Source organism: Canis aureus, chromosome 9, assembly GCF_053574225.1.
Source record: "Canis aureus isolate CA01 chromosome 9, VMU_Caureus_v.1.0, whole genome shotgun sequence".
Taxonomy (NCBI): Eukaryota; Metazoa; Chordata; class Mammalia; order Carnivora; family Canidae; genus Canis; species Canis aureus.
In genome coordinates this window covers 51,348,540-51,463,556 of record NC_135619.1, presented here as the reverse complement: position 1 = coordinate 51,463,556, position 115,017 = coordinate 51,348,540, and the positions used below count along the sequence as shown (strand labels likewise).

At 49.7% G+C, this 115,017-nt stretch overlaps 4 protein-coding genes and 4 long non-coding RNA genes across 23 annotated transcripts; 3 read left to right on the top strand and 5 right to left on the bottom strand.

Annotated features, from left to right (window-relative positions):
• Positions 1-1,444: 1,444 nt before the first annotated feature.
• Positions 1,445-8,140, bottom strand: EIF2B2 (eukaryotic translation initiation factor 2B subunit beta). The gene is made up of 8 exons (XM_077910021.1): positions 7,889-8,140; positions 7,656-7,776; positions 7,376-7,524; positions 6,279-6,442; positions 5,319-5,414; positions 4,448-4,585; positions 3,378-3,444; positions 1,445-2,137 (listed from the first exon to the last, which is right to left on the bottom strand). The coding sequence occupies exons 1-8, from the start codon at positions 8,049-8,051 to the stop codon at positions 1,980-1,982; spliced, it is 1,056 nt and encodes a 351-aa protein (XP_077766147.1). The 5' UTR covers positions 8,052-8,140; the 3' UTR covers positions 1,445-1,979.
• Positions 7,484-58,569, top strand: PGF (placental growth factor). 15 transcript variants are annotated; one of them, XM_077910037.1, is made up of 11 exons: positions 7,550-8,328; positions 8,636-8,846; positions 39,741-39,881; positions 43,088-43,177; positions 46,141-46,864; positions 47,305-47,347; positions 51,833-52,029; positions 52,753-52,854; positions 54,969-54,998; positions 55,071-55,166; positions 57,815-58,569. In XM_077910037.1, the coding sequence occupies exons 6-11, from the start codon at positions 47,327-47,329 to the stop codon at positions 57,840-57,842; spliced, it is 474 nt and encodes a 157-aa protein (XP_077766163.1). In that variant the 5' UTR covers positions 7,550-8,328; positions 8,636-8,846; positions 39,741-39,881; positions 43,088-43,177; positions 46,141-46,864; positions 47,305-47,326; the 3' UTR covers positions 57,843-58,569. The 15 variants fall into 15 exon arrangements, with proteins under 15 accessions (XP_077766160.1, XP_077766163.1, XP_077766162.1 ...); XM_077910035.1 differs by lacking the exon at positions 46,141-46,864 and adding an exon at positions 46,057-46,095 and having other exon boundaries at positions 7,564-8,328; XM_077910026.1 differs by lacking the exon at positions 46,141-46,864 and adding an exon at positions 46,057-46,095 and having other exon boundaries at positions 8,144-8,328; positions 43,069-43,177.
• Positions 29,820-30,725, bottom strand: LOC144320919 (uncharacterized). The gene is made up of 2 exons (XR_013386532.1): positions 30,415-30,725; positions 29,820-29,960 (listed from the first exon to the last, which is right to left on the bottom strand). It is a non-coding gene; the product is annotated as an uncharacterized LOC144320919 (long non-coding RNA).
• LOC144320921 (uncharacterized) lies at positions 52,173-54,622 on the bottom strand. Its single transcript, XR_013386534.1, has 4 exons — positions 54,083-54,622; positions 53,381-53,498; positions 53,191-53,266; positions 52,173-52,590 (listed from the first exon to the last, which is right to left on the bottom strand). It is a non-coding gene; the product is annotated as an uncharacterized LOC144320921 (long non-coding RNA).
• A 6,285-nt stretch (positions 58,570-64,854) lies between the features above and the next one.
• Positions 64,855-66,936, top strand: LOC144320903 (uncharacterized). Its single transcript, XR_013386522.1, has 2 exons — positions 64,855-65,061; positions 65,725-66,936. It is a non-coding gene; the product is annotated as an uncharacterized LOC144320903 (long non-coding RNA).
• A 9,598-nt stretch (positions 66,937-76,534) lies between these two features.
• Positions 76,535-92,060, top strand: RPS6KL1 (ribosomal protein S6 kinase like 1). Its single transcript, XM_077910003.1, has 11 exons — positions 76,535-76,631; positions 77,882-78,169; positions 79,411-79,535; positions 80,400-80,492; positions 86,182-86,229; positions 86,590-86,722; positions 87,521-88,129; positions 88,555-88,644; positions 88,821-88,903; positions 90,177-90,272; positions 90,597-92,060. The coding sequence occupies exons 2-11, from the start codon at positions 77,905-77,907 to the stop codon at positions 90,690-90,692; spliced, it is 1,638 nt and encodes a 545-aa protein (XP_077766129.1). The 5' UTR covers positions 76,535-76,631; positions 77,882-77,904; the 3' UTR covers positions 90,693-92,060.
• LOC144320902 (uncharacterized) lies at positions 87,234-90,511 on the bottom strand. Of its 2 annotated transcripts, none has more exons than XR_013386520.1 (3): positions 89,635-90,511; positions 89,323-89,482; positions 87,234-89,181 (listed from the first exon to the last, which is right to left on the bottom strand). It is a non-coding gene; the product is annotated as an uncharacterized LOC144320902 (long non-coding RNA). The 2 variants fall into 2 exon arrangements; XR_013386521.1 differs by having other exon boundaries at positions 89,993-90,511.
• A 1,233-nt stretch (positions 92,061-93,293) lies between the features above and the next one.
• Positions 93,294-114,531, bottom strand: DLST (dihydrolipoamide S-succinyltransferase). The gene is made up of 15 exons (XM_077910005.1): positions 114,410-114,531; positions 113,849-113,882; positions 111,202-111,250; positions 107,550-107,605; positions 107,345-107,419; positions 107,060-107,115; positions 106,460-106,571; positions 103,911-104,066; positions 103,377-103,453; positions 102,412-102,509; positions 98,817-98,947; positions 97,225-97,298; positions 96,652-96,735; positions 96,087-96,254; positions 93,294-94,767 (listed from the first exon to the last, which is right to left on the bottom strand). The coding sequence occupies exons 1-15, from the start codon at positions 114,470-114,472 to the stop codon at positions 94,633-94,635; spliced, it is 1,368 nt and encodes a 455-aa protein (XP_077766131.1). The 5' UTR covers positions 114,473-114,531; the 3' UTR covers positions 93,294-94,632.
• Between the last annotated feature and the right edge of the window lie 486 nt (positions 114,532-115,017).

Here is a 115,017-nt window from a genome sequence, read left to right as displayed (position 1 = left end):
TGTGACCAGCATCCCCAAGGGTTCCTCAGCACACTCAAGTCTGCCTTGGACCTCTGTTCTAGACCAGTGGTTCCCAAACGTGGAAGATCATCTGAATTACCTGGGCAGATTTTTTTAAAGATTTTATTTATTCAAGAGAGAGAATGAGTGGTAGAGAGGAGCAGAGGGAGAGAGAGAAGGAAGCCCGATGCTGGACTCAATCCCAGGACCCTGGGATCATGACTTGAGCCAAAGGCAGATGCCACTGACTGAGCCACCCTGGTGCCCCTGGGGAGACTTTCTGAAAAAGTAATTACTAAAGTAGTATACAAAAAATAAAATAGTATACATAAAAAATTGGAAATGATATATAAACATACTAAATAAAATTAGATGTCGTCCTGCTTGCCACTGTTTGATGCTATTCTTCCACTTATTTTTTTTTAAAGATTTATTTGAGAGCAAGTGACTGTGGGCAAGGGGGTGGGGGTGGGGGGCAGGAAGAGGGAGAGGGAGAAACTCCCCACTGAACGTGGGGCCCCACATGGGGCTTGATATCACGACCTAAGATCATGAACTGAGCCAAAACCAAGAGTTGGATGCTTCATCGCCTGGGCCACACAGGCGCCCCTTTTTCTAGACTTTTATCCTATTGCGTATACATACTGTTTTGTTTTAATGAAGGTCATACTCTGCATACTGCTCTGCAGCTTGACTTTTTCCTAGCTTGTTTTACTTGAGTGTTAATTGGACTTTGTTACAAATCTGTCCCATTCTTTTAACACAAGGCTCACAAAGCAAATGCCTGTAGGGATTAGGTAGATAGTAAATGTGTTAAATGGGAGGAACTGCAGACAGGTTTTTCCATTTAATTCAGAAGCTGCCCAGGTACAGTCAGCTGCTGCCATTTGGAAACTTGGGCCCAGAATTGCCAAAGCTTCTGTTTTCAAGAGAAGCAAGAAATATGAATTTGTTTAATGTGCAATCTCCACATTTTTTTCTTTGCATTTTTAAATATTGGTAACTAATTCAAATTAAATACAGGGTGAACCAGCCAAAACATCTTTAATCCAGATACAGCCCTTAAAGCCCCCCTTTTGAAACCTCTACTGCAGCGTATATACATGATGATCCACAGTATGTCAGATTTGCTTTAAGCAAATTCTCAGGTGCCATTCCAGAGATCAAATGATAGAAGTCTGGGTAGAGGCCAAAATGGTACATTTTTTTAAGCTCCCAAATGATTCTGATGATCAGAGTTCTTGGAACCACTGTCTTAGATTACTAACAAGTTGTTTGGGACCACTGCCAGTGAATTAGGAAGGAAACTGTAAATCCTTTCATTTGCATTTCTGTTTTAGATGGTTCCCTCTAATTACAGCCCTCTATGAAAACACAAAAAGGGCTCTGCCGCTGCTGTTTCAAGCAGTTCAATCAGAGCAGAACAATAAATAAACCATCTCAGGAATCTTCAAGAAGCTTTTATTGGCACCGGCCAGGAAAAGGTGTGGTAGCCATTTCTGAGCAAAAACCTGTATCCCAGCAAGGTCTTCAGTGTTAAGTTTAACACCCCACTGAACCAGAAAGTTCAAGTTCCTGAAACTTAAGTTCCAGACACCCCACATCACCAAGAGGTTAAGAGGTGTCCCCACTGAAGAATTTTTTAAGTAAACTCTGTGCCCAACATGGGGCTCGAACTTGGGGCTTGACCTCGAGATCAAGAATCACATAGTCTACTGACTGAGGCAGCCAGGCACCCCCAAGAGACTCCAAAATCAATAGGTCAAGCCCCACTGCTCCTATTAAGATCAGAAAGGCAAGCAGCAGTCCTGAATGTGCATCCTTGTTATGGGATGACTAAAAAGGCAAGAAACAGTATTATGTTTTTTTCAGGTTGACTCCAGGTCACTCTCCATTGCAAGGACGATGTTTTCAGCAGTCACACTGAAGTCCCTCTCCATTCTGTATTTGGCTAAGCAGCTGCTTAGAACGAGTGGTGGTCATAGGACATGATCATCAGGATGGTAGAGTTCACTCATCAGGCGGTAGATGTAGGAAGGTGCATTCCCACCAATGTTGGAGATAAAGAGGGTAATGAGCTCTGGGGGGACGTAGTCAAACACAGGGCAGTGAACGCTGACCTTCTCCAGAATGTCCCCTGAAAGGCAATCACACGTGCTGAAAATAAAGTGGAGGATCCTGCTCTAATAACTAAGCACACAGATTCTAGGCTCAATAATGCAGGCATACCTGCAACCTCAAGAAAGGGAAGTTACAGCAAAGTACAAACCAGAAGAGAGGACTTCACATCATGACACCCTGCTTCAAACTCCAATGCCTTTCCACAGCCCATAGGATAAACTCCCAACTTCGGATAGCAGCCTTCAAGATCTGGCCCCTCCTCACTGCACTACACTAATTATAATTCATCCCACTCTCCTTCATGTCATTACTCTCCAGCCATATGGACCTAATTGAGGCCCTTTGCATCAATGCCTGGAAGACTCTCTCCTTGATCTTTACATGGTGAGCTCTATTCATTCTAGACTCAGCTGGAATGTCCTCTCATTAAGACCCTTGCCCCATTAAGGTAGTTTCCTGCCATTTTCCATCACATCATCCTTGTTTTCTTCCCAAAACATCCCATGACCTGACATTTTCTTGTCTGTCTGCTGCAACAGAATGTAAGCTCTGTGGGAGCAGGGCCTATTTGTGTTGTTCATTGTTACATCCTAGTACCTAGAATAGTGCTGGATACATAGTGGGTACTCAACAGATACAAATAATTCTTGAAAAAATGGATGTGTGAATAAATGGATGAAGGTATTCAACTTCTAAGAATTAGCATCCCAGCTCTGCTCCTATAAGGTGTTTAAGGCCCTGTTATGTTGATGAGGTGAGAGGCTCACTGAGCAGAGCTGCTGCCTTCAGAAGTCAGAGAAAGGGACCCCAACACACAAAAGTATCTAGGTCACAGGCAAGTTTTATAGTAGGCACATTTTAGAGCATGCTTCCTTTGGCACTCCTGTCACCAAAATGATTCCCTACAGCAAATAAGAACTAGTACATTTTCCCAGTGGGTTGCTGCATGTGTATCAAGCAATGTGCAAAGCCAAACCCCATTAATGCTAGATGAACCAACCTACCATGACCCCAGTACTCAAATATATTAGTCTCAGAACAAAATAAACACAGACTAGATCAGGCACCCTAAGATGCTAAAGGGAAGGCCCCATGAGAATGATAAAAAGCACAATCTGGCCAACATTCAATACCCACTGACTACCAGAACATCATCAAAAAGACCAAAAAAAAAAAAAAAAAAAAAGACCAAAATACACACATGTGCACATGCATGCACACACACACCCCCTCCCCCCCCGCCCCACCTTCCATACCTTCTGTGAAAGGCAGGACTTCTTCAGGAGCCACAAACTTGTGAAATGAATCTTCTTCATTGGGGAACTAGACAAGGAAAAATTTGAAAGGGTGGGGGGGTGAAAGAGAAACTCAGCAAATTACACTTTTAAGTATACAGCCGAGGGAAATAAAAAAGGTATGTCCACACAGCAACTTGTACAGTAGCATTATTCGCAAAAGGTTGAACAACCCAACTGCCCCCCAACAGGTCAATGGATAAAAACGTGGTAGATCCCTGTAACAAAGTATTATTCAGCCACAAAAAGAAACCTTTTTTTTTCTTGTTAGAGCTAGGAACCTTGAACACATCATGCTAAATTAAAGAAGTCAGAAACAAAAGGCACATATTGTGTGGTTTCTTTTATATGAAATATTCCAAACAGGCAAAGCCACAGAGACAGAAGGCAGATTAGTGATTCCTAGGAGGTGGGCAGAGGGGGCAATGGGGAGTGATTATGTAATGGGTACGGAGTGTTTTCCTGGGATGATGAAGGTCTGAAACCAGAGAGCGGCAGTTGCACAATGCTGTGACTATAGTAAATGCCCCTGAGCTGTACATTTAAAAATGTTTAATTGTATGTTATGTGAATTTCACCTCAATTTAAAAGAGATCTGCAAAGAGGTTGGTATTTCAAAGCAAACAGCTTCTATCACTAATGAAATGGCTCCCCACTTTGTAACACTACTTGTATTCAGGCTACAGAGAACTGTCCCTCCAACGATAACAAATAAAACCTATGTTCCGAGTTTCAACTTGTTTGGCATTTCCAGAAACAGTCAGGGTACTGGGCAATGGTGGCAGTGTAAACAAAGGGCCTCCCCCAACTGTCCTGACCTTACAATTTTGATTTCTCAAAGCTGACTAGTTATAACAATCTTTTTTTCCTGGTTCAAGGCTTCTGTGGCTTTTCCCAACCTCTACTGGGTCTAATCCATTTAGTAAACGCAGATAAAGTGAAGCCTCACAGTGAGTAGATTGAAGGCCCAGAGCTCAACTGAACACTTTGGCTTCCTTCTCTCTACTGGCTATAGACGGACACATACATACCTGTGGGGAAAGCTTGAACATGGGAGCACAAACGATGAGTGGGGTGGAATGGTGTTTTGCTGCCAGTGCTAGAGTGTGAGTTCCTGTCACAGCTCTCAGGGCACCGTTGGCCAGGATGGTCTTTGTGCCAATGATCACCTTTGGAACAGGAAGCAAAATGTGAGTCATCCTACTGCAAGAGCCTTAAATGGGCTATTGGGGACAACAGGCTAAATGCTCAGGCCTCAGTCTTGACACTGAGGGTCGTGCACTAGTAAGGGAAAACGGATTCTACAGTGAAGACCAGGAGTTCTAGCTCAAGGGTAGCTTCCCAAAGAAAGAATGAGTATAGTATGTGACAAGAAGCTACTATCTTCTGCTTTTAGCCCCGTCTTTTCTGGAATCTATATGCCACACCTCCTGAGAAGCTAGGAGCTATTCTATTCACCATCCACCACTGCCAAGCTCTCTGAGCAGAAGGCAGGGACCCCCTACCCAATCCCTAGCAGCTGCCACACTTAACATAGCCCTATTTCATTCTCTTCGATGCTTTCATAAAAAAGAAGCTGCTCTGGGGTGCCTGGCTGGCTCAATCAGTAGAGCATGTGACTCTTGAACTCAGGGTTGTATTCAAGCACCATGTCAGGTGCAGAGATTGCTTGAAAAAATAAAATCTTTAAAACAAAAACAAAAAGAAGCTAATCTAAGTGAGGAACAATGATACAGATAAAGGGAAAAGAAGTTCAGGTAATATACTAAAAAGCCCCAAGTATATACTTTCAAAAGGTACTAGAAGCTTTCTTGTCATGGATATTATAGGGGGGAGAAAAAAGAAATCTGTATTTTGGAAGTATAATCTTCATGAATTCAGTATAACTCCAAATACACCCACCTTGTTGACTCTTGACATAACAGCAAAAATGGCAGCATCAGTCATGACAGTTGTCTCAATACCTGCTTTGGATAAATTGACTGCCATTTCATGACCCTGCAATAGGAAAGAAAGGCCTGATGTTAGAAGAGAGTGGGGAGAGTGTGCAAGGCATCTCCAATGGAACTGGATGTGGAAAATTCTGTGATATTGGGCACAGCCAACACACAACTGCCAACAGGTAATTCCTTTTTCTGCCCATGGTAGGTATTCTCTGGTATGCTGCAGGAAAGCCCAGGAGAAGCCAATAAATGTTGAATTTTCCACAGGAGCACTAGAGCAGCCACAAAACTGGAAATACCGCTTGCTTGTGTAACTAGGCAGCGCTGATAGGATAGCTCCTGGCTCCTTATTTTATGACCTCCTGCATCCTTACCTATTTCCTTTCTAAAGACCTATTATTTACATAGGGATTGAGTGAGGTCAGACCAAGCATCAGTCATCCCCCAAGGCAAGTTACCCTATTTTGATTCCTAAAAGAACCAATGTATTTCCTTTCTTGGACCCAGCATTTCCCCTAACTTTCCTCAGCCAGTGTTTAAGAATGTTGACAGGATGAACAACTTGAAAATTCCCTTCATGTTTTACTTTACCTTCTCAATGTCTTGCTTATCAATTGAAAGTTGGCATGGAGCCCATCTATCACTTCTTTACTTTTTTATTTTTTAAAGATTTTATTTATTCATGAGACACACAGAGAGAGAGAGAGAGAGAGAGAGAGAGAGAGGGAGAAATAGGCAGAGGGAGAAGCAGGCTTCCTACTGGGAGCCCGATGTGGGACTCGATCCCAGGATCCCAGGATCATGCCTTGAGCCAAAGGCAGAGATGCTCAACTCCTGATTCACCCAGACATCCCCCAAATGCCACTTCTTTATTCTTTTTGTTTTTCCTTTTTCTTAGCAGCTCCAGCAGTCCACCTACCTGACAGAAAGGAGCACACTCTGCCACAATGACATGGAATTTCCTCTTTCGGGCAGCCTCTATGAGGAAGGCCTCTACCGTTCGGGAGAAGCCAATGGTCATGATCACCTCGTTGGAGTGGATATGCTCCAGTGCCTGGGCTGCAATGTTCTCTGTTGTCCCTTCTGCAAGAACAGTCAGTTTGGCAAGGAAAATGTGAAACTGCCATGCCACACCACCAACACAAGACAAACATGAATGATAGAACATGGACAGAGATAGGTGCCCTTCACACAGAAGGCCCACCTAAGCAGACCCTGGTAACAGGATTAACAGACCTAATGTGAAAGTCACATTCTCTGAAAAGCCCTGCCCCACTGGGATCTTCTACTTTTCAAGTTCTCAGCCTACCTTCTTTCCCAGCAGAACCCTTACTCATCCACTTATCCCCCCCCTTCAACCCTGCCTGATACAACACCAGCTCCCTATAATTCATTTTGAAGACCATGAATTCAGGCAAAAGAAACGGTCCAATTTGAGAAACTGCAAAGTGCTAGGAGTGGGGTAAACAGAGTTTCCTCCTAAAAGAACTCCTCTAAAAGGTGGCCACAACACCTCCACCTGAGAAGGAGGCCACAGAAGAAAAATAGGGGAGGAATTTGGAAGCAGCAGCTCCAGACACACAGACCCAGCCTCTTCCTCCCTTGGGGAACTCTTGATTGTAATGAATACCTGCAGGTCTCCTGGGTCACAAAGACAAGGGGAATGGAGGTGGTGCATCTGTGTGTATAAAAATTCAAGAAGAAATTTAGTGAAAAAGAGTCTATCATCTGTGGTTTTAGGGAGTTCATCTTTAAAGTGAAAATATAGCTCTGTCCTAATAGTCTCTGCAGCAGTGGATCCACAGTCTATAAAGGGCTGGTATGTAAGGAAATGTAGAGAAGGCTATCTTAATCCTGCCACCTGTTCCAACCCTTCCTCTAAATCAGGACAGAGGACAAAGCTTGGAGAACCACAGGACTGGTTATCTCCCATCTCTGCTGATGAACAACTTCTAGGGTCTTCTCTTCCTTCATCTGCCTGTAACCTGCCCTGTGATCAGGGTTCAGGACACTTACCCAGTTCCACAAGCAGCTCATTAATTGCCTCAATGATGTTGGACTGGAGTTGGGCATAATGGAAACTGAAATCCTCGCTCAGGCCTTCGGATGTCAAGAGTTTGTGCAAGGACTCCTGCTGATCGCTCTCATCGCTGCGTCCGTGGAGTCTAAGTAGGCAACAAGACCCAAACAGGGAGGTGGGCGGAGACATAGTCATTTAAGCAACAGGAGCTGCTCAGCTCCACTAAGGGCTCCAACCAGGGAGAGGGTCTGGTGCAAAAATGGCCCACATCCTGACCTGCCATACTCCTCCCGGATGATCCTGAGCACTCTCCGCACCATGTTGCCCACTGTGGTCTCCGAGGGCTGCGCAGCCGTCATTCTCTGGCCCTCTCGGCGGACAAGTTCCATCAGCTCCTCTGTGGTCCGAGGGAGAGAGGGTGAGAGGGCAAGAGCGAGATGAGGCCTGGCCGACTCTCCGCCTGCGGACTGGATAGTGGCGAGGGACGCGACAGAACCAACATGCCTTACCTGCGTTGCTCCAGCGGTGGTCGGTGATGATCCGGCGCAGCAGCCCCAGGGTCTCACGAGCCATGTCCTCGGAGCTGCGCCGCCCACCGTCCCGCTTCAGGGCCTCCACGAAACTCTCGATGCTCCCGTACAACTCCGAGCCCTCAGCCGCGGCTCCCGGCATCTCGAAAACAGCCGCCTCGCCGGCGGATTCCGCACCTGCACAAGGTCGGTCTTTGCACTTCCGGGGCGGGCGAAGTCGGCTTCCGCTCTGCAACGAGAACTCCGGCGTGAGAGTCTTCGGGCCACGCCCCCTCGATGCCACGTCCCGCCCCTCCACCTGCCTGAGCCAATCAGCGGCTAGGAGCTCGAGTTACTCAGTTGCCGCCGAGCGTCAGCGAGCCCCCGAGGCCCGAGGACCGGAAGTGGCCTTTCTGGGTCCCTCCGAGGCTGAACCAGAGGTGAGCTGCGAGGCCCCACGAGGGTAGCTAGTCCCATTGCTATGGAAACAGCTAGTCTCGGAGACACCCCCCCCCCCCCCCCGAGATCCGAGGCTGCCCTACACAGCCGCTGCCCTGGTCCCCAGGCGAACACCCGCTCTCCTGGCAGAGACGCTCAGAGTGCGTGTCCGGGACCCTCTGCACCTCGGGCAGACAGGCCATTATGATGCTCTTATACTGCATGGAACTGGTTGGTTCGCACCTGTGTCTAATAGAGTCAGTTCCCTGAGGGCAGGAACCATATCTTTTTTTGCCTTTGCATTCCCAGCGCCTCGTACATCTAACGTAAGACGGGAATCCGGGATGAGGAGGCCGAATACGCCCCAGTAAGGATATTCAAAGTGGGAGCTTACGTGGAAGCATAGATGATGTCCTTCCATTTGAACAGACTACAGAGGCTGGGGAACATAACATAATACCAAGAGCTACTGTCGACTTAGCGCTGTGTGTGCCTTAGCTCATCTCTTGCAATTTATGAGGTAGGTCCTCTTATCCTCATTTTACAAGAAAGCAACCACAAAATTTAAGCAATTGGTAAAGGGGATGCGTTCATATTTAAATCTACGTCTGTCTGAATCCAAAGTCTGTGTAATGAGAATCCCTATTTCTTTAAGTTCTTAGAATCTTTGGACACACACTTAAAAAAAAAAAAAAGATTTTATTTATTCATTTCCTTGACAGAGAGTGAACAACAGGGGTCACAGCAGAAGGAGAGCAAGCAGCAGATTCCCCCTTGAGTATGGAGCCCAAAGTGGGGCTTGATCCCAGGACCCTGAGATCATGACCTGAGCTGAAGGCAGACATTTAACCAACTGAGCCACATTTTTAAGACATTTGTTACAACTGACACACATTTTATTTATTTTATTTTTAAAAATATTTTATTTATTTATTCATGAGAGACACATACACACACACACACACACACACACACACACACACACAGAGGCAGAGAGACACAGGCAGAGGGAGAAGCAGTCTCCATGCAGGGAGCGTGATGTGGGACTCAATCCCAGGTCTCCAGGATCACACCCTGGGCTGAAGACAGAAGCTAAACCACTAAGCCACCCAGGGATCCCCTGACACACATTTTAAAGACATTTGTTACAATTGACAAATTGCTCTCCAAAAAGCTACATCAATACCAAAATCAGACAAAGCTAGGACAAGAAAACTACAGACCAATATCCCTCAAGGCACAAAGTCCAAATCTGTAACCAATTAACAAGTCAATACATAAAAAAGATTAATACATCATTACAAAATAGAATTCAAACCTGGAATGCAAAGCTCTTTTAATATTTGAAAATTAATCACCTTAACAACCCATATTAACAATATAAAAAGTGAAACCACATGATCATATCAATTGATGCAAGAAGCATTTGACAAAATTCGACAGCCAGTAAATTAAAGAAAATTCTCAGAGAACTGGGAATAGAAGGGAACTCCTTTAACTTGGTAAAGAGCACCTACAATAAGAGCCTGCACTTAACATAATACTTTATGGTGAAAGACCACCTTCTTTTTAAGGTCAGGAACAAGGCAAGGATGTCCACTCCTATTTAACATTATACTCAAAGTCCTAGTCAGTGCAGTAAGGTAAGAAAAATGTTAAAAACATACAGACTAGAAAGAGAGAAAACTCCCTATTCACAGAAATTATTGTCCACACAAAAAATCCGAAGAATCAACAACAATGATAAAAAACCCCTCCTAGGTATTATGCTGAGTGAAGTAAGTCAGTCGGAGAAGGACAAACATTATATGTTCTCATTCATTTGGGGAATATAAATAATAGTGAAACGGAATATAAAGGAAGGGAGAAGAAATGTGTGGGAAATATCAGAAAGGGAGACAGAACGTAAAGACTGCTAACTCTGGGAAACGAACTAGGGGTGGTAGAAGGGGAGGAGGGCGGGGGGTGGGAGTGAATGGGTGACGGGCACTGGGGGTTATTCTGTATGTTAGTAAATTGAACACCAATAAAAAATTAAAAAAAAAAACCCTCCTAGAACTAATTAGTGAATTTAGCAAGGATACAAAGTCAACACACAAAAATCAATCTTACTTCTGTATACTAGAAATGAATAATTAGAAACCAAAATTGAAAACACCGTACCTCCCAAAAGCCATAATATATTCCTCAATTTTGTGTTAAGTTTGAATTGTCCTAAAAATTGTACCCATTTGCATGCTTGCTAACACTTAGCATGTTCTGAACAATTTTAGATATTGTTGTTCTTTATTTTTCCAGCATCAGGCCATTGCAACATAAGGAATGTACTATTTTATACATGTGAAAAAAATACATGTTGTATGTATAATATAGTTATGCAAGTTATGAAGCATGACAACAAAATGAACATACATGAGCACATCTTCTCAACTTAAAAACCAAGACTCTTAAAAATATAGACATAGAAAGTAGACTGGTAATTTTCAGAGGCTGGAGGGAGACATAAGTTATTATTTAATGGGTACAGAATTCTGGCTTTACAACATTAAAAGGGTTCTAGAGATGGGAGATGGATGGTGGGTGATGGACATACATTAATGCCACTGCACTGAACGCTTACAGGTTAAAATGGTAAATTTTATGTTCTGTGTATTTTACTACAATTTAAAAAAATATGTGAGGTATACAAAAAAACCCTGAAATACTGCCAGAACCATCTTATTAATGTGTGTTTTTGTTTACCCCATTTCCCTGTCTTCCTTCATACCCAAGGATAACCACTGAATTTTGATTGATTTTTCTTTGTTTTATTTTTAAAAAAGTATTATATATATCCCTAGACAACATATTGTTTAGTTCTGCTTGGTTTGGAGTTTTTAACAAATGGCATTATAATGTAATTTTCTACAACTTGCTTTTTTCACTTGGTATGACATTCCTAAAATTCATCCATGTTGTTACATGTATTTGTGGTTCTCTCTCTCTTTTTTTTTAATAAATATTTTTATTTATTCATGAAAGACATACAGAGAGAGAGGCAGAAACACAGGCAGAGGGAGAAGCAGGCTCCATGCAGGGAGCCCGATGTGGGACTCGATCCCAGGACTCCGGGATCATGCCCTGAGCAGAAGGCAGATGCTCAACCGCTGAGCCACCCAGGCTGCCCATCTTGCCTACTTTCTTAAAAATCTTTTTAAAAATAGACTTGTAGAAAAGTACCTTATGTATTCTGAACACTAATCTTTTTCACTTTTTATATAAATATCTTTTCTCAGTTCATGTGTTGTCATTTTACGTACTTTGAGTTGTCTTTGAACAGAGTTCTTTATTTTAAATATCAAATGCATCAACCTTGTGTTGTATAGTTAATGCTTTTCATGTTTTATTTTAAAAATCCCTCTCTGATATAAAGGCTTAAAGGTAACCTCTTATCTTTTCCTTCTGAATAATTTAAAACTTAAAATTTATGACTAATTTTGAGTTACTTTCTATGTGGGGTGAAAGGTGGGAATCCAATTTTATTTTCTTTTTCCATTGATTTCAATGCTACCACTGTAATATGCCAGGTGTCTATAATGGGTGAGTCTGTTTGGGGAGTATTTTGTTCCATTGCTAAATTTGCCTATCCCTTACCCAATATCACCTTATCTTATTTACTATTGTCTTATTTTATAAAAAGTCTTGCTATCTGGTTAAGAAAAATTCCCTTGCCATACATCTTTCTTTAAGAGGGTCTTAAGTAGTTTGGGGCCTTTACTCTTTCATATATGTTTTAGAAATAATTTGTCCATTCATAAAAAAAAAAAAAACCCAAAACACAGAACTCTAAATATGTTGCTTGGAATTACTTTAAATCTCTAAATTAATTTGAGGAAAATTGACAACTTTAGGATATTGAGTCTTCCCATCCATGGACTTGGTACATTTCTCCGTTTATTTGTGTCTTTAATGTTTGTTTGTTTTAAGATTTTATTTATTCATGAGAGACACAGAGAGAGACGCAGAGACATAGCAGAGGCAGAGGGAGAAGCAGACTCCATGCAGGGAGCCCCATGTGGGACTCAATCCCGAATCTCGGGATCACGCCCTCAGCCTGAGCAGACGCTCAACCACTGAACCACCCAGGCATCCCTGTGTCTTTTTTTTATTGGTGTTCAATTTACTAACATACAGAATAACCCCCAGTGCCCGTCACCCATTCACTCCCACCCCCCGCCCTCCTCCCCTTCTACCACCCCTAGTTCGTTTCCCAGAGTTAGCAGTCTTTACGTTCTGTCTCCCTTTCTGATATTTCCCACACATTTCTTCTCCCTTCCCTTATATTCCCTTTCACTATTATTTATATTCCCCAAATGAATGAGAACATATAATGTTTGTCTTTCTCCGACTGACTTACTTCACTCAGCATAATACCCTCCAGTTCCATCCACGTTGAAGCAAATGGTGGGTATTTGTCATTTCTAATAGCTGAGTAATATTCCATTGTATACATAAACCACATCAAACGCCGGGACACCTGCACCCCAATGTTTATAGCAGCAATGACCACGATAGCCAAACTGTGGAAGGAGCCTCGGTGTCCAACGAAAGATGAATGCATCCCTGTGTCTTTAATGTTGTTTGGTAAAATGTTGTAATTTTCTCCATATAGGTCTTACACATCTTTTAAAAGATTTATTCCTAGGCACCTTGTATATTTATTGCTATTATAGATTATTATCATTCTTTTTCATCATTGCCAAATTGATAGAGAAAATACAAAAACTTTTAATTTTCATTTCTTTGCTCATTAATCAAGGTGAGCTTTTTTTTCATATTTATTTGACTTTGCATTTCTTCTCTTATGAATTGCTCGTGTGTGTGGTTGCCCACTTTATTTTTTAAGATTTTATTTATTTATTCATGAGAGACACAGAGAGGAAGAGAGAGAGAGAGAGAGAGAGAGAGAGAGGCAGAGACACAGGCAGCAGGAGAAGCAGGCTCCATGCAGGGAGCCCGATGTAGGACTTAATCCCGGGTCTTCAGGATCAGGCCCTGGACTGAAGGCAGCGCTAAACCGCTGAGCCACCCGGGCTGCCCTGCCCATTTTTCTAATATGGTACGTGACAGACATTCTGGTTGTCCACCCGATATCCATTTCTTTCTTCTTCCCTGTTAAAAGAACTTGTTTGGTTTCTACCCACAGGAAGAGTGGTTTTAACTTATGGGTAAATCCTGATTGGTTTAAGCCAATCATGGCAATTCCATTCTCCTTTAAGAAAAAAAAAAATTTAACAGGTTGGTGTTGGGTAATGCATTTTCTAGCCAGCAGGATAAAAAGAGATCTGTTTGGAAAGGTTTCTTTGTTATTTAGTAACAGAGAAGACTACTTAGTCTCTTCTACCTCTGATCGTCTGAGATATGGTGCTTAAAGCTCTTGCAGCTATCTTGTGAGGTCTGAAGATTGAAGATAAAGTTAACATGCCAAGGATGGCAGAACAGAAAAATAGAAAGAACCTAGGCTTTTGATGATATCAACACTTAATGGGTATTTTACATATATAAACTCTTTTCATTCTTACAGCAATCCTATGAGATAGATACTACTATAACCATTTTCAAAATAGGAACCTGAGGCAAAAGTAGGATAACTTGCTTAATGACACACACCCAGTAAGTGAAAGAGTTGAGATGTTAATCCAACAGTATAGCTTCAGTGCCTGCACTGTTAGTCTGTGTACTGTGGAGCCTTATATTAAAGTTGTGTGAAATCAGCAAATCCAGAAGTTGCCTAACTTTTATACTTCTTATTATATAAAGTGATACGTCTTTCTATTCATAAAATTTTGAGTTTTCTATCACTTGTAGCCCAAGGCATCTTGATATTGGGCATTTAGTTTTTTGGTTGACTTGTAAGGTCTATTCATATATTAAAGATACCAAGCATTTGTAATTTGTGTTGCAATATTAGTAGTTTTGGAAACTTTGCCCAATTCTCATATATTGCTATGGGATTTTAAATTAAAACCCTTTTCAGTAGGACAATTTGAAAAAAAAAAAGCAAAAAATTTTTAAATGTTCATTCATACTCTTTAAACCAGTATGTCTTAGGAATTTATACTAAGGAAATAATCAGAAATAGGCACAAAGATTTATCCACAATAATATTTTTTATTTTATTAGTTATAACATAAAAATCAGAAATATTCCTAAATACTCAAAGTTAGGAAATTGGTTTGGAAATTAGGTACTGCCATCCATATTTTAGGAGAATATTTAATGACATAGGAAATACCTTATGATAAGAATTACTGAGAACATATTGTTAAGTTTAAAAAGTAGGTTGCATGCAGTCACTCTGGAAAATAGTTTGGCAATTCCTTTAAAAACTGAAAATGGATTTATAATACAATCCAGCAATTGCACTCTTGCTCATTCATCCCAGAGAAATGAGCACTTGTGTCCAAACAGCATGAATGTTCATAGCAGCTTTATTCATAATAGCCAAAAACTGGAAGCTTCCCAAATGTCCTTCAATTGGTTGACATTTAAACAAACTGTGGCACATCCATAGCATGAGATATGGCTCAGCAATAAAAAGGAACAAACTATTGATAACTGCAACAACTTAAATGAGCCTCAAGGAACTGAATGAAAAAAGCCAATCTCAAAAGTATATTTAGTAGTGCATAATTCCATTTATGTATCATTCATGGAATAACACATAGAAATAAAAAATAGATTAGTCATTACCAGGGATTAGGGATGGATGGGGGGCATGAGATGGGTGTAGCTATGAAGGCGTGACTTAAAGGATAATATAGTTGAGCCTCTTGATCTTGTGGAGATAGTTATGCAAGGCTGCAGATCATAAAATTTCATAGAGCTACACACATGAGTGCATGTGTAACTGGTGAAATCTAAAACTATAGATTCTGTCAATGTCAATATTTTGATTTTGAGGGAATCCCTGGGTGGCTCAGCGGTTTTGCGCCTGCCTTTGGCCCAAGGCGTGATCCTGGAGTCCCAGGATCGAGTCCCACATCAGGCTCCCTGCATGGATCCTGCTTCTCCCTCCTCCTGTGTCTCTGCCCCCCCTCCTGTCTATCATAAATAAATAAATCTTTAAAAAAATATTTTGATTTTGATGTAGTACCATAGTTGTATAAGTTGTTACCATTAGAAGAGGTAGGAGGAAGGGGCATGGGACTTCGGTGTATATTCCTTTCAATCTCTTGTGACTCTACAATTATTTTGAAATAAGTAGTTAAAAACTTAATAAACCAGGAATTATAAAATAAAAGCATCTACTCAAAAGAAAATTATAGGCATGTCTGGTTGGCTCAGTTGGTGGAGCATACAACTCTTAATCTCCAGGTTGTGAGTTTGAGCCCTACATTGGGTGTAGAGTTTGCTTAAAAATAAAATCTTTAAAAGAAAATTCTAATGGATTACATCACATTACAGTAATTGTTAAATGACTCAGTGATGGGATCCCTGGGTGGCGCAGCGGTTTAGCGCCTGCCTTTGGCCCAGGGCGTGATCCTGGAGACCCGGGATCGAATCCCACATCAGGCTACCGGTGCATGGAGCCTGCTTCTCCCTCTGCCTTTGTCTCTGGTGCTCTCTCTCTCTCTGTCTCTCAGTCTTTCATGAATAAATAAAAATAAATAAAATCTTAAAAAAAAAGATTTAAAAAAAATGACTCAGTGCTAAATTGATAATAAGAGAGACTGTTTCAAGTACAATTTTTCAGAAAAGCAAGATGCAAAAATAATATATTTGATAGGATCTCAATTTCATTTAAAAATATTATTCATATGTATTATATATTAATATACACACCCACATATATACACACACATATACATCATATATTTGTATATATATGTGTGTGTATACATATATACACATACAGGTATGAGTGTGTGTGTGGATATGTGTGTGTATAAATGACATACACCAAGATGTTAACAGTGGCTCTCTCTGGTACTATGATTACAGGTTATCAGAGACCCCTAAAATTGCCTCCTAAGCTATTCTATATTAATAGAGTTTTGGTTAGCAAATAGACATCCAGAATAACAACTACATTTCTTAGTCTAGTCTCCCCGGCAGGTAGATGTAGCCACGTGATTACATTCTTAATATTGGGATGATGTGAAACCATTGTGTTGCCGCTGCTGAGAAACTTCCCTGGAAGATAGCTGGCATGTGTCCATCGGCCTCTTTATCCCTTTCTCTTTCTGGCTGCCTTTCTGCTCTGTCAGCCTAGATGACGAGGATTCAGGAGTAGTGAGCTAGAAGGAACCTGGGCACCCTGAGGCCTCTGAGGAGCAAAACTATCATACCAGCTCGGACTTTTGAACTTCATTTAGCTGTAAGCAAAATAGACTTTTTTGAGGCCTCTGAGGAGCAAAACTATCATACCAGCCCGGACTTTTGAACTTCATTTAGCTGTAAGCAAAATAGACTTCAATCTTATTTGAGCCACTGTTACCTTGAGGTTTCCATCACTTGCAGTCACACCCAGTCCTAACAAATATAAGAGTGATTTTAATGTTCATTTGTGTTTTGTAATTCCCAATATTTCAACAATAAATATATCCCATTTATAATCAGAAAAAAAAAGTTATTTGTAAGAAAAATAAATCTTTCCATCAGGCCCTTTCCCTCAACCAGGAATATGATTATGTTGACCTGATCTTCCAGATTTTCCCAGTATTCCAATTTCAGACATTCTGGCTGATTGCCTGTGAAGTTATCAGATCACAGTTTCTGAAGGTAATTTGGAGATAGAGTGAGTATGATGATAATTTTCAACTGTGAGGAGGGAGGCTGACCAAAATATTTGTGCCTTTCTCCTCCTGTTCCAAAGAATCTCCTTTATGCCATCGGATCACTTCCTTTTCCTGAAGGGCTTTGACTCAACACTGCGGCATGTGAATACACTACTGTTTTTATCCTTCTCTGATTGTTTTGGTGGATAAGTCATGTCTCTACGCAACCTGAGAACAAGTGCTATTGTCATGGACACCTGTTGTTTTTGTCTGCCCTTCACCCCCTTTCCTCTGGGAACTGTCCCTCCTTATGTCATTCAGGTGGAACTGTCAATCTCAGAGGCTCCTAGCCACAGGGATGGCACACCACCCAGGTCTGGGCAGTCACCCCAATTCGACACTGTCTGTACAAAGTCATTTAGTCCTTCCCTGTGATTTGCTATACGGACCTCAGAGGAAAGCATGTTCTCGCCTTTAGATCATCTGCTATCAGAAGACTGGCTTGGGATTCTTGGTGGCCAGCTTTCCTGTTTTGTGGAGGAAGCTTGTCTGTAGGAGAAAGTCAGGCAACTGCTCCAAAAGAAGTAGAAGTGAAGAGAGGCAAGTCCTGGAGTGAGAGAGAAAGAGCAAATGAGCTATGACTTGAAGTGAACTGATACAAGCTTGTAGACCTAGTCAGGCTTGAAGGTAGAGCTACCCTTGCTTAGACTTCTCAACAAATCCCCCTTTGGCTTAACTTTTTGAGTTGCTACAGACTTGACTAAGTTTCTCTTTTTTCCTCCAAGGAGGCCAGCCCTCTTCTCAGGCATTATTTGATTGATTCTACTAGACTAGAAGCTGATCTTGGTCTAAGTGTAGATTTGTATTTTAGTGGAATCTGGCTCTGTTCTTGAAATTCTCTGCCACTTGAACTAGTCAGTTGCTAGGAATTTGGAGGAAAATTCTAATGACAAACACAGGTAATGGTACCAGGGCATGTGATTAGGAAAAAAAAATACCACCCTATTGTTATCAGGACTGCATGTTAATAGCTGGTCTTCATAGATCAACATATACAGTATATAACAAATATTTGTTCACCATCTTTTCATACTGAGCACCATATTTCATATTGGGAAATAGCCCCTGTACTAGGAGAAACTTAATAATTAAAATAGCATCATCCTTTAAACTTAGAGGATTTTGCCTTTTAGTTAAAGATTTTCATACTCTTTATCTCTTGGTCTCTAAGGAGCCCTAAGTAGTGAGCTGGTTCTTACCAAGAGATTCATTATATCACAATTGATAAGTTCATCATAAGTGAGGATAGTACCAAGTACATAGATAGACAAAACAATAGTCTGTGATTCTGAAAAAAGAAAAATGTGGAGACTAATGCCCACTAGCCAGCTATCCTCTCATGTTATGTTATACTGTTTAAAAGTTGCAGCTTGGAAGTCAGATGAATCTCATTTTAGATCATAGGTCTGCCCCACCCAAGCTGGGTGATCATAAAGTGATTCTAATGTACTTAATAAAGATCTGGTTGTATTTTAAAATTTTTTTTATTTAAATTCAATTTGGTTAACGTATAGTGTATTATTAGTTTCAGAGGTAGAATTTGGTGATTCAGGACACCTGGGTGGCTCTGTGGTTGAACATCTGTCTTTGGCTCAGGTTGTGATCTCAGAGTCCTGGGATCAAATCCCACATCAGGCTCACCACAGGGAGCCTGCTTCTCCCTCAGCCTATGTCTCTGCCTCTCTCTCTTTGTCTTTCATGAATAAATAAATAAATAATTAAAAAAAAGAATTTAGTGATTCATTAGTTGCATGTAACACCCAGTGTTCATTACATCAAGTGCCTTCTTTAATGTCCATCACCCAGTTATCCCATTCCCCCACCAACCTCCCCTCCAACAACCCTTAGTTTGTTTTCTATGATTAAGAGACTCTTATGGTTTGCCTCCCTCTCTGTTTTCATCTTATTTTATTTTTCCTTCCCTTCCCCTATGTTCATCTGTTTTTTTTCCCATAAATTCCACATATGAGTAAAATCATATGGTATTGGTCTTTCTCTGACTGAATTATCTTGCTAGTTCCATGATACCCTCTAGTTCCATCCACGTTGTTGCAAATGGCAAGATTTCATTTTTTATGGCTGAATAATATTCCATTGTATATATTCACCACCTCTTCTTTATCCATTCATCTATTGATGGGCATCTGGCCTCTTTCCATAGTTTGATTATTGTAGACATGGCTGCTATAAATGTCGGGGGTGCAGGTGCTCCTTTGAATCACTATTTTTGTATCCTTTGGATAAATACCCAGTAGTGCAATTGCTGAGTCATAGAGTGGTTCTATTTTTAACTTTTTAAGGAACCTCCATACTGTTTTCCAGAGTGGCTGCACCAGTTTGGGAAGTTTGCATTCCCACCAGCAGTGTAGGAAGGTTCCCCTTTCTCTGCATCCTCACCAATGTCTATTTCCTGAGTTTTTAATTTTAGCCATTTTGACCAGTGTAAAGTGGTATCTTGTGGTTTTGATTTGTATTTCAAACTGGTTGTATTTTTTTAAATTTTTATTTATTTATGATAGTCACACACACAGAGAGAGAGAGAGAGAGAGAGAGGCAGAGACATAGGCAGAGGGAGAAGCAGGCTCCATGCACCGGGAGCCCGACGTGGGATTCGATCCCGGGTCTCCAGGATCGCGTCCTGGGCCAAAGGCAGGCGCCAAACCACTGCGCCACCCAGGGATCCCTCAAACTGGTTGTATTTTAAAGACCAGATAATCCAGATAAAAAATAATACCAGCTTTTATTTCTAGAACTCCTCTCTTTCAAGAATGAATGAATTATTGTAACTACCTGAGAGCGTTTCAGAACAGCAACAGACCTTGCATGAGGCTACATCCCAGTCAGGAAGCCTGGGCCCTTCACCCAAGTAGCTTCCTCCCACTCTTGGTACATAAGTGACACTCACTGACCTGCAGACAGAGGCTGCCAGTGGCTTCTAGAGGCCCAAGGCTTACTCTCCCATCTGGCTCCCCTCTTCCGCTAAAGTAATTTCTATCCCTGGTTTGATGCCCGTGGCTCACAACATCCTTAAAAACAGATAGTCATTGTCTAGCTTCAGAGGGTAGTTTGATTAACTGGTTCCTAACCAGAGTAGAAAAAGAAACGGTGGGGGGACTTTTCAAGTGTGCCATCCACATTGTGCAGAATGCCATGGGTAGGAAGTACTAAGTTGACCATTGAGATCAGAAAATTCTTTCCAATCTCAGCTAACTTCATTTATTGGGGCTTGTGTATTAAGCATTACAGTGCCTTCCCCTGATTAAACATTCACATTGTGCCAGAGACTATATATTACATCTAAGACTTCCGAGACTACAGTGGAGGAAGCCAAGGCTTGGAGGGGTTAAGGGACATGTCTAGTCATACAGCTAGTGGAGGCAGAGCTTAGGTTTGTCTGTCTCCGGAGACCTCCCAGGACGTCCTAATACCACACCATCCACACCCTTTCTGTTAGAGTGGCAGGAGTGGCCTTTAGGGGTCACACAAGGGCTTCTAACAATCTCTGAGGCCTTTGGGTTCTTAGGGATCTAAGCTCTGTGTCCCTGCTCTGTCACATGAGTAAGGAGCCAGTGGATGAGACTGGAGTGGGTGCTGAGAAAGCTGAATAGCAGGCCTCTGAGAGCTGTACCCCAGTCTTGCTGGGATGCCCAGCACACACCTCTGGGTGCTGGGGGCTGGATAGGGAAGAGCCCTGCTGGGTTCTGGATCTGCCTGCCAGCTCCTAACCCCCTGAAGGGAAGACTGCATGGAAAACTCCCAGGGTTTACAGGCCGTAGCCTGGGGTAGATGGCTCCGTAGAGCCCAGTGGCCAGTTGCATCCCGTGGGAAAGCCTTGGCCCCGGCCTGCCTGGGAGCCACGGTGGTGCCGCCTCCTGCCCACGGCTTGGCTCAACTTGGTTCAGCGGGTTCCCAAGTGGCTTGACTTCCTCCCCTATACCTCCCCCCCACCCTGCAGTCTCCAGGGAGCCAGGGAGGCCACTAGCAGAGTTGGCTCTCAGGTCCCCAGGCCTCCCCAAGCCCTTGCTCCACACACCTGGGAGCCAGGTTTCCCCCAGGGAGCAGGAGGGGAGCCTCTAACCCCCCTGAGAGCACTCCTGCCCCTAGGTCTGTTTAAGACTGGCAGGCCCCATCCCCAGTCCTTCCGCTGTGCACTGAGGCTCCACTCTGGGCTGCAATAACAGGGCTTGGGGTATGGGCTGTTGTTTTTGCAGCTGGGCTGGGGCGGAGCGGCAGCGGGAAGGCGGCATGGGTACTGACGGTCTGAGAAAGCCCCGAGCCCGCATTCCCACTAGAGCTGGGACAGCCTCTTCAGGCTAGTGACTGCTGTGCCTGCGTGGAGAGGCCCCTAAGCACTGCTGGAGGAGCGTGGGGGAAGGCAGAGAGAGAAGCCGGCCAGTAGAACAAGAGCTTGGGGGGACCCCAAGCCTTCTCTGAGCCAGCCCTCCCCCAGCAGGCTGTGCTCCCCTCATTTCTAGCTGCAGCTGGACCTAACCTCTCCCCTACCCCACCCCCGCACATCTGGGAGATGCTGAAGCAAGCTTCCTTAAAACAAACAACAAACAAAACAAAATATCTCATTTACTAGGGACAAATGTTAGAAACTAAAAAGAATAAAGGTCACCCATAATCCTTTCACTCAAAAATACCCATCAAGAACATTTGATGTGTTTCCCTATGACCTCTTTTTTTTATTGTGATAAAATGTACATAACATAAAATTTAACATTTTAATAATTTTTAAGTATACAGTTCAGTGGCGTTAAGTACATTCACAATCTTGTGCAACCATCACCATCTCCAGAACTTTTTATCTTCCTAAACTGAAACTATGCCCATTAAGAAATAACTCTCTGTTACTTCCAGGCGCCGGCTGGCAAGTACCTCTCTACCTCCTATCTCTACGTGTTTGACCGTTTTCTAGGTATGTCAGGTAAGTGGAACTGTACAATCTTTGTACTTTTGTCTCTAGCATATTTCACTTAGCATAATGTCTTCAGGATTCATCCGTGTTATAGGATGTGTCGGAATCAGAATTCATTCCTTTTTAAGGCAGGTTAGTATACACACACACACCTCACATATTATTTATGTACTCATAACATTTTTTCATGTAATTAAGATTATACTTCGTCAGCAGTTAGAGATCCTGATTTTTTTACTCCGACGTTGCCACGTCATTAAAAATTTCCCCTAGAAATAGTCTTAGTGCTAGGACTACTCTAGCTTACTCTTTAATTCTTAGTGCTTACACTTTAATTCCTTATGTACATAGATACAGCATAATAGATTTAACCAGTCTCCTGCCATTGGCTACTGAAGTATCTTTTTTGTTTTATTGTTTGTTTCTTCTTATAAACAAAACCAAGAAGAACATCTCAGTAGACATTTTTATGGGTCCTCCCTGCTGCCCTGTCATTTTCACATTAGTTCCCAAGGGAGAGTACCAGAAGTAGAATTTGCTCACCAAGGTGATAAACACTCCTCAGTCATCTTGATAACTATCACCTCAGACTTGCCAGAAAAATTATGCCTGTTGCTCCTCCCACAAACAATGTAGGAGATCCAAAGGCTTTTCCTTCCTTTACCACACATTTGGCAAATTTCAGAGGACTCATGTCCCTGGTGCTGAGAAGCCAGGTACCTCTTGCTATGCCTTCTCTTTTCCTGGAGAAAGGTGAAGACTTCCACAAATAGGGCTTCAAGATACCCAACCATCTTCAGGTGCTTTCTGAGATTGCTCTGCCCTGGCAGGGCTGGCCAGTCCAGTTGAGGTGATAAGTTTTTGATGTCCCTAGGGTAGAGTGGCCCAGAAGAGAGCCAGCCTGAGCCTGCAGCCTCCTCAGGGAGATGGCCGTGCAGAACTAGCCTGGGAGCAAAGAAGCAACTAGCAGAGTAGGGGTACAGAGTCTCTATCCTGCGTGTGGCCTAGGCTTGGTCCAGGACAATTCTGCGGACTCCCTAGTGACTGCTCCGCCAACCCCATGCAGATAGATAGCTATATAAATGGTAGCCATTTATTGAGGGCTTACTATAGGCTAGCTCCAAAGGCTCTGGTAAGGCTCTAGTAAGGCTGGGTTCCTCTCACAGACCCTAGCTGTAGGTTTTTGTCACCACTTTACTAACTAGGCAACTAAGTTCCACAGTCATTTGGGACCTTGTTCAAGGCACACAGCTGTGTGTAGTAGAGCTAGAATTTGTACTCAGACATCTCCAACTCTAGGCTCTTCTGATTTCCTGGTTCTCCTTATAGGGGCTATGCTGGCACCCCAAGACTGGGGAGGAGAGGAAAGAACTGTGGATCGGTGATGGATGGTCTATGGGGTGGAATTTGGCTCTGCCCTCTCTGTTGGGCCTTGCCAAATCCTAGGCCAGAGACCCCTGGCCACTGGGAATGAGGAGTGCTTCATGCCCCAAGGGGACCTGGCTCAGGCAGGGACAGGGGCAACTGGGGAGGGGGTTACTAGAGACTTCACTGCACACAAAGAGCCTGATTGTGTCGCAGACTCTGCACTTTGGAAAAATAAGTATCATGAAGTTGTCTTGTTTTGGACAATCTGGTGTCCCAGAGATCCAAGCCAAAGAAAACATGAACTGAGAAGCAGGAGCCAGCAATGCTGAAGCCTACAGGTGAAGCCCGTGCTTCCGGGTTTGAGGACGGGAGCTCCCGTGGGTTCCCAAGCTGGAACTAGGGTGCTTATGTCCAGAGCAACCTCTTTTCCCTGGGGTCCAGGCAAAGGACAGACCTTGGGCTGGGGAAATTTTTCCACAGACAGATGGGAGGAGGAAATCAGGGGAGATCAGAGCTCCCTGTGGAACCTCAGCCCGGGGTGGGGGGCCACCACCAGAAGCGCCTCACCACATCCAGGAAACACTGGGAAGCTCAGAGATCTACAAATTTTGTGGGCTCCATGCCCAAGCCTAAGGAACATGCACTGAGATGAGCCAGGTTGGGGGCTGGCCAGGCCTCTGGTATCAGAGCACCCTACAAGGCAAGGGAAGGCAGCTTAGTGGGAACCCAGGCCAGGAGGGGTGATCTTTTTTTTCCGGAACAGGATTCCCTGTGGGGTACAGAACAGAAGTCTGTGGGCTGCAGAGTCTGGGACGTGCCTGTTGGACTGGGCTGGGGTCAAGAGGGCGGCCCACTGGCCTGGCCTCATCAGCCAAAGCCAACACAGGAAATGCCAAGCAGACCTCAACGTCCGGGCACCTAATTGCTCTGGCTGGCAGGGAGCGCCTCCTCCCCAGATCTACTGGGGGCAGCCCTGGCGGCAGAGAGGGAGCAGTGGCCTCCATGCGCAGGGGAGGCTCAACCCCCTGGCCCGAGGAGCCGGGCAAACACTCAGCAGGCAGCACAAGGAGCCAGGCGTTACCCTGGACGGCGGCCACTGGGTTGTTGCTGGGATCCAGTTTCCCTGCTCACGCTCCTCGCTCCTCCGCTCCTCTGAGAGGAGAGATGCAAGGGGTCAGCCCCTCCACCAAGCCCCAGGAAGGAGCCTGGTGGACAGACAGTTGTTAAAGCCACCGCCGCCAGGGTGATTAGGCTGCTGTGAAGGGCCTCGCAGCCGGGCAGGGTCCGGCCTGCCAGGCAGGCCACTGGGGCCACCGTGACCGGCTGGGAGCAGAGGAGCCAGGGAGGGAACAGCGTATGTTGCAGCCGCTCGTGCTGATCCGATTAGTTGGTGAATTGACACTCCTTAATGATTTCCTTTCTGCGGCCCAGCCAGAGCCAGAACTGTGGGGTGGCCTGCATGGTAAACAGAGAGGAGGCTTTGGGCCTTCCCAGGCTCCTTTTAAGCTGGCCACCAGCTGGGGCTGGGGCAGAGGGTCTTCATACTGGGTGCCAGCTCTGCTGGGAACCACCCTATGGCCCCTCAGGGACTGATGAGCCACCCTGTGTGCAGGGATGGGCTCCTCGCTTGCCAGTTGGGGACCCTCTTCCCCATTTGCCCACTGGTGCCTAGGACAGTGGAGCCTGGCAGGTGCCATCTATTCTCCCAGGCTCAGCTGGAGCCTGGTACAGAGTAGGTTTGCCAAGGATATTGACAACATGAGTGGATCAGCAAATGGATCCATTTCCCCCAATTGGCCTGATTGCTTTGTGGGAGAATCTCTGTGATCCCCTTCAAGGCCTGGGTGGTCCTTGTGGGAACATTTTTCCAGACAGTCTCGTGAATGGAGAGCTCTCCCAAGGCCATCTGGTCTATTCCCCTGCCTCTAAGGGCAGCATCTCCTAAACCATCTCTAACAGGCAGCTTTGCCACATTTTGGCCAAGTTCCCCCTTTTGGCATGAGCGTATGTGCACACACATGAAGGTGTATGTGTGTGCCTGGGTATGAGCATCTATGTCTGCCCAGAAGGCACACTGGATATTTTCTTCCTTGCCCATCCTTTGTGTTCTCTCAGCTTCCCGGATTCCCTTCCTTGGAGGTCCCAGGCAGGGAGGAGGAAGGTTAGGTCTGGTGTGGAGGCTTTCTGGGTCACGACCTTTTCAGAGCTGGTCTTGTTTATATTTTAGGCTGAGGCACAGGCTGGGCTGGCCTCCCACCTGCCTGTCCCCTCAGTCACCTTCCTAGGAGGTGCCCCAAACCCTCTGTGAGTAGGAGATGGTCCTGGCTGCTCAGGGCCTGGGCTGGGGTAAGGGCTGCCTCCCTCCCCTCACTGGTGGACATGCTAGAGGCCAGCTAGCTTGTGGCCACATGGGAATATAGGATGGTAGTCCTGGAGGGAGAACAGGTCCATCTAGTCAGCATTAGCAGGCAGGGGCAGTGGCCAGCACCCACCAATGATGTTAGGCAAGAAATGCCCCTTGAGGCCAGGGGAGGAATGTGTGTGTCCCAGGTACATCAGAGGCCAAAATGCAATCCTTCCTTTCCTCTTGACAGATTTGGTTTGAAAACCCCTCCACTACCAGCTAACGAGCCCTGCCCAGCCCAGACATCTAGGGCGTCGAAGCCACAGAGAGGACACTGAGGGATCCTGGAGGACACTAGAGGAGGGGTGCCACTGCATCCAAGCAGACTATGTACCCACTCCTAGCCCACTGCTTCCTTCTCACTTCCAGTCCCCCTCTCTCATCCCAGACCTCCCTCAGGGGGTTTCCAGCCTCTCCCCTCTATCATATCTATCCGCTGCAGGGAAGAGGCTGGAAGCTCTGGCAGAGTGAGAACAAGGCCAAGCTGTGCAGTCTGGGACAATCACTAATGCTTTCTGAATCTGTTTTTCTCATCTTTAAAATGGGAATGAGGAATATCCACACTCTGCTGATTGCCTTGCAGGGATATTAATGATGTATTGTTGAATCAGAACGTCAGGATGGAGTACAGAATGCACTGAAGATGGTCTGGAAGGAGATCCAATAAACTGTAGACAGAAGCTACCCCTGGAGTATGCGAGTAGTGAGGGAAGGATCAAGTAATGGTGTGGGGGAGGAGAATTTTCACTTTTACTTAAGATGCCTTGATATTGCTTGAATCTTATTTCAGCAAGTGTGTGCCTTCTTTTGCAATTAAAAAAACAACGTCGGGATCCCTGGGTGGCTAAGTGGTTTAGTGCCTGCCTTTGGCCCAGGGTGTGATCCTGAAGTCCCCGGATCGAGTCCCATGTCAGGCTCCAAAACATGGAAACTGTTTCTGCCTTTGCCTGTCTCTGCCTCTCTCTGTCTCTCTCATGAATAAATAAAAAATCTTAGAAACAAAAAAAACAAAAATGTAAAGGCTCTATCTTAAAGGGTGGTTGCCAGTTTTAAGTGTTAATGTGGATTTGTGGAGTGGATGAATGAATGAATGAAGGCCTAGTATGTATCTAGTACATGACCTGCTTCTCTTTTCCCCTCTGAGCCAGGATTCAGGTTCTCCCTCCTCGTTTATCCATTTTCTTACCCTGAAGGAGTTAAAACAGCAGCACTTCCAAAGCAGTGTAAAGGTAATCCAGGAGCCCCAGTGAGGCCAGTCTGGTGTGTGGAGTGGCATGGAGGCAGCATCCCTCTGCCTCTCTTCAGGCCCCAGCCCATAAGGCTCCTAGAGCCAGCCCATAGAGCCATCCCACAGAGCCAGCCCACTCTGCTCAGCTCAGGACCTGCTTCCAATTACCCATGAAATCTGAGCTGGAAGAGACCTATTAAAGCCCCATTTAGTTTGATCCCTCTAGGGGCCAGGGATCTTTTCCGGCGACATTCCCCTCCTTGTCTGACTGGGACTCCAAGCCCTTTGGATGTTATCTCCTCCTGGGTCAATATGTTGACAACTCCAGCTGTGACCCAGGCCACCCCGGAGCCAGAACTGATCTAGGCCTGTTATGGTTCAGGGGGCCCCAAACCCAGCTCCCTTCCTACCTTAGGGCTCCCTGAGATAGCAGGGCTGACCTACCTCAAGTCAGATCCCAGTCCAGTCTACACCACTGTTTCCATACTGGCCTGCAGGCAGCCCTATGGTTCCTGAGCCTACCTGGTCATCCCACAGGAAGCTCTTACTAGTAGGGGCCATCTTTCACATATTCCCTGTTGTGCCTGGTACAAGGTCCCATGTTTCATAACACTGCTTACATAAGAAATAATAAATAACGGTGATTAATGACCTCCTCCTCTCGTCCCTGGGCTCGCCTGGGTCAGACCTCCCAGGGAAGGCATACGAGCTCCAGGACGAGGAGGAGGAGGGGATCCCAGGGTGTGTGGGTGTATTCACCTCTCCCCATCCTCCTCAAGCACCTCTGCATGTCCTCTCCCATGGCCACTCCCTGGAGAGCCAGAGGAAGCCATCAGGAAAGGCAAGGTGGGGAACCCAACTCCCTTAAGAAGTGGGATCTCCAGCACCAAGGCGGTGGTCCTAGGGCTCCTCTGACCCCACACCAGGGTACACTCTCAAGTCCAGTTGGCCTTAGTTCCCTGAGAACCACCCAGGTGAGGGTTCTTGCCCACCAGGCCTGTTGTCTCCCTGCCCCCACCCCAGTGCCGCTCCCAGTTTGAGCCTCTAAGCGCCTTTCCTCAGGGTGGGAGGCCCAGGGCTGCACTCCAGGGACCAGGCGGGACTGGGCTGGGCCTTTGGGGGTGGTCTGCTGGGAGAATTCTGGAAGCAGGGAGGGAGTGAGGAAACCACTTTGGGGCCAAGGCTGGGGCAGCCACTCAGAGGTGAGAGAAGAGCTGCAGGAAATGAGGGATAAGAAGGTTCCGGAGGAGGGAAGGATCTTGGGAGCAGTGCATGGAAGTGCGCCTGACTAATTCTCTCCCCAGATGCCCCTTTGGGCCCCCTCAGAGCTGCAGAGGAAAGAGCCAGGACAGTAGTGGGAGGGGGTACTTCTAAAGGTCACCCAGGCCAGTCTCCTGTCTGACCCACTCCACCAGCCCTGTGGGTGGATATGGATCCTGTTGGTGGGATCTTTGAGGGCATAGATTTTGTGGGCTTTGTCAGTGAAGGACACTCCCTCCTCAGGTCTAGCCTAATCTCCCTTGCTGCACTTTAAACCTATATATCCTTGCTCTATCTAAAGTGGGTTCACATAATGGACTCTCCCTGAGCATTAACTTGCCGCTTTGTTTTTTCAAAGTTCAGTCCCCAGAGGAAGGAGGACCATAGACCTGGCATTCTCTGGGTACTCTGGCCCTGTCACTGTCCCCACTGCCATGGCCCAGCATAGGCAGCTCCTCACAGGCCTAGGGTGGGGTCTTGTTGCCTGAGGACCAGGACAGAGCCATTATCTCCTGCTGAGCCCTCCTGGTCTTGGTTACCAGCTCAGTGGGGACAGAGATACTGAAGGTTGGGGGCCTGGGGCCAGGTCCCCATAGCTGCTCATCATCACAACCCAGCAACCACACAGGGATTCTGCATGTCTCTCTGTCAAAAGTTAGGGTGCAGTGTACAGTCCCTCCTCATGTCCCCAGAGCTTGAGAGGTTTGTGGAAGGCAGACTGACTGGCCTTGGCCTTCCCCAGTACCCCTCGGCTGGACACGTACACCCACATGCATGTACAGATTTGCCTGTGTGTACAAGCACACCTTCAACATACCAAAGCACCCGGATAGGTTTATGTGTGCACACATGCTTTGGCACATGGGCACAGGTTCACCTGCACAGGCTCATGTGCATACACATGTTCACACAGACATGACATGCCTGCTTTCACACATGGAGAAGCACATTTATTCCTACACATTTCCAAACACGCACATGGCTCCCTCCCTCTGCACGTGCTTACTTATATCCTCCTGTGAATATATCTGGCTCATTCACACACAGTGACACACTCATTTGCACTTACATGGGACATATTAATGAGAGGTTGTCAGCTCCTGCTTGGTCCAGATTAAGGACTATATGATGCAGGTTGTTCAGGGGTCATTGGCTCCAGAGATCAGGGACGGGATAGAGGAAGATCCCTGGGCCCCCAAGGGCCATTTCTCCTGTGCCTTTTCAAGAGCCAGCAGCCTCTGGGAGCCACAAAATGGAAGAATGGGTAGGATTTCACTAGGTGAGTGTGATGGTGTGTGTTCTAGGAAGAGGGGATGGCCTGAGTAGGGCTGTGGAGAGGGGAAGGTTCAGACCAAGTTTGGGGAAGGCTAAGGGACCACTTGAGTGGAGGATTCTGTGGCTGGGGGACTGGTGAATCCCAAAAGGGCAAAAGGCTTTTTCACAATGGGGAGCCATAGAAAATGTTTGAGCAGGAGACTGTCAATACCAGAAGCTTTTTTCCTCTTTGGGAAGCTTTATTCACTCAGTGCTCTGTGCTTCATTAGCACAGGAAATGAGTGATTCTGCCTGGAACAGTTGGGGAGGAGCAGGAGCTTCACATCTGACATGGGCCTCATAGGATGGATAGGAATTGTCTAGACAGGGAAGGACAGAAAAAAGGACCCGGGCTGAACCTGGCAGCTAAGAGCTGGGGGAAGGACTGAGTTATTATTACGTATGCCTTGTAGACCCAAACAAAGGTCCTCTTGAGGAGTGACCACAGTATCAACACCAGAATCAGGAGTGCAGGCTGACCTGACCCCGGGCAGGAGGGAAACTATTCTCCGGAAAAAGTGAGAGCCATAGGGTGAGGACAGAGGAGTTTCAGAGCCAGTTGGCTGGCCTTCCAGAGGGACCCACGCAGGTCTCATAGGCACCCAGATAAAGAAGGGTGGAGGTATGGGGACCACCTGGCCCTAATCCTTTGACATATCCCCTCGCTGGAAAACTTCACTAGAGATAATCCATCCAGCCTCCACCCACCCATGACACCACCATCCTGCTGAGATCCATCCCTGAGGGGCCCAGCACTCCAGATTCCAGCCCTACCACGGCCCCATCTCCAGCCTCCATCTCTTCAGAGCGGGAAACACCACATCCCAGCTGTCTGTCCCAAATCCACCTGGAGGCCAGCCAGCTTGGCTGAAGCCCAACTTAGTTAGGCCAGACCCTGGAGACACTGACGGGAAGAGGCCAGGACTAGAAGGAAGCTGCTGGGCCAAAGTCAGACCCTTTCCTGGGCCCAACCTTGTAGGGTTCCCCCTGGCACACCCATGGGCTTGCCCATTGTCATGTACTAATGAGCCTCTGGTCCCCTGAGCTGCAGACTCTACGCCTTTCCATGCAGTTCTAGAGATAAAGGTTACCGTGACAGCTGGTGGTTAGATTCCAACCTGATTGCCAAAGGCCCAGAAACCTGGCTTTGAGCCCCACTTGGGATAGAAGTGAATCTGTTGAGAACCCAGAATCCCATCTTGTAGGCTTGAAAGCTTGTCAACAGGCTTACGAAGAGACCCTCACTCTGAGAACAACCCCCTTCTTCCTGCTGTCCCATCCTTGGCAGCACAAGGCTGGCAACAGCAACAGTATCCCTTGTCAAGGCCTGCGGCCACTGCCACCACTGCCAAAGACAAAAGGTGCATGGGGGCCCGGGGCTGCCACAGTCTCCCTGATTCACCCCCTCATCCTTCAGACACCAGGTCCACTGGCCCCCCAGCCTCTGGACTGGCTCCTCTTTCCCTTCCCCTCTGCTTTATTCTCTACCCATTCATCTCCCAGCCAGGGAGACACTCTTCTGCTGCCCATGGCAACTGGGTGCCACAATTTGTTTGCCACATTCCATGCAAACTCCCTCTTTGTCCCCTTTGCCTACCAGAGAGAAGAGCCAGAGAAACCCAGAGTCAGGGCAGGATAAAGACAGCCAGAGGACACAGCATCTGAGAGCCAGTCCCCAAGGACACCTGGGGTAGGGGGGAATGGAGACACAGAAGGGGATGGTGAGACAGAGGCCTAGGGGCAGGGGACTCTTGCTGAACAGTACCACATGAGGAACAGCTTGGGTGCTCCTGTAGGGACCCTTCAGTAGCAAAGGGGAGCGTTAATGGTGTGATTTTGCAGTTAGGCACGTTGGTCTGCCTCTTATAGGCTATGTGACCTAGGGCAAGTGCCTTCACCTCTCTGTGTTTGGGTTTCCTCAGGGAAAATGGGAATACTTGCTATTCTTGTGAGACGTGAGTAAGTTAACATTTGCAATGTGTGCTGCAGAATTCCTGGTACCTAATAAGCAAGCTCTAGATTCAGCTATTATTACTCTTATTTTCTGAGCTTTGATTTTCATTTATGTCAGAGGGAGATGATAGTTCAAGCACCCCAGTCGCAGTGGGGAGCAAGTGGTGCATTCAGTAGATGTCAACACAGGGTCCCACTCCTAGCTTGCCTGCCCCAGGCCAGGACCCACTCTAGGTCCCAGCCCCACACCACACCCTGCTGCTGAGGCTCCCGGGCAGGCCCCACGTGCAGTCAGGCAACAGGTGGCAGGCCAGCAGAGCACAGGTGCAGCTTTGCAGGGGATGTGGGGGGTGGTCCTGCCTGTTTCCTCCCCACGCACCGCTTCCCCCAGCTGTTGGTGGGGCGGCTGTGCCTGGGAGGAAGGCTGGGTGGAGGGAAGTAGCAAACACAGCCACGTGCAGCCCCTCAGCCGGGGCTGAGTAAGCTCAGCTTCCTGCAGCCATCGTCAGCAGCTTTAGCAACAGTGGCCAGTGGGCGGCTCACAATGCTTGCTGGGGCAGGAGCTCTGCTACCGGGCAGGGTCACTTCCCTGAATTGTCCTCACCACCGGCTCTCCCCACCACATCTGGCCGGCCACCCTGCCCGCCTGGGGAGCCATGGAGTGCCCGGCTAGAGGCTGACTCCACCATCCTGGGTGGCATCCAGTACCCAGGCCTCACCAAGCCAGGAGGCGGGGGCTTGGCTGGCACTCGCTCTGGGGTCTGGACACAAGTCCAGGCTGAGGCACAAAAGATCCAGGCTGAGTCTGAACTGGACCCATGCTGACCATACTCTCAGGGAGGCAGCAACATGAGCATCTACTCTGTGCAGAGCTCTCCACCAGAACTGGGCTCAGGCCACCCTCTCTGCGGTCCTCAGTGACAACATCTCTACTTATCTCAGTGGGTAACTTGCTGGAAAACCTTATGTAAGCCCGGTGACCTCTCCTGAGCTTTACCAGCTGGGCTGTAAAAGAGCCCAGCAAACACAGCCTGTAGAAATGCAAATGGCCAATACTCACATGGAAGAATGTACAACCTGACAGCCTAGTAACAGGGAAACATCCAGAGCCAACCCTGAAATGTTCCTTTCACAGAACTGAGGGTAGAGATGTAAAAAAATGATAACACTGAGATGGCTGGGTTGTAGGGATCTCATTGCCCTTGGACATTGCAGGGTAGAGTGTAAGCTAGAACAGTCTTTTTGTAAGACAACTTGATAATAGCATCAAAAATCCTTGAGAGGGCACCTGGGTGGCTCAGTGTTGAGCATCTACCTTCAGCTCAGGTTGTGATCCTGGGGCCTGGGATCAAGTCCTGCATTGGGCTCCCTGCAAGGAGCCTGCTTCTCCCTCTGCCTATGTCTCTCCCTCTCTCTGTGTGTCTTTCATGAATAAATAAACTTTTTTTAAAAAAGTCCTTGACCCAGAAATTCTACTCCTAGGAATTTAAGGGACATGAACAACAAATATGTATAAAATGCTTATTATAGTGTTGTTAATAACAGAAAAAACATTAGATATAACCTAAATTCCCAGTTATAGGTAGGTTGGAAAAGAAAAATTTAGTCACATAGTTGCAAGTATCCCTTGGGAGTATGATCATTAAAAATGATGCCAGCAGCCAACTCTCGGTTCTGCCTCAGGTCATGATCTCAGGGTCCTGGGATCGAGCACCACGTCAGGCTCCATACTGGGCAGCGTGTCTGCTTGAGATTCTCTCTCTCCCTTTGCCCTTCCTCCTGCTCACGTATTTTCTCTCTAAAATAAATAAATCTTTAAAAAAAAATACACCAAATAGCACTCTCAAACTTTAAGATACACCTGGAGATCTTGTTAAAATGAAGATTTTTATTCTACAGGTCTAATACCTAAAATCCTGCATTTCTAGCAAGCTCCCAGGCAGTGCCAATGCTGCTGGTCCTATAGAATTTTCATTACTAATATGAAAAGGTATTACCAAAATATGATAAAAATGGAGAAAAGCATACTACAAAACAGTAAAATGCCATTTTTTATAAGAAGAAAAGATACATGTGCATAAAAAAAACTTGGATATACAACAAAATGTTAATAGGGGATTTCTCTGGCTGATCAGATTGGGTGATTTTTATTTTATTCTTTATGCTAATTCATATTTTCTACAATAAATTTATATTGTTTAATTAAAACAAAGTGACTGTGTATATACTGCTAGACCATACCCTGAATATGAGAGGTAGATCTCCCTGGAAGGGAAAGCATTGCTGACACCAGTGATGAAAAGTGTATCTCTTGGTGCAAGAACCAGCCCTGAATTAGAAAGGCCTGGCCAGGCAGCCTGGGAGTGGGATTATTTGGACCTGGACCATGAAGAGGGAACAAAATTAGGGGGACCCCAGGTAGTGGGCTAGCAGATGAGCCATACACATGGAGGCAGGCACAGGCCAGGAACAACAGCCACCAGGACTTGGACACTGGAACACAGACACCTCAGGGTCTCACAGTGACCCATCCCTATTCCCTCGGTGTTTGTGTCCCCTTGTCCTTCCTTCTCTGAGTACCCACTGGAACCAGTAGGGTGGGGGCAGTGGGAGTCAGGAAGAGAGACACCCCTAGGGGAAGGTGAACCCAGTTTCAAGGGCCAAGATCAGACTCCCAAGATGGCTCCTCCAGAAGCTCTTCTTCCAGGACCAACCCCCAAGGGTCTGGGTTTTCTTCAGTGGGGAACAGGTTTTCTGCACCAAGTGGTTGCTACATTCACCTACCTGAGGATGGGGGTACTCTAGAGAGGACCATTAAGGATTTGCTCGGTATTTTGCGGAGTAATCTGCTAGATGACCTTGGGGAGGCCCTGTGACCTCCACTGAGCTTTCTCCAACCCTAATAGAGAGGAAAGTTATGTGGGGATCTTGTGGGCTTCCCAAGGTGTGAGCTTCAAATACTTAAAAAAAACAAAACAAAACAAAAGATTCTTTGCAGCTTTTTTTTTTTTTTTAAGATTTTATTTATTTGACAGAGAGAGATAGAGAGCATTAAGATTAAGCAGGAGGAGTGGCAGGCAGAGGGAGAGGGAGAAGCAGGCTCTCCAGTGAGCAGAGAGCCTGACATAGGACTCGATCCCAGGACCATGGGATCGTGACCCAAGCTGAAGGCACAAGCTTAACTGACTGAGCCACCCAGGTGCCCCTCTCTTTGCAGGCTATAAAAGGATATACCAAAGCTAAGAAGCCCAGCTATCCTTTTGTTCTTTTTTATTTAATTAATTAATTAATTTATTTATTTATTTATTTTTAAGATTTATTTATTTATTTATGAGAGAGAGAGAGAGAGAGAGGCAGAGACACAGGCAGAGGGAGAAGCAGGCTCCATGCCGGGAGCCCGACGTGGGACTCGATCCCGGGACTCCAGAATCGCACCCTGGGCCAAAGGCAGGCGCTAAACCACTGAGCCACCCAGGGATCCCCTATTTATTTATTTTTAAAAAGATTTATTTATTTATGATAAACATAGAGAGAGACAAAGGCAGAGACACAGGCAGAGGGAGAAGCAGGCTCCATGCAGGGAGCCCAATGTGGGACTTGATCCTGGGACTCCAGGACCATGCCCTGGGCTGAAGGTAGGCACTAAACTGCTGAGCCACCCAGGGATTCCTTTTTGTTCTTTATTATAGAGAGAAGATAACATGACCCCTCCCTATTGCTCTATGGGGTCCAATTCCCAGACATCATACCTGCCTGACCACTGGCAGTAGAATGTTTGTTTTCCTATGCCAATGGTTCTTAAAGTATGGACATATGAGATGATTTGGGGCATGTTTGAGATAATTTTGGCTAGTCTTTAATAATATTGAAATTATGGAGTAAGAGAATTGTCCCCCTTCTGGTCTTCTTTCTATCCTTCTAATGAGTCAGGGAGAAAGCCCCAGTTAGGGACCAATGTGTCTCTAATACCTTACAAACGCTTGCTGTGTTTCCTTTTAACAAAAAGAAAGCAGGCCTCAGGTCCAGAGTCTTCACCAGTAACATCCACCTATAATTTAGTTGCTTTTTATAGTTACCTTTCTAAGATAGTGGTATCAAGCTTTCTTTAAAATTAGTTTTTTCAAGTTAAAATGAATCAATATATGCAAATAAATAAATAGTAGTGTAGGTGGTATTTGGATATGGTAAGCATCATAAATATGGCATAATGTTATGGAAGATTTGTGGTCCCTGGAGAGAGGGAACAATGGTCCCTCTAATGGACTCTTCTGAAGACACCATCCCCCACTGCTGCTTATCTCAGCTGTGGGTCTTCAGGATGATACCTTAGCTTTTTCTTCCTAGGACGGGTTGTTTTGAGTGTCTCAGTGGCCAAGAGTATGTCTTAGGCCCCAGTAGCCAGCACCAGGCCTGGGACAGTGTAGGTGTCATTCAAAAAGTGCTGACGAGCCTGAGGTGAGGGCTCGGGGCTGAGAAATTGAGTTTGGTGTAGGTCCGTCGCCAGCTGTGTGGCCCCAGACAACTCACTTCCATTTCCTCACTGGACTGCCTCACAGAGGTATTGTCAGCACACTAAGTATATGTAAGGGGTTTGAAATCATCAAACCTCTATAAGGGATTTTTTTTTTTAAGATTTTATTTAGGGGACACCTGGGTGGCTCAGCAGTTGAGCATCTACCTTTGGCTCAGGGGTCCTGGGATTGAGTCCCACATCAGGCTCCCTGCATGGAGCCTGCTTCTCCCTCTGCTTGTGTCTGCCTCTTTCTCTGTATGTCTCTCATGAATGAATAAATAAAAATCTTTAAAAAAAAAAACCTTTATTTATTTATTTGAGAGAGAAAGAGCCCAAGTCAAGGGAAGGGGCAGAAAGAGAAGGAAAAGCAGACTCCCCACTGAGCAGGGAGCCCTACCCAGGTCTCCCCAAGCACCTGAGATCATGACCTGAGCAGAAAACATACCAACTGAGCCACCCAGATGCCTTCTTCTATAAGGGATTCTTCTTCTTATTATTATTTGGGGGGATTATTATTATTATTGGTCAAATTACAAATCCAGTGTTTCTGGAAACCTGGGTGAAGACAAGGCAGGAGGAAATGAGTGGATGGTGAGATGGGGTGAAATGCAGGGATGCTGGAAAGGCGGGATGCCCAGGACTGTGCCCTCCTTCACAATCTGATCTAGGTTTGGGGTGACCTAGAAACTGCCCTCTATGACCTTAGGCAGAGGAAGCCCCCACCCCCTACCCCAGCCCCCTGGAACACCCCAGCACCATCCAGCACAGGCCTGGTCTTTGGAGTCACGTGACTAGCGTTCACGGTCCAGCTCAGCCACTCACTGGCTGGGTGACCTGAGACAAGTTACGTAATCTGTTTGTGGCTTATCATTCTCATCTGCTCACATGGGGCCGATGCCAGCTCTCAAGGCTATTGTGAGGATGGGATGAGGTCAGACTTGGGCACGTGAGACCTGCCACATAGTAAGTGCTCAGTAAGTATGGGTTCCCCGGGAACTCCCACAGGTTCCTGGCAGAAAGATAGGGAAGTGATTCAAGGTATTTGAGGTCATCTGGAGCATTTGATTAGTGTTGGGGAGAAATGGACTCCCCAGAGCTTTCCTGACCTAAAGCTAGGGCTGGAAAATCAGAGAATGCAGCTGCAGATGTCTCTTCCAGCCTAACTGCCGCCCCCCCACCCCCCGCCGCTCCCTCTCTCCTATTTTACCAAGGCAGGAGCCAGTGCTGCCCCGTCGTGCCTCCAGGGCTAGTCTCAAGGCCCCTGTTCTTCTCCAAGATGAGGGGAGCTGGGGGCAGAAGAGGATCTTTGGAGAAGTAGCCAAGTGTTCTTTGACTCAGAGAAGAGCCTGGGGCCCAAAGGGCCAGCTGGAGATCCACTGTCTGTCTGCTGAAGCCTCTGCTAGACTTTCTGTCTCCTCCACCCCTGGGAATCCAACCATAAGAGGAACTAATCTGGCTCCCCTCTGTACCCCTTGCCCCCAAAACAGTTTCCTTCCTGTGCTTTCTGGGGAAAGATGAGTGCTGGGAAGGGAGGGATGTGGCTGGGGAGGCAGGTCCAGCTCAGCTGGGCCGCAACATCTGTATCCTTGACAGTGGCCTCCCCATTCCTGCTTTGAACTGTGGGGGAATGGGAGAGCCCTGATTCTCCCCAGGAAACAGTGATATGATTCATTCCCCAGGATAAGCCGTGGAAGAATGCAGCCTTTTCTCTATAAAACTCACGTAGAACTGCGGAACTCATTTTTTCACCTTCATAAGGCAAAACGAGGATCAGCACATATGTTAACAGAAAACTCTGAAATAACTGATTTGAATAAGATAGAAATTTATTTGCCTTGGGCTAGTATGGCGACCCTGAACATTTTTAGGGATCTAAAGTCCTTCCAACTCATCTTCCTGGTCCAAGATGACTGCACAAGCTCCTACTATCATATTTGAGTTCCAGACAAAAACCTGACAGACAGAAATGCTTCTCTGTTTAAAGAAACTTCCCAGAGGTCAAACCCAATGCTTCCACTTATCCCCAGAGCCCTAAGAATCCCTGATGGGCAAAAATTGGCCAGAACTTAGTCATCAGGCCATCATGAGCTCTAAAGAAGGCTGGAGGGGCAGCCCAGGTGGCTCAGCGGTTTAGCACCTGCCTTCAGCCCAGGGCCTGATCCTGGACACCCAGGATCAAGTCCCACATTGGGCTCCCTGCATGGAGCCTGCTTCTCCCTCTGCCTGTGTCTCTGCTTCTCTCTCTCTCTCTCTCTCTCTCTCTCTCTGTCTGTCTCTAATGAATAAATAAATAAAATCTTTAAAAAATAAATAAATAAAGAAGGCTGGAAAATGAACTTCTATCTGGGTACCATTTGCCCACCCCATCTCCTCCCACAGCCACTGATTCAGGCCACTCTCAGTTCCATGACAACCACAGATTCAGTCTTCCTGCCTCTATGCCAAACCCTCTACCTGCCCTGAGTTGTTTCTACAAAATACACATCTGGCTATTTCACTCTCCTGCTCAGTAATTTGCAATAGCTCCCTAGAGCTCTCAGAATAAACTATGAACTCTCAACACTGCCTTCAAAGCACTTCACAATCTGACCTCAGCCTTCCCTTCAACATCTTGCTCAGCTCCAGATACAGTCCCTCCCCTCCCCTGCACACAGTCCAGCCCCACCAGATTCCTTGATGTCCCTCAAAAATTCATACCTCACCAAGCTACTCCCCTTGACTCCAATGCTCCTTTGGCCCTTTGATTCCTGATAAAATTCCATTCATCCTGTAAGACACTGCATAAGCATTACCTTCTCTATGTGAAGCGTTTCTTGCCCCTCTCTAGACCTCTTTCATTCTCTTTCATGTGCCTTAAAGTCCTCCAGAGGATAGACCATCTTAAGATTTAGAGCCACTCACCTGCCCATGACCATGAGTCTATGGCAGAAGCCTTGTAGGGTTTTGCTTGCACAGACTTTGTTTAAGCCAACATTACGCCTTTCCTGCTGGACCAGAAGCCCCTCAAAGGCCGCTGACTTGGTGTCCCTAGTACTGAGCCCAGGGGCTGGCACTGAGTAGGGCTGAATGCATACAGAACCCACAGAAGATGCAGCTCTTTCTCTCCCCCATCATTAGCTCGAGTCCTGCTGATTCACCGGATGGCCCCCCTCCCTCTGAGGTATACAGCATGACAACTTGACCAGTGGCTAACACTCTCAGAGATGACATTAAAATGGAACAGATATAAGCCTTCAGAGGGATCCTCACCCATGTCCACACTGTTCCAATTATGAGATGTTTAGTCTGTACTGTCTCCCCTAGCCTTTCGACCCACAACAGAGACAGCGTTATTCCTGAGAGAAACAGAAACCCCCTCTCCACCCTCAGGGTTCTCTGCATCAGAGTGAGCACCAAGCAAAGACTTCAGGTCTTTGCCCCACTGCCAGTTCTTCAGGCCAGACTGGCTGTCTCCCTAGACTCTGCAGTCTCTGGACACAGTGTTGTGAGGTTGAGGGGTGGGATGGGTCTTCTGGTTGCTGTCTTCCTCGACCTCCTCACAAGTGCTCAGAGCAGTTCCTCAGTGACTACCTAGGAAGCAGGCAACATGGTTTGTTGGTTTGTTGGTTTTTTTTTTTTTCTTTTTCCCTTTGAGGGAGTCCCTGCAGAAGATTTTTGTCACACTGCCCAACCTTGGAGACATGGCTCGAGCTTGAAGACCTTCCCCAAGAAGCCCCAGGCCCTGGTTCTAGGACTCATTTCCCTTCCCCTTTCATAGAATCTTCCAGCCTCTGGGGTGAGTGCCTTCTCTGGGGGAAAGGATGGTCAGGATTCCCAGGCCAGGGAGATCCGATATCTATTTTGATTCTCCACCCCCATCCACGCACACATCACACATGCCAACATCATGTTCCCCACTCTATGCTCCCAGAGCACTTTGCACCTTGATTCTGGTTTTTCAGATGCTAACTCATAATTATCTATGATTATCTCTGAATGAGTAGCATCTCTGTCTCCTTATATAAGTGACACAGAGAAGGGGCCCAGTGGTTATGGAGGCCCTCTTCTCTCCCATCTCCTCCCTGGATTCCCAATCTATGGGGAAGAGGTTCCCTGAGGTTAGCTCCACCCCTCAGATGGCAGAAGAATAACCTAGAAGCCTTGTCTCCTGCAGGATGGCTTTTCTGCTATCCATGGTGATCGCAGCCAGGTCTCCTTGCAACTTGGTAGGGGTAACCTGGCCTCTTTCCCCTTTCTGCAGGAAACAATCATAGTAGCTGAAGTTATTAAGCACGTACGGTGGTACCGGGCACTGCTACGTGACCGACTTCCACTTTCTCATTTAAATTACACAATCAGCCTCTGAGTTGGGGTTGGAATGCTGAAAAGACTAGCTACGGCTAGTAAGAAGCAGATTCTTAATCCCTGCGCAACTTTTGCCTCCCTGTATAGCCTCAGCTGGTCCTTGTCCATCCTTCTCCCTCCTCCTGCTCACTAGCAGAGGGAATTCACCTCTCTGAGCCTGTGCTTCCTCATCTGAAACGTGGGAAAAACAATACTTCCCTTCAAGGTGATTGCGAGATTCCCATGTATTCAGTGTGTCACACGCAGAGCCTGTTGCGCAGGCAGTGTTCCCACCCGCCGTCACCCCTCAGGCCTCCCTGGCGGGGTGGGGGAGGAGAAGGGTGACCTGCCATCCCCAACCACCCAGCTGTCGCAGAGGCGGGACAGCCCCGGGGCCGTCGGCTCCCTAAACTCCGTTCCACATCACAGCCGATTAGTTACAAATAGCTTCCTTTCCTCGTGTATCACTTACACAACAGAGAGAAAGGGGCGATTGTTCCTGAGGAGGAAGGTCTCCCAGGCCCCTCTCACCAGGGCAGCTGAGAGACGCAATGGGGAAGAGAGGAGGGGTGGGAGGGAAAGCAGGGCATAGTCACAGGAGATAAGGACGTGGAGGGTCCCCGCAGTTGGGAAGGGACCAGCTGAGCGTCCATCCTGGTGGGCAGCGTGCAGGCAGGGGACCAAGACTTAGCAAGGCTCCTGAGCTGGGAAGGCAGGAAAGGGAGGCAGCTCTGGCACCCGCTCATGAGCCTGATTCCTCGACATCAGCTTGTCAAGTGGCCCCAGCTGGGGAGGGTTTGCCCCCCCCACCCCCCCGCCTTGTTGGGTAGCTGGAGCACAGCAGGTGCCTGGCCTCCGGATTTCTCCAGAGCCTTGGACACCATCAGGATCTGAACAAATGCCCTCCTTCAAAGCAGCCATGGCTGGCCAGCCCTCTAGCCCCTCTGGTTTCAATAAAGGCCAGTCTGGGACCCGGAAGAAGCCTCAGAGTCAGAGAGGCCGCTGAACACGAGGTGCTGGCTGTGGCCCCAGAGCCTCCCTTTGCCCTTGGTGGTCCTTGACTCTGCTGTCACCATTAAGCGAGGTCCCTCCATTAAAGTGGAGGGCCAAGCACGCACAGAGGACCCCTTTGTCATCCTCTTAGCACAGCTGAGACCAGCTGGCATTTTCACAAAGGGCTTTACTAAATACTAAGGGAGAACAAAAGGGAAATAATTACAGAAAACACGAAAAACCCAGCCCTGGCTGCCAAGTTCCCAAAGTACAGGTTTCCGATCCTTTGGTGACGACGCGTCGCCCTGAAGGCCGGGGACAAGGCTGCGGGCACCTTGCCTGGCTTCCCTTGTTCGCAGTCCTCGTGGCCGGTGCCATCTTGTTTCCCACCCCTGGGAACCACTTGGTCACCCATGGGCTCTACTTTTGTCTCCTTTCCAACCTGACCCCACCCCAGGCCCCCCACTAGGTTCTGGTCTCCGGCCAGAAGCATGAGCCTTGTCCCCTGGGGGCCAGCAGGGCTGTGGTGACCAACCCAGGGCGTGATTACATAGTAATGGGAGGTTGTCCTCCCACACTCACCCCTACCAGAGAGGCCCACCCAAGTTGTCTTGAGCATGGGGTCCAGGAGGGCTACCTCTGATGAGTGAAGGACAATTGGGTAAGGAATGGGAAGACTTGACTCGCTGGTGGCTACAGCTTGTCCAACCTATAAAGTAGGAAGGCCCTCGGCCCCAGCTGCCTGCTGCTGCTGCTGTCCCTGCCGGCCAGGAAAGGAGAGATTCTAGTCCTTGGATACTCTCCTTCTCACTCACCTCTGGTCATACCCAGGTCTGGGGCTCAGGGATGGGGTCAGAGGGAATGTGCTTACCCACTACCACCTGAGACACTGCTCCAGAGGCAGATGCTGAATTGCCATTATAGGAATAGGAAAAGGTCGTAACTGGGAAATAGTTCAGAGGGTCAAAACAATGAAAAGGCTAGGCCAAAATGGAAAAATAGGTCAGGAAACTGAAAGGCTAGAAATTGGGGTGGATTGAGGCAGATGAAGGCTAAAACCATGACTAAAGCAAGGTGTGGGAAGCCCTGTGTCTTGGGCCAGCCTTGGGAGGAAGGGGCTGGTCTGGCAGCCTGGCACGCAGAACTAGAACCCATGGCTGCTCAGGGTGACTACTGTCATGGCCCAAAGTGTTTCCATGGCCTAGACCCTTGTGTTTATATTTGCCCGACATCCTGTGACAGGGTCAGCTCCTGGCCTGGGATGACAGCTTCTCCCTCCCACACATCAACCTTTCAGAGTCTGTCAAGCACCCACTTTGCTCTAGCAAGGGGAAGACTCAGAAAAGGTTCAAGACAGGGACTCTACCTTCAAGGTATTTGCAATCTGATTGGCAGAGAGAGCTTATGCCCACTCAAAAGAGCTTGGAGAAAGACCCAGGCTGACCCTCATCTGGTTGCTTCCTTAGTAGCTAAATGACTATGGGCAAATGACTTAGAATCCCTGCACCTTCATCTTCCCATCTTCAAAATGAGAATAATTAAAACTACCTCCCAGGGTTGTGGTGGAATTCAGCCAAGTTGAAGTGATTCATGTGCCAGGCACAGGGCTCACTATACATCATTTCTCTCCCTGCAATGCCAACAAATGATTATGATGATAAACAGTTCAATGTGGAGTTTCAAGCATTGACTCTCCGGTGGATCTACTCAGAAGGCCTTGATGACAGCTGGGACCTGATGACCTGGATGGTGATGGTGAGAATATACAGGGCACGGGAGGTGGAGGCGACACACATGCAAATCCTTCCATTGTTTTGCTCCTTGCAATTAGCAGAAGCATAAAATTCTTTATTTTCTATCTGTCTCATGTCCATGATGGCAAGGACCCTGCTCTGTAACTTGAATATTTTTGTATCTCTAATAAGAATCAAAAGTTGAATCAGAAGTCAGGCTGTTGGTGAGAGGAGTGTTATAATTCCCACTTTGGAATGGAGGAAGTGGGGGCCCTGAGAAGTAGAGAAATTTACTTGAGGTTATATGGCTGGTAAGGACTGCAGTTCAGGGGAGCAGAGCCACCAGCACACCTGCCCTGGACTGGGTGTGAGCAAGAGTAGGCTTCCATCTAACCCATGGAAAAGTTGGGTCTCATTGGTCCCCTCCTCTCCCCCGCCCCCCCCGCCTACCCTAGCTAATTCATCTCATGACCCAAGAAGCCAGGTTTAGAAGCATATGGTCCCCAGTTCAGTGACAGAACAGGCCCATTTGTGGGAACCACAGACATTGTCCAGGTATTGAGCTCACTCAAGAGTGTAGAAAGAAAGGAGATGCTCCAGCTGCCTGAACCGGTACCCCATGAACAGAAATTTTGAGAGAACCTCTGCACCGTATCCACAGCACCTGGGGCAGTGCCTACAGCACAGTAGTTTGCATCAGATGAAAGGATGAATGAATACAAACACACGCACATAAACAAAACACGCGCCCCTCTACATACACAGTTACAGGAAAATTTACCCGATGCATATGTGCTCAAAACCTTCAGTTATAGACAAGCAGATACAATGCAGATATTTGAATACACGCACTCCAGCACAGTGCACACATGTGCCCACATACAAAAATCTAAATCCAAAATAAGGACACACATAAGCACATGTACTACACATACACAGACGTAATGGGCAAACATACATGATCCAGATACGCACAAACACACATCTACTCATCCTCACACACGTACACAGGACAATCCTCCACCATGACCCTGGGCCCAGGAAGGAATCTTTCTGCTCCACAAGCCCTAGCATGTTGGAGCTTGTTGGAAGGTTCTTTGCAGCCCTCGCGTAGCTGGTTGATGACTGGCCCCTGGCTCTTGGACCTCCAGGCCTGGCCAGGCAGGGAGGCAGCATCTCTGGCAGGCCTGCGTGGGTGGGCGGGCAGGCAATGGACACAGAGGTCACTGGGGTGAGAGCTGGGGCTACCCTGGCCTCTCCGCTCCTGGCTGGAATGTGAGCGGTAGGGGCTGCCTCCCAGGCCTCCCCCTCTCCCACAGCGCCCCAGGCCCAGGCCAATCTATGACTCCTGTCAGGTTCTTGCAGCCAGTGGGCTGTGCATGAAGGGTGGTGGGGGTGACAAATGCTCAGGGACCACAAGAGGGCACACACAAATAAGATGTACAGTCTCACACGGAAGCCGGTCCAGATATTCACCCACACAGAAAGACACACACACAAGGATGCAGGCAGGCAAACAAACTCACGATCCCACACAAATGCACAGACACACTTGCAAACACACCTGGAGCCACAGCGGACACACACACACACATAATCACACAAGCACAGAGATACTGAGACACCAGACCCACACAAAGCCGCACTTGTACATATATGAAACACACACTCAGACCACGTAGACTCACAGCACACGTGGACCTCCCCGGTCACACACCGACAAACAGACCCCTGCCGATTTGGACCATTTCCTCCTTTTCCGGGGACCGGGAGGAAATGCTGCACTAGGCCCCTCTCCCAACCACGTGTGACGGCCTGAGAAAACTGCCTGCCACAGAAGGCAGTCGTGCGGGACCCTCAGCCCGGTGCCCACAGCCGGGGTGCCCTGCGGAGTGCCCGGCCAGAGGCCAGCGGTAGGGTGCCCGGGGTGGAGAGGCGGCTCTGCAGTCCCACTTTTGTCTCTGTCGGTTTCCTCGAGACCGCACGGGCACGCACGTGTCTGTGCGCCCTAAACAGGCAGGGGCACTCTGGGAACCTCGGCTTCTCCATCTGCCAAACAGGCTCAGTAACCTCACGCCCCGAGGACGGCGGGGCGGCACAGGTGGCACCGCAAAGGGCCAGGCCGACCTCCGCCCCGCGGGAGCTGGAGCCGCGTCCCCGGGGGCCGCTAGGTCCGGGGCCCGCTGCAGTCGCTGGGCTCCCCCACCTGGCCGCCGCCCCGCGCGGGCCTGGAGGGGCGGGAGCGCAGCCGCGGGGCCACGGACGCCCCGCAGGACACCGGGCACCGCGCGGCCCGGGGGGCGGGGGCGGGGCGGGGCGGGGCGGCGGCCGCGGGGCGGGGCGGGGGCGGCGGCGGCGGCGGCGGCGGGGGCGGGGGCGGGGGCGGTGGGGGCGCCCCTTCCGCGCGCTCGGGCCTCGCCGCCGCCGCCGCAGCCGCCCCGGCGGCCGCTCCCAGGCCTCGTCGGCGGTGGGCGGGGCTGGCCCGCGGCCCCGCCCCACTCACGGCCCTTGAAACCCGGTCGCCAACGGGCCGCGTCCCAGAAGGGAGCTGCTGTCGGAGGGGGAGGCTGCAGCTCCCCTGGCCAGCGGGAGAGGCCCCGGGGTCGCGCCGGGCGCCCGACGGGCTCCACCCGGGGACCCGCCTGCCCCGCACCGCCCCGCCCTGCCGGGCGCTCCGCATCAGGTGCCCCGGCCCCAGCCCTACCTGCGGGCCCCAGGCTCCCGGGGCTTCCAGAGGATGCTCCGGCCACCTGCGGGGACCTCGAGGCAGCAGTGAGGTCCTCTCCTCCTGTGCCAGGGGCTCCCCCAGGGGGCCGAGCATGGTGGTTTCCCCTTGGAACCTCCTGGCTTGGGACGTCTGAGAAGATGCCTGCCATGAGGCTGTTCACTTGCTTCCTGCAGCTCCTGGCCGGGCTGGCACTGCCTGCTATGCCCCCCCAGGTAAGACCTATCCCAACCCCAGCCTGGCCCCCCTGATCTTTCCAGCCCCCAGCGCTCCAGGCAGGGGTTCTGAAATCACAGACCCACTTGGGGGAGCGGCACCTCCATGGATGTCCACACACTTCCCAGGAGCCAGGCTGGACCACGTCTTCTGGGAGGAGACCTCAGGCCCGGCTGTCTCAGACTCCAGCTCCGGGGTCTGTCTTGGCGGGGGCAGGGAAGCCACAGGGAAGGGAGGGAGGTTTCCTGTCTGGCCCCTGGAGCCCTGGTGGCTTTGCTAAAAGCATCTCTCCACTAATCCCAGGCGGGCCCCTGGCCCTGTGGTCAGGGTCGAGGCCCCATGACCAGGCAGGCGCCCCCAGGACCTCTGACCTGGCCTGGTGGAAGGGAAGCCAGCTGAAGAGGCCATTGGTGGGGAGGCTGGGCCCTCCCGCACCAGGCCTCTGGGTGAGCCCAGGGCTCCTGGGTGGGCTGGGGGCAAGACAAGAGGTCCTGCTATGCCCTCTTTCTTGGGTGGGCAGTTGGAGTTCCTGAGTGCAGGGCCTGGGGAAGAGAGCAGGGCCCTTTTCCCAGGAGCCGGGTGAGTCTGGCTGGGAGCCAGCTTGGGCAGTGAAATCCTGACAAAGCCAATGAGGTCCCTTCCCTCTGCACTGTCCTGCTGCTCTAGGAGTCTCCAGCTCCAACGGAGGAGCGGGTGGGCTGGGCAGCCCTGCAGCGACAGATGAGCCCCATACCTGCCACTGCTGGTCTGCTGCAGGGCTGGCCTGAGGTATAGCCTTACCGGCAGCACCAGCTCATGGCGCCACCCGCTCCAGCCCCTCAGCTCCCACCAGCTGATCACCTCCCCCAGGCTCTGGCATCTAGCCAATGCGTGCTGCACAGGGCCCAGCAGGCCTGGCCTGGGGCTGGGGAGAAGGGAGACCCCTAAGGTCTGCAAAATCTTTGAGACACGGAAGGCAAAGGGTCTCCAAAATCCTCTAGCCTCCCGCCCTTTCCAAATGAGGAAACTGAGGCCAGAGAGAAGGGTGGGATCCATCCAGGGTCTAGTGAGGTTTTGGTTGCATCCGGAAAGAGTTAGCTCTGAGACAGGGCAGAGTGTGTGCACCAGTGGCAAGGAGCTCAGAGGGGCCTCTATGCTCTTGGCAACTTGGCCACAGAGCTTAGAGGCCCAAAGTGGACCCCCTCATCTTTGTCCCTTTCTGTCTGCAGCAATTGGCCTTGTCTGCTGGGAATGGCTCATCAGAGGTGGAAGGTAAGCACACTGGGCTGTGGATGCACATGCTCCCCAAACCTGCTCCTCCCAGTCCTCTGCAGAGGATAAGAAAGGGTTGACATAAAGGATGGGTACAGGCTGATAATGGAGTTCAGGAGCCTGCAAGCTGGCTGACATCCTGGCTGACAAAGTTGGCAGGGCCTGAGAGATCCTTCTTTTGGGACCTAGAGGCCTAATGAAGTGTATTCCTGGGCCAGGGTCACCCAGTGCACAGAGAGTAAGGCTGGGGCCAGAATACCCAGGGTCTGTCCCGTGGGCGTGGAGCCCCTTTCCAATATGATGTCGGGAGGCAGATGGGGTCTTGGAGGGCAATGCAGGCAGTGAGAGGGGTCCGGGAGCTAGTTGCAGTGGCAAGCAGTCAAGAGGATTAGGGAGGGGTGAGGACACCTTCCAGAAGCCCAGACTTGACAAAGCTGCAGAGATCTGACCAGGCCTTTCCATTGATTACAAACAGACAGAACATGAGTCGTGCCCTCCCTGGCCCCTCCACTCTCCACCCTGGGTTGCATCAAGAGGGAATCTTCAAAGGGTGTGTCATTTGCCAAAGAGACATACGTGCAGAAGGCAGGAGTCCCATGCCAGCCCCCATGCCTCACTCCTCCCTCCCTGCCTCTCTGGGACGTGCAGCAAAGCCACACGCCACTACTGAGGCTTCCTATGGCGCCACGGAGGAGGGAGCGTGTAGGGACGTGCACACGCACACTCGTGATAGTCTCCGAAAGCTGGAAACACCCTCCCTCTGCTGCCCTGCCTGTCTGGTGGCCAGCATCAACTGGGCCAGGCCATGCTTCTGGGCCCCTTGGGCAACTAGTCCTAGGTCCCTCGGGCACTGAGGAGGTGAGGAAGGTAGCAGCCCTTAACTTCACTGACACTCCCTCCCTCTCCACGCTCTGCCCCCTGGGACTAGCACAATATTATGCTCTTGGGATTTGGGGAGGACCCCATCAGCCATCTCCACCCCATAGCCTCTTTGACGGTTTTTAGTGTATTTCAGGCAACAGTTACCAAAGAAGTCTGAGCCTCCCTTTCCTCATCTGTAAAATGGGAACATTAGATTACATGCTATCCAAGGTTCTTTTTCTAAGATTGTGGGATTCTCTGACTCCATGGGGGAGACAGACAAGTATATATCTCCCAGGGACAGGGGTGAGGAAGCTTAGAAGTGTCAGTTCATGAGGGCAGCTCACCTGTCATCCCAATCAGTCAGAGACCCTGTATCATGGCCAAGAGAAGTACCTTGAGTGTTGGACCGCAGTCACCACAATCTGAAAATGCCACCCCCTCTTGCTAACACCAGACAAGAGACAACACGGTCTTTACTTTGCAACCATGGACACTGATCTTTACTATTACTTATTATTCTCCACATTTTACAGAAGAACCTGAGGCTCGGAGAGGCCCTTGGGGGTCTGGTAAAGGCTCACACGTTCCTCAGTATACGTGGCAAAGCCGGCGTGCATAGCACCAGGCCTCCCCGCGACTCATGGCTGAGCAGGCATGAGCAGGATGTCCCTTTGGCAGGCTGGCTGTGTGCTCTGCCAGTGCCATGGAGAGGACACCTGTCGAATTCAGGCTGGTGCCCAGGGGCCCTGCCCAGCCCTGTGGCCCCTCCCTAGGAGCTTGCTCTCAGGATTAAACGCTTCCCTTCCTCGGTTGCCTCCATCCCGGGGAGTAGGCAGCTGGAGCCCGATGGGAGGCTTGCCCCTGGGGCTGGCAAGAGATTTGCTGAGAGCCGCCTTGAGGCGTCGGCGGCAGCCCCATGGGACTGTCCAGCCCTGGCCAGGTGCCTGACAGAGCCACGGTCTCCAGTTCCTCTTACCTCTGGAGCAGGTCCGGGGCCAGAGGAAGTGCTCTCAGGAGCAGCCGAGCAGAGTTCAGTCTGAGGGGCTTGGCCCCCATCTGGGAGCAGCCCCCACGCTCTGGGAACCAGCCCCTCATGCTGCCCCCTCACATAGCTTCCTCTGTTTTTCCTACATGCCCAGAAAGTGGCCTCCAGGGATCAAATGCCCTCTTTCCTGGTAGCCACCAGGTCAGCTGGGCTCAGCCTACCTCCTTCTTAGCCCTCTACCCCTTCTCTCCACATGATCTGGCCACATGGCCCAGAAAGTGACAGATTTCAGGGCCCTGGAGCCTGGGTCCCGTTGACACCTTCTGCATGGCGTGGTGTGGGATGAGGAAAGGAGATCCTTTCTGCCACCAGACCCAGGCAGCTCTGCTTAACTGGCCACAGCCTGCCAGCCCAGCTGGGTCGCGGGGCGGGGGGCGGGGAGGGGGGTGGTCTATGTGGGGAAGGGGCAGGGGGTAAGGAGCCCCTTCTCTGCTGCTAACCCTCCAACGGCTGGTTCCAGAGCAGGAGACTGAGCTTTCTTTTTTTAAAGATTTTATTTATTTATTCATGAAAGACACACACACACAGAGAGGCAGAGAACAGAGGCAGAGGGAGAAGCAGGCCCCATGCGGGACTCGATCCCGGGACTCCAGGATCATGCCCTGGGCCGAAGGCAGGCGCTAAACCGCTGAGCCACCCAGGGATCCCGAGACTGAGCTTTCTATGGCACTTTGGCAGCTGGCTGTTCCTCTGCTGTTATTTATGTTGTCCGTGGCAGAGATTAAACATTCAGAGTTACGTAGTGTTCGTGGATTTTAGACTAAACATGTGCTCATGGAGTTAAAATAGAGAGATGCTCCCCTGACCTTGCACTGCACAGGCTCACTTCCCCGGGGCTCTGTGGCTGCTTACAGGGAGAGGGTCTTGTGTCCCACTTGGGTCTGGGGAGGGTATCCCCGTGACCTGGAGAGATAGGATCAGGGGAGGCATAAGATCCCCCACCTGTCCCCAGGCCCAGTCCCTAGAACCCCCAAAGTAGACAGGGTGGATGGAGCAGCAGACACTCAGATAAGCACAGTTTATTGCCTCTATGGCTGCCTTGGCCAACTCCACGTGGACATACTGCCTCTTGGGTATTTTCCACCAGCTTGCAGGCCTTTCCCAAGGGCCTCTGCTAGGGCTGAAGTTTATTTTTCCTCTGAGATTACCCTGAGACTAGGCCTTGCAGGCTCAGTGGAATGGACTTTGGCCCCTTCTGCCTCCTAGGAAAGACCATGGGAAGAATTGAGGGGCTGCCAGGAGAGGCCACTGCTGTGGGGCAGACGCTGCAGGGTCCAGCTGGCCTGCCTGTCCTCCCCCACCAGCTGAGGACAACCATCAGGTGTAGGGCAGGATGACCCAGAGTTGGAGATGTTTCTCTGCCCACGGTCTCAAGGCTGGGCTGGGTTGCATGCACAGAATCTCAGACCGTCTGTCAGAGCCCAGAGACACCTTAGCAACCATCTATTCCCAGCCTTCTTGTTTTCCCTCGGCTGAGGAAACTGATATACCCAAAAAGGTTAAGTGACCTCCCCAAGGTCACACAGCCAGGATGGGGCCAGGACCAGAAGCCCAGGTTGCCTAGCTCTAACTACTCACTTCCTATGAGCCTCTGTTGGGGACCAGGACCCAGGCCTTCTCCTGAAGGAACAGCATCTTTTGAGAGATTCTGGATCAATCCGCACAAGATCCTAGTCATGACCACACCAGGACCTGGAGGGATGTCCCTATCAGGGATGTCCCTGATAATCCTCAGTGAGCTAGCATCTAAATCAGTCAGTAATTACTTTGCCTGTGTTTACCAGGTTCTTGGGTCTCTGTCCTCACATAGCCTCGACTTGGTTATAAAGGAGATAAGAGCCACTAGTGGCCAAGATAGGGCAAGCCCTAGAGTCCAAATTCTGCTTGAAGGAGGAACATTTGTTCATACTGGAGAAGTCAGAGAAGGCCTCAGAGAGGAGGTGGGGTGGTGGGCTTTATTTGGTTAGAAACAGGAAGGGGACAAGGAGCAGATCCCAAAGGTGGGAGTTGTGGCCATGCCGCCGGGCCTGCTGTGAGGGCCCGTCCTACTGATAGGGAGAGTGGGTTTGGAGTACATCGCTGGCCGCGGCCTTGGCTGCCAGGTAGAGGAGCTAGCCCGGAGCGGGGCAGGAAATAAGGACTCGGGGGAGGCTAACCCTCCCTGTGGGACTCTGCAAGTCAATCGTGCAGAACTGACTGTTTTCTGCAAATTCCCCACGATTGAGGAAGCACTTGATCAGGCCTGAGAAAGACCTAGAGAGCCTGAGGAGCTGCCAAGACGCTCTCCTCAGAGCTCCACAGGCACCAAGGCGGGATGTGGGCATCTGCGGAGAGCCTGGACACTGAGAAACCCCATTCCACCAGGATCTCTGTGTGGCAGATGAGCGGTGGGGCCAGCATGGGGAGGCATCATGTCAGGAGTTCAGAGCATGGGGAGCTCACTGGCTAGGAGCTTCCCGGAGGAGGGAGCAGGGGTGCTGAAGCTGGAAGGGCCCACAGGCCCTGGGGAGCAGGGACTGGGGCTTAGAGGAGCAGACTCCTCCTGGCCTGACCCAGCTGTCTGCACCCCCTTGTAGTGGTGCCCTTCCAGCAAGTGTGGGGACGCAGCTACTGCCGGGCACTGGAGAAGCTGGTGGACGTCTTGTCGGAGTACCCGGATGAGGTGGAGCACATGTTCAACCCATCCTGCGTCTCCCTGCTGCGCTGTAGTGGCTGCTGCGGAGACGAAAACCTGCACTGTATGCCGGTGGAGACGGCCAATGTCACCATGCAGGTGGGTGCGCAGGAGGGAAGGGGGTCACGGGACTCCAGCTAACTCCCAGGCCCGGGCTCTCCCCGCCTTGGTGCGGTGCTCCCCCTGCACAAACCCCCTCCCCACATACCTGGGCTAGCTTGGCACCCACTCCCTTCCTCCATTACCACCTTCCTCCCTTAGGAGCTTTCTTGGGCTCTAGCTTGGTCCTACCCCAAGACCCAGGGATGTCCGGCTGAGCTTGGAAAAGAAATCTGTCCAGATTCAAGAAGCTCCTGTGTATACCAGGAGCACTTGGCACCCTGAGCTCTGCACTCATGTAAACACACACACACACACACACACACACACACACACACAGTGGTTTACTGAGCACTTGCCAGGAAGGCCTAGCTCTGTGAGAAGCACCTTATAAATGTTACTTCTCTTACCCCAACATTCAGTCCCACAAGGCACAGAGGAAGAACCTGGTTCAGAGGTGTCATTTCACTTGCTCAGCGGGTAGAGGAACCAAGATTGCACAGAGGTCTCTCTGACTCCAGAGCAGGGCCCCCCTCCTGCACTATTGCTGTGCTGGCGGCTCTGGGTGAGGAGGGACACACAGGCGCCAGGCCTGTTTGCCCCCCACTCAGAGCAGAATGAGAGAACGTCATCCAAAGGCTGGTGGGAGACAAGGAGTCTGGTCCTCCCCGCAAGGAGAGGGTGGAGAGAATACTGGAAACCCATGGCCGTCCCCCAATCCAGGCATCCAACCCTTCTCTCCCCGAAGCTCCTGATGATCCATTCTACGGGCCGGCCCTCCTACGTGGAGCTGACCTTCTCTCAGCACATCCGCTGTCAGTGCAGGTAGGTTCCCCAGGGAGGGGCAGGGAGGAGCCCTTCGTCCCTGGCAGCCTCAGCCCACTGGCTGCCTGTCCCTCCAGCACTCTTCCTGGCTGAAGGAGACCAAGGAAGCCGGGGACCATGGCAGCAGCCTTTTATCCACCACACTGGCCAGTTTGGCCAGAGGGGAGGTGGTCCCATCAGCTGCCCAAGAAGCCAGAGGGGCAGAGGAAGCCTGGATTCCTTCCTAACCTTGCCGGGGGCCGGGGACACACTCTCCCCCTTTCCGAGTTGGGAGGGAGCTGCCGCAGCCCCAGAACTGGTGTGGATGGGGGCGGGGCGGGAGGGAGCATTTCTCACCTGGCCTTTGTTCTGGGCCAAGCTGGTTCCTCAGAGAAGGGGACACCAGACTGAGGGGCATGGAGAGGGATGAGGTCTGGCAGGAGAAAAGAGGCAAAAGGCAGGAGTCGGTGGGCTTTCTTTAAAGTCACGCCTCTACCTGGCAGAGACGCTTGCTACCTTCGCCCAGGGCACCCTGAACATTAGTTACCAGGGGCAGCAGGCTTGGCACTTTAGCCAGGCTCAGGGAGGAGAGGGATGGGCTGGAACCTGGTCCTCTCCTGAGACCGCTGGGCTGTGGATGGAGGCAGCCGGTCCTGAGCCCTGTCCTGGGGTCAGAAGACAGGGAGAGGATCACCATGTATTGTGTACACCTCTCCTGTGCCTAGCCCCACACTAGGCCCTGGAATGTTTTCCCATTTATTCAGCAAACATCTATTGATTGCCTACTGTATGCCAGGCACCATCCTAGATGCTTGGGATACAGTGGTGAGCAAGACAGACAGGGTCCCTCCTCTCATAACAACCCTAGGAGGTAGGTACTATTGTCCCCATCTTACAGATGAAGATACTGAGGCTTTTACAGTTACATCGTTTGCCACAGCTAGTGAGTGAACCCCAGCCTGTCTAACGCCCCTAATGCTACCTCTCCTGGCTGTAAGCACATTCTTCAGGAGCCCCAGTATTGTCTTGGGCTTGCCCTGGACACCTGTCTGGGGCTCCTCCTGTCCGGGGCCCTGGCCACCCCTTTTGGATGTGAGCCCAGGCTCTAGGCCCTCTTCCCTGTACCTCTGTTAGAGGCCCTGCTTTGATCCATTTCCTCCCTTCCGTCCTGGCCAGGGCTTAGCCTGACCTGCAACAACAGGTCAGGGGTGAGCCCTCCTGGGCACAGGGCCACATGCTGGCCTCTCACCTTCTATGTCACCTTTGCCCCTCACAGCCACTCTTTTGGGGCAGGCAGACTGGGGAGACTGAGGTTCCAAGAGTGTCTCTTCCTGGCACGAGATGGCAGAGACATGACCAGGCAGTCCAAGAGGCCCAAGCAGTGCCCGGCGCTGGCTCCCAGGGGAGATAGCCAGCCTGGGGCAGCATATTCCCTGGTGCCAAAGCTGACTCTTACCGCACTGCCCATGCCCCCACCCCTGTTCCCAGGGGAGACTGAGGCCCTGTCCCCTTTCAGCGGGCTGGGCAACAGGGACACCTTTCTTCTCACTTCTGGGCCACCCGCCACAGCCCCGGAGGCTGAGCCAGGATATGCCTGGTGACTGTGGGGCTTGTGCTCACCTCCCTTCCCTCCGCCCCCTCACGGACTCCCCCTACTATTGCCTGCAGCCGCAAAAGTCCCCAGGGTGGGGGTGATTGTAGTGCCCTGCTGGGCAGCCTTCGCTGGGGGCAACCATCCCCCGGTCCAGGGCCTTGCCCTTCGTTCACTGTCCTCGCAGAAACTCCCAGAATGCACTCTGAGAGGAAGGGCAGGTACAAGGGAAGGAAGTGAACAGAGAAAGTCAGTAGAGAACAAACTCACAAGTCCACAGACTTGATGCCAAGAGGCTAGGCGGTGCATCGGGGTGTGGAAAGGGGCCCCTAGAGGAGATTCCTCTCTCTCTTGGTGGGGTCACAAGAGCCTACAGTGGAAGCTGAAGCCCAGGCCATTCCTCCCTCCCTGGCTCCACCCTGCCCCCTGGTGGTGTCAGTACTAACTGCAGGACCGGGGCTCTGGAGGTCTAAGAGATGTGGGGGTGGTGGGGAGCCCCACAGGCTGGTTTCCTGACTCTCCCCTGGTCTCTCTGTTTTCCCAGGCCTCCGTTGGAGGATATGAAGCTAGAAAGGTAAGTAGCCTGGCTGGGGCTCCGGGCTATTTTCGGGCCTGCCAGCCCTTGTCCTAGCATGGGGCCCCCCAGCCACTTTGTCTTGACGCTTTTGGCTTATTGCAGGAGGAGACCCAAGGGCAGGGGGAAGAGGAAGAGAGAGAAGCAGAGACCCACAGACTGCCACCTGTGAGTGTGCGGAGGGGGGGACCAGGGATGGCAAGGAGCCTGGGCCAGAGGGGAGCCCCTGCCCTGCCAGCAGGGATCAGTGGTCGGGAAGGGGAGAAACCAGGCCCAGGGCAGTCTTGGGGCAGAATAGGGAGCAAGCGTCTCCTAGAGAATCTAGGGCCCAGGAAGCATCAGGGGACCTTGGTTCTTAAGTGAGCTGAGACCTGAGTCTCTGCATGGCCTTGAGAAAGTCATGTCACCTCTCTGAGCCTCGTTTCCCTCTATGTGTAGAAGGAGGAAAGCATTGAGCCATTGTCCAGACACCTGCCAAGCACTTACTGTGCGCCAGGTATCTCAGTGAACAAACCAACACCATTCTTGCTCTTACAGTGCTTACGTTCTAGTGATGCAAAGTCCAACAGCTGAAAATGTATCCAGGGCTACTTCCTGGTGGCCCTGGGGAGGTACAGGGCCACCCCCCACTGGCTCCTAGGCTGGTATTTTTGCTACCCTCCCCCCAACGCAGGGGACCTTGAGGGTCCACTAGCTTCCTCTCTGCCTCTCAATGTCATCTTGGCTTCACACCTGCAGGTTGGGGCTCCCGCCCGCGTGTGACTGGGAGAGGGTGAGAGAGGGGAAAACCCAAATCTGTAAGAGTAAATAGTGAAGCTGTTTCACACGCACAGAAATTCAGTCGCACGAGGGCTCTCCTGTAGAGCCCATCTCTTGCCACTGCCAGACTCCAGGAGATCGTCTCCTACCCATGTCCCACCCCATGAGCCCTCCCCTCCATGAACAGAGACTTCCACCGTATTCCATGAAGGCAGGGATTCCGGGTATGTTGGCACCCCGAATGTGAGTGGCCCTCATCTCTCCCTTGGCCCCAGACATGGACTTGAAGGAGGAGCCTATGTGGGGCTCCCCCAACCCCTGCCAGGCGGCCTCAGATACAAAGTGTCTCGTTGCTCCATCTGCCAGGACAGTGGTCCCCAAGACCTCTCATTTGGGAATCTTGTGAAAGAATTTGAAAAACTCCCATGCTCCTGTTCTTATTTTTAAGTTGACATTGAACTTTTTCATCAAAATTATAAATCATTGCAAAGGGTATCATTTCTGGTATGTTATAAATGTTAATATTTTAGTAGGGTCTTTATATGTCCTTCAGGTTACCCTACAGGATAAGCCATTCCAATACTCACCATCATTCACTTTTAAAAAGCAGTGTGAATGCTCTGCTCTAGTGGTTGCATATTTACCTTGCTTCTTTTCCCCTTGACCTTGTATTTCCCTTCTACTTCCCCCACAGAGTTTCAGCCTAACTTAATATGGTCGAATGTTCAAAAGTCCATGATGTATCACCTTGTCGTATTTATCTGTCATGACAATGGTATATAAATTTGAATTATTTTCAATTTTCCCGTGAACAGAAAACAATAAATTAAGTTCTCCCCTGGAATAAATTATCACAATAATTATTAGTAGTACCAATTGATCAAAACAGCACAAATACATCATGTTTTAATAAATGCAAAACATAAAAGTATAATCAATCTTACCAGAAGTGCATCTCAATAAGATGGAGGTGGCTACCTCTTTTTAATTAGTTAATGAATCCATTAATGAATGTTTCCTCCTGCCAGCCTGAGACAGGATTCAGCATTAATTCCATTCTCATTTTTTAATAGATGGAAAGGTTGAGCAACCGTGCTCCCATAAATAAGCAAATGGGACGAGATGTCACACAGTCAGTTGAACTCCTTCCAAATTCTTTGCCAAAAGCCCCAAGGTGATCTGCTTACAAAAATCACTCCTCTTGACATATTAGCTGACAGTTCAGTTCAGTTGTTCTTTGGTTTGGTTGAAAGCAAAGACTGGGAAACCACTTGATTTGCAAGAGCCATAGCGGCTGTCCTAGTCGTGGGTCCTATCTCCTTTCTCAACACCTAGAGCAATATCTCAAGTTGTCCTTTTGTTCACTGTCCCCACCCCTGGAGTCTCACCCTGGGGCTAAATGCTGACCTGGATTAGGAAAGGACAAGATGCTTCTTTCCTTCCCAAAGGGAACAGGGCAGTTGTGGGCAGGGCGATAGGAAAGCAGACCTCAGGTACTTTCTCACGTGGACAGTTTTCAGGCAGAGGAAATGTGGAGGCTGAAAACGGATTCTCTTAATGCCTTCAGTGCTCACATACCCCTCGGACAATCTCCGTGCACATCTAGGGTTGCCTCTACCCCCGGGAGGAGACTGCCGTCCCAGAGTAACCAGAGGCGGCATTGCGTGGAGCCAGACTGGGTTCCGAGTTGGCTCCCTAACACGATCTGTGTGTCCTCGGGCAAGTTTCTTACCATCTCTGAGCCTTAGGTTGTTTTTGGGCTTTTTGTTTTTGTCTTCGAAAGGGAAGTGATAAAAGGGTCTTCCTCATAGAACTGTTGTCAAAGGGCCTGAAAAAGTGCTTAGCACAGGGCTGGGCACCCCGGTAAGCGCTTGGTGGAGGGGAACGCCTAGCTCCTCGGCCTGGGTGCAAGCAGAGACCCAGGAATGCCACAGTCTCCCTGTGCTCCCTGTGCTCCAAGCTTCCAAGCTTTCCCTCCAGGTTGGGCCCCTCTCCCATAGGAGGGACCCCACCCTCACGGGGTGCTGACACCCCTTTCTGTGTTTGGTCTCTGGCAGGTGCGGCCATACTGTTCCCCAGAGGTAACCGGCCCCTCAGAGGAGAGACGCCTCGCCCCGGCTCCTGTATTTATTACGGCCACACTCAGTTACCTCCCTGCTGACACCTGCCCTCTATTTATTAGCCAATTGTATCCCTGCTGAATGACTTGCTCCCTCCAAGGTGAGGGGCAGGGAGGGATAGGACCCTCAGGAATTCAGTGCCTTAAACAGAACGTGAGAGAAAGAAAGGAGGCAGCCACAGACCCACGTGTGCATCAGCTGGAGAAGAAGCAAGATCTGTGGCTTTGAGAGGGGCAAACCAGGCCCCAGCGGGCTTCCCGGGAGCGGCCGCCTGTGCCTGAGCCTCGGACTCCCCGTGGACCAGCAGCCCTGGTTTTTGGGGCTCCGGGCCAACAATGTGGGGGTGGACGGGCGCAGGCTGGGTGGGAAGGCAGGCAGCAGACAGAGGAGTCCTGCTGCTTCCTCCACCTGGCAGCAGCCCGGCGCCCTGGAGATCCGAAAGTGGGGCTCTGGAGACTGGTGGCTGCCTGGGGGGCTCGGCCACTCCTGGTCCCCTCGGGCTCTCCTCACATCTTGCCGCCGCTGCTCATGCTGGGACATTGTGCTTTATGGTCAAGGCATCACCACCTGCCCCTCTCAGGGACACAGGCGAAGAGGGAGCCCCCCCAGCCGGGATGTGCCTCCAGCCGCCCCTGAGCGGCTTTCTGACTGCCAAGCCAGATTCTCTTGAATAAAGTATTCTAGTCTGGAAACAGCTTTTCTAGGGGAGTGTGTCTGCGGAGCAGTGGGCAGCCACAGTGGGAGGTGGAAGCAGGACAGAGGAAGGGGTGATGGGCTCAGGGGTTCGCTCCTGCAGGACTCTGGGGTACCTTTCCAGCTGCTTCACGCAAAAGCTTGGGGTCCTTCCATTGTGAGGGGCTCCCAAGATGTAATCTTGGTCTCAAAGTTCAGCCACCCTGAACACCCTCAAATTCAAGAGCACACTCCTCTTCCCCTTCCCCCAGGGCCACCCGACACTCACTCCGGTGCCTGGCCCCCAGGCTCCTGAGTGAAGGGGGGCTCCCTGGCTTCTCCCGGCCCTTGGAGGAGGTGTCCCAGCTGCAGCATCCCCAGCCTGCTCTGGCTGCTGGATGTGGGGATCTGTAGATGCCCTATTTCTTTTTACCTCCCATCTTCGTCTGTCTGTCTTCTGAACACCTTGGCATGAGATAAGAAAAAAATTTTTTTTTCTTTTTTCAGTCCAAACCTTAGAGTGTCAGATTCCCACCTGCCTGTGACCTGCAAGGCGCACGTGTGTTCATGTTGTATGTGCTGTGGGAGGGGGGAGTCCCCATTTCTGTCATCTGTGGCTACTCAGGACAAACCCACAGAGGCTCAGGGGCAGGGGCTGACCTCAGGCTCTTGAGGGAAGCCCTGGATGGTCCAGCACCTGGGGCGGGGCGGGGTGGGGTGCGGTGCCAGCTGCCCTTGACAATCTGTTCACTGAAGCTTGGGCCCCCTGGGGAACACTCTGGTCAGAATGTGATTCTGGTATGGTCACAGAGGAGATGTGGGCTGGCGTTGGGGGGCAGACTTTGCAGGAGAAATGCACTTCTCTCCTACTTCTCCACGTCAGGGCTGCAGCCATCCTGGGCCACTGCCTTTGATAGACGGAAAGCTGAGAAGAGCACCCCTTCCCCTTGGTCAGGCCTCTGGCTCAGCTCCAGGGACCCCAGCCCAGCCCCTGGAGCAGGTCCAAGGGCCTCAGCCTCACAGGGTTGCTCTCCTGGAGTCCAGCCTCCCCATCCAGACCAGTGACCCCTGCAGAGAGCCAGAGACCAGAGGACCTCCTGGGGGCCAGAAATGAAAAATTGCAGCTAGTAAAGAAATTAATATTAGTGCTGTAATTAATATTGTTGTTTGTTAGTTTGTGATGTTCTGCATCCAAAGCTGGGAGGCTCACAGCAGGAAGGGGTAGGAAGGGAACTTACTGGTCCACTTGACCATATTAGGTGTCTTTTAGGTCTTAGAAGGCCCTCTTCATTTGCTCATTTGCTCATTGCTCAAACATAGGTTTGTGGAGCACCACCTGTGTACCCGACACTGTCCCAGGCGCCAAGGATTCCATGAGGAATAAAACATGCAAGGACCTGCTCTCACATATCTTTTTTTTTTTTTAAGATTTTATTTATTTATTCATGATAGTCACAGAGAGAGAGAGGCAGAGACACAGGCAGAGGGAGAAGCAGGCTCCATGCACCGGGAGCCCGACGTGGGATTCGATCCCGGGTCTCCAGGATCGCGCCCTGGGCCAAAGGCAGGCGCCAAACCGCTGCGCCACCCAGGGATCCCTGCTCTCACATATCTTATACTTGAGTAGAGAGACAGACTCTGACCGTATGTTGTGGGATAGCGGGTGGACTTTTCTGTTGCTCAGATTGATGACTGCACTCAGGACTCAGGAAAAGGGTGTTGAGTGTCTCACACTCTAAAACAGAGAGAAACAATTGGGGGCTGGACACATGTGCCCACAGGATCCATTGTGAGACAGCTGGTGTTTGCCAGCCCCAGACACCACCCAGCACCCCCTTCCTCAGTCTTCAGAAGCAGAGACCAGGGAGAGGTGGGGAGGCGAGGTTAGCGGAGGCCCGGGTGGCTTGGCCCCTTCCCATCCTCTCCCTGGGGCTGGCCTCGCTGTGCAGTTAGCCCGTGTGCCAGCTGGATGGTGGCTGGCGTGAATGGAGAACTGAAGCGTGACAGGCCAGAGGGAGGGGCATCCAGCAGGACTTTCCCATGGGTCAGGGGACATGCTGGAAGGTGAGTGGCCCTGAGCTGCCCTCCTGTTCTCCTGAGAGGAAAACGTGCAGGTGAGGAGACCCCACAGGCAGTGGGCTGCGGGTGGAGAGTGGGGGCAATTGCTGGGCGGGGGCTGTGAGATACAGAGCTGGAAGGGGAGCACATCAGGGAACAGTGCTGTGGGGTGCCCTGCAGGGTGCCCACAAGAGAGTTGGCCTCCACATGCCCAACATGCCAGCTGCATTCACAGCCAGAGAAGACATGGCTGCAGCTAAGTAGTCCTTGTCCCCAGTCACTCCTTCCTGACCCTGTGTGAAAGCACAGAAGGGAGTTGTAGAGAGGGCAAGGCAGGGTACACAGAGAGACTGTGCCTTCCCTGCTCCCTTGGGCCCAATCCAGGCCCTGCCTGGGGGAGGAGAGGGGTTGGCCTTAAATGGGACAGAGCAGCCCAGGTCGGGCTGGACCTATCATAAGTTAAAGTGACAGGAACATTAGATGATCTTCCCAAAATGCTATTAAGAGACAGGAAAAGGGGGCGCCTGGGTGGCTCAGTCAGTTAAGCTCAGGTCATGATCCTGGGGTCCTGGGATGGAGCGCTGCATTGGGCTCCCTGCTCTGTGGGGAGTCTGCTTCTCCCTCTACCTCCCCCTGCTCATGCTCTCTCTCCTTCTCACTCACTCTCTCTCTCTAAGTAAATAAAATCTTTAATGAGTAAATAAACAAACAAAATCTTTAAAAGAGAGAGAGAGAGATGCCTGGGTGGCTCCCAGTCAGTTAAGCATCTGCATTCGGCTCAGGTCATGACCCTGGGGTCCTGGGATCGAGTCCCACTTTAGGTTCTCCACAGGAAGTCTGCTTCTCCCTCTCCCTGTGTCTCTACCCTGTTCTGTGTGTCTCTCATAAATAAATAAAGAAAATCTTTTAAAAACAAAAAGAGACAGGAAAGGAAAAATCAACAGAGTTCATCTAGACACAATGATGAGAGAGAAAAAAAACTAGCTTGTTTTATACTCACTGTTTGCTCAATAAGCAAGTTACACGTATAGACAAAGAAATTACTAAGAAAATGTCTTCTTGCCAACATGCGGTTCTGGCATATTCGAGATGGCCTTGAATTCTTTGACATCGCCCTCCTCAAGAGATGAGGTCTCTGGCAGCCCGGGTGGCTCAGCAATTTAGCGCCGCCTTCAGCCCAGGGTGTGATCCTGGAGTCCCGCGATCAAGTCCCGCATCAGGCTCCCTGCATGGAGTCTGCTTCTCCCTCTGCCTGTGTCTCTGCCTCTCTCTCTCTGTGTGTCTCTCATGAATAAATAAATAAAGTCTTTTAAATAAAAAGAAAGAGAGATGAGGTCTCTGTTCCCTTCCTTTGAATCTGAGTTGACTTGGGTCTTCTCCCTTAGGTGGAAGAGACCCAAATGGTTCCTTCTGAGTGGCCTGGCAGCTTCTGTGCTGGTCTCTTGGAAGACTGGGCTGCCATGTGAGGAGGCCAGTTATTGTGAGGCTGCCACGCTGGAAGGAAGCCCAAGCAGCCCAATAAAGATGGAGAGAGAGAGTGCGCTTGTAAGCAAGAGGAGTGAGCTCAGCCAACCTCGGGCTGTTCTAGCTCCCAGCCATTAGAGTCACCTCAGCTGAGGCCCCAGGGAACAGAGATGAACTGTACCCACTGTGCCCTGTTTGATTTCCTGGCCCACAGAATTATGAGATACATTAATAATAAGTTGTTGGGGCCAGCTTGTCATGCAGCAATAGGAGCTGAATCGAATATGAAAAAAATAAGAAAAGATGATGAGGTTGTGTTTAGGGGAAGGTACTCTAGACCAGGAGGCCATGGAGGGCCGCTGTGAAGGTGACATTTATGGTGAAGATCGAAGGGCAGGGGGCGGTTGGTCATGCGAGGATCACGAGTAAGAGTACTCAACCAGAGGACACAGAGGTGCAAAGGCTTGGAAGGAATTCCAGGCCGGTGGGAGTGTGATGAGCAATGGAAGAAGGGCACAACGAGATAGGATGTAGAGGAGACAGGGCCAGGTCATGGGGTCATGAAGGGCTTTATAAGACAGGGTGAGGAGCTGGAATACTGTTATAATATGGAGGGAAACCATTGGGAGTGCAGGGGAGTGAAGTGATATTAGGTATGTTTTGGTAAGATCCCTCTGCCTCCCGTGTGGAGAAGGGACTCTAGGGACACCAGACTAGAGGTACAAGTGGCCCTCTTAGAAGGCTCTGGCAAACCCAGGCAACCGGTTACAAGCTTGTTCCAGGAAATACTGGGAAGCAGAGAAGTAGAGTTTGATCTTAATTATACATGGGAGCTGGTTGTGCTGATCATGCCTTCATTCATGAGCATTCTTTGAGGCAACTAGGAGCAGGCCTTTTGTAGTAGATACACGTGTGAGGGGAAAACTAGATTTCCCCATGAAAGTCTTCCCAGCTTCTGGCTTAATAAAGAAAAATCCCCTTCTGCGAGACAGGAGGTTAAGGAGAGAGGTCTTAGCTGGAAAGGCTAAGTTAATCTACCTTAGAACTAAGAGAATTAATGGAAGGGCTAGATCTAGAGAAAGAGCCTGGGGTTTTGTTGCAGAGCTCTTGACAGCTTCTGGTAACTTGGGAAGTGAAGGAAGGGTTTGGGGGAGTGTTCCTCACGTTCTTTGAGAGATGCTCACTCAGAGAGACACCAGGCAGAGACCAAACCCAGTGGAATACTGGATGACCTGGGTTACACAGAGAGAGGTAAGACCCTGTTTCTGATCTTAAAAATTGGTCAAAGGAATCAGGTATGTGAAGGTGAATATAATAGAAGGAAAGAAAGTCATGTAGCTTAAGCAAATACAGATAAAATGCTACTAAAGAAATCTGAGATATTGGGGATAAGTGGCACACGGGGAAAACCAGGGTGGGCTTTGCCAAGTTGGTGGCGGGAGCTATGACTTGAAAGGCAAGATTGAATGTGGGGAGATGAGCCATCTCATCTGGGGATGCTTGGGTGGCTCAGTGGTTGAGCATCTGCCTTCAGCTCAGGGCGTGATCCTGGAGTCCTGGGATCCAGTCCCACATCGGGCTCCCTTGAGGAGCCTGCTTCTCCTCTGCCTCTCTCTCTCTCTCTCTCTCTTTCTCTCATGAATACATAAATAAAAATATTTTTTAAAACCCCCAAAACCCCCACATGACCTGTCTAGTAGGAGGCAACCCATTCACAAAGAACCCAGAGGTGGAGAACCCATGGTGCTTTGGGATTTTCAAGTGGTTCATTGTGGCTGATGCTGAAAGTGTGTGAAGCAGAGGCGTGATGGATAAGGCCAGAAGGTAGCCCGGGCCCTGGATGCTGTCCTAGGGAGTCAGGGCCTTGCTAGGCAGTGGGAAGCACTGATCTGTTTCAAGCAGGAGAGTGACACGATTTCACAATTCAAGGCAGAAAGAAAATTTACAAATAATCTATTTCCACCTCCTCTTTTTACAAATGAAGAAGCTGAGGCCCAGGCTTGTCCAAAGCCGTGAAAGTTAAGTGAGCCAGAATTTTAAGAATTTATCAGGGGAGAGGAAAAGGGGAGGAGAAGTGTGTCTACTCCAAGCCTGAGAAGCGGGCCAGACATCTGCGAGGTGGGTCGGCCGGGTCGACGGGATGGGCCCCTCCACAGACTCTGGTGGGAAATCCAGGCTCCAGACAGGGCAGTGACAGGACAGAGCCTTGGTGGGGAAAGATGGCCGTCTGTCAGCACCAGAGCCCGGCAGCTGTTTTCCCAGAGAAGGCTGACCCTTCCCGTTCCTGAGGGAAGCCTGGAGTGCTCCCCCTCCCCCGACGTTGGCTGCGACTGAGGCAGTGAGGGCTGGCCCCGCTAGCCTAGCCGTCCTGGCCGTCTTCGGGCCCCACCTCAGAGGCCGTGGGGCTCCAGGCCAAAAAGATGGCGTGTTTGTAGTTCCTGAGGTAACTTTGTTAGCACAGAGACCACCAGGCAGGCGGGTGGGGGCCGGGCGGGGAGGGGGTCGAGGGCTTCCCCACAGAGTGGGGCCTCCTCCCGTCCTGGTCCTCCCGCAGAGAGGGTGTTACGGGGGCTGGGGACAGGGGGGACAGGGGCCTGCCCCCCCCCCCCCCCGCCGGCCTCTCACGGGGGCACTCTGGAGAGTCAGCCCCATGGCGGCGGGACTGCCCAGCCCGCGGGTTGCAAGTCTTCCCCTTCTGGGTCTCCTCTGCGCCCGCGCCCCACCCGCCCGCCTGGGCCAGGCAGCCGGCGGGGCCACCCATGCGGGCAGCACCGGGACGAGCCTCCTGGCTCCTCGCTCACACGGCGCTGCTTGTTTACAGACACGTGACCGCGGGCGCCCAGCCGGGCCCTGAGGCTGAGACTGTAATGGTGATCGCCTCTCCTCCCTGAGCTCCTTATCCCTCTCAGAGCCGGCTCTGCCACAGTCCTCTCCTGAAGCCTGTGGAGTCTTCTCACTCGCCGGACGAGCTGGAAGGAAGTCCTGAGAGGGTGAGAAAGCTGCCCAGGAATCCCAGGGCCGGGAGGGGGGGCTGACAGCTGGCCACGGCTGCCCCGCGGCGCGGGAAAGGCAGAAGCTGAGGCCTCCGGGCTCTGGTCCGCTGGAGGAGCCAGGGCGAGGCCCGGCCGGCCTGCTGGGGCCTCGGGAGCGTCACCCAGGAGGAAGGGCCCAGGCTGAAGCAGGGGCGCATCCTGGAGCTGGCTCCCAGGTCTGCTCAGCAGCCGGGGGCCGTCGGGCCGTGGGGCCGGGGGACTCTCCTCTCACAGCCAGGTCCCAAGCCCAGATCCAGGGGACTCTGGGTGCCTTTGGGATCCTCCAGAAACCAGTCCTAGCCCATCAAGATGAGCCCCAGCAACGAAGGCTCTACTCGACCGTTTCGTGGAGACCCTGTATCTTTCCGTGTGTGTAGATGCCCCCCCACCCCTCCACCCGTCCCTGTCCTGTCCCCTGACAATAAAACGTTCCCCTCCTCTCAGGAAAAGACTAATTGTTCTGTGGCTGTAACAAGCAACTCTTAGAACCAGTTATAAACCCGGTTTATTCGACCACTTGTTTCAGTAACCGTGTTCCTAAAGCCGCGTGCTTAGCCCCTAAGAGCACATGGTGAAAATAAGCAGTCGGCAGCACCTCACTCCATCGGTCCATGCTTCTAGGGCCAAAGGTCAACCAATGCCTGTACACTCTGAAAGCTGACCCACCCCTGAACTCCATGCTTCTGGAAACCTGCTTGAAGTTAACCCTCTGCCTCCCTCGGACACTGTGCCTTGCAAGTACAGCTCTCCCTTGCTTCCTGCGTGCAGCAGCTCAGCCTCCTGTTTCAGAGACTGAGTGGTTACATCTCCCTTCCACCATGACCCCCCACCCAACCCCGCCAAAGTCTTTCTTGTGATCTCTCACAGATGGAAATGAAAAAGTTCAATGAAATGAAATTCTTCCAATATCCAGAGAATGAGCAATACATGTTTCTTTCAGCATTGATATAAAGTTAGTCTAAACTGGGGCCAGAAGCCCCTTCCTTCTTATCCCTCTGCCCTCCCCGCCAATATCCCAGCTCCATTCTGGGCCCACATGGAGCAGCCACAAGACAAAGAAAACCTCTCTTTTGATGAAGGGGATCACTTCCCTCGGCATAATTTGCATTATGTTGCATGATGTCAGAAGACCCGTTTTTTCTACTAATCAGACATGAAGGCAGAGAGAAAGGAAGTGATAAAGGAATGATCCTGCTACATATACTTACTTCGTGATATATCAAAATGAGATCGTGGGGAGTGTGAGGGGCTCAGTCAGTTAAGCGCCCTCCTTTGCCTCAGGCCATGATCCCAGGGTCCTGGGATAGAGCCTCTTATTGGGCTCCCTGCTCAGTGGGAAGCCTACTTCTCCCTCACCCTCTCCTCCTGCTCCTTCTTTCTCTCTCTCATTCGCTTTCTCTTTCACTCACTCTTTCAAATAAATACATTTTTAAAATGAGATTGTAACATACTCATTATTTTATAACTTTCTTTTTAAACTTAATATATCATAGACATTTCCCCTATGACGTTAGATATTCTTCAAAATATGCTTTTTATTAAGACTTTATTTATTCGTGAGAGACATAGAGAGAGAGGCAGAGACACAGGCAGAGAGAGAAGCAGACTCCCTGTGAGGAGCCTGATGTGGGACTCAATCCCAGGACCCCAGGATCAAGCCCTGAGTCAAAGGCAGATGCTCAACAACTAAGCCACCCAGGTGTCCCAACAATATGATTTTTTAAGGGCTGCATTGTATTGCATCATTTGGATATCCTATAGTTTGATTGATCTATTGCTGAATATTTAGGTCCTCTTTTGAGTTGCTGTCATAATAAACAGTGCTATGGTGAACATGCTTGGGGGCTTGTCTTTGTGTGTAGAAGTCATTCTCATCATAAAAATAAAAACACAGCAAAAAAAAATCAACCCCATCTTGCAATTGCACATTTTTCTCCCAGGTGCCTCCCTGTGCTGGTCTCATGCTTCCAATCCCCATGTTTTGATAGTGGTCTACACTTTCCGTCTCTATCTTGGCATGTCCGCTCACTCTCACAGCTCAGCCTGAGAAAGTGACTCCAGGGATTTCCAAGGTGCCAGTCAGCATTTCCGGTTTGTATCTTACTCAACAGCACACCCTGTTCTTAAACTCCCAGTCCCTTCCCTCAGCCTGGAATCCTCCATGAGATCGGAGCTCTGCCCACCGCTACCTTCGTCCCATTTGAGACCTGTCTCTAAGATCCAACATACTTGTCTTTTTTTAGTTCCTGGAATTTGCGATCCCCCCCTCAGGGCCTTTGCTCATGCTGTTTCCTCTGCCAGGAAATCCCTTCCTCTCCTTCCCACACCCAGCTTGCTGACTAATAAACATGCATCAGCCAGAGCTCAGCTCAAAGGCACTTCCTCAGGAAAGTCTCCCAAACACACCTACCCATCAAACCAGGTCTACACCACCATCAGAGGTTTGTGGAGCATGATCTACTTCCTTGGAGAACTAATCACTATATTCTGAAAAGAAATTCTATAATTTCATGTCCATATTTAATATATCATTTTAGAATATTAATCTTCACCTCACAAATAATATACCAAATGCCTTTGTTTCTTAAAAACCGAACATCACAGGTATGCTAACGCCCACCTGCTCCCTGCCTGCATCAGTCCCTTGCTTCCATGCCCTGGGTAACATAACAGCACTGGTGGGAGCTCAGTGTGATCAGCACAGGGGACCAGGGCTCAGGCTCTGGAGCCAAACTGCCAAGATTCGCTTTCTAGTGCTCCTACTTCCGAACTGTGTGAGCATAAGCAAATTACTTAACTGCTTATTGAATTACTTAACTGAAACTGCCTCAGTTTTATCATCTGTAAAGTAAGGATTAATAATAGTAACTAATAGGGTTTTGGGTTTTTTTTTTGTTTTTTAAAGATTTTATTTATTTGTTTGTTTATTTATTTATGACAGACAGAGAGATGGAATGGCAGAGACATAGGCAGAGGGAGAAGCAGGCTCCACACAAAGAGCCCGATGTGGGACTTGATCCTGGGACTCTGGGATCACACCCTGAGCCGAAGGCAGACGCTAGACCACTGAGCCACCCAGGCATCCCTGGGTTTTGGTTTTGTTTCAGTTTTTTAATAGTGTTGTTTTAAGATTCATGTAAGATGTGCTATGTTAGGTTAAGATTAGGATGAGCTCATAGTAAGCACCGAATAGAGGTCAGCTATTACTATTTGGGATCGTTAATTGTATCTGTCGACTTCAATGTGTCATGGGGGTGCCCAGATATTTGGTTAAACATTATTTCTGGAGAAATAACATCGGGGCATCTGGGTGACACAGTTGGTTAGGCATCCAACTCTTGGTTTCTGTGCAGGTCGTGATCCCAGGATTGTGGGATTGAGCCCCACATGGGGCTCTGCTCTCAGTGAGGAGCCTGCTTGAGACTCTCTCTCCCTCTCCCCCTGCCCCTCCTTTCTGCTGTCTCTCTGAAGTAAATAAATAGATAAATATTTTTAAAAGGAAGGAAGAACGTCAGTGAAAGTCTTTGTAGATGAGATTAGCATTTGAATAAAGCAGATGACCTTCCCCCAGGTGGGTGAGCAAATGGATGGAAGAAAGGAGAATTCATTCTCTGCCTTGACTGAGCTGAGACCTTGACCTTCTGCCCTTGGCCTTGGACTTATACCGTCAGTTCTCAAGCTTTAGACTTGGAGTGGAACTTATACTATCAGATCTCTTGGTTCTCTGGCCTTTAGTTCAGACTTTTCTAGGTTGCTAGTTTGCAGATGGCAGATTGTGGGTCTTCTCAGCCTCCATAATTGCATAAATCAATTTCTTATAGTAATAAATCTACCTACCTACCTACCTACCTACCTACCTACGTGTCTATCCTACTGGTTCTGTTTCTCTGAAGAATCCTAATACAGTATAATATGTCAATAATATATAGTATTGTTTTGTGTGTGTATTTAATGAATAAAAATATAAAAGCTATCACACTGTAGGTAACATTTGGGAACTGTTTTTACTCAACAATATGTTTTGAGAACTTGCATGTTCATACACACAGATTTAGTTCTGATTCATTCTTCTAAAATGCTGAATAATAGGAATATCTTGGGTGGCTCAATCAGTTAAGCATCCAACTCTTGATTTCAGTTCAGGTCATAGTATCAGGGTTGTGAGATTGAGCCCGGTATTGGACTCCATGTTCAGTGAGGAGTCTGCTTGAGATTCTCTTCCTCTCCCTCTACTCCTGCCCCCACTCATACACACTCCCTCTCTCTAAAATGAATAAATAAATCTTTAGGAAATGCTGAATAATAATAATTTGGTACATGAAATGCCACATTTTATTAATTTATTTTTATATTGATATTCTATAATATACTGAATTTGAAATGTTTTCCCAATTTTTTGATATGGCTGGCAATGCTGCCATGAAAATCCATATACATCCTTATGTATGTGGGCAAGTGTTTTCCTGGATTAAATATCTAGAAGTGGAACTGATAGGTCATAGATTACGTGTATTTCTACTTCAAATGGTTCTGAGAAACCAACATTCAAAATGTATAATTACATATCCCTCCCACTAGGAATATTTAAAAGGCACTTTCTACCCAAAGATTGTACTGACATTCTTTGATATTTTCTTTTAATAATTTGAGATTGTTCTGGTTCTTTTTCATCTAGAATTTTAACTTGGATTTATTTTTATTTATGATTAGGGATTAATTTTTTTTCCACAAGTTGATTTAATTGTGCCAATACTTCTTATGAAGAATTCATCCTGTCTCACTGGTTTGAAATCGCTTTTTTATCCTGAGTCAAATCTTTCAAGATGCATGAGTTTGATTTTGGGCTCTATTCTATTCTTATCCTCTATTAATGCATACCCATCACCTGTTTTTAAAATTGCAGCTTTAAACAAAACAAAACAAAACAAACAAACAAATAAATAAATAAATAAAATTGCAGCTTTATGATACATCTTTTGATCTGGTAAGGCGAGCTCCTAACCCATTTGTTCTTTTTCAAGGGGCTATTGTTGCACATTTATGTATACTGTCTATAATCACCATGAGATCTATGTGTTTATGATTTTTTAAAAAGATTTTTTAATTTATTTATGAGAGACACAGAGAAAGAGGTAGAGACATAGGCAGAGGGAGAAGCAGGTTCCTCGGAGGGAGCTCGATGTAAGACTCGATCCCCAGGCCCTGGAATCAGGCCCTGAGTCAAAGGGAGATGCTCAACCACTGAGCCACCCCAGGGTCCCTATTATTGGTTTTCTCCGTTAAGAATGAGAGCTCCAAGAAGGGTTTTTTTATTTGTTTCATTCACTACTATATCTTCAGTACCTAGAACAGAGTCACACCCATAGCAGGCCCTCCGTAAGTTTTTGTGAAGTGAATGAATAGACATAGGAATTTTAGAAGCATCCTCTCAAGTTCTATGAAGAGTCCTTTTGAAATTTTGAGTGGAATTGCATTGGATTTTTAAATTAATGGTGGGGGGAGAATCAACATCTTTACAATGGTAGTCATCCTATTACAAAACACAGCACTTTTATTTGGGTCCTTTTGTGTCTTTCAATACAATTTTATTGTTTTCTCCATGAAGGTCTTATATTTCTAATTAGTTTATTTGTAAGTATTTCACAGTTTTTGTTTCGATGATGAAAAGGATTTAAAAATTATTATATTCTCAAATTGTTATTGCTGACAAATGGGAAAGATCTTGATTTGTAAATATTCATCTGGCATCCAGCCACTTTGCTGAACTCATCAATTGTTGCTCTAGGTTTTCCAGGTAGATAATCACATTATCAAAAGTAATGGAGATTTGGCCTCTTCCCTCCCAATCTTTAAGCTTCTTGTTTTTTTTTGTTTGTTTGTTTTGTTTGTTTTTTAATTTTTATTTATTTATGATAGTCACAGAGAGAGAGAGAGAGGCAGAGACACAGGCAGAGGGAGAAGCAGGCTCCATGCACCGGGAGCCTGACGTGGGATTCGATCCCAGGTCTCCAGGATCACGCCCTGGGCCAAAGGCAGGTGCCAAACCGCTGCGCCACCCAGAGATCCCCTTGTTTGTTTTTTTATTTCTTATCCCATAAGTTGTAACATCCAATATATTTTTTTAAGAGTAGAGGCATTGGTTCATTTCTGACTGCATTGGGTGTATCATTCCAGATGGGTCAGGGTATGCTGCAATAACAAACAGTTCCAGATCTTGTGGCTCTACACAATAATTTGGTTTCTCGTTCAAATTCATTTCTCACACCTCTTGTCCAATGCAAGTCACGGGGCAGGAGGAGTTCCTTGTTGTTTCTCAGAGAGGGAGAGGCTGAGGGAGGCCATGTGCCTCCATGAACGCGCTTTTATGTTCCCCGCGCTTTTATGTTCCCCGTGGTACGAGGGAAGGGGCGGAGTGAATTATACACTGGCTTTTGAAGCTTCCACCCTGAAGTAACTCTTGTTCTGTCCATTAACATTTCAAAGCAAGTCTCATGGCCAAGCCCCTTCCAAAGGGGCAGAGAAGTGTGATCCTGCCATATGCCTGAAGGACAGCTGGACCCTGGGAAAGCTTCTAATGCCCTACCATTACACATGGTGTTTGCTCTAAGTTTCTGGTAGATAAGCCTTTATCAAGTTAAGGAGGTTCATAAGTTTGTTTAGAGTTTGTTAAGTAAAGAGTTTGTTCTTATCATGAATGAGAATTAAATTTTTTCAAATGATTTTATGCCATGCCATCTGTTTGATGTACAAATGTTATTTTTCTCTGTGAATTTGTTAAGACATTTATGCATGCCGTTTCTCTGCCCAGAAATTCTCCTCCATTGACCTCTTCAAACGCTTTTCCTGGTTAATTCTTTCTCATCCTTTGGGGCTCATTCATTCATTCAGCAAATATTTACTGAGCAATACTGGGTACCAGATGCAGTTGTAGCCACTTGGGATAAGTCAGTGAACAAAGCAGATAAAGGCCCTTGCCCATGTGGATCTTGCCTGGAGGCAAGGAAAGAAAAGAAACATATAAAAATAAGTAAGTAAGTGATATTGCATGCTAATGGGTTGAGAATAATGGAAAAGAAGTAGAGTAGGGTAAGGGAGAGGGGGTGTTGGGAGGGTGTAGTCAGTAGGTCTCTCAAGAAAGTGACAGCAGGGCAATGAGTTGAAGCAAGGTTAGGGTTTACCAGGCAGAAGTCCAAAGGCAGACTATTCCAGGCAGAGGGTAACTGCAAGGCAAAAGCTCTGGCATGGGAGCGCTGGGTGCATTCCAGAAGCAATGAGGAAGCTAGAGTGACTGGTGTTGAGTGAGTGAGGCTAGGAGATGAAGCTGGAGAAATAATGGAGAAGGGTGACCATGGGAGCCTTGGGGGTCATAGGAGAGACTGAGTTTTTCTCAGATGGATGGAAGCTCTTGCCGACTTTGGAGTAGAAGAGGGACAGGATCTGACGTGGGCTTTGAAAGGATCCACTGACAGTGTTGAGAAGTGCCTGGAGGGTGGCAAAGGTAGAAACAGAAAGCCAGGAGGAATCCTCAACAGTAAATCAGGTATGAGAGTATGAGATGAAGATGGCCCTATAAAAATTATACCACTGGAGGTGGAGGTGAGAAGTGGCGGGGGTGAGAAGTGCTCAGAGTCTGGATATATTTTGCAGGAAAAACCAGTATGATATTCTCATGGATTGGATGTAGAGTGTGAGAAAATAGAAGCCAAGGTGGCTCCAAAAATTTTGGCCTGAGCAATTGGAAGGATGGAGCTGGAAGAGGGTTTAGATAGACGTCTCAGGTTGGGGAGGATAAGGAGGTCCAGTTTTTTTTTCCTTTTCATTATGATCATTTTTAAATTGAGATGTAATTCACATACTGTTCACCTCTTCAAAATGTGAATTTGGTGGTTCTTAATATATTTACAAGTGGTACGACCATCACACTAATTCCAGAACATTTGTTGATCCCCAAAAGAAATCTATTCTTTAGCCACTCCCCATTACCCACTCCCTGAAATCTATTTTCCATCCCTATGGATTTGCCTGGTCTGGAAATTTTATATAAATGGACTCATACAATCTGTGGTCTTTTGTGTCTGCTTTCTTTTACTTAGGATAATGTTTTCAAGGTTCAACCACAAGTCAGTACTTCATTACTTTTTTTAAAAGATTTTATTTATTTATTCATAGAGAGAGAGAGAGGCAGAGACACAGGCAGAGGAAGAAGCAGGCATCATACAGAGAGCCCGACGTGGAACTCGATCCAGGATCTCCAGGATCATGCCCTGGGCTGCATTTGGCACTAAACCGCTGCACCACGGGGGCCGCCCCTACTTTATTATTTTTTATGGCTGAATAATATTCCATTCCGTGGATATGCCATATTTTATTTATCTATTCATCAGTTGATGGATGTTTGGATTATTTCCACTTTTTGAGTATTATGAATAAGCCACTATAAATATTCATGTGTAAGTTTTTGTGTGGACACGTGTTTAATTTTCTTGAGTATAGATAGACCTATGAGTGGATTGTCCCATCATACACTAAGTCTTTTGGAAGAACTTTCAAATTGCTTTCCAAAGCAGCAGCACCATTTTACACTCTGACCAGTGATGTATGATAGTTCCAACTTCCCCAGATTCTTGTCGACACTTGTTATCATTCCATCTTTTTTTTTTTTAATCAGAGCCATCCTAGTGGGTGTGAAATGATATCTCATTGTGTTTTCAAGTCGTATTCCCCTAATGACTAATGATATTGAATATCTTTTCAAGCGCTTATTGGCCATTTGTATATATTCTCTGAAGAAGTATTTACTCAAATTCTTTGCCCATTTTATATTGGATTATTTGTCATTTTATTGTTGCATAGTAAGAGGTCTTGATATATCCTAGAGCTAGACACTTATCAGATAAATGATTTGCAAATGTTTTCTCCAACTCTGTAGGCTATATTTTTTTTAAAGATTCCATTTATTTATTCATGAGAGACATACACACACACACACAGAGGCAGAGACACAGGCAGAGGGAGAAGCAGGCTCCATGCAGGGAGCCTGACATGGGACTCAATCCTTGTCTCCAGGATTGTGCTCTGGGCTGAAGGCGGTGATAAACAGCTGAGCCACCGGGCTGCCCTGTAGGCTGTATTTTAAGACTGCAGTTCTGGATTTGTTGAATTTGAGATGTTTTATTAGACTATTAAACTTGAATGGTATGTGAATTATATTCAATTTAAGAAGAGCAATTTCATTTTTATTTTTTTTAAGATTTTATTTATTTATTCATGAGAGGCACAGAGAGAGAGGCAGAGGGAGAAGCAGGCTCCATGCAGGGAGCCCGATGTGGGACTTGATCCTGTGTCTCCAGGATCACGCCCTGGGCTGAAGGCTGCGCTAAACCACTGGGACACCGGGGCTGCCTGCTATTTCATTTTTAAAAAGATTTTATTTGAGAGAGAGACAATGAGCAGCATGTGAGTGGGGAGGGGCAGAAGGAGAGAGACAATCTCAAGCAGACTCCCTGCTGAGAGTGGAGCCAAATGTGGGACTGGATCCCACCACCCTGAGATCATGACCTGAGCTGAAACCAAGTTGGATGCACTGACTGAGCCACCCAGTCACCGCTCCTCCACTTTTTTGAGAGAGAGCAAGTAAGTGGCCAGGGTTTGGCAGGGGAAGGGCAGAGGGAGAGACTTAAGCAGACTCCATACCCAGTGCAGAGCTACATTCAGAGACCCACACCAAGCTCCATTTCACCACCCTGAGATCATGGCCTGAGCCGAAATCAAGAGTTGACCACTTAACCAACTGAGCCACCCCACCACCCCAGCCAAGAGCAATTTCAGAGCAATGTTGAAGTGTCATCACAGCAGGTTCAAGAAAGAGTAGGAGAAGAGAAGCTGGAAACCGTGAGTATAGACCTCTCTTCAAGGAGCTTTGCTGCAAACCTAGATAGAGGGAGGAGTGAGGAGTGAGGCCAAGAGTGGTTTTATTTTGTTTAGTTTTCTTGTTTTGCTTTTAAAATGGGAGAATCAGTGTTATGCTTGTATCAGATGAGAATGATCCAGTGGAAGCCAAAAATTAATGATGCTTTCTCCTTAATGATTAATTAAGGAGAGAGAGGGGAAGCTTGCTGGTGCCGTGTCCTGGAGTAGGTGATGGGTAGGGCTGATCCCAAGTGGAAGCTGGCCTTCAATGGGGCACAGACAAGTCATCTGTGGGAAGAGGTGGGAGGCAGTATGTGGGTGCAGATCTGGCTGGTGGGCAGATAGCAAATAGAAGAGAGCTCCAGTGTTTTTTTTTTTTTAACTTAAAAAAAATTTTTTTAATTTATTTATGATAGTCACACACAGAGAGAGAGAGAGAGAGGGGCAGAGACACAGGCAGAGGGAGAAGCAGGCTCCATGCACCGGAAGCCCGACGTGGGACTCGATCCCAGGTCCCCAGGATCGCGCCCTGGCCCAAAGGCAGGCGCTAAACCGCGCCACCCAGGGATCCCCAGCTCCAGTGTTTTCAAGGAAAAGAGGAAGCACCTGTCTGACTGGGAGTGAGGACAGAGGAGGAGACATTGGGATTCAGGAAAGGGGAACCGTGTGATAAGGTATCTTAGGGGAGAGCAAGTGCGCTAAAGTCAGTATGAGTGCAGCACTGGGGTGCAGGTGAGGTCTGCATGTCCAGTTCAGATATCACTTCCTCCAGAAAACCTTCTGACCCCCGGCCCAGGTCATTCCCCTCCTTATAAGTCTCATAGGCCCTGTGGTGCTCCTTTCACACAGCCCTGACCACACCTGGAACGAAATATCAACTGTGTTCTTTAGTTCTTTAATCCCTATAGCCCTCCCTAGACGGTAAACCCCCTGAAAGACGTGAGCAGAGACTGTTCGGGCGCTGGGCCTTAGCATCTCACTCCTGCGTAGCACCGTCTCAATACAGAAGTATTACATAGTTGAATGAATGAATGAATGAATGAATGAATGAATGAATGAATGAAATAACAAATGAGAAAAGTCCCAACGGTAGCATGCACGTTTTCTAGTCAGCCTAGGTTTCCTTTTTTAAAAATAATTAATTTATTTATTTGGAGAGAGAGCCCCAGGGCGGGCAGGGGGAGGGGCAGGGGGCGGGGGAGAGAGAGTCCCAAGGAGACTCCTCGCTGAGCGCGGGGCCCTCCCAGAACTCGATCTCAGGACCCCGAGATCATGACCTGAGCTGAAACCAAGAGGCCCAGCTCGACGGACTGAGCATCCCTGCGACCGCGGCTGGCTTATTTCCGGGGCGGGCTCTCGCGCACCCCTGGGTGATGCTGGGCACCCCCACCCCTTCCCGGGGAGCTGGGGCTTTAAGGGCCGGCAGAAACGGAGCCGGGAGCTGATTGGCGGTTTATTCTAACGCTAGAGGATGAGCTCATCCGCAGCCAATGGCCGGGGCGCGGCGGCGGAGCCCTGCACCTGGCTGGAGGCGCGGCCGCGCGGCGGGGCGCGGGGTCCGGCGGCGCCGAGGGCTGCGGCAGGTGTGGCCGCGCGGACCGGGCTCCCGGCTCGGGCAGGTACGCGCTGGGCCCGGCTCCTCCTCCGCGCCTCGGTCCTGCAGGCGCGGGCGGCCCCTCCTCCCCCCCAGCACGCTCCCCCCCCCCGCCCCACCGCGCGGGTGGCGCACCTCGTGCCGGGGCTCGGGGGCTGGGCGCCCCGCTTCCCTGCCCCGCGGGACCCAGCCCGGGGGGTGGCCCGGGGCCCCGACTCGAGCGGCCCAGCCCCGGGCCTCGGCACCCTCCCCCCCATCACAGGCCTCCGAGCTGCTTGTCCCGGGTGGGGGGAGCAGGGAGGGTGCGGCTTCCCTCCACCCAGCATCCCGGCCGGGGTTGAGCTCCCCGCCGGCTGGGGGACGTGGGTTTCCCTCCCCGCCCCACTCCCCATCCTGTCCTATCCGGTCTGTCTCTCCGCAGAGGCAGAGGTGGCCTCCTCTTGGAAGTTCAGGCCCTGCCCTTCTCCCTGAGGCCTGAGAGCACAGGTGCCACTGAGGCTGCGGCTTGGGGGGGGACGGGGGGGGGGGGGCAGAGGCGGCTCTTCTTATCTTATCCTTCTTATCCTTTTGGCCACTTGTGTCACCCACTGCTCAGGGAGGAGCTGCTGTCAGGTCCTTGGACCATGTGGCCTCCTTGGGGCCCTGGCCCTGCCCTCCTTCCTCAGCCTCCATCCAGAATCTGTCACTTGGACATTTCATTTGCCCACAGGTTTAAGGCCAGGCCTTGTGCCTAATTCTCTGCTAGGGTTCTGTTGGGGCTGGGGGGCTGGGGGGGGGGGTCCTCACTTGACCTCGGCACCAATGAAGATAAAGCAGGGACAATCTCTCCTGTTCAGGGAGGTGCCATTGAGCTGAACCCTGAAGGATAAAGGAGATTTCTGTGTGAGGATTATGACCAGGAACACAGGCAGGATGGAGGGAACAGTGTGAGGAACAGCCTCGGCGTGTGGCCAACAGATGTTTACCATGTGCTAGGTACCAGTTTGTCTGTGAGATGCTGTGAAGGCAGTTCTGGGTCACAGATATCCTCCACTGTCTCCAGTGCTCAAGAAATACCTGTTGATCTGAATTTGAAATGAAAGAGCCCCAAGTATGTTGTTATTCTATTATCACCCTTTAGAAAAGGTCTGGCCCGATAGAGGGATGTTACCCACATTAGCTCTGATCCCTCCAGGCCTTGGAGGAGAGTGTTAGTCTCCCACTTTTCAGGAAATCAGGGTGTGGACGGGGTGTTGTTCCCAGCCGGGACCTCCCTAAGGTGTCTGTTTGTTTCAGGTCCCCACTGCAGCGCAGCAGCCATGAGCCTGGTGGCCTGCGAGTGCCCTCCTGGCCCTGGCCTGGAGCCTGAGCCTTGCTCCCGAGCCCGGTCCCAGGCCCGTGTGTACCTGGAGCAGATTCGCAATCTGGTGGCTCCCGGGGCCTCTGACATGACCAAACGTGACTACCTGGTGGATGCAGCCACACAGATCCGGCTGGCCCTGGAGCGTGATGTCAGTGAGGACTACGAGGCAGCCTTCAACCACTACCAGAACGGCGTGGACGTACTGCTGCGAGGCGTGCACGGTGAGGGTCTGGCTGGGCAGAGAGGGGAGCCGGTGGGGAAGGGGGACTTGGGGCTCCCCCCACCACATTCTCTGTCCATCTGTGCTGAGTGAACAGGGCTCTGGGCTGGCCCCGCAGTGCCTCTGTGAAGGGCGGTGATAATTGCTGGCGTTTATTGAGCAGTTCCTATATGCCAGACACTGGTCTAAGGGCTTTACCTGTATTAACTCATGGGAGCCTCACAGTAATGGGAATTACTATATATGTTGATGATGTAACATGTAGGAACTATTTTTATTCCTATTTGCCAGATGCAAAAACTGAGGTACCAGGCAGCTAAATCACTTGCTTAAGGGTCCATAGCTATCAGGGCAGATGTGAGGTTTCAACGGTTGGGGCTCTAGAGGCTGGCCCCTGACTCAGCACACTTGCCTGTCCCTAGACACTGGGCTCCTGCCCACTTGGGGCCTGCCTTACAGTGGGGGAGACTGATGAGTTGACTGATGGGTAATTACCTTAATTACCGTCTCGGTTGGGAAGAGCACTGAGGAGGAAATGAGGGGAGAAAAGAGAGAAGTTGAGGCCAGGTTGGGCCAGTATAGGGTATTTTCTAGAAGTTAGAACTTTAATCTGAGCCCTGAAGAACAACAGTAGGCGTGTTGTCCAGCCGAAGGGCTCTCTGGTGTTCCAGAGCTTGCCAGCAGCGTGTTCAGGGCAAAGGGAGGCATTTCCTCTCCAGGGGAAGGATCCCTGAGGGTGGTCAGGCTGGGGGTCAGAGTTGGGCCCTGCCTCAAGCTTCCCACCCCCCTGCCAAAGAGACCCCCGACACCTGGACTTCTGACCACTTGGTGAATCCGTTCCTCTTCCAGTCTGGGTCCCCACTCTGGTCTTTTCACACAGGGTATCAGAGATGGTTAGGGGGGTGTTCTCTGGGAGCTTCTGTCTCCTTCTCTGAAAACAGACATGGAAATCCCTACACTGCTCCTTCTCAGGGTGCGATGGCAGCCAGTGGGGTGGCGGGTGCCAACCATGAAGTGCAGGAGGCTGAGGGCTGACTGCGGTTCCCAGCCTCTCCCTCCATCTCCTTTCTCCGCCCCCACCTGCCAGTCTCCCACCCAGAGGAGGGCCGGGGAACGGGTGTGGGGGCACAGCCTGCAGACCAGCCTGAGAAGTAGGCACTGCTCTCCTGTGCGGGGCAGAGGGAGCCAGAACCCCAGCCCTCCGGGGCCAGGGTGGGTCCTGGTGACGCCCTTGCCCCACAGTTGACCCCAACAAGGAGCGATGTGAGGCCGTGAAGCTGAAAATCACCAAGTACCTGCGGCGGGCGGAGGAGATCTTCACTTGCCACCTGCAGAGGACCCTGGGCGATGGAGCCAGCCCTGGCACGGTGAGGAGGCTCTGGGGGAGATAGCTGGGGGCCCCCTCCTGCAGGCCAGAGGACTGTCACCTCCTGTCCCAGGCTGCAGGGCAGGCACTGGTACACGGTGCATGCCAGGGGCAGAGCTACCCCCCTGCCGTTCCCCTGCTGGCGTCCTCTGTCTCCCACACCATCCTCGTCCTTTCATCTTCAAACACTTAGTGAATCATCTCCAGGCCTGTCTCACACCGCTGCGCAGGGTAAACACACACACACACACACACACACACACACACACACACACACCACCTCCAGACTCCCATGCGCAGCTCATGCACAGGCCTGATGTGCACACACTCAAAGTTTCCCACATCTGTGGAAGTTTGAATGGGTCCCAGTGAGCACAGCTGACCCGTGAAGAAGTCGGGTTTGAACTGTGTGGATCCACTTCTCGGATTTTCTTCGATAAACGCACAGCAGTGTTGTCAATGTATTTTCTCTTCTGCATCTTATTAGGCTGCCTTTCCCCAAAGCAGGTGCCTGGGCCACGTGCCTCGGTCTTTGAGGTGTGTTCCCTGAAACCCACAAGTTCCTGGGTTATCTCCCCAGCCCCAGGAGCGCCTGCCTCCCATGGGTGGGGCTTTCAAGACAGGGCTTCTGAGGCTTGAGGACTCCCTGGGCCTTGGAGGAGGGTTGGCTGGGGGGGGGCGGGGCGGGGGGTGCAGAGGTGGAGAGGGCTGTGTGGGCCCCTGCCAGTCAGGGCCAACTTCTCTATTCCCTGGGGGCAGGAGGGAGCTCTGTGTACCCCAGTTCTGCCCATTGTGCCCCTGCTGTCCTGGCAGCTGGAGGAGGGCTGCATCCTGAGTCTGCGTGACCTGTCTCCCACCTCTGCAGGGTTTCAGCAGCCTGAGGCTCCGGCCCATTCGCACACTGAGCTCTGCTCTGGAGCAGCTGAGGGGCTGCAGGGTGGTTGGGGTCATCGAGAAGGTGAGTGATGTTTTGGTGCCGAAGGACATGGTGCATGCAAATGGTGGTGGTGGGTGGGGAGAGAGAGCAGCTCCCCCGGCTTCTGCAGAAGGGGCTGGAAAGGGGTCAGTGGGTCCAAGGCAGGGAGACCAGCTGTGTCCAGTGGTTCCCCACTCCACCCCTCCCCCTTCCCCCCGCCAGCACACATCGGTCAGGTCCTAGAGAGGAAAGAGGGGAACTGAAGAGGCAGATGGTCCCTTGTCCACAGCCTGCAGCCCAGACAGAAAGGCCCTTCCTCAGAGATTCAAGACAGAAGCCATAGGAGAAGCAGTGCCCGGGGCACCCTGCCAGGCACACAGCGCCCTGCACTCCCCCCTTTTGCCCACACACTCCCTGTGCACCCCAGGGCTGCGGCCACCCTCTCCCCACCAAGCATTGCTGAGGAGTTCCTGTGGTGGAAATGTACACCCCTCTCCAGAAGCCTGTCCTGCTCTCACAGGGGCCTCGGCAGCTCTGCCCCTTTCCTCCTGCCCCCCTCCACATCCTGACCCCATCTGAGGCCCTTTCCCTTAATTTGGGGCAGGCAGGAAGATGGGAGCCGACATTGCAGCCTGTACGTGGCACACTCATTAGGGGGAGTCAGATGGATAGACACTTGGGTCAAATGAGACCTGAACCTGTAGCCTTCGATCACCCTCTGCCCCAACCCAGGCAGCACCTGGGTAATTGCTAAAGTGGTTCTTTCTCAGGCCTACTGTTCATCAGAATCACCTGGGGGGCTTCCTAAAAAGAGACGCCTGGGCCCCACCCCAGGCCTGTTGAGTCAGAATTTCCAGGGTCAAGCCCAGGCATCTGTAATTTAAACACTCATCGGGGGATTTTGCAGAGCCTGGGAGCCCACAGAGGATGGCTGCTCGGTGCACGGTGCGGCCACAGCAACCCCATCACCTCCCCGTTGGTTTTCCTCGGCTGTAAGTGGGATAAGAATCCACCCTCCCGCCCCCGAAGGGGGCATGTGGGAACTAAAGTGAAATAATTTTTGGGAAAGGCCTGGCACACGCTGAAACATTTGATACGTGTTTGATGGCTCTAAATGCTAGTGACAAGAGCGAGCCGGAGGGAGGCGTGCGGGCTTCCCGTCCCCCAGCCGCGCTCCAGCTGCTTCCCCGGGTCCCTGGAACAGGCCCCAGTCTGTCAGCCAAGGCCCGGCCAGCTTCCATCTGCCTTCCCTCCAACTACACTAGTCTGCGTGGCCGCAGCCCAGCACAACGGCTCCGACTGCCAGGCCGGGAGGTGACCGCCACCGCCTTCTCGTCACCGGGGACCCCCGCTGCACTGTAGGTGTTGTGGAGAGAAGGGCTCCAGGTCAAACAAGCGTGGGTTAAAGTGACACGATGCTGCCTTTTTAATTATTCCAGTTTGCAGAGCTCTCAGGATGCAAACGTATACCATGAGTTTCCGAGAAGGAGGTCTCTAGTACAATTTCCCGAATTTGTTTGACCCCAGGACACGCATATGCAAAGGATTTTCAGAATCTAGTATTCTGAGGCCTGTGCACGTGGAAATGCCTTAATGCCTTAATGTATAAGGCCAAGCCCAACCGTTCTGTCTTGAAATTGTCTTTCTTTGCATTTTTACCCTTTCTTGGGCACTGAGCTTACCTCCCCCATCGCCCGCCCCCCCCTGAGATCTAGCTTCCTTTTCTTGTGTCATTTCCAAGTCGGGACACCATCTTCCACAAATAAGGAGAGGTGGTAGGGCCACTGGGCCAGGTCCCCGCAGCCAGGCCTGGATGTGCTGTGGGTGTGGTCAGTCCTACAGCCGTGGCCGGGCACATCCTGGCAGGAGGGCCAGCTGCCCAGGGCCCATGGAGGGGCAGAGGGCCTGCTCAGGAAGCCAGGAGCGCCCTCCAGAGATGCCCAGTTGTCAGGTTAGCTGGTCTGGGATGGGGATTCCTAGGGGCTAAAGAGGTACTGGCAAGGGACAGGGGGCTGCGGGGAACTGTGGGTCGGGTCAGGGACTAGATAGGCCTCTGGCTACAATACCCAGGGGTTTGTTCTCCGGGAGCATGGGAGGGCCTGAGAGATAACACCACGTGTTTGCTGAGCCTCATGTAGGAGCCAGGGATGGGGAAGAAAATGAAGGCCATCCAAGTTACTTCTTGTTTTTTTGGCTCACCCCAGGGGTGTTTTTTAAAATGATCATTACTTACCAACATTTAAAAATTGGCAGGTTTCGTATAGAAATCCAGATTTCCTGCTTCTCCTGTAAGATTGGAAGATCTGGAAATGCTGGCTCACATTCTCCAGTAGCAGCCAGGAGTAGGGGAGTGGGGGTGCTGTCCGTTTCCATGGGACACCAGTCCTCTGGTTTGCTCCTGCCCCTGCCCTGCCCCCTTGGTTCACATCCCAGGCCCCTGTGGGGCGTGGGGTTTGGGAATCTGTTTGGAACTTTTGGATTTGTTTGCTCCATGAGAGAGTCCTCCTGGGATTTTGATACTTTGGGCATTACTTAAAGGAAGGGTTAATGTGTCTCACCAAAGCTTTCATTGTTCCGTGTCTCAAGAACTCAGTGGGTATCTTAAAAAAAAAAAAAAAAAGTTCCCTTTATAAAAAGATGCAAAGGGGGCGCCCAGAACTACCTTCCACCCTCCAAATGGCAACACTCACCTGACATTAGTAAGGCACATTCTCATTTGCAAAACTGTTGCATTAAACCCTCTAGGTAGCCCTGGGGGAAAAAGCACTATCCTGCACAGCCCCATCCAGGAAGGTGCCACAGAAGACTATATAGAAGTTCAAATTAGTTAAAATGAAATATTCTGCTTCTCATTCATACCAACCACATTTCAAGGGCTTGATAACTTTTCATATGGTTAATGGCTTCTGTATTGGAGAGTGTAGCTATCTTTTTTTCATATTCTATTGGACAGTACTGCATTTTATTTTTTAAAATATTTATTTGAGAGAGAGCTTGCTTGCAGGGGTGGGGGCAAGGGACAAAGGAAGAGAGGAGAGAGAAAGAGAGAGAAACCCAAGTGGACTCCGCACTGAGCACAAAGCCCAATTCTGGGGGCTCTGTCTCATGACCCCGAGATTGTGACTTGAGCCAAAACCAAGAGTCGGACACTCAACTGACTGTGCCCCCCAGGGGCCCTGGACAGTGCTGCGTATTAATAATTATCTTAGGGATCCATGGGTGGCTCAGCGGTTTAGCGTGTGCCTTCAGCCCAGGGCGTGATCCTGGAGACCTGAGATCGAGTCCCACATTGGGCTCTCTGCATGGAGCCTGCTTCTCCCTCTGCCTGTGTCTCTGTTTCTCTCTCTCTATCTCTCAGGAATAAATAAAATCTTAAAAAAAAAATTGTCTTACAGAGAATGGAACGGAGGTTCATAAGGTCAAGTGACTAGCTAGTGCTCTGTCCCCAGTTAAACTGAGCAAAAGAGGAAGGGGATTTTTTTTTATTTGCTTGCTTTAAGGGGAAAAATGCTCCCTCTGCTTTTGAAATCGGAAAGAGAAAGGAGTTGAAACAACATCTATATATTCCCCACCATCCTACCTAGCTCCAAGATAATGGCTATTAATGTACTGGTTTAATTCTTTCTAGTTAGGGATGTGTGTGCAGGCGTGTATTAAATATACGTATATATTTAAACACACTCATTCCAGAATACTGATCAAGTTTTATATCTGGCTCTCCCCAGCCATCACTGCTGGCTTTTTGGACTCTGTATGAGCGGACCTTTGCCAGGACAAGGTGGTAGGGAATCCCACTTGGCAAGCGACAGTCGGGACTTATCCAGGGTGTCAGTACTTGTGGGAAACTTGATTCTCTTAAATGACCCCAGAGTTTTCTTCCTTGGTTTTTCAGACATTGCACAAATTTGGTCAAGGAGCTGGGGCCAGGCTGGGATCCATCTCTGGCTGTTGGAGGAGAGACCTCTGGCGGTCGGAAGGCATGCATCTCTGCTGCCTCAGGAAGGGCACTGGTGATGGGGGCACTGAGGTCCACGGTGGAGGGCAGCGCCCCCGGTCACCGGGCTGTGCCCCCCTTGCAGTTAGGTCTCCAGGGCTTGGGGATCAGCCCTGCCTGGATTCCAATCCTGGTCCCACCACCATTTAGCAGCGGGACTATTGGTAACATCACATCTCTGAATCTCAACTTCCTCATCACTAAAATGGGTCACTAATAATGCTCACGTGGTAGGGCTGTGGGGGCTACAGTGAGACAATCCCTCTAAAGCACCTAGCACAGAAGAAGAGCTCTGTAGCCAGCATGGGGTCCCCCGATGACAGTGTCAGGGACAGTCAGAACAGGTTACTGAGGGTGTCTTATGTGGCTGCTGTGATGGGGTCCTCCTCCTGACCCACAGGAGCTATGATGTGACCCCATTTTGCAGTTGAACAAGAGAGGCGGTGTGATGTGGCAGGTGGGAAAACTAGCATTCTCCTGGCCTTTATAGAAGCAAAGAGCTTTTATGGTTTTTATTTTGTTTTGTTTTAAAGAGTTTATTCATGAGAGACACAGAGAGAGGCAGAGTCATAGGCAGAGGGAGAAGCAGGCTCCCTGTGCAGAGCCCGATATGGAACTTGATCCCGGGACCCCTGGATCACACCCTGAGCCAAAGGCAGACACTCAACTGCCGAGCCACCCAGGTCTCCCTAGGGCCTTTCTATTTATGGCCTCAACAAATCAGTAATGTAATTTGTAATTCCTGTTTCGTAGATGAGAACATTCACTTCCCCAGGATTTAAACTCATTGCCCCTTTGCCACCCCAATCCTCGGATGCAGCCTTTGTGATGGCCTGGTGGCCTGACCTCACCTCAGGGTGGGGCAGTGTCTGCAGGGCAGGCGGGCAGCCGAGGAGTCACAACAGCAGGGTGGTGGGCTTGCCCCCATCTGCCCCTCACCTGGCCAAACCTCCTGCGTTCCTGCCCCAGCTGCCCCTGCACTCTCCTGTGGCTGGGGCCCACCCCTGCCCGTCACAGAGATGAGTCAGGGACTCAACTTCAAACAAGGCCCTGACCCAGGGGTTGGCAGGGTGCTGCCTCAAACCAGAAGCCACAGGAGAAGAGGGCTGCTCTCCCAAGACAGCCTCCAGAGAGGGGGGTGGGCAGGCAGGGGAAGGGACCCGAAGGAGCATGCCAAGCCCGTGTGTTCCCGGGTACGGCTCGGCCTGTGGGTGACCTTGGGCCGCACTCTCAGAGCCTCAGCTGCTTCATCTGTAAAATATGTGATCAGAAGAGGTGACTGGCTCCAAGGTCCCGCCCAGCCGTGACACCCGCAAGCCTGCAAGATGGGCCACTCGCCGTGCATGTATGAGGCACCTACAGCATCCCTCACTGTGTGGGACTCTGGGAACACGGGGCTCCCTGCCCTCATGTTGCTTATAGCCAAGTGGGCAGACAGGAAACGGGACGCTGTGCCAGGGCTCCCTAAGGGAGAGCCCAGAGAGCACTGGGGACAGATTCAGGCTCCCAGGCTGACCTGAGGGTTGGCACCTGCGCTAATCCTGCCGGTCTGACAAAGGTGGATGAGCAGGACAGGATCGATGCCGGCTTGGTGGGGGCCAGGGGCGCGGTCTGTACCACTACAGCCTGCCCTGGAGTGAGTTGGCCTCAGTGGGGGGGCCTGGGGGGCTGGGGCTTGGGTCATGGGGCCCCAGAAACTAGCACCTGCCTTGACCGGTGCCTCCTGGATCTTGGCAGGTGCAGCTGGTCCAGGACCCAGCAACTGGAGGGACCTTCGTGGTGAAGGCAGGTGCCACCTAGTCCCCTGCCACTCTGCATTCCCCCTGGGAAACCTCCCCTGTGGGGAACCCCCTATCCCACGCTCCCTCCAAATCTAGAAGCTGCTTGGTCTGCCCCTGAGCATGTCCCCTGCCTCCCAGACAAACGCCTGTCCTGTCTCACCCTTATTTTGGAGGGTGGGGGGCCTAGATTCCATGGTGGAATTGAGGGTGGGGGCCAGGTCGGGAATTGGGGGAGGCGGTTGCTACTCAGGGGTGGCATCTACCCCTTGTCATCTCTTTGTGCTGAGAGCCAGGCTAGGACACCCCCTGGCAGGGCACCCTCTCTCTGGTCTGGCCCCAGCTGACCTGCCTGCCCTGCCCCCAGAGCCTTTCCAGGTGTCATGTGGCGAACCGGGAGCGGCTGACCATCATCCCGCATGGCGTCCCCTACATGACCAAGCTGCTTCGGTACTTCGTGAGTGAGGATTCTATCTTCCTGCAGCTGGAGCACGTGCAAGGTGAGGGGACTTCGGGGCCCTGAGCTCCTCAGGCCTTTGGCGTGTCCTCTTTCATCTCCTTAAAATGCCAAGCACGAGGAGGGGGTAACTTGCATCAGATGTGCAGCCCCGGCCAGGGGACCCAGGCGCGCTGGGAGCAGATGGCAGGATCAGGCTGTGGCCTCTGTGAGGTGCTGGCAGGGGGCAGGGGACACCTTGAGTGGGAGGCTCACGGCCTGGGCAGTGAGGGAGTTGGTGCAGATGTACCCTTTGTCACCATTTCCTCCAGTCTCGGTCTTCACTTTTCTAGTCTGTGCCCATTCTTTGGAGTGGCCAAGTGGGATAGTGGTGCCTGAAGCCATGAGGACAGCAATGGGGTCATGGCACAGATATTTATCGATCACCCTATTATAACGATTTTTTTTTTTTTAAATGAAGGACACATGGATCATGACATATGGTCATTGCAGGTCCCTGCCTGGCCTTCTTTTATTTTTTTTACTTAAGTTTTATTATACTGTTCTCCCTAAAAAAAAAAAAAAAGAAAAGAAAAGAAAGTAGAAAGTGTAATATATTGAGCACTGGGGAACCTACCACCCAAACCAAGGACAGGAGTGATAATTTACAACTACCTTGGGGTTAAGCCCCTATTTTGTGCCAGCTTGTGAGGCAGGGTCCCCTCTGGGTGAGTCAGAGGGACAGCAGAGGGCATTCCAGGCTGAGGAGGGAGGGGGCACAGGTGAGGACATGAGGGGAGGCAGGAGTTGGGGACCTGGTGTCCACACTCTTCCTCTCCCCTGCCCCCCCTGCATGGCCCAGGAGGCACTCTCTGGTCCCACCTGCTCTCCCAGAAGCACCCCCAACAACCTGGGCTCAGGTCTGGCTCCACCCCAGAAAGGACGAAGTCTTCACTCAACTCACCCCTCGGCCTCCAGACCCCAGCGCTGCTCCCCCTGGGCCCCACCCACCTGCAGGACAGGATCCTTCTGGAGCCTCCACGGACTTCTCGGAGTCTTTCCCCAGCCAGGGAGGCCCCATCCATCACTCCATGGAGAGAGACCGAAGGTGACCCCTCGGCCAGGACCCATACCTCCTGCCCCTCGGACCTTCTGAAGGCCCCAGGTGGCCGCCTGCACCTCCAAACTGGGCGAGGACCTGGCCAGAGCTCGGACATGAGGCCCTCTTGGGGGCTCCCTTGGGTTCATCAGGGGGCTGTCCGGGTGCTGGGGGCCTGTGGCCGAGGCCGAAGCCAGAGCCGCCCCTTAGTAGATCGGGCCAGCCCGGGGTGCGGCAGGGGTGCCTGGTGTGTGAAGGAAGAGCAGGTGAAGCGGTGGGCTGCCGAGATGCTGGTGGCCCTGGAAGCACTGCACGAGCAGGGGGTGCTGTGCCGAGACCTCAATCCCCGGAACCTGCTTTTGGACCAGGCAGGTAGGTGCCTAGGCCGGGGCGCAGGGATTAGGCCACCCTCACCCCACCTCTCACACGGGGCCCCCAAAGCCTCCAACCCAGCATGAGAGGGCCCCAAGGTCAAGGGGACCTCGGAAGCTATCTGCCCCCTCTGCCTCCCCCCGGCCTTTTCATGCAGGACTCCACACAGTCTGGTTGGCCAAGGTCGAGCCTGGAAAACCAGCCCTCCCCTCCTCACCCCGAGTCCAGGGCGGCAGCTCCCAGGAATACCTGGTTGTCTCTGGGCCTCAGGGGACCAGGCCTGAGGGTGGCTGTGCCCAGTGTGGCCGCTGGCTCCTGCTCTGTGACTTGTGGGGGGAGGCTCTGGTCCGTCATCACCTGCTCAGTGATGACGGACCACGATTTTTGTTCACCTTTATTCCTCCCTGCGTGCACTGGATGAGAAGGTCACATCCGGCTCACGTATTTTGGCCAGTGGTCAGAGGTGGAGCCTCACTGCTGCAGGGAGGCTTTGGACAATCTCTACAGCGCCCCAGGCAAGAAGGGAGCGGGGATGGCGGGGGGGCGGTGTCTAGATCTTGGGTGCCTCTGTGGGTTGAGCTGGGGGGCACTGAGGGTGACAGAGGGAAGGGGCCACGTCTGGGTAGGACGAGTAGAGTGGAGACCAGCCCTCCTGGGTGAGGCTGGGACGTGTGTGTTCTTATTCCCACAGAGGTGGGGGGGATCTCTGAGCTGACGGAGGCCTGTGACTGGTGGAGCTTTGGGTCTCTGCTGTATGAAATGCTGACTGGAACTGTGAGTAGCTGGGCCGGGTGTGGAGCTCCGTGGGTGTCACTGAGCGCAGGATGGGCTCGGCTTAGTCCAACCAGCCAGTGTAGGGGCTGAGGCCACCTGGTTCTCTAAGACCTGGCTGTCCCCACCCCCCAACTGCCCCCACAGGCCATGAGAGACCTGGGAGGCCACTCACCCAGGTCACGGATACACGGAGCACCCCTGCCACACTAGTGGCTGTAACAAGTGACTCTGTCGGCTTGGGTAAATGAGAGTTGAGTTGGGATAGTCAGGGAAGGTTTCTGGAAGAGAACACATGGGTGCAGGGCTGGAGGGAGGATGGAATTTGACACAACTCTTCTTCCCAGGAAGGCTCCTGAATCATCATCCCCCAAGCTCTTCCCACTGCTCGTTCCCCCACCCACACACATCTGGGCTGTAACCTCCAGATTTTGGCTGAAGGACGGGAGAGGGCCTCCATCCTGGCCGGCAGCTGCCCTGTCCAGCCGGGCTCAGCCGAGGGCTCAGAGCTGCCCCTGCAGGCAGTCCTGCCGGGGGCGGCGGCCTCCGCCCTCTGTGTCCTCCATGAGCTCAGCACCACACCTGGGGCAGGGAGGGAAAGGCCAGACCACAGTTGGGCAGGAAATGACTGAAGTGTGGCCTGCCATCTGTCCAGGCGCCCTCTTGTCATTGTCCCATAGCTGGGGCCTCTGATGCTCCTGGCTGTAAACAGCCCCCAAGAGTGGGGTTCTCACCGCCTCCCACCGCTTCTCTAGCCCAGGGCTCCTGGCCTTCCTCCTGGTTGCCTCTTGGGGCTCTGACCCCCAAAAGGCCTCTCTGCGCCCCAGGGCTGCACCGTCCTGGGGCGCAGGGAGGTCTTGCCGTGGCCCTGATGGTGGCATACTGTGGCCTGCTGTGCACATCTTCTTTCTGTAAGGAGACAAGGGCCAGTGCTGTTCCTGGTAGAGTGCCTGCCCCGAATGCAACCCAAGATCGATGCTTCTGGCAAGCTGGGAGCCAGGGGGACCTGGGTTCAAACCCTGAACTCCACATAAATCTCTCTACCTCCCCGAGCCTGCTTCTTACCTTTAAATTAAGGATACTAGGACTTACTCTGATGGCTGTTGTGGAAATTATGGATCAGAGATGTCGGGCATCTCCCACTGCCTGGTGTGCAGTAGCTCCAAAGCAAAAGGCAACCATCATCCCCATCGGAGGGGACGTGGGGGGGTAAGCAAATCTTGGCTGCCACTAGAGCGTACACATTCCCGGAGTTGCCCCCTCCATGTCTTCCCAGGCACTGTCGCAGAGCCACCCCTCGGGAATCCAGCCCCATACCCAGCTCCAGCTGCCTGAATGGCTCAGTCACCCAGCGGCCTCTCTGCTGACTGAGGTGAGCTACAGCTGGCCTTGGGGAGGTGGCTTCTTGGCCCAAGGGTGGGTGCTGGGAGGGCACAGCCCTGGTGTGAACGGCAGCCCCACATGCTGGATGTCTGATGCCAGGTGCAGGAGGGTGATGGGGACAACAGATCTGTATATGCTGGTGGCCAAACAACACAAGTCCCCCAGGGTACCACTGGGAGTTCCGAGGGCCAGACGGCTGGGAGTGGTGACTAGGGACACCCGCCCCCCCCCCCCCCCCACCATCCCCTAGGCAGCCCATGCCTCTGCGAAGGGGCTGGGAAGGCCTGCTAAGCCCTCCGGGCTTTTTCCACAGCTGCTGCAGTTTGATCCTGCCCGGCGCCTGGGTGTCAACAAGCTCAAGGCCCACCCCTTTTTCAGCACTACCCAGTGGAGCAAACTGGTGGGGTAAGAGAGGGCAGAGTGGGTCGTGGAAGCTGCTGGACTGGTCTGGATCTCTTTCCCCTCTGCCTGCCACCCAGAGCTGGCCCTCTAATCAGTGACCCTCAGACAAAGAAGCCAGGGCAGCTGCCCTTCCTGCTCAGCGCCATTCCTGGGCACCATCGTCCCCCTCGCCACCGCCCAGAAGGGCCTGGGCGTCCCCCAGCCGGCTCTGCAGACCCTCTCTGGTCATTGCTGAGGGGGAGGGACCGGGAGCTCACCCGCCGGGCAGCTCGAACCCTCGGCCCATCCATCCTCCACCCGCCAGTCAGCAGCTCCCTCTACCTTGGCTGCAGACCCGCCGTACTGCAGGGTGCCTTCCGCAGCACTGGCTCCGAGCTCCTGACCGCCTGCTCAGTGGGCTGCAAGGTTTCCTGACTCACTAGCTGCCACGCGCCCGCTTGGGACAGCTCTCTGGAGACTCATCTCAGGATACTGGTCCACTGGCTCAGTGGGCCCCAACCAGGGCTGCCCCGCCTGCTCATCCTAGCCGGCAACGAGCGGGCCTCTCTGGCTCCCAGGCTACTCCTGTGGGGGGTGGGGAGGCTGGGGAAGCAGGAATGTCAGGGGCATGAGGTGAGCTGGGGGACAGGATGAGCCACTCCCCTCCCTCCATGCCCCCTTGTGAGTTCAGACTTTGAAGAACCAAAGGCAGGCAGGAGAGGAAAAGGGGGTGGGGGGGGGAAGCATGGCTCTGCCACTGAGTCCTTTTGAAAACTGAATAAAGAGCTCCCTTCCCCAGCTAGCCCACCAGTGTGGAGAGGGGGCCCTGCCCGTGGGCCTGAGTGGGGACCACAGTGCTGCAGCCTCCAGGCTGAAGCCACTACCACACTTCGTGCCCATTAGGACTCCCTTCTCTCTTCTTGGGCGTTTGTCCTGTTTACCATTTTGCATTTTCGTCGTGAGGGTCCACCTCAGCTCACCGTCCACTGTGACTTCACAAAACACATGGAATGATTGCCTAAGCTTTTAGCCAGAAGCAAAATATTTCTGGTCCCTGAAGAGCTGGGGTAAGTAGTTACCCCAAAGACAGTCCCCTCCCCAGGTTGGGGGCCATCTTATTCCTCTCGGTGCTCACCCTGTCACTGGGGTGTGGCCCCTAGGACACATTTCCACCAGACCTCTGCCCCCAACTCCCTGGTTCCAGTGTGTCCCCACCAACACCAGGTGGCGCCTCTGACAGCTCCAGTCGGGCTGCAAAGGCCCAAGGCTAAGTCTAGGGGTAGGGAGCGCTCCTGCAGAGGGCACTTGGGAAGCACAGCCTGTGTGCATTTTCCCTGGGGCTTGTCCATACCGCCCCCCCCCACCCCCTTACCCCCCAATAAAGTCTGCTGCTGCCTATGGTGTCCTGGCCTCCTGAATGCAACGAGCAGCCCTGCCAAAAGGGAGAGCGGAGGGCTCCCCCAGAGAAGCTCCAGGACAGTAGAGAGCTTGGAGTCCACCAGAAGGTAGGAGGTGGGGCTGGTGAAGGGCCTGCCAGCCTGTGCCCTGCAGAGAAGCTTTGAACTGAGGAAGCGATGGCATGTAGGGGGCACTGGGATCTGTGGGAAATACAAGTAGCAAAAGAAGTCTTAAAAGACGGTCAGGTACCTGGGAGAAGGGGGTGGGGGAGACAGGACACTAGTCTTAATCCTCAGTGACCCCAGAGATGGGTGGTGGCTCCCATTAAAGACACTACCGATAGGACCTGGTCAGAGCCTAGTGGAACCTGTCTGCAAGTCTGGTCCTTTGGCTACACAGTCACCCTGGACTGCTTCCAACCACTGCCACATGAAGTGTGACTTGCTTCTGGAACTTCTGGGCCTCATCCGTGCAAGATTTGCACACTTGCGGCTTTGCTGGGCTCTGAGTTCTGAAAACTGTTGTCCCCACCCTTATGGGGCTAATACCTCCTTTGTAGGTTTACTAGAGCTTCTAGCACCAAGCCCAGGACAGGTTAATTCTATAATTTGGCCTTCATTGAACCCATTTCCCCCACCTATGAACTCTAGTTCTACCCTCTGGAGCCATCTGTTCCTGTGAGAGACTTTCACCGAGAGGTGACATCACCACAGGACCAGCAGGTGGGGAACTGTGTGCAAACAGGCTGTTTTCAAGCTCAGACACCCTAGGCCAGGGACCTGTGGTCTAGGTTAGCTCCCCACCCGGCCACTTGCTCCCTGGTGGTGTTCCACCCCAGTCTGTGCTTACCGAGCCCCAGCACCCTGGTATACATGTGGCAACCCAGTCCAAAATGGGACACTAGGAGTTGCACCCACCTCCTTAATCCATCCCAGAGATGCTGCAAGCCCCCACAAAAATGCCAGATGGTAACCTTTGTGAAGTCATCGCCAAGTCTCTTCAAGGGTGTGGCCTGTCAGGCTGGAGGGGCCCAGCCGAAGGAAGCCAGGCACATTCCTGGCAGCGCACAGCTAGGGTTCCACCTGCTATCAAGTTAACACAGGGGGAGCCTCAGAAGTCTGGGATCTCACAGGATAGCCACCAGGACACACTGTGGCTTCCAAGGCTTGGGATGGACACAGCAGCAAGGGTGGGTACAGTGGGAACTAAAAGGAGCGTGGAAGCAGAAACCTTTTGAGAACATTTGCCCTTTAATTTGCATTTAAAATCAGTTTCTTTAAATATTTTAGTTACAAGTTCTGAATAGTGAAGACAGAGTAGATGCTGCAGGCACTCAGTATCAGCTCCCAACCCCCTCCTCCCCCAAGCCTTGCTTCTCTGCTCAAGATCCAAAGGGGCACTAAGTGGCTCCTGGTGTCAAGTGGCCACCGCCTCAGGCCTGGATGCAGCTGGATACAAAGTGATGAAGCTCAGAAGCTTCCGTGACAAGTATTTAAACTTGCTCCAGGCAATTCCAATGATTGTACCCAGACCCAAGGGACAGTATCACCTCAGAGGTGTGTTAGCATCTTGGGGCTGGTTTCAACCACGGTCCACCCTCCCCGAGACCCCGCGTTCTGCAGATGAAGCACTTAGGCCCCACTTAGGGCCATGATGCAGAGAAACAGCTGCCGCTTCAGTCCAAGTGCTTCCACCCAGGGCCTTTAAAAGCTCAAATCAATCCAAGCCAGTCCACAGGAAGCCTCCTCACCCCAACTTCACCAGGCTCTCCATCTTGGCACCACACCCTGTCCCACTGCCATGTGCTAGAATGGTTCCAAGCAGCCCAGAAAGGTCAGCACGATCACAGCTGTTATTGTGCCAAAATAGAGCTCTGATGGAGGATGGGCTCTGTTCCTGTCCTGTCTACACCATACTACCTCTGGGGGGGACTCTGTACCACCCCCTTTAACAGGGACCTACTCCCCCCTTCCCTGAGCCCCTGGCCTGTGCTTCCTGGACGAGGTAGAAGAGACATCCTAAAGTCCATGGCAGCAGAAAATGAACGTGTCCTTTAAGCAGCAAGCAGCACCTCTGGGCCTGTGGTCAATACCTCTACCTAGGTGGAACCAAGTGAGAATGTGCACAGCCAGGCCAGAGGCTGCCGTGAGCTTGGGAGACACCACATCCTCCGAGGCGGCTCTGGAGAACAGACTTTCAAAAGATACAAACTTGATCACATGGTCCCCAGTGGTTTCCCTATATATAGTACACTGGCACAGGGGAGAAGCAACATCACTTTTGCAAAAGACTACTGGGAGAAGGGGAGGAATAGTGATGAGCATCCACTATGGCTCTCTTTCCCTCAAGCCTCAAGATATTCGAGTGTAAGAGAAGGATGGAGAGAGGGGGAGGGCAGCAGAATACCACGAAAAAGACCTGTGGGTGCTGGTTACACAGTGCCCTGGTTTCCTTGCTTGAGGCCAACAACATGTGCCTGGCACCAGGGTAGCCTGGGACCCATGAGGGGACAGGGAGAAGACTGGTTTTCAGTTCCTGCATGGTTGGTGTGTAGGGGGTGTGGCTTCCTCCTAGATGTCCAGTAGTAGGACTCTGGGATCCTCTACCGCCGCCTTGATTTTGCGGAGAAAAGTTACTGCCTCTCTCCCGTCGATCAGCCGATGATCATAGGTCAATGCCACGTACATCATGGGCCGCACCTCCACCTACAGACAGGACAGGTTGACAGATTTATCTGCAGCAGAGGAAGCCCCATTGGAAATGGGGAGATGAGAAAGCATAGCCTACAGAGAAGTTTCCAGTTCCAGAGCTTTTCCTATTGATGTTGCTTCTGGATACTTATATTTTCAAAGACCAAGGTTTACCCTTAGTGCAAAGTTTTCCCATTCAAGAAAGCTTAACCAAGAAAATAGTTTCCTCTTGTGCCTTTTAAAAACATTCTTGGGCCGGCTGGTTGGCTCAGTTGGGTTGAGCACCCAACTCTTGATTTTGGCTCAGATCATGACCTCAGGGTCTATGCTCAGCGGGGAACCTGAGAAGCTCCCCTCCCACCACACACATGTCCTCCTCTCTCAAACTTTGAGGGGGAAAAAAAAAAAAGTCTCTGTTCTTTCATTTATCTGTTGTCTAAAGGAAAACTTTTCCCTTCAATTCTGGCAACTGGAAGTTTCTTCTTTAGGGTCAGAATTTTAAAAAGTAACTAAAGATCCTCAAAGTTCTCTGAAATTGTATGTGAAGTTGGGTATGTGAGCATTTTCAAGGGAGAAGACCTAGGATTTTTGGATTCACCAAAGAGTAACACAAAAAGGTTCTAAACAGGAGTCCCGGAAATATTTTCTACCAGCTTATCTTCTAAAGCCAGCTCAGGACCCTTTAAAACTTCATTCCCTCAATTCCCAGGAAACCACTAAACCTTCATACAACCTGGAACTTCGTAAAGTTCTTCATTGCTGTCCTCTGTTTCCCAGGGGCAAGGACGTTTCCAACTGTGTCCCCACTACCAACAGCACCTAGAGAATGGAGCTCGAGGACCACTCCAGATGAAGGAGCAAGCCACCTCAATTCCATGGTCTTCACACTTTAATTTGTATCAATCATCTGCAGTTTCTGCTTCATTAGGTCTGAGAAGGGGTCAAAGAATTCTGCATTTCTAACAAGTTCCCAAATGATGCGGACAAACACCATTTGAGGATCAATGCCTTAGCTATTAAGGAACTAAGAGATGGGACACCTGGATGGCTCAGCAGTTGAACTTTACTTTCACCTCAGGGCGTGATCCTGGGGTTCAGGGATCATGTCCCGCATCAGGCTCCGTGAGGGAAGCCTGCTTTCCTCTGCCTGTGTCTCTGCCTCTGTGTGTGTCTCTCGTGAATAAATAAATAAAATCTTAAAAAATAAAAAAAAAATAAAAAAAAAAGAAAAGATACTAAGAGATGGAACTCAGGACAGATTCGCTATAAATTCAGGCATGATTAATAGCTTTCTCTTATCTAGCTGCTAGGACATTAGCAGGGATAGTTCCTACCTTGCCTCCCACAGCCACTGGCCTATCAAAGATGCCGTGCATGCCCAGGATGGCCGACTGAGGGGGGTTGATGATGGGTGTTCCAAAGAGTGAGCCAAAAACACCTCCGTTGCTAATGGTGAAAGTACCACCATCCATATCTTCAATAGCAAGTTCATTCTTTCGGGCCTAAGAATGGAGATTTAATAACTGAAACGTAAGTGCAACCCAGCTTTCTCCACCTAAAGAGAGCCCAGAAGACTTCTGAGACTGACATTTCAACTTCTAGCTACTGTTCAGTTGAGATGCTTGTAGCCAGGGCTCCACAGAGGATAGGCACGATGCCTTAAGGACCTTTGCTTTCCCCAACAGGCCTCCCAATGTCTTCCATGACAGAAACACGCTAAGCTCTGCCAGAGAGCTAGCCTCTGGCTCCTGGGTGTGACTGCCAGTCTCGGGCTCTGCACACCTTAGCCAGCAGAGTGCAGCTCCCATTCCCTGACAACTGCCCACTGGGGAGCCTGGCCTTCCCTGACTCCTCCTCTCTGACCCAGCAGCTGACACACATGCTGCTTTTCCACTTTACCTTCTCTCCCAGTTCACTGATGGTTCGCTCGATATCTGCGTAATTCATAGCTTCCACATTCCTGATGACGGGAACCACCAGACCCTGATTGACGGTGAAAAGCAGTTTTCAGTTCCAAATTAATAGTGTCCTTTTTAACTATAACTCCCTTGTTTCAAGTAGAGGTTCTCCCCTCCCCATCGAGTATCTTAATTATTCAATATGATTCAGAGTCTAAAATACTTAGGCTTGACATTAAAAGAATGTGGTAGGGGGATCCTTGGGTGGCTCAGTGGTTTAGCACCTGCCTTTGGGACCAGGGCAAGATCCTGGAGACCCGGGATCGAGTCCCGTATCAGGCTGCCGGCATGGAGCCTGCTTCTCCCTCTGCCGTGTCTCTGCCTCTCTTTCATAAATAAATAAAAATCTTAAAAAAATAAAAAATAAAAGAATGTGGTATGGTCAAGAGGTTACTCTTTTACTGACTCCCTTCTGAAAAGATAGAATTACAGAAATGTTCTCTCCCCCAAGGGTCTGCTTTTTCATACAAAGTCAGTTTAAGATCAGAGCTCCCCACCTCTTTCCCTAACATACCCGTGGGGTGGCCACCGCGACACTGATGTCAATATAATCCCTATACACCACCTCTTTGGTTGCGTCATCAATCACTGTAAGAGAAAATATAGGTTACATACAACTCCCTAAGCCTAGGCTAATGTGGAAATACTTGCATTAACGAGTGAAAATCCACATGCTTGGTACAGTGTGGGCTGACCAACCAGTTGTAACATCTCCTAAGTGCCCTGAGCCCAAGCATAGGAGCACCCATTTTTAAGCAGCCATCAGAAGGGCTCAGTACACTGGTTCACACAGAACAGGTATGCAAGAAGTTCTCTTTAACTAACTCTGCCCAAACCCTCCCTTAACAGAGAATGGCTAGGTTTAAAAAGTGCTCCCAAGGGTCCTCTGGGTGGCTCAGTCAGTTGAGTATCCGCCTTCAGCTCAGGTCACAATCCTAGTGTCCTGGGATTGAGCCCCATCATTGTGCTTCCTGCTTGGCTGGGAGTCTGCCTCTCCCTCTGCCTTTCTCCCAGCTCATGCTCTCTCTCAAATAGATAAATAAAATCTTAAAACAAACAAACAAAAAAAAATAGTGCTCTCCAAAAGACAAATTAGCAAAGGGAGGGGTGGGAGTCCCATCCACTCCACTGCCTACTGTCAAGAGGTGAAGGAAGCCCCTTCTAGGAGACTCCAGAGGAAGCAGGGTAGTGTAAGACAGCAAACCAGCAGCTGAAAATGTAGGTCTAGTGCTCATGAGAAAATACAGGCTTGAGAATCTTTTCCACAGAAAGTCTATGTTGTGTTGTTAGGTCAGCCACCAAGGAAAAGCACATAAAGTGAGAAAGAGGCCAAAAGAACTTGGAAATGCCTACATGTACAGGCGGGCAGAAGAAAGGTATAGAGAGCCAATCAGGAAGTATGAAAAGAACAGAAAAACAAGGAGGTACATACTTGAGCAAAACAAAGACAGCCCTCTACCTACCTAGAGCACAACACACATGAAAAGGACTAGGGCTTCTGTTCCTAGATCTTTAGGGACGCTGGCACTGCTGAGGATTGCAAAAGTGTACTGTCCTCTAACCTTCCAGAGAACAGAGAAGTGTCTCAATAGGAAAGAGAACTGCTTGTTAGGTCAACATTTCAATGACGTAGGTGAGCAGAAAGGAAGGAAAATGAGCACCAAGTCCATGAAAAAGGGGCCAAGCCCAAGGCCTTCCACTGAGGTCCATCGACCAGAAACCAAAGGTCACCCTGGAGCATATGCCAAGTGGGGGAATCAGGCAGGAGCAAGGAAGAACATGGAGGCAGGAGCAAGATAGAACATGAGCTTCCACCCTGACATGAGAAGCCCTGAGAGCTGGGTTCAGAAATGTTTGCTGGCAGAGCAGCTGTCAAGCTATGAATTGGGAAGAAAAACCGTTCTGTCCAGCTAGTGGGTAGAAAATCATCATGATATCATTTCAGGAAGGTGAATCAATAAATATCTGGGCAAAGACACTCATGTTTTCACAGGTATGAAAGAAAAGTTTCGGTGTGTTGACCTCAGCTTTCTGTGTGTGGGAGCAAGTCTGTGTTTCTGCACACACCTCCCAGGACTGCTTCAAGTCCAGCCACCACAAACTCACCTGCATTTACAACAGGCTGCTCCTGCAAGGCAAAGGCTGAGGCTTTCACGAATGCTGACATGAAACCTAGTTTGAGGTTATGTTTCTTCAGAAAAGCATCTTTGTGCCGAGCCCTCATCTCCTGGATGTTACTGTAAAAACATATTACAAAACAAAGTGACCACAAAGCCTTTATTCTGACTTTCATACCTGTTTCTAACTCCGTGTACACACTGGGTAAGCATATCTGAGGCCCAAACGCTCCCTTACTCTGGACCATCTACCTAAGTTCAAGTTTTGAAATAGTCCAGCAGAGGTCAATACAATAACCTCGCTTCTCTACAAAACCTGGAATCAAAAAGAATTGGGTCCAATTAGTCTTTAAGGTAGGCTGAGCCTCTTACAAGACTCCTTATTTCACAAGTCACAGAATTCAGTGACAAATAATATGAATAAGAGATCACAAAGCACACCAGTATCCTTGCCTGGATGAGAAAGTGATTTCTAGCTACCCTAAAATCATGAGCTCTCTCTTCTAAAAAAAAATGCTTTAAGCATAAACAAAGTCTACAAGATAAACAATGTTTTTATTATTTGTTAGAATTAGGTCCAAAAAGCCTACCATACCTGATTATGACTTCCTTGTGACATTCTTCCTATCTCCTACTTACTGAAAACAAAAAAACCTTAAAAAAAAAAAAAAACAAACAAAAACCCACAGGTGTTTGGGCTCCATGTGAGCAAAAGCATCCATGACTATATATGGTCAGGCATATAGACCAGTGTTCTGTTAGGCTCATGGGAAAGTCAACAGACTCCTTTCTAATCTCCCCAAAGTTAGTTCCATATACTTGTTCCTTCAAACAGGTGCTAACACTCACCACATGTAAGGGCCAAGGCTGGGCATCAAGATAATAAAAACACCGCTCTTGCCCTTTCTATCAGTTTAATGGATGTGGTTTCCTTGGTATTTAGGAAGGTAGACATGTGTGGACCTAAGCTTTTAAAGTACAAGCAGCTGGAGCTTCTGGGAAGCCTTTGCAATATACACAGCCCTTGGTCATTTAGGATTAGTTTTCCACAGATGTGCCACATACATACTGCAGTTAGTGGGAAATGGCTTCCCCATTATTTTGCCACAGAAACCTCAGTATTTATCGGAATACAGTTCTGTGATGGAAATTGAATTTATCTCAGACCCAAATGCTCAGTTTCCCTTTCTCCCCATAATGGCCTAATTCATCATTAGCATGAAAGAGAAGATGGTCTAACTTTAACTCCCCCTTCAGACTGTTTGCCTTTGAAAAAGGAAGTTTCCCTAAGGGGGGGGTGGTGCTGATGAGGTTTAAATGTTTGTTTTCCTGAGTCTAACCTTATTTAATGCTAGGATTACCACCCTAAAGACATTACTGGTTCCCAAGACACAAGAGCTGCAGAAGAGGGAAAGAGATGTGATAAACATCTCTGCTCTCAAACCTGCCCAAATGCTATTGTCTGGTCATTAAGTAGTTTCTATTTCAGAGCTCTGCCCTTGGAGGCAGGGCCTGGGACAACAGGGCAGAGGAGAAGGTCTCAGAAAGGCCCCTGATGGGTAGCTGATCAGCACAAGACCCAAGGGCACTCAATCTAAACCACATTACCGACTACAGTGAGACCCCAGGCCATCATTAAGTGACACCTCGATTAGCTGCTGAAACGAGAGACAGCTGCTGCATTTACCTTCCAATCAAACCTGCTGGGCCAACTGCATCTCCCAAGGCCACAAATATTTACATGTTTTGTCTTAAGGAATGAGGTAGAATTTCAAAGTTCAATTCAATTTGTGTACAATTTGGCCCTAATGCACTGAAACATAAGCTGCAGCCTTTGTGATTCATTAGTCAAGGTCTTTCCCTATGTCCTACAAATAGGAAAGAGAGAAATCTTTGGCTTGAATGACATCCAGTCTTTTAAAGAAGCTTCACAAGAGCGTGGATGACATCTAGTGAAACCGGCCACAGAGCCCAACTCTGTGAACAATACCACAGCATACTGTCCATAAACCACTCGCTTCTCTATGCTTTTCAGATCCCTTCCAAAAGAAAACAAATATCCCTAATGAAAAGTAGGTTAGCAGACTAAACAAGAAAAAGCAGCAAAGGGATGACCTGAAGACTTCATGATTTACCTCCTGAATTAAATATAAACTCTTATGTCTGGCATTCAAAAGATTCTGAAGTATGGATCCAACTTTCTTCCTATTCTTTCCCACATAATCCTCACAGCAGATAATTCTCAAATGTGTCCTGTACTTTCCTGTGTCAGGTTCCTATTATTTATTTTGTCTGGAATGACCCTTCCCCACAACGCTACCTGTGTCAAAATGCTAGTGGACCTTAAGGCCTATTAAAAATATTTCCTCCAGGAAGCACTGTGAGACCTTCCCCTCCCCACCTCTACCCTCCATCTCAAAAAACAAATGATCTCATTCTCTCCAATTCATACTCTGTACCCTTCTGATATTTTTTCTAGATTTAACTTTGGGTATGTGTGGTTTAAGATTTATTTTGGAGAGAAAGAGAGCTCGGGGGTAGGGAGAGGCACAAGGGGCAGGAGAGGGAGAGAAAGAATCCCAAACTGATTCCCCAGTGAGCCTGAGATCCTGACCTGAGCCGAAATCAAGTGTCATTCAACCAAATGAACCACCCAAGTGCCTCTTGCTTTGTGTTTATCCAAATCAAATGGTGAGCTCTAGAAGGGTAGTGCTCTTTTCACTTATCTTTGTATGCCCCTCAAATACAATATAGCATCTTATACACAGTAAGTGCTCAAACACTGCAAAATTTAACTATATTCTGTTCCCTGCAGTGCTGACACTTGTACACATCAAAACCTTGAAAAAGGGGCAGCTGGGTGGCTCAGTGGTTGAGCATTTGCCTTTGGCTCAGGGCATGATCCTGGGGTCCTGGGATCGAGTCCCACATCGGGCTTCCCACAAGGAGTCTGTTTCTCCCTATGCCCTGTCTGACTCTCTATGTCTCTCATGAATAAATAAAATCTTAAAAAACGAAAAAACCTTGAAGAAAATGGGTAAGTCAACAGCTCACCAAAGAAATGGGTATACTAAATTTGCCCCTTTGGTTATACATTTTGAGGTTTTTACTGAAAAACACAACTTGCTTTCCATTTCATTATCACAGCTGGGAAAGGTGAAAGCTATGACAAGCCTGCACCTTTCCACCACTCAAATCTGAGAAACTTAGGAACGTGAATCAGGAGCAGTTGCTGTGAGAAAGCAGCAGGGTACTGGTTTCTGACTGAGCGTGCAATCAACTGGTTCTCCAACCCAAGGGCAGGCCCAGCTGCCCTCTCTCTACTTGGCAACTGGACACTAGTCATCAGAGTTTAACACTGTTACCAGCCTCATTTATTAGACATCACAAGATTCAGGTATAAAAGGCTAAGTTTTTTTAACTTACAGAGGTAGGCAATAGAGAACGAGACCAGCGGGTCACTCTTTCAGTCAACGAGCAGTGCAAAGTACCTCTTCTTGCTGTTTTGGAATCAACATTAGGTAGTGCTGGGGAAAGTTGAAGTGTTCTCCAAGAAAAAGGGCACAGGGAGTAAGAGTTCTCACCTCATGTCGATCTCATTGAAAGTAGTCAGCATTGCACACGTGTTCTGGGCCTCCTTCAGACGCTGGGCGATGCGCTGCCGCATCCTGTTCATTTTCTCCTGAAAACAGGACAAGGATTGATAGTCTGGGTTCTCTGGACCAAGCCCCCACCACTCATTCTAAGGGGGCACTCAGCTTACAAGGACCAGATGGCCAGACTATGATACCTAAGTACAGGAGCTCCAGGCTCTCTTTTTCCCGTGTGGTGGCCTTGCTCCTCTGAGCAAGGAGGTAGCCAGACAAAAACTACCCACTTAGATGCGACTGAGTTTGACCAAGAGTGGAAGTTCAGGAAATGGTGTGACTTTAAAAATCAGAATCAATTTATGAAAAGGAAGAGTGTGGTGTACGGCTAGTCAGCCCAAGAATCACTACAGATTTCTAGTGATAAAGACTTACATGAGAACAGCTACTTGTGGAATGGAAACAACAAACTTTTGAGGCTATAGTATTTTTAGGAGGTACTCTCAGGCAGAGGAACCCACACTCTTGACCATACTTCCTTGAGGTTTTACATCGGCTCCTGCCAGCTGCTGCTACCATGTAGCCCTCAGCTAAGTGTCCCGGAAGAACAGGAACAGGGCTCACTAAACCACCTCTCTGCAGTGTGTTACTGTGGGAGGGAGGGAGCATATAACTAAGCTCCCATTCCCTGCAAATATTTTACCCACCCAAAGGCAGTTCAGTGGTAGCACAACACGGGGGGGGGGGGGGGGGGGGGGTGCGCACACACTGGACAAGTGCTCAGAAGACTTGATGTTCTAGTCCTATCATATGTCCAGTATGTAACTATGAACAAGGCACTTCCTAAACTCAGTTTCCATGAACTGCCAACAAGTCAAAGGTAGGCACCACAATGCCCACACTCCACCAATCTCAACACTGTTCCCTCGGTCTCTTCCTGGAAGTGGTCCCTAGAGGCTTACCCGATGTTCTGAACGCAGACCCTTGCCAGCTCCTGGCTCAGCTACTGGAGGGGCAGCAGCGGGTTTCACCGCAGACACTGAAAACGAAGAGAAGGTACAGCTGCATCAGAAAATCAGAGAGGCAGCAGCTCTTTCGGTCCATGGGTCTTGTCCCCATGCTTTAATAAAACCACACTTTTGCACCAAAAAAAAAAAAGAAAAAAAATCAGAGAAACATTTACTAAGTGCCAGTGCTTTCATACTGTACTGTCACTTAATTCTTAAGACATTCGGAGGCATACTAGTACCATTCCCACTTTACAAACACATGCTCTGCTCAAAGAAGTTAAGAGCTAGCCTAAAGTCACATAGCTGTAAACAGAAAGCTGGGCTCCAAAACCCAGGTTTTCTCATACAAAGTCCCTCCCTTCCACAAAGCAGCCAATGAAGTCTGTTCGGAGCCACGATTAGTCTCAGATTCTGCCCTGTGAAGGAATGTGGCATTGATGAAATGTTCTTCTCCCACACAGAGACACATGGGAGGTGGAGGCTCACCTGGTTTGCTAGTAAGAGGTTGTGAGGGTGAGGGCATTGGTGGCATCTGAGTGGGTATGGATGCTGCAGGGGGAGGAGGAACTGCCGATGTTGCAGGCTCTGCTTTTGGGACTGCAGCAGCAGGAGCTTCAGCGGGCTTGGCCTTAGCAGGAGCAGCTGCAAAAAAAAAAAAAAAAACAAAGGCCATTGGCACTGTCTGGAATGAAAAGCAACCAAATCAGATGCTAAGCAAGGTTTAGCAGAAAAGCTCCATCTCCAATCCCTTGACAAATGCTAACCGGGTATATACAAGGCACTATGATATGCACACATTGATATAAGGCACCATCCTTCCGTTCCCCAGGGCTCCTATATGTCCTACATTACGTAACTGACTTAATTCAGTTGCCTTCCTGATTTCTCAAATACAGACTGATCAAATTTAGAAAGTACTTTCAAAGCACCTACTAAGCCCATGGCAATGTAAACTACCAAGTAAAAGAAACCCAATGGAGGATGTTGATACACATACATAGAAGTAACACATTTCTAGTAATAGGAGTACTGACAGCCTCATCTTCTATTTTAAGATCACATATGGAAGAATTCTCTTAACTATTAAAAAAATAAAAGTTTAAATAATCAAAATCTCATAGTTCAAAGCATTTCATCTAGCATTAATGCTCATAAACCACAACTTTAAATTAGATATTCATTTTGATTTTATCCATCTGTACATATCTGGTTTCATATTTAAATCAGAAAAATATTCTTTTTGGGGGCGCCTGCCTTCAGCTCAGGCAAGAAGCCTGCTTCTCCTTCTGCCTGTGCCTCTCTCAGTCTGTGTCTCTCATGAATAAATAAATAAATCTTAAAATAAAAATAAAAATAAAAATACTCTTTTTAAGGAATGATCAGAAGATGGAAGAATTGATCTTATTCCCTTCTACTGCACATTATTTTCATTCTGGGCTTCTGGTCTTACTCTGATCAATCTCAATGATGCAATCTACTATCTCTCTCCTTAACTATTTTAGGATAATGAAAAAGAAACAGACTTTAGTAGTTACTGAATTTAACTAAGAATCAGAAAAATATTTTCTTATCTAATCTCTCATATTAACTGTAAAGTGCCATACAAATTCATTTCCTATTTCTCACTTCTTCCCTAGAGAAAGAGCAACATTCCCTAAAAATGTTAGGAGAGAATAGATGTGAAAAAACCATGCTGACTTCTCCAGAATAGACACCATGAAATATTGCTTCTTACTTTAGAATAGTAGTTCTAAGCCCTTGCTGTGTATCAAAATCAGTTGGAGAGCATTAAAACAAAACAAACTAGGATAACCAGGATCTGAAAACCTCAGATTTAATATATCCCTGGACCATGGGGTCTAGGCATTTGTGTTCTACATATATTTTAAGATTTATTTATTTATTTGACAGGGAGCGCACACACAGCAGGGGGAGCAGCAGGCAAAGGGAAGAGAGAGAGAAGCAGGCTCCCCACTCAACAGGGAGCCTGACAAGGGGCTAACTCAGGACCCTATGATTATGACCTGAGCCAAAGGCAGACCCTCAGCTGAGCCAAGGTGCCCCATAAATTTTTTTGTTTTTTAAGATTTATTTGTTCATGAGAGACACAGAGAGAGAGGCAGAGATGCAGGCAGAGGGAGGAGCAGGCTCCATGCACGAAGCCCGATGTGGGACTCATCCTGGGTCTCCAGGATCATGCCCTGGACTGAAGGCGACGCTAAACCGCTGAGCCAAAATAAAAAATAAAATTAAAATTAAAATTAAATTAAAATAATTAAAATTAAAATTAAAATTAAATAAAAGACCACCGCTGAGCCACCCGGGCTGCCCTTTTTTTTTTTTTTCCTTTTGAGACACACACACAGACACACTATCTTAAGGAGGCTCCAGACCCAGGGTAAAGCTCAATCTCAGGACCCTGAGATCATGACCTAAGTGGAAATCAAGAGTTGGTCACTTAACTAACTGAGCCACCCAGGTGCCCTGCATTTGTCTGTTTTTAAACCCCGATGGGATTCTGATGCCAGGGATGGGGAGGGGGGAAAAAAAAAAATCACTACCTTAGACTCTTCTTCATTCTATTATATCTTTAAAAAAGGGCTAGCATGGGATACCTGGGTGGCTCAGAGACTGATCAGCTGCCTTCGGCTCAGGGCATGATCCCAGGTCCAGGGATCAAGTCATGGCACTGGGCACTCTGCGAGAAGCCTGCTTCCCCCTCTGTCTATGTCTCTGCCTCTCTGTCTCTTTCTTGAATAAATAAAATCTTTAAAAAAATAAAAAACAAAGGTCTAGCATAAGAAACATACATGGAAAGAAAATTATACGTTTTTTTTTTTCTTTTTAAATACTTTTCTTCTAGAACTTGGCATTTAAACTACCCTCTATGTAAATATCACCTGTCTTAGTCTCTCAACTAACAGGAGCTGGAATGCCAAATAACCTCTGAGGTATCAAGGTATTAGTACATTATGCTCAGCCCCAATTCCAAGGGGGAACACTGGAGACCTTGACAACCAGGAGAACTTCTTTACCGCCAGTTTTCCTGAGTGTGAAAAGAGGAGTGCCTCCTTCTACTTTTCCCCCATCAGGTACCAAAAGAGCTTCAATCACGCCATTTGCTGGTGATGGAACCTGCACAGATGTCTAGAAAACAAGGACAGATTGTAAAAGAGTCCAAATCTTTACTCAGTATTAGAAAATTGTCTAGAATCTCAAATATGAGTCACAACACAGATATTAGACTCTGCTTATAGAAACACCAAAGCCACACTTTCAGAGTAATGAAAAGTTAATGCTATTGTGAAGATTCACCCTTTGTCTTTTTTCAGAAACAATGTTCAGTTAATGTGTTTCCAAGTGATACACAAAACAAACCAAAACAGTTCATGCACGTGCACATACACATGCTACAAAACTAATTCTGCTAAAGTACATAATACATATATTGAGAATAATCCAAAATTAAAACTTTTAAGTTTTTCTTTTTTAATAAGCTATTCCAACACTTTTACAATTGAGGTTAGAGCAAGTTAAAAATTATCTTTAAACAGTTCACAAGTCCATTTGAAAAAAAAATTAGGTTAAACCAAGAGGAAACCATGAAAAATTACACTAACATAGGACAAGCCTACCTTGTCAGTTTCAATCTCACAAACCACTTCATCTTCTGCAACAGTATCTCCAACAGCTGAAAAGATAGTCAAAGACTACCTGTTAAGGGGGGACGTCTCCAGTAGCCACAAAATCCCTTTTGATAGGTGTGTTACAAGCCCCCTTTCCTATAGTGTCAGGAAAAATTACATTGCATGTAAAGAAAAGGGAGGAACCCAATTACTGGGGTGGGGGTTGGGGGGAGTCGGCAATGACAATTTTATTAAATATTTAAACTTAAGAAGGAGTAGAGCCTAAAAACTTACCTTTCTCCCACCTGACATCTCCCTCTGTGACAGATTCTGCAAATGCTGGGGTTTTGACTGTAATCACATCATCCTCTAGGAAAAGAGAAAAAAAAAATTCAAATGTAGTCCGTATTTCTCCTTTTTAATTAAACTCTGTTCATTGTTGCTCTTCCCATTAAAATGCCATTCCCAAGAAGGCAGGGAACTGAAGGCAGGTACTTACTGCACACAGCTGTAGTTCTGAAGAAGCGAACACTGAAGACACTACTGTTGTTAATACTACAGAAAAAACATAAAAAAGTAAACTCCTTTAGCAGGTGAACCACTCACATTGTAGTCTAGACAAGGGACCATGGACCACTTGCCCTTAAAAATCAGTGATTCTCAGCCAGGGGTGCCTGTGAGTGTCATCTAGGGAACCTTTTTCAAAGCCTTCATGTCCAGGCCCCAACCCCAAGGATTCTGACTCAGCAGGTCTACAGCAGATCCTGGATGACTTGGGTACCCAAGGTAGTAAACTCCTTGGGTGAGTCCATAACCCTCTGTTGCAGTGAAATGCCAGCTCGCACAAAATAGAGATTTTTCACTGGGTTCAGTGAAGAAAAAGATAAGCATCTTGGTCCTTTGCACACCCACCAAAAGGAATTAGCCTCCCCATTAGGTTTTTTTTCTTGACCAAATCTAAGTACAATAAATTGTGTGCCCTCAGAGTACCTGCCATTGTGCCACAAACAATGAAATTTCTGTCTGCGGGATTACAGACTGAGATAAGGCAGCAAGATGAGACAATTAACTCGGAATTAAAACAAGGTGTTATAGGCCAGGGGTGGGGAGGGAGCAGAACCACCAAAACACTCCTATGATCTCTCCTAGTCAGTTCTCTTGCCAGCAGGCAGCACATTGGTTCATTCTGGACTCATTCAAGAGACCAAGGGATTTTCTGATACAATACTAACTTCAAATAATGTAAACTAGAGAAGGATACTATGTTGTATGCGCAAACCATTAACGCTGGTTAACTCTGGAGAGTGGGAGATGCAGATATATACAGTACCTATGGTTATCTATTATATACATACACATTTTGGGAGAGTGATCTGGACCGATGGGGACTTTCACTTTCTACACTTCAGCATTCTCAATATTCTACAACAAGCACCTTTATAATACAGAAGTAAAACAGATTTAAGTTGCCATTTGATATTTTCACTTTTGTAATGTCAAAATAACTATAAGATTTATTTAAAATCAAGGGGGAAATGTACATTAAAAAAAAAAAGAGAACAAAGTGACTGCATAAAGTTTATAACCACGTGTTAAGTGTTCATGGACAAGAACTCATGGTAGTTTGTAATCCCCAGAGACTGCCTTGTGGGACACTCAAGAACCTGGAGTGGAACTTGGGGGCACTGTAGGACAAGGGTAAAGTCTTTTTACTGTTGAATCACAAAAAACTGAAATGTTTTAATGATAAAAGGTTTTTTAAAATAAAGTGAGTACTTTATTCACAGAAAACAGACAAAAGACAACACAAAAATAGTTATTAGATTAGGGTGATCTCACTCCTTAAAGTGTTTTTTAAAAAATAATTTACTGGGGCTCCTGGGTGGGTCAGTCAGTTAAGCGTCTGACTTTGACTCAGGTCATGATCTCAGGGTCCTGGGATTAGGCCCTGAGTCAGCCCCATGTCAGGCTCTGTGCTCAGCAGGGAATCTGCCTGTCCCTCTCACTCTCCCTTTTTGCCTCCCCACCCCCCTTGCTTGCTCTCTGATAAAATTTTTAACAATTAACTTTTAAATACTTTTTGTATTTATTGCCTCAAAATTTGTGGTTGTTCCACTTTCCATTTAAATTGCAGGTGGGGTGGGGGTGGGCACTCCAGGGTGGTTGAGTCGGTTACACAGTTAAGAATCTGCCTTCAGCTCAGGTCATGATCTCTGGGTCCTGGGATCAAGCCAGCCGCAGGGCCTCCCTGCTCAGCAGGAGTCTGCTTCTGCTTCTCCCTCTGCCTCTGCCCCTCTGCCTGCTCGCACAAACACCCACACTCCCTCTCATAAATAAAATCTTTAGGGATCCCTGGGTGGCTCAGCGGTTTAGCGCCTGCCTTTGGCCCAGGGTGTGATCCTGGAGTCCCGGGATCAAGTCCCACGTCGGGCATGGAGCCTGCTTCTCCCTCTGCCTGTGTCTCTGCCTCTCTCTCTATTATGAATAAATAAATAAAATCTTAAAAAATAAAAATAAAAATAAAATAAATAAAATAAAATCTTTAAAAAAAATTTGCAGATGAGTAGCACGTTTTGAATCAGTCTAACTTCTAATTTACAAAAGTATTAGATGTCCACTGTATAATATTTGGAAACAGCAAAAAAATATTCTGTACAGTAAAAAACAGAATCCTTTTATAACCTGTGTTTTCCCAACTTATCATAGCATGAACATGTTAATAGGACACATCTTAACCAATTCCCTGTTGTTTGGCCATTTTGAGAGAAATGTGGGTATACCAGGAATTCTTCAGCATAGATTATTAGAAATGGAATTGTTTCATCAAAAAACATACACAGTTCAGGGATGCCGGAGTGGCTCAGCGGTTGAAAGTATGCCTTCGGCCCCGGGTGTGATCCCAGTCCTGGGAATGAGTTCCGTATCAGCCCCCTGTGAGGAGCCTACTTCTCTCATTCCCTGTGTCTCTGCCTCTCTCTGTCTCTCATGAATAAATAAAATCACAGTTCAAAGACTTCATGAATGCTAACTTCCCTCCAAATATAACACAGAAATTCATACTTAGTACTAAGTACATCATTTTCTCAATTGAAAAAATCCCATTGTGATGCACAATGAAGGAACTAATCGGTGACCCTTCATTTTGAAGAGGCTCCCTAGCCAAAACATAGCTGGACAGTGGTTTAACAGATAACTAGAGAGCATCCTCTTACCACTACTCTGAAAATACTTGGAATGCAAAGCAGCATTAAGCAATACTCATAAGCAGAAATTAATCTGGAACACACGAGTGGCCTTTCTCCAAACTGTCTTATGCAATAGTAGCATTCTGAAGTAGTCGAAGTCCCAGGACTCAACTGACTCATCTTTTGCTTTTACTATTTCTGAAATAACTATGCTACCAAGAGAATGCTCTAAATCTCCACAATAGGGCAGCCTGGGTGGCTCAGTGGCTTAGCACCGCCTTTGGCCAAGGGCCTGATCCTGGAGACCCGGTCCTATGTCAGGCTCCCTTCATGGAGCCTGCTTCTCCCTCTGCCTGTGTCTCTGTCTCTCTCTCTCTCTCTCTCTCTCGTTCTGTGTCTCTCATGAATAAATAAAATCTTTAAAAAAAAATAAATCTCCACAAATGTTAATTTCTTTTGGCTGCACTTGTATCCAACCAGAATACTTTATTTTTTTTTAAGATTTTAATTATTTATTTATTCATGGGGGGCGGGGGGCAGAGACACAGGCAGAGGGAGAAGCAGGCTCCATGCAGGGAGCCCGACATGGGACTCAATTCCGGGTCCCCAGGATCACACCCTGGGCTGAAGGCGGTGCTAAACTGCTGAGCCACTAGGGCTGCCCATCAACCAGAATACTTATGAGTAACCTTCTATCTTTTCCCATAAAGAGAGGGTTCCAACCTCACTTTCATTACAGTCTAAACATCTGAGGACAAGCACACTCCAGGACCAGCACCTGACATGGGGCTGAAGCTTAAGGTACATCACACATCATAAACCAACATCAAGGTCAGATCTAAAGACTCAAATAAGCACCTTGATTATCTAGGCCTGGAAGCCAGTGAAGAAAGCAGATGGTCAAATTTAGAACCGGTGTCTTAAATACCCCATGGCCACACATCTGTGCTCCCCAGAAATACTTACACAATCTTCCTGCTGTCAGGGTAACCTGGTCCCTGACATAAGGAGACCCCTGTAAGAAACAAAACAACTCTTAACCAATAACTCTTATACAGGATACCTGCTGGGATTGGAAAAGAAGTCTGTTCACCCCCTAACTCTGACAAAGAGCAAGATCAAACGTAGGCAACAATATAATCTTTATCATGCAGAGTCCTGCTTCTCAATGGCCCAGAGCAACAGGTATGTGGGGCGGGGAGAGTGGGTTTGTGTTTGAAGAAAGGGGAGAATGCTAAGGGCAAGGCCTGAAGTACTTTTATAATCTTATTTACCTTAAAATTCATAAACTGTCATTATCCCTATATGTTTTCATAATAAAACCTCCCTACTCCCTCAAGTGTTCAAATATAATTGAAGCTTCAGAAAGACCCATGATGGCTTATCCTGTGACTACACAGAGCCTAATGTGAGAAGCAGTGGGCATGTTTGGTCTGGGTTTGTTTCCCTGGTTACCTAAAATGCACTGAGCTGGAAGTCGTACTACATAAACCTTAGTAGCAAAGACTGGGCAACCAAGAGCAAATCTTTCAGTTTACCTCCTTCCCATGATCTTCCCATGAGTCTTCCCCTCTGGTCAAACTCAGCAAGGTGGGACACTCTTTCAGCCTACCAAATGTCCTAATCACAGAAAACTGCATTTCCCCAACTGACAACTAATTACAGCTAGTAACAGCTGTCGCCTCCCATGGACATATTTTTCCAGAGGTCTTATTTTTTTCAGATCTATTAACAACTCTTTTTAAACCCTGGGTTCAGGAAGCACCAGAGGAGAAAGAGCTCTCCCTTGTGCTCCCTCCTCCCCAAAATCTCCAGTGTTTCGGAGTCAAGTAAATCACGTCCCTGTCCAGCCGTCAACGCCTCTGCAGTAGAAATCCCAAGTATAATGTATCTTTGAGCTAGAACTGCCAGCAGCCCATACTGAGTTGTGGAACCCTGAGTCCAAACTAGAGTTCATCCTGCAGCAAGTCTCATTTATATAGTGCTTTTGGGTTTATAAAAAACTTTCACATAATGACCTCATTTTGATTTTCATGTCTCACAACTCCCTAAAGTAGAACGACCATCTGCTTATTCCCACTTTATATATAAGCAGGGCTTCTGGAGGTTTCAGGGACTAGCCCAAGGTGAAGTCCTGAGCCCCAATGCAAACCCCAAGTACAAGGTTCTTTCCTTTGTCCTGCCAGTCTATAAGTGGAGAAATCGTTTACTTTTAGGATTCCTAGTTTAAAAGAATATTTATTATTGAGAGTCCACTACGAGCCTACACCCTGCTAGGTGCCTATGATCTCATGACTCTCAGAATAAAGTCCAAAAACTTTACCCATTCCTGTCCTGTCCAGCCCTCCCTATCTTTCTAGCCAGACAGGCTTCCTTTCCATTTCTATGACCAGTCAAGTCCCTTCCTGCCTGACAACCTTTGTACAAGCAATTCCCTTTGCTTGGTATATTGTTCTCTTCGCCGACTGTGACATATTCTTTAGAGACTTGACTTAAATGTCACTTTTTCAGGGAAGTCTTTCACTGATATCCTCACCACACTCTCCACCCTTCCCAAGCTGGGCTATATCCCACCCTTTCATTACACCCTGCACTTCTCGCTTATAATCCTCACAAGGTAAATGTGTCCTTCTGTGTGCATAAATGTGTATTTGCTGTCTCTCCAGCTAGCCCATAAGATCTGTGAGGGTAGAGACCATCTGTACCCCTGTCACCCAGCACAGAGCCTGGCACATACTAAGAACTCAAACGATCTGCTGAGCACGAGTAAACGACATCACGGTGGGTTAAGAGTTTAGGCTGAGGAGTCAGGTAGACATGGCTTGACCAATAGGTGGCTGAATGACCTTGGCCAAGGCACTTACCCTTGGATCATGTGTTCGTAAAACAGAGAGAATACCCCTTATTGTCTCTTGACGATTAATTGCAAAACGCACAAAAAGCACCCAGAACCATGCTTGGCACACAGAAAACTCAACTCATCCAACAAATATTTATGCCGGATGTCTAAAAAAATTATTGGGATGAAATCTAAATTCCTTCCACTTGCCTCTACACCATCTTCAGTCGCGCGCCATTTCTTCCTCTAACCAAAATTCTCTGGTTAGGTCACTTTTTTTTTCCAGTTCCAAAACATTGCCAAGCTCTTCCCTTCTGCAGGGACTCTGTCCGCGCTATTCCCCTTTCCTGCTCTACACTGAACTCGCCCTATGTCACATCCCCCGGGGGCTGCAGCTCTAACTGCTCCTACTAAAGAGGGCCCTTTCCTCCACCTTCATCTGTTTCCACCTCAGCACTTAACCAAAATTCATGATCCCTCACTTGCTTAGCCATTTATACTTTGTGTTTTTTTCCCCCAGACCGTAAAGCTCCAGGAGGGGAAGAACTGGTAACTAACTGCTGCATCCCCGGGGAGTGCCTAGCACAGTGCCTGACAGGCAGTGGAAATTCGGTGGACTCCGTGGCCAAACGAATAAACAAACGGCCAGCTGTTATTAAACAGCACTTTGTTTCAGTCCCCGGCGTGTGGAGACACCTCGGCCCCGCCGCTTCCTCACGCACCGCTCTGCCCAGGGGAGCATGGTAGCTGACGGCAGGCAAGGGCACAACTTACCAGGCAGGGAACGTCTCCCTAGAGGGCAGTTCCCCTGTTGAGAAAGAAGACATTATCGACGTCACCCGTGATGAAAGGAGGGAAGAAACCGCTTTCTAAGTACAGCCTCGAAGCTGTCCAGGTGCCAGTGACAGGTGAATCCCGGGCCTCCAGAGGGCAAGCGCGACAGCCGGGGGGCGCTCCTTCCCAGCCGGCACCCCGAACCCGCCGAGCTCTCCCAACTTCCCACAGCGCTGGCGCCCGCTGACTACCGGAGGGAGAGGGCGGGCCCTGGATGTAGCCCCGGGACTCCGCCGCGCCTCCTCCCAACTCGGAGTCCCGCGTCCGGACGGGCGCGGCTCTGGGCTGCTCCTCCGCCCCGGCGCGGACGGGGGGGCGCCGCAGGGGACGGGGCCCGGCTGCCTCGGGAAGGCGCCCCCGGGCCGCCCAGCGCGCGGCCTCCGCGTCCCGGTGCCCTTGGTGCCGGCTCGACCGGCGCGCCGCGCCCCTGCTCCCCAGGCCGCCCCGCTGCCCGCCGGCGGGTTTCTCACCCGCCGGTGCCCCGGCCCGGCCGGGCCGTACCTTCTGGAAGGCAGAGAGCGAACGGCTGAACGCCCGGGACACGCAGCGGGTCCGGGACAGCATCGCGGCGGCGGCGGAGCCGAGGGCGGGCGGACACCGGATATAAGGCCCGGCAGCGACCGGAAGCGGGGCGGGCCGCGGTACCCGCCGCGCGGGGAGGGGTGTTCGGAGCGAACCACTGGCGGGCGGGCGTGGGGGGGCCGAGGGGCAGCACCACGCGGCCCCAGCCTCGGCTCGCGGGTCTACGGCCGGCAGCCCCGCGCCGCGGCGCGCTCTCGGAGTCCGCTGCGCTGCCTGGCGGCCTGGGCCGCTCCTCCCGGGGGTGCCAGCGACCCCCCGGAGACCAGGCCGCCCTCCCGGGCCTCTCCGCGGAGTCGGCTCTGAGCTTGGCGCCAGCCTCTCCGAGGACCCCGGGACCCCGCGCCTTTCTACCTCTGCATGGCCGGAAAAGCGCGGGAAGCGGGCAGGGGTTTTGAACCCCGGGCCTTGCCAGACACGCCTGCCCGATCTTGTACTTGGGTGGCCTTGGGCTAGTGACATTGCTTCCCTGAGCCTCAGGTTCCTTAAATATAATTAAAAAGCAAGAGTCACTTCCCTGCCTCCCTAAC

Excerpts from the sequence above, each read along its gene's own strand:
- EIF2B2 (XM_077910021.1), bottom strand. The coding sequence starts at position 8,051 with ATGCCGGGAGCCGCGGCTGAGGGCTCGGAGTTGTACGGGAGCATCGAG. Across the intron at positions 7,777-7,888 it reads CCACCGCTGGAGCAACGCAG|AGGAGCTGATGGAACTTGTC; the intron begins GTAAGGCATGTT and ends CTCGGACCACAG. Across the intron at positions 2,138-3,377 it reads AGTCCTGCCTTTCACAGAAG|GGGACATTCTGGAGAAGGTC; the intron begins GTATGGAAGGTG and ends ATTGCCTTTCAG.
- PGF (XM_077910022.1), top strand. Across the intron at positions 43,178-46,056 it reads TGATGACCTGGATGGTGATG|CTCCTGGCCGGGCTGGCACT; the intron begins GTGAGAATATAC and ends TGCTTCCTGCAG. Across the intron at positions 46,096-47,304 it reads TGCCTGCTATGCCCCCCCAG|CAATTGGCCTTGTCTGCTGG; the intron begins GTAAGACCTATC and ends TTCTGTCTGCAG.
- RPS6KL1 (XM_077910003.1), top strand. The coding sequence starts at position 77,905 with ATGAGCCTGGTGGCCTGCGAGTGCCCTCCTGGCCCTGGCCTGGAGCCT. Across the intron at positions 86,230-86,589 it reads GAGGGACCTTCGTGGTGAAG|AGCCTTTCCAGGTGTCATGT; the intron begins GCAGGTGCCACC and ends CCCTGCCCCCAG. Across the intron at positions 86,723-87,520 it reads GCAGCTGGAGCACGTGCAAG|GAGGCACTCTCTGGTCCCAC; the intron begins GTGAGGGGACTT and ends TGCATGGCCCAG.
- DLST (XM_077910005.1), bottom strand. The coding sequence starts at position 114,472 with ATGCTGTCCCGGACCCGCTGCGTGTCCCGGGCGTTCAGCCGTTCGCTC. Across the intron at positions 111,251-113,848 it reads AGGGAGACGTTCCCTGCCTG|GGGTCTCCTTATGTCAGGGA; the intron begins GTAAGTTGTGCC and ends TGTTTCTTACAG. Across the intron at positions 104,067-106,459 it reads CACACTCAGGAAAACTGGCG|CTGCTCCTGCTAAGGCCAAG; the intron begins GTAAAGAAGTTC and ends TTTTTTTTGCAG.